Genomic DNA, 132,735 nt, shown 5'->3' with positions numbered 1-132,735 from the left:
ACTCAGTGATCAAAGCTAATTGTAGGTTGCTCTGTTTAACTACATTAACACACTTTACCTAAAATAACAAATACAACCTGACGCTTTTTTAATATTATAAAATGCCCTCGGCTGTCCTATCTATGTCAAGCACAGCGGATGCCTGGGCACTCACCCCCATCCCCAACCGCTCCCACTGCTATGACGAGATAGCACAGAGAGACCAACCAAAGAGGACTACGGCAACTAGAATGAGGTAAGGTAAGTAATACAGTGGAGAGGGGGCAGGATGGCAGTGTGGAAACGTGGGGAAGGGCAGGTCGCGCATAGACACCTCTGATCTATATAATGGATCTTGCACATAAGGGACAGAATAATTAAATGTGTAGTTCTTAGCCCAAATGCCGGATGTATCGCAGTGTGAGTCTGGAAGCCGTACCGGATTCAGGCCGAAGTAAAAGTTTTTTTTTTTTAATGGAGCAATCTGGAATGCAGAACGGAGAACTTCAACAAAAATCCATTTTAGCATTGAATACACTTTTGGCGAACTATGCAAAAAAAAACATAGAAATACAACAGCGAATAGCGGCGACTATGAAACAGTGATCATTGAATACGTCGAATATCATTTTCGAACAAAAAAAATTCTGATTCGACAAAAAACAGCCCTGTTCACCGAAGGGGAAAAAAACGTGAATCAAGAGCATTGAATACTGATGACCAGAAGATCCTAGGGAGGCTTTAAAAATACACATCTAGTGCAACATGGTAGGTAAAGGATGCAATTTACATTTATTGGACAAACTCACATTTTCATAGTAACAAATCGCATGTAACCCTCAATGGGGTAATCAATTCCTCCTGGAGATAGCGATAACCTTCCCAGTATCTGAACCAGCAGCAGATGTCAGGGATCATGATGGTCTCTCTCCAATAAGCACGGAGGGGTCCAGTCGGCGACAATGGTAGGCTTGAGCGCGCTTTCAGGCAATATAGCCCTTCATCAGAAGCGTAGTCATTGACGCTGAGCGGGGATCTTTTAACCCCACACATAATTATAGAACGGTAACAGCTGCTCATGTCGGGACTCCCGGACCGGCAGTCGCGGGGTGGAAGTGATGTTGAATGCTCCCACGAGCTCCAGGAAATGTTGATGGTCTCACCTGCGTTATACTTCATTAGTTCCTGAGGGGCAGATTTATTAAGCTTGGAGAAGAGATAAACTGGAGATAAAGTGGAGAAAAGGTAAAAGGAGATAAAGCACCAGCCAATCAACTCCCAACTGTCTTTTTCAAACACAGCTGATTGGCTGGTGCTTTATCTCCTTTTACCTTTTCTCCACTTTATCTCCAGTTTATCTCTTCTCCAAGCTTAATAAATCTGCCCCTGATTGAGCTGTTATATACGGTATTTGGAGCGCTCTGTGGGACGCACATCCATTTTGGATGCAAGAAGATATCAATAGTCCATTGAAAGTCCATAGATAAAAAGTTAAAAATGTATTAATAAGGAATATCATTAACAAGGGATATCATTAACATATTTATATCACATAAAAAATATGTATAATAATCTGAAAAATCTAGAGAGACAAGAAGAGAGAGGAAGGAACTGGATGGGTAAATACAGCAAACAAAAGTTTTTTAAGAATTTATAAGAATTTATAGGAACCACTTTAATTTGAATTCGCCATTCAAACCATCGGGAACCAAAGTTTTTAGTTGTGTATCCATGACATTTCAGCTTTTGCTAAGCGAATGTCAACATTGTTACATCTCCAGTTAGGATTAATCTGCTTGATCCCCCAGAATGATCTGATAAAGCATGGATTCAAGTGGTGTACTTTAGTAAAGTGTGCCGATACTGTATGTCCCTCCAGGTCCTTCCTTATATTATAGATGTGCTCTGCTGTCCTAATTTTGAGACACCTAGTAGTCTTGTCTACATATACCAGGCAACAGGTGCACTCCAAGGCATAAACCAAGTTTTTCGAATTACAGGATATAAATTATTTTTTGGGGTATTTAACCCCTTTTACTTCAAAATCTTTAATTTAGCTTGCACCCTTGGTTGATCTGCACATGAGGCACAGACCACACAGATGAAACCCCTGACTGCATATACTGTTCCTCTTGGGTACATCAAAGGCACTTTTAACTAGTGTGTCTTTTATAGTGGTGGACCTCCTATAAATAAACCTAGGTTTTGCAGGTAGGTGAGATCCCAAAACTGGCTCCTTTTTCAGAATCTTCCAATTCTTTTTGAAAATATTTTCAATTTCTTTATGCTAATAGTTGAATTTACTTATAAAAGACCATTGTTGGTCATTATCTTTATCTGTAGGTTCTTCTTTTCCTTTTTTATTTAGAAGTTCAGTCCTACTGGTGTATTGACCCTCATTTTGGGTCAAAAAGCGGGTGCTCATTTCTTCCATTTGTTCTTGGTAAATGGTTTGTTCATTACAGTTCCTCTTGACTCGTAAAAACTGGCTGAAGGGAATACTACTCAGCCAGTTGTGATGGTGTTGACTTGGTTTGAATGGTGAATTTGAATTAAAGTGGTTCTTATAAACTCTTAAAAAACTTTTGTTTGCTGTATTTACCCATCCAGTTCCTTCCTCTCTCTTCTTGTCTCTCTAGATTTTTTAGATTGTTATACATATTTTTTATGTGATATACATATGTTAATGATACCTGTTATAAATAAATTTTTTACTTTTTATGTATGGACTTTCAATGGACTATTGATATCTTATTGCACCCCAGATTAAATCCAAAATGGATGAGCATCCTACAGAGCGCTCCAAATACCGGATATAACAGCTCAAACAGGAACTAATGCAGTGGAACGCAGATGAGACTATCAACATTTCCGGGAGCTCGTGGGAGCATTCAATGTCACTCTCGCCCCACGACTTCCAGGCCAGGAGTCCGGGCATGAGCAGCTGTTACCGTTCTATAATTATGTGTGGGGTTAAAAGGGCCCCGCTCAGCGTCAATGGCTACACTGCTGATGAAGGGCTATATTGCCTGAAAGTGCGCTCAAGCCTACCATTGTCACCGACCGGACCCCTCCCTGCTTATTGAAGAGAGACCATCATGATTCCTGAAATCTGCTGCTGGTTCAGATACTGGGAAGGTTATCAGCTATCTCCAGGAGGAATTGATTACCCCATTGAGGGTTACATGCGATTTGTTACTTCTGAAAATGTGAGTTTGTCCAAAAAAAATGTAAATTGCATCCTTTACCTACAATGTTGCACTAGATGTGTATTTTTTAATCTTCTGGAAAACTCGCTACAGAGATTCAGAGAATAAAATACCAATTTTGAAATGCTATTGAAATTTACTCCCATGTGAGTGTGTCTGATAACAATCAAATATGGACTTCGGTTCGGTTCGCCAGCCCACATAACAATTTTCAAGGCTTTTTAGCCTCCAAGTCGCCCGCTCCCACACCCCACAGCTCCTGAGCGCTGGAGGCGCTGTATGGAGAAGTTCCTTACCGCAATGCTGGGTTACAAGCAGCAGGAGAAAATACGCTGTTCACAGACTCCCAAGATGGCGCTGAGCTCCAGCAGGGAGAAAACCACGCTATCTCCAACTCTGCTCCCACAGCAGCGCCAGCAGCAGGTCACGATGTCTGAGACTTCTGAAGTGGAGGGATCACCCCAGCCTGCCTCTCCCACCCTGGCAGATCAGGTACCACCAGATCCAGATTCCCCCATTACACATGGGGAGCTGATACAAGCCATCAGAATAGATATGGGCCCCCTCTTAAAGGAGCAAACATCTGACATCACTAGACAAATAGCACAACTACAGAAAAGGGTCTTGACCACAGAACACAGAATAGGAGAATGCTTTGCTGATATAGCAGACATCAAACCCACTGTAAAAGAGCAGGCAAAAGTTATCTCACAACTACAAAATAAAATACAGGACATGGAGAACAGGTCTAGATGGAATAATTTATGTCTGATAGGTCTGCCTGAATCTGTCAGGGGATCAGAACTAGCTCATTTTATTCGTAACACACTGCCAGAGCTCTTACAAATACAAAATGGATGCTTGGATTTAGTTATAGAACGGGCGCATAGACTGGGCCCACAATGCAGCCAAGACGGGGCTCAGCCGAGAGTCGTTATATTCAAAATGTTAAATTACCTTCATAAGGAACTTTTCTGGTCAGCCTCCAGACAAAAGAAGAATATAACCTGGGAAGGTCACCGTTTGCTTTTATTCCAAGATTATTCCGCGGAACTATCTAAGCAACGTAAAGACTTAGTAGCATTGGAAAGAAAGTTTGCACTTCTTTATCCAGCTAGATTGAGAATCTTTGGTGGATCATCCTTCAAGGATTTCCTAAATGCAAAGGATGCCGATGAATATCTGAATGAGGAAACGGTGCCGAACAGTTGCCGGGAACAAATGTCTGACTGCGACTAACACACCAGAATTGATCAAGTTCTTTACTTCATCTTCAAGTCACTGTTCATGCACTTTTCTCTATCATTGATCAAGGTCAAATACTCTCTCCTGCCCACCAATGTTGATCATATTGAGGCCATAATGAGTGACCGTATTTTCATCTTGTTTATATCTATATGTTTATTTTTAAATCCTCTCTACTTGACCTTAAGGTGATTTCACAATTTAATTCAGTCAGGAAATATCGGCTGGGCAGTTAATTTGTTCTATGTTCAATAGTTACAGAATTTAACATACTGTGGGGCGGTAACGCCTATTATTGTATATTTCTTTCAGGTGGGTTGACGGCGTTAGGAGCGTAATAGGTTTCGCATAGTAAATGCGACGCTCAGTTGCTGTCAATCTATATATGGAAGTATTTTATTTTGACAATTATGTTATTGTTTGTTTTTGTTTACTCAATGGTTTCCCCACCTCTTCTCTTGAGATATGTTTTATAATGTCTCACACCTTCCCCTTGACATTTCCTCTCCAAGATTCGATGCAAGGCCTTGCAATGGGGCTCTGGAAGCCACGAATGTGAAAAAGAAATGCCTTTGGTTGCTAGACTTGTAAATCCCACACACCAGTAATTTAATGTCCCTGCTAATAGGTAGCTGGAATGTGGGCGGGATTAATACTCCCGCAAAACGGAAAAGAAATTTAATCTACCTCAATAAGTTAAAACTTGATGTGATTTTCTTGCAAGAATCACACGTTGTTCTGTCTGAAGTTTTGAAACTAAATGCTTTAAAATGGAGAGTGGTAGCATCAGCCTCTTTTAACTCAAATTTTGGTTAAAAATAATTTAAATATTGATGTCACGAATGTTATAGCCGATGCTGAAGGTAGATATGTGTTATGTCATATGGTTTTTGAAAAGCAAAGTATTGTCTGCCTAAATGTTTATGCCCCTAACCAATATTCCAAACCTTTCCTATTAGGATTAGTCAAAATGGTTTCATAATATCCCAATATTGCTTGTACTAATCTGTGGAGACTTTAATTTAATTTCCTCACCCAGTTTAGATCGCCAAACTAGATCTACAAGCATTGCAGGGTGGCTTGATCGCTAATTATCGAATGACTGTACATGCATCTGAGCTGCAGTGCGCAAGAAAAATAACATACATTTTATTTATTCGCAAACCGGACACAGTTTGATTGATAGGAATTTGCCATTTCTGGATGGTAACCTTCTGTTTTTGGGGAGCGTCAGTAAAAAGAAAAACCAGGCATGGCCAGGCGTTTTCAGGAAGAGTGTGTGACTTCAGCTCCGGCCTTGATCAGCCTGTCTCTGATACAGAGTTGTGGAAGGGTCAGAGTTACACGCACTTACACAAACTGAGCAAATCATTTGTAGGTGAGCGAGTTGAATATTGATATGCATACCCTCCAACAGTACCGAATTTGCCGGTACAGTACCGTTTTTTTACGGTCTGTACCGGCAAATTAAACATGTACCGAATGTACCGAATTCAAAACCGGGCAGCACACAGACAGCAGTGAGCTGTCTGTGCGCTGCCCGGCTGGATTTAGTCTCTGCCCTCTGTCTGCTTACCTAAAGCGGCAGCAGCAGCAGCATAGTCTCTAACGCGTAATTCAAGGCCCAGGACAGGCTCTTTCTCCCTAGGCTCAGGCTGGAGTCAGTGGACGGCCGCGAGCCAATAGGAGCTTGCGGTCTTGCAGCCGCTCATGATTGGCTGTCTGACCGCGACCTCCTATTGGCTCACGGTCGCGGCGCCCAGCGGGAGAATTGAAAATAGTGAGGGTCAGGGACGAGGATGCTGCTTACACTATACAGCCGGGCAGCGCGCACAGACTGCTCTCTCTGCCCGGCTATCATTTTATTCAATTGTGTGTGTCCGGCGGCTCCCCCTTGACAACGAGCAATTCCCCCCCCTTGACAAGAGCATTTTATCCCCCCCTTGACAACGAGCAATTCCTCCCCTTGACAAAAGCATTTTCTCCCCCCCTTGGCAACGAGCAAGTCCCCCACCCTTTGCAATCGGCATTATATTCCCCCTTGGCAACATGCCATGCACTCCCTCTTGGCAACAAGCATGAAGCCAAATCCTCCTTGACATCAAACATGAAGCCCTGGCATCAAGAAAGAACCCTCTAGCAATGAGCATGTAGGTAAGCAGCATTTATGCATCAAATATGTAATGGGCATTATGGTTTGTTATTTAGTATGTTATGGGCATCACGATGTGTTGTACAATGTGTAATAGGCATTACGGTGTGTGGCCTTATGTGTAATTGGCATTACGGCATTTACTAAAATGTGTAACGGGCATTATGATGTGTCGTGAAATGCCACGCCCCTTTTGTGTTGTGCCACGCCCCTTCCATGTGGCTACGCCCCCTTTATGAATGTGTACCGATTTCTGCCCTTCAAATGTTGGAGGGTATGGATATGTTGACTAGCAATCGATTCACAAGCCATTCCTAAACTTGCACAGGACCGGATTGTACTCTGGCGGGTCAGAGGCTCACTGGCCACAGGCAGCTGCAATTTTGCCCAGCAGCGATTAGGTCTGAATAATCCCCATTATAATGTTGGCATGTCTATGTATATAGACATGTGCATGAACTGATATTGATATATTAGTGTGTGTGTATTTATGTTGGTATCTTAGAAATGAGCAAAACCCTTAATAAGCTAGTGAATTGATAGTTTTACATCACATATGTATATGTTACTTAAGGTCAGGATTACTAGCATACAGCCTAGGTAACCGTCCTAACCGTAATTAATATGTGTCCCGGATTAAAGGGATGAGTTGGTCACCCTACTTAGAAGTTATATCACATCTGCGCCGCTACTATCTCTGCTTCTTGCACAGCTGTGTACAGAACAGGAGCACCTCATTTTCACACCTGATGGTAAGTAGCAGTGTGGATGCAAAATATGAATTGGTGCAACTGTATGGCATAATGTGAACTGGGTCCCTATAGCGTGGCAGGAAGTCAACTGGGGGCACCATGATGGGGCATAATGTAAACTGGGAGCATTGCAGTATGGCATAATGTGAACTGGTAGATATGACAGTGTTGCATAATGTGTACTGGAAGTGGCAAGTGCCTAATGGTGTGGCATAATGTACTTTTATTAGTATTCCTCTTTATTTTACTATCAAAAAAACTATTGCATTAATATATGTATGTTTATCTGTTGACTGTACTGGACCATAAAGAGAAAGAACTTGCATATTCCTCTGTACGCTGGGTGAAAAGCATTGAACTTGGTGGGAATTTCTCATGCTACTCTCAACTCTATAGAGATCGTGGTCACTAACTCCAGCACAAGCATGGTTTGTCTTTCATTCATTAAGAATAATCAATTGGGAGAAATCTTACCCAAACCTGTGTGTGTGCACAAAACTCAATGACAAGAAAGGAATACTGTTTTAGGGCGTCTGAAGCTACAGATATATTGCCTTGTGTAGTATCTCTTGGGCTTGAGGTGTAGGGACTACACTAGGGACCACTGGAGTGTTGTACCCACATTGTGAAGCCTGTGTATTGACTGCTGGAAAACTTGTTATGTTGTAAATTGCCAAGCTGTCAAGCCTGCATTTCACAATATCCTCGCTCCTCTTTCCTTGCTGCTACTTATGGAATTTGTTCTGTTAAGGTATTAATACCTTATGAAAATCCATTTATTTATATATGCAAAGTATACTTAATTTATTCATGTCGCACGCGATCAATAAGCGAATGTCCAGAAATATAATCAATGAATATTATTTATGAAAGCAAGCAGATGAAACTGTATCACGGATTGTACAATATAATAATACAGATATTACAATTAATACGATTATTACACCAGCATCCTTAAATACAGTTAACCTCAGTGTTATATGTGTGTATGTGGATACAGTGCTGGAGGCGTGGCTATACAGCAGCATGAAAGAACCTGATTGTCGGCCATCTTGTGGCCAGATCACATGTTGGTAGGCCGCATGGGGTCGGCCATTTTATACTCAGCCTCATGTACCACAAAGGTACCACAAAACACTGGGCCTCAAGATGCCGCATGGCATCCGCCATTTTTAGGGTAGACAATGATGAACACAAACCTGCATCAAGCAACACTCACAATCCGGAATATATCTTTCACATTCAGCAAACACACTAAACCTACAGCATACACAATTTGAATATTATTAAGCAACAATATACTCGCTAAATAGTGCACCCAAATGGCACTATACAATCCAAGGCCTTGCTATACCAATATCACATCACATGGCATTACACTCGCCATCCGAACACATGCAAACGACACTATTACATTCATATAGGTTTTATCCGCCAGTTTATCTAGATATTCTCACTGGATATTACACAAAGCTTTCACACACTTAGGTGGAAACAGTTCAGAGCTAATCCATTCTAGGCCCTAAACACACAATCGATTAAATACAAATGCTGGGGTCCATTCATACTCACGCTTAGCCTAACACAGGTCTACAGTTACCTGCGTCCCTTGTAGCCACACACACACTTGAATACAAAGAATCCATCCAGACAATAGTGGACTACTCTCATAGCACATGTTTCTTACAGACCTTTTACATCCGATTATCTAGATCAGGGGTGGCCAACCCGCAGCTCGCGAGCCGCATGAGGCTCTTCTCCCCTTTATCTGTGGCTCGGCGGGTTGGGCGTGCACGCCGCCACATAAGCAGAGACCCAAACACAATGTCAGAGTATTGTGTTGAACTGACGCTGGAGACGCTGCTGCTGCCGCCGGTGTCCTCCTAGTGCGAAAGCGCATGCGCAGGGTCACTCCTTGTGCGGACCGTCAGTGCTGTGAATGCCGAAGCCGCGGCTGTATGGGGAGTGATCCGGGGCATGTGCTGTCGTGCTCGGAGGTTGCTGGCGGCGGCAGCGTCTCCAGCACAGTTCAGTACTATTCAGATCCTCCCCCAGACAGCAGCAATTCTGCAGAGGGATGGAAGAGCCAGTGACAGTTGGATTATTCCTCCCTCCTCCCCTCTAACTTTTTCTGTGCTGCAAAGCACTACTGGGAAGAGTGCAGGAGGCAGGGAGCTGCTGGGAGAGGCTGGCCAGGAAGTAACTGCGGAGCGCCAGCTTAAGTTGCACATACAGCAATTTCTTCCAGGACCACTGGCTCTGTGCAGTGTGCACCCCGGGAACATGGAGATAACAAGATGCTGAATGCTGACCTTTGGTCTGCGAGTGTCCAGGAGCAATGGTGGTTGCAGAGTGGACACTGCACCCTGTTACCAGCATGGCCTTCCACATAAACCAAGCTCACCGGCATGGGAAGGTGAGATCCACCATTATGTGTCTTTTGTCTGCAGAATAACATGGAGGTTCAGTTGTATGGTGACAAGTACATATAGTAAGCTGAGGTCTGGTGACATGGGTAGGGAAGAAGACATATGGGGCCAGATAGACACAGAGGAAATGGAGCTATCAACAAATATTTATTTTATTTTTTTTCCTGTGGTTGCAACTTGCAATCATTGAGCATTGTGTTGTTTTTGTTTTTTTAACTGTTGTGGCCAATGTGTGTATGTTTATTTTCCTGTAGTGGCCACTGTCACTTTTTACATGTGGGAGCAAAAGTGTATTCTTTTTTCTGTAGGACCCAGGATGTGTGCTATTTGCCCTGTGTGAGTTTTTTTTTTTACTGTATTTTGGGGCCCTTGCAAGATTTTACTATGGTGTCAACAAAGTCCTAGTTAGGCCCCTGACTCACAGCGTGTTCAGCTCCTGCTCCACCTGCCATCTGGATCCCTCCTGGCTGCCCCCCCCCCCCAAAGCCCCTAGTAAGCAAGGCCCTTTCTAAGAAATTTAAGGGCAGATAGATGAAACTGGCTCAATTTTTATATAGGCCACGCCCATTTTTGCATGGTGTCGGCTCTTTCTCTTACCAGAACATATTTTTTTGGCTCTTCGCCTCTGATTGGTTGGCCACCCCTGATCTAGATACTCTAGCCAGACAATATACTATAAAGCTTCTCCACAACCACACTTGGACACACATTGGCTAGTTTAAATATCAATGTTCAAACACACAGGGCCGTAACTACGGATGTTAACTTATTGCAATGCACACTGTTCCTGTACTATCAGGAACAGTTGCTGGAACCGTCTATCTACACAAAGGCCATACTGTAGGCCGAAGTTTGAGCACATGTTAACAAAAGAAATTCCAGGCCTCATTCTGCCTAACCCTCTGGTATGATACAGGATAGTATCTCAATCTAACAAGCCAAACATATCCTCTCTTAACAGATCAAAACACCACACTTCCAACACAGTAAAACTCCATATGTCCAGGGTCAACACATCATACCAAGATCTTGCTGATCAACATATACTCCACTCACGATTCATAATAACAGGCTATAACACAGCACGTGTTAACCATCAAATCTATGTATGATATATTATTACAATGCCTTATCTCAATGATCCTAGCTAAACACTATTCACACAGGTCAATCTCAAACACATACACAAGCTTTCTTTGTGTAACTGTATGTAAACATAATCTGGGCCTAAGCACATGTATTGGAAGTTAACAAAGATTGGAAGTTAACTGCTCCTAAACTTTCTAACATAGTCCATGTTCCATAACCGTGGGTCCTAGTACACAATTCAATCAGTTCTACATGTATACATTACTTCCATGTATCCATCTTGTCTCCAGGAGTGCTGCATTCCATCTTATCTGGTCAACGTCCCAATAGCAACTAACTGTAACTATTTCTTTTACTTTCCAAGAAGACTCTCTAGGGGGAGGGGTTGATCCTTTTGTCTTTCCAGGGACCATTCAGTCACCTTCTATCAATAGCCTGCAGACACGCCCCTTGTTACTGTATCTTGAATGGTTCAGGTATTCCTTTTGAAAATGTTAATGGCCACACCTCTTCTGCTGGTCATCTATGATTACTCTAATGTAAACTTATAACTTGTATAAAATGTGAGTGCAACATGATATGGAATTCTAATAACTGTCATCTGATAGCTAATATGATTCCAATCATTTAGAGACTAAACATGGCATATGAGATAGAATATGTAAATTGATATGCAATATTTTCCTGGCTTATGAGATAAAATAATATTTATCTCAGACTATATTAATGTTATGGGCATGGTTAAAATCTTAATTATGGAAATTATATGCTGGGGAAAATTAGGCTTTGACAACCTATGTTTACATTTCCGATTATGTGGACATCTTTGATCACATGCCCTTAGGCCTTCGCATTCATGAGCCCTGAGGACAATACAGTGTTTATTATAGGCATGATTAGAGTTCATTATTACACTTGGTATATAGAAAATCCCCTATTATGATGGAAACAATTAGTCTCATGGATTTTTTTATACTGCCAAGAACTCACCCCTGAGGAAGACTTAAGACAAAATGCCTTGGGTATAAAGGGGGTGATTCTAATTCATCCGCCCCATTGCAAATTCACAATGGGGACCAATGTTGAAAATCTGCACATGTGTATACGTGCTTATGCTTATTCTCTTAGATGCCCAGGGGGGCGGGTGGTTAGTGGGCGTTCGCATACCCATGGGTGCGCTCAGGAAACCGCTAGGCGTCCCCATGCAAAAGGGGCAGCCACCTGCCTTCCAGGGGGAGGGCAGCTGACATCACCAGATAGCTACACATGTTTGAGTCAATGAGGCAATTCCGAATTTTATCTATGATTGTTAAATGCACTGAATTGGATATATTAAGAAGAAGCTGATTGTGCATATGGATCTGTTTTATATCTATATAGTAAGTAAGTAAGTAAGTTTCAGATCAGATTTTTTTCATGGCACCCCAGGCCAAAAAAAAAGCAAAATAAATATAACCTTACGCAGATTGGGTTTATATGCAATTCTAAAGAGACCTACACACGGAGAGATTTGTGCCCGAGATTCTAAATGGGAGATTAAGCATGAGAGATTTCAAATCTCTCACAGAAAATGTTTAGGACAAAAAAGTCTTCAAATTTAAATAATGGGTTGGAATAAAGCCAGGGGAGTGTCATCTTCTATAAAAAAAATTATGTAAAAAAAATGGCATGGGGTCCCCCCCACAAGCATGACCAGCCCCAGGCTCTATGAGCTAGTCCTGATTTCTTGAATACCAGGGGGAAAAAAATAAATAAGGTCCCCCTATATGCAAGAAACCAGCACCAGCTTTAGGGCCAGTCCTGGTTCCCAAAACAAAGGGGACAAGGTGAGTGGGGGTCTCCTTTATTTTTGTGGACCAGTACCAGGCTCCACTAGCAGGGGGTGTAATGCCATAGCCACACACTTGATGGCCAAAGCATTACCCTCTCTAACTAGTCAGACCAGGCCAGGAGTTTTTGGGGAGGTGGGGACCCCCCAAATAAAGGGGTCCCTCCTCTCCAGAGCACCACAGGCCTGGGTTGAAGCCCAAGCCTATCCCCTGCACCCCTGGGTGGTGGGTGCAGGGTTGATAGCTGCTTTCAACAGTAATATTGTCCTTTACAGTAGGACTGCAGGTCCCAGCAAGCCTGCCACACATGTTGGTACTTGGCAGAACCACAGGTACCAGAATGTGGGGCAGTCTAGACCTGACTGTACTTATAGCCCCCTGTAAAGGAAATATTAAAATAAAAACACAAACACAGGTTTTAAAATATTTTATTACACCTCTTAATCTCTCTTCACCCAGGAGTGCCCCCCCCCCCCCCAAGGCTTCTGTGGCGTCTTCACCTGGGGGCAGCAGCCCCCTAAGCTCTTTTGCATTGCCGCCACCTCCCAGGGCTTCAGCATCTTCATCTGTGTTCTTCACCTGGGGACAGCTGCCTTTTCAGCTATTTTGCATGGCTGCCACCTCCCAGAGCTTGTTGTTCAGGATCTCTTCTCTGCTCCTCCTCTGCCTACGGACTCCCCTGTCTAGAGCTGGCTAATATAGCCACCTCCAGGGGGCTGGGTGAAGATGTGGCAGGCAGTGGGTGGCTGGCCGTGGCCTTTTTGTGTTCTATTTTCTCCCTTTCCCGCTGTCACTGAATGAGTACGAGGGGGACCCGGACAGCTGTCGTCGCCACTTGGGACCCGGACTGTTGCCGCTGGGGGTGGGTAAAGTCACAAACGAGAGGGGGCGCGATTGGGGTTTCTGCCGGCAGGGGGGAGGGATGTGCAAAGGGGGGGATCAGGGGTTCCATGGCTGGGGGTCGTGGGGTACTGCAGGTGGAAGAGGGGGGATTAACGGGTTCCGCATTGCCTGCTCAGAAGGCCCTGCTCATCTGCCCACACCACCAGGGCTGCTAAACATAGAAACATAGAATTTGACGGCAGATAAGAACCACTTGGCCCATCTAGTCTGCCCTTTTTTTTAAACATGTTACCTCAAACCATATTTGATCCTTATTTTTTTGTAAGGATATCAATATGCTTATCCCAAGCATGTTTAAATTGTACTACTGTATTTGCGTCTACCACCTCTGATGGTAGGCTATTCCATTTATCTACTACTCTTTCTGTGAAGTAATTCTTCCTTACATTTCAACTGAATCTTCCTCCCTCTAGTTTCAGTGCATGTCCTCGTGTTCTGTTGCTCCTCTTCCTGTGAAGAATGTCTCCCACCTGTACCTTGTTAAAACCCTTGATATATTTGAAAGTTTCTATCATGTCCCCCCTTTCCTTTCTCTGCTCTAAAGTATACATATTAAGATCTTTTAGTCTTTCCTGGTACGTTTTGTGATGTAGGCCATGCACCATTTTAGTTGCTCTTCTTTGTACAGTCTCTAATGTATTTATATCCTTCTGGAGATATGGCCTCCAGAACTGAACACAATACTCTAGGTGAGGTCTTACCAATGACCTATACAGTGGCATTATTACTTCTTTCTTTCTACTGCTGATACCTCTCCCTATGCAACCAAGCATCTGACTTCTTCATTGCTTTGTTACATTGCCTACCTGCTTTTAAGTCCCCTGAAATAGTGACACCTAGATCCCTCTCTTCCTCAGTAGTTTCCATTATAGTGCCATTTATACTATATTTAGTCTTTGGATTTTTGAGACCCAAGTGCATGATTTTGCATTTTTTTGGCATTAAACTGTAGTTGCCATTCTCTTGACCATTTCTCTAATCTACCTAGATCCTCAATCATTTGTTTTACCCCTCCTGGTGTGTCTACCCTGTTGCATACCTTTGTGTCATCTGCAAAAAGGCACATTTTACCCTCAATTCCATTTGCAATATCACCAATAAAGATATTAAAAAGCACTGGTCCAAGTACAGATCCCTGTGGTACACCACTTGTAACCTTTCCCTCCTTTGACTGTACTCCGTTTACTACAACTCTCTGTTTTCTGTCCTGCAACCACGCTCTTATCCATTCAACTATCTTAGAATCCAATCCCAAGCTTTCAAGTTTATTTAACAGTCTGCGATGTGGGACAGTGTCAAAAGCTTTACTAAAGTCTAGATAAGCTACATCTACAGCCCCACCTTGATCTATTACTTTAGTCACCCAGTCAAAAAAGTCAATAAGATTTGTTTGACATGATCTTCCCCCAGTAAACCCATGCTGTTTTGGATCCTGTAAATTGCTGGTTTTGAGATATTTTACAACTCTTTGTTTTAAGAGTGTTTCCATCAATTTCCCTACTACTGATGTAAGGCTCACTGGTCGATAGTTGCTTACCTCTTCCTTGCTTCCACTTTTGTGCAGTGGGACTACATTTGCTGGTTTTCAGTCCTCTGGGATTACTCCAGTAGCAAGAGACTGGTTGAATAATTCTGTTATTGGTTTTACCAGCTCCCCTTTAAGCTCTTTTAGTATCCTTGGATGTATCCCATCTGGCCCCATTGATTTAACTACTTACAGTTTTGAGAGTTCTGTGAGGACTTTCTCCTCTGTAAATATACTTGTCTCTCCCTCAGTTTTCTGACTATACTTGCAACTTGACTGTGGCCCCTTCCCCTCTCTTTCAGCAGTGAATACTGAGCAGAAATAATTATTAATATTATCTGCTATTACATTGTCCCACTCAAGAAAACTTCCACTCTCTGTCTTCAGTCTAATTATTCCACTTTTTGTTTTTCTCCTTTCACTTACCTAAAAAAAAGTTTTCCCCCCTTTATCCACTGACTGGGCTACCTTCTTAGCCTCCTTCTGTCTAACACGATATACCTCTTTGTCCTCATTCTTCTGCGTCTGCTTAAATTTCTTAAAGGCCAACTTTTTTGCTTCCACAATACTTGCTACTTCTTTTGCAAACCACAATGGCTTTCTTTTTCTTGTGTTTTTCCTAACTCTTTTGACACAAAGTTCTGTTGCTTTTAGAATTGCACTTTTTAATTTTTCCCACTATTACCCCTTTTACACCAACGAAAAACCCAGGTCGGACCCAGGTCGGACCCAGGTCAGTGTTGGTGTAAATGGGACCAACCCAGGTCCATTGACACTGGTCTCCTACCCAGGTCCTGACCAGGGTTGAACACTGGTTGGACCTGGGTCGTGAGCGGTGTAAATGGTCCCAACCCAGGTCAGGACATCTGGGTAGTGCTGATAGGATACCAGAAGCATGGGACGCCTTTCCGTAAGTCAGTACCATGCGTTCCACAGTGCATTGCAGCAGCAGAAGACAGCAACCCGTGCGGACAGTGCACACAGGCTGCTACCTGGCACTCCACAGGTGGACCTGCCACAACCCTATCTGGCACTAGGATGCAGCGCTGTCAGGCAGTAGTGGGACCAAGAGCTTAAAGGAGGAGGGTGCGTGATGTGCCTCCCACTCCAGTGACTCAATTTTTTAGGGGATATATACTCTACCTACAGAAATCATTTATGTTTGTTTTGGGGGGCTGGGGGGACATACTGCAAGGTCGACATGGTCTAGGTCGACAGTCAAAAGGTCAACATGGGTTTTTTCACTGTTTTTTTTTTTTTTTTACCCGAATGTCGACATAGTCGACATGGACACAGTTTTAAGTGTCCATGCACTCGGCACACTATTTTATTCTCCCACAATGCCCCAGTGCAGTGATGGCTAACCTTGACACTCCAGCTGTGTGTGAACTACACATCCCAGCATGCCCTGCATCAGTTTTAGCATGGCCAAATAGTAAAACTGTAGCAGGGCATGCTGGGATGTGTAGTTCAATAACAGCTGGAGTGTCAAGGTTAGCCATCACTGCCCTAGTGGATATTAGGGCATGAAATACTGCCTGTCGGTATATGTCGGCTCATTAAACAGTGAAAAATCCTATGCCGACCTAATGCTTGTGTCGACCTAATGACCGGTTGACCTTGTCCCATGTGGACCTTGCAGTATGTCGACCTAGTGGTGTCAACCTAATGACTGTCGACCATCTTTAGGTCGACCAACTGACTGCTGCTGCAGGGGCAGAGGACTGGGGGGAGCACATGGGTGATGCTGCACTTTTATACCGCTATGTGTGCTTCATCACTGAATATAACTTTTTGAAAAAATATTTTGCTAAATAAACCAACCAACATTTTTCAATGCTAACTTTTCATGTCTTTTAATTTTTATTTAAATCATTGAGGGAAGATTGCCTGGCAGTTTATCAGTCCTAAAATTTACATTTTTAATGTCATCCATAGGGAAAAGCAGGGCTGACCCAGGTTCAGTGTAAATGGTGCAGACCCAGGTCCGACCCAGGTTGAAGTGCTGTGTAAATGGGGTATGAAGCAGGGTCCAACCCTGGAAACTTCCGTGTTCAAAGACCAGGGTCCGACCAGGGATTTTGGTGTAAAAGGGGTATTATCTTGCACTCCTTCCAAGTTCTTCCACTCTGCCAAAGAATCCCTTACAGAGTTTCCCATCTCTACAAAATCAGCCTTCCTAAAATCTAACACCTTTGTTATTGTGTGCGATGAGTCAGTCGCTGTCTTTATTTTGAACCATACTGCTATTCGCCGGAGTCAGAGAAACAGGGGGCATGGACAGCAGCTCACACTGGAGGTTATTCTGGTTGGTGCGGAGATTTTTTCTACTGCGCATGCGTATCATTCGCTATGTCCATGTGCGGCGTCAGCACACCACTGACGAATGGACTGTCCCGAGCAAAAAATCCTATCCGCAATCGCACGGTGACAGTGGGCATGATGTGGGCGTTTTTAGGGGAGAGGCTAGAAAACTGGGCGTATACCTGGGCGTACACGGGGGTGTGCACTCAAACTGCATGGAGAGACAACCGCCTTGCTCGGCGAGCGCAACGTGCATTTTGGGCCAAAGACAGTCGGGCGACGGGCTGATCTGTGGCGTCGGGCAGGGATTGTATGTCGGGCGGGGGCGGGCGGGCGGCCAGCCAGGGGGGGTTAACTTACATTGTTATAAGGATTGTGCAGCGGGTCGGGTGGCAGGGAATCAGCGGCGGCTGATAGCGTACATAGCAAAGATGCCGGACTGTCATGGCGGCCAGGACTGCGGGGAGCCGAGTGCCGGAGATGGCGGGATGGTAGGTATATCATGCACACTACACACACACACATACATCACACACACACACTATACACACACAGCACGCACTTACACAATCATATGGCTACTATCCACGCAAATTACATAACTGGAGCCCTGCTAACACATAATCCCAGTGTCCATGTGGGTGTGGAGTTAATTTTATAAAGTATGGCAGGCGCAGCGAGCCATCGAGCCCGAAGCGTGGTGAGCACAGCGAGCCCCGCGAGGGGATGCAGATACTCATCCCCTCGCGGGGCACGCTGCGCTCGCCACACTTCAGGCACAGTTGCTCGCTGCACTTGCCACACTTTATAAAATTGACTCCACGCCCACATGAACACTGGGATTATGTGTTAGCAGGGCTCCAGTTATGTAATTTGCGTAACTTATGTCATTTGCGTAAGTTACGTAGTTTACTTAGCCAGCATAGTGGTGTATTGGTATTCTCAATACACCACTACGGAAACTACGTAACGGGCACCCAACTAACATATAAGTACCTATTAATCCAAATACACATGTTTCAATATGTCCATTTAGTTATTTTGTAACCATCTACACCCTTAGTGCAAGTGTGTTTTACATCTTTATAAAGCAGGCTACACAATTCAAAGGAGTCGACATGTGTCAAATTTTTCACTGCAACACAAACATACAAGTCTATTTTTTTTAACACATCTATCACGTCTAACACCAACAATGTGTTTTTGGGTCACCATTTCTACTTGCAATGTTTGTTAAATGTCGTATGCTCATGGACACTATTTTGCCCACAATCTCACTGATATTTACCTTGGACATAAATGTATAACTTTGCTACCTCCTAATAACTTTTATTATCACACTCTGTATGTAAGATGCCAGGAAGCACATTATTGCAATCACATATCTCTAGCAAAGGTTCCCAACATCTGCTTATCAGTCTGTAATGTCTTATTTGTTACAATATTAGATGATGTTTGCACACAAACCATTTTTTCATGCTTGGTCGACTGAGACATCTAACAATAACTATGAAAAACCATCACTGTTGTTTGTGAAGGGAGGACACATATGCATTCCTCGACAAATGTCTCATTACCCCCATGTTTGCCTACCTGACCCACTCCATGGTCCTGGAGTTAACTGGTAATGTAGGAGTAACATCACCTGCAGGGAAACAGCTTTCTCACCTATTAAGTAGCTCAGCACAGGTGCTGGTAAATGGTGGAGCTGAACATTTTATTCCTCATGGAGAGGGTCAGCAAGGCAAACATGATCAATACATCACTTCATCCACCTCAACACCATACTCAATGATGTGTATGTACACACAAATAATGTATTTAGGTTACACAATGAACACAATAAATTACACATCAAACACATGCTTTTACTGGTGTAAAATAATTTTTATTGCTGTTAAGCATCACAGCGAAATGTATATTTTTGTAAAAGAAAAAAAAATATAAGAAGTGTCATATAGCATATATTACGCCACTCCTATAAATTAAATTCACATAAAAGCCTATTCCTCCCATTCTTGGGCAACCCGGATTTCCAGCACGGGGAGGCTAGCTTCCCTTTTTCAACTTTAAGTAGAGAAGGCCTAACAAACGTTGGCGATCTTACAGATCCATCCAGCGGTAAACCCCTGACGTTCTCCCAGGCACAAACCTCCTTTCCAACTCTCAAAAACTTCCCAATAGCGTTTTTCCAAATGCAACATTACGTAAGCTCAGTGTTGAAGTCTCTTTCAAAACAGGACCTATCAAACACACTCGACGGGGTTTTGCGCGCCCAACAAATAACTAGAAAAGCTATCTCAATACACTATAGGATATTCAATCCTCTCCTTGATCACTCTAACTCAGAATCAGGTATGAAACAATGGTTAACGCATTTCCCCACGCTATCCTGCGAACAATTAATTAAACAACTATCCATATCTCGCAAACTATTCCCAGCCGCCCAGTACCAGGAACTATTCCTGAACATCACTCACAGATCCTATTATTCCCCCAAGAGACAATTTTTGGCCGGCATGCCAAACACAGGACACTGTGGTAAGTGTCAAGCTCCACAAGCTGACCTTTTTCACTGCCTATGGGCGTGCCCATTTATCCGCAAATTCTGGCTACAGGTAAAATCTTTCGCCCTAGACCACTTATTAAACTACATACCATTTACTGCGGAGTGGGCGATTTTTGGCATACTTCCTGAACAACAAAGGATAACAAGAGGCTGCAAAAAGCTATCAGTTGCAATCAGTGCAGCAGCTTGCAAGGCTATTCTACAAAATTGGATTGACCCCTCCCCCCCTCCCCTAGAGTTATTCAAGGTAAAACTCCACCACCTGTTCATGATGGACTGGTTAGAGACCACACTACATAAAGAAAAACTCACAAAAACTTTTTTTAACATATGGGAGAGTTATATTAATACATTACCGAGAGATTTTCAGAGCAGGATCAAGCAAACCCTCCAAAACACAGAATATTACGAAACAAGAGTGGTACAGGGAGATCCACCAATTCCCTAGGAAATAGACAAGGAAGAGGGTCTGGAATGGGGGACGGGGGTTTCTAGGGACATGGCCTCCCCGCTGATGATATATAATAATTGAAACTAACTAGGTAACACAGAAAACAAGTGTCGAACAATGACTGATGTGGACACAGATTAATTGCCAATGCTGTTTGTATTTTGAACTGCTTTTATTTTTCTCATTACTCTTTATTGCGATTCAAGTCAATATGTATACGAGTAACTCTATGTTAATGACAGCATCACAATTATTTTGTACATATAGCGCATTTGACAAATGTATCGTAAGGTGAAAGCATAATAAAAAATAAAACTTAAAAAAAAAAAGAAGTGTCATATAAAAAACAACCAGGCAGAACAAGAAGTGCCATTACATGAAACATGTGAGACACAGCAGGTGCATGGTGAAATGAAAGTCCACACCAGCATCCGACCTGCATCATCCAGGAATAATGCTAACCAGGATCCATCAAACCAATACCCTGCATTTCCAGATTGCAAATTAAAGATTGAAGTACCCTTTGCACGGGAATGAATAGAGTTAGCACACAGGAAGTGGCCCACCACAGCAAAGGACAAGATTTGGGGCCAAATCACAGACGAAGTCAATAAAGTGACATGGTAACATTACTTCCACAGTCTAGCTAACATTACAACGCAAACACTGTTAATACAGAATGGATGAATAAAGTTTATATCAAATAAAAGTGTTTTCAGCCAATCAGGCAACAGCATAAGTTGCATGCACAAATTTTCGCTTACTGTATATACAGTACCTGTAATTCCCTCCCTACATGTAATGCATATGTACGCATGTGCATATTGGAAATGTCAGAGAATATTTTTATACGCATACATACTGTTCATATTGAATGGATTAATAAAGTTTATACCAAATAATAATGTTTTGAACCAATCAGTGAGCAGCAAAACTTATATATGAACCTGCAATTATGTGCTGCGCCATTGCCAATATGACTACCACAAGAGCTGCACCCTTTAGCTCCAGCGAGCTGCTGGCCGGGCGTACGTCAGACCATTGGACAATTGGAACGTTGATGGTCCGATCTGCGTAGGAGACAGCCGGAGTTCCTCTGCAGCATTCGCTGGTACATCAGCTGCTGTATTTAAAAAAAATATGTATGCGATTGTTTGCAAAGTTAAAAGATATGTTTGTATATATGTGCATGAGTATATGGGTGTATATGTGTATTGTGTATATTTGGGCCTATATGGGTAGTGTCTATATGGGCCTATATGTGTATTGTGTATACTGTATATGGGCCTGTGTATATGGGTATATATGGGTAGTGTGTATATATGGACCTGTGTATATGGGCCTATATGTGTATTGTGTATATATGGTCCTGTGTATATGGGTATATATGGGTAGTGTGTATATATGGGCCTGTATATATGGGTATTGTGTATATATGGGCCTGTGTATATTTGTATATATGGGTAGTGTATACATTTGTGTGTTGCATTTCTATTCGTTTTTTAAAATATATATATTTTTTTTATAAATGACCATGACTAATGAGATTGTATTTTTTATCTCCCTTTTCCTGATCCGCCATCTTCACAATTAACACCATCAACATGAATATTGAAGCCAGGGCCCTCCCACTCCCCTGCCCCCACCCACTCCCCTGGCCGCTCCCACTCCCCTGCCCCCACCACCTCTTCTACCCCATCCCCCCTCCACAACCTCCTCTACCCCATCCCACTCCTCTACCCCCACCACCTCCTCTACCCCATCTCACTCCTCTACCCCCACCCACTCCCCTGCCCCCACCCACCCACTCACCACCCCAACCCCATTTCCAAAACCCATACAACTCCCCACCACCCACCGCCAACCCCTACCAATCCCCACTCCACCCCAGCATGATGTGCAACATACATTTATATATTGGCTTATTAATACTGTGTCAGGACATGCTGAGCCATGCTTTTCTAAAACAGATGTAGGCCCATGATTTGTAGAGCAATGTCATACCATTTGATAATTAAGGAGTAGTAAAGCTTCAACAAGGTAATTACCGTTAAACTGCACAGGTTAATTCTGAGGTTTGAGGTTATTCGCCCAGCAGAAACCTCCCAATTGTGATTCAGCATACATTCATCCAAGAAGGAGGAACTTACTTATTTGATGTTATGTCATATGTATGTGTGTGTGTAAACATCATAGTAGCTTGTACCATGTTCACAGCAGGCCCATCTTCAATGTTGATTAAAATTTTGTTTAGCCATCACAGTTAACTCACAACTTCTTCTTTTAAAATTCAAAAATCATTTGTGTATATTATAACATAATTGTAATCCATTTTTTCCCTTCACCACAGACAATCAACAGCACCAGGAAGATGTGGCCCACACGTTGGGTGAGATCCACCTCACCCTGATTTACCTGGCTATCCTATTTGCCCAACTTGAGGACCTCATTACATTTTTTTATTTTTTTATTATTGTGTTAAAAATAAAAGTTAATATACATTTAGAAGTTGTATGTGTTTTTTTTTAAATATGTTAGAGTGTTTGTAAGGGCAGTTACATACAGATGTGTAATGTCACTTAAATATGTAATGTAACGTGAAGGGTAACGAATGAATGTTGTCTGAATGTGTGGGTTGTATGGTTAAATAACACATAGTGTAAAAGCATGATTGTTTGTTGTTGTTCCATTCAAACATCACACATAACATTAGGGTAGGTAGACATGTAACAAATTAGACACAAAATAATTCTGGGAATAATTTAGTACATACACACAAACTCCTACATAACTACATTTAAAAGTGAAACCAATGTGGGGACACATAGATAGTGAGTAAAGTGTCACCTTAGAACATAGTATATATAGATGTAATGAGGGTCACAATGTTGTTTTATTACGGAGTTTCTTAAAGTAGACAATTGTGTTAATATAACACAATGATTAAATAACACTTAATGTAATTGAGTAATTGCCATAATGAAACTTCAAAGGGATTACTTGCATGCCAATATATGTGAAGCGTACGCCACCGTGCTCGGACGCACATCCTCTCACGATCGGGGAGACATGCTGAGTGTCCGAGCAAAAAAGGCTGAGACCCGTCCGTGCACGGTGGCGTATGCTCATATGTGCGCCAGGTGTCGGTGGGTAAAAGGCTGAGATCCGTCCGTGCACGGTGGCGTACACTCAAATGTACGCCACTCCCCTTTGTCGGTGTCTGTGTCCGTCCGTGTGCGGCTGTTCTGTGGGCTGACTCACGCTCACCGTGAGAGTGCGGAAAACGCTCGGTGTGAACGTCCATACGCACGTTTCACTGATCCGATCAGAATAAGGCCCACTGTGCTGGTCATGTTTCCACAGCGGCAAAAATGGGGTGTGGCTTTGCGATAGCAGAATCCTGCGAAGGCACACATCTTTTGTCTGAAGCCAAGCCCTTTTTCGGGACTGCGCATAGAGGGGCCACGCAGGAGTCCTGACCAATTATAAAAAATCATAAGATGCATCTCCTGCAGTCTTGCACCATCTTATCACATGTTAACTGTAAAGGCCCCCATACACTAGGGCGACTTGTCCTTAGGACAAGTCGCCCCCGACTTCCCCCTGAGCTTCCCCGGCTGCTCCCCGGGGGAGCTTGATTAGACTGGCACTTGATGTGCCATTTTTTACATGTGATAAATCGTCTCGATTTATCACATGTAAAAAACCCGGGGAGCAGGGGGGGGGGGGCTACAGAGGTGGGAGCAGGGGACTCTGTGTCCCCCGCTGCTGGGGACGCTGCGGGGGACAGCGTCTGTGTCCCCCGCTGCTGGGGACGCTGTTCCCCAGCGTCTGTGCGGTAGAGGGAGCAGGGGGGCTGGGGACTCTGTGTCCCCCGCTGCTGGGGACGCTGCGGGGGACAGCGTCTGTGTCCCCCGCTGCTGGGGACGCTGTTCCCCAGCGTCTGTGCGGTAGAGGGAGCAGGGGGGCTGGGGACTCTGTGTCCCCCGCTGCTGGGGACGCTGCGGGGGACAGCGTCTGTGTCCCCCGCTGCTGGGGACGCTGTTCCCCAGCGTCTGTGCGGTAGAGGGAGCAGGGGGGCTGGGGACTCTGTGTCCCCCGCTGCTGGGGACGCTGCGGGGGACAGCGTCTGTGTCCCCCGCTGCTGGGGACGCTGTCCCCCAGCGTCTGTGCGGCAAGGCGGTGCAGGGGGGCTGGGGACGCTGCGGGGGACACAGGCGGCATAGAGCCGGGCAGGGGAAGCCGGCCGGGAGCTGTCAGTAATGAATAAAAAAAAAAAAGCCCATACAATGAATGGGCAGCCTGTGATTGGCTGCTGAGCGCTCTCTCAGCCAATTGCTGACTGGCTGAGAGAGCGCTCAGCCAATCACAGGCCGCCCATTCATTGTATGGGCTTTTTTTTTTTATTCATTACTGACAGCTCCCGGCCGGCTTCCCCTATCCGGCTCTATGCCGCCTGTGTCCCCCGCAGCCGCGTCGCGTCCCCAGCCCCCCCTGCTCCCTCCACCGCCGCGCCGCCCCACTAGGTCCCAAGTCGGGTGGTCGGACGTGCAGCAGGTCCGACCACCCGACGCAGATCCGATGCGCACGGGACCGCGCATCGGATCTGAGGGGACATCCAAACTAGCCGATTTTGGTCCGATTTCTGCCAGATCCGTCTGATCTGGCTGAAATCTGACCAAAATCGGCTAGTGTATGGGGGCCTTAAGTAACTCTTTACTTTAGATTTCTGCCTCCTGCAGAATTTGACTAAGTTCTATGGGGATGGTGCTAACCCCAGTAAGTGGGCAACACCTTCTTAAAGCTGTGTAGGCTTCTGGGCAAAGCAATTCACTGGGGCCCCTACCAGCAGGGCCGGATTTGTGCCTAGGCCCGTGAGGCACCGGCCTCAGGGCGGCACCAATTAAGGGCGGCAGGCAGGCTGACATTCTGTTAAGGGGGAGGGGCCCTAAACTGCACACCCTGGACATATGAGGTGCTACCTGCTGAGGAGGAGGAGTTTGCAGGTGCACACTAAATATATATGCTAGACCTTTTAATATCTTGCTATATTGCATTTGAGGTCATTTGACATTCTGTTAAATAGGAGCATGGCAGAGCGGGTGGGCAGCGGCGAGTGACCCACCGCTGCCCACCCACTCTGCCATGCACATTACATCACCGCTTAGTGGCTGGGTCCGACGGTCCCCCTCCACGTCCAGAAATGGCTCAAGCTCACTGCTGCCGGCTCCCGCCCATTGGCTACTCTACAGACACACAGTCTATTGGCTCCTGTGTATCCAGCAGCTGAGCTGAGCGGCACGCAGATCCTCCCTGCGTTCAGTCAGTCACAGTGTGTGAGCCAGAGAGAGACTGACGGAGACACTGTGCTAATCACTGTACTAATAAGTGCCTCCCTCCGGGTCCTCCGTACAGTGAGCAGTCCAGAGTGCTTAAAAAAATATTAAGGTGGGCTACAGTTACATTTTTATGAAATATATAAATAACAATGTATATACATATATGATTACATTAAAATAGGGGGGGGGGCACAAAAATGTTGTGCCTAGGGGCGGCCTGACCCCTAAATTCGCACATGCCTACCAGTGGTGTAGCTAGGTGCCAAGGTGCACAGATCAAGGCATGTTTCGTGCCCCCCCCCCCCCACCCCGATTTGTAGTACCTAATTCACCTTTATTTGAAATAAACCCACTTCTACTATTTTACAATAGACTAGGAGGCCCGTGTGAAATTTACCTACAGTTTTACCGGGGAGATTATAGATATAACTGCAGATTGTCTGTGCAGGCTGGGGAGTGCTTCGTTACTGCTGCTGTGATAGTGGTTGTAGCGTGGGAGCAGCTGGGCTGGACAGTGATCTGTCTCCGGCTTCTTTTGGCCTTAGTAGTCAATGTAGTAGTCATGCGGCTGTATCTCAGCCGCATGTGGTAACTTGCGGCTGAGATTTCTCCCCGCAGTGATGTCATTCAGCTTCTCCATCTCAGTCGGAGATGGGCAGTCAGCTGTAGTGTGGGTCACCGTCTAAGGAGTATTGGATGACTGCCCATCTCCGGAGATGGAGAAGCCGAATGAAGTCACCGCCGGGAGAAATCTCAGCCACAGACAGATCACCATCCAGCCCGGCTGCTCCCACGCTGCAAACCACTATCACAGCAGAAGTGAATACCCAGTCTGCACGGACAATATGCAGTTATATCTATAATCTCCCTGGCAAAACTGTAGGGAGGGACAGCTCTGCGGTACCCAACCTCTCCATAAAGGAGCTGGGCAGGCGGGGGAGTGGCTAACAGGCACAGCTCCGGCACCCTGTAATCTTTCGGGTCCCGGAGCTCGTGCTCCGCCGGCTCTGCCCTCTCTATGCCCCTGGCCCCTACACACTCATTCATGACAATAAAAATGTCAACTCCAATTGCAGAAAAGGTTTAGAGGTTTGAGGGCACTTACGAGTCATCTGCACAACAGCTTTCTTCCATCCGCAGTACGCATGTTGAATGTGTGAGTGTAGATTATTGGATGTTTGAGGATGTACTTTTTTTGAATATACAGTATGTATGTTTTATTATGGATTAGTGTTTTACTGCAATAGTATGTTCTGTACAATGCAATTTAATCTGTAAAAACCTTTTTTTTTCTTTTTTTTTTTTATACAAATTAGTATTCGTATTAAATCGCATTCCTTGAACCCATTCACATGCGTCACATGGAGGGTGCTGGCTGCACCTGGTCGTCACATGCTGACTGGTGCCACCAAACTCAGTGACAGGAGCTGCGTGCTGCACTTTAAGATTACATACAGCATCTGGCTCCTATCACTATGTGGCAGCTGACACTGTGACAAAAATGGGGGTTAGTCTGGGAGGCGGAGTCCCTTTCATGGAGGCCATGGCCCTTCCTGTATGGTTACACTCCTTTTTCCATCAAGGCCACTTCCCTTTGCTGTGCATGCCTTCAGTACACTACTTATTCCCTGCTAACACACTTGCTGTCATAAAGCCTTGTTACTGTATGTTGAATATCTGGTACCTGAAAATAAAAATGTTGCCTTGAGCTTTATTTAGCTCATTTGTGTCTGTGCTACAAAATGACAGTATTGTCCCATGTCTGACCAGCATGAGGTGTGTACTAAGGATTGGGGGGCTCTGGTACAGATTAAGTGGGTTCGGACTTTTCCAAGTACCTAATACATACATAATTTTCACAGAAATGGTACCTCATGCTTGACTAAACTTCCTCTCTAGCACCAACTTTTTGCCTTAGCGGTCCTGACCAGTAGGTCAGTATATAACCCACTAGTGCTGGAATATGAAACCCATAAGAATTGACTCTGATTTACTGCTGCAACTGTTTCTGACCCATGCAAATCCTTCTGTTGCTGAAGGGTATACACTGACAAGGTCTTGCTCACATGCTAATATAACTAACTTATTAAATGCAGATGCCCTTCAAACTGGAAGCATGTTACAAGGCAAACTGCTGTCAAAAGTTTCTACCACACTATTAACAGTGCAGCTCTCAATTCATCAAAAATATCTTTCTGTGTGGTAAAATCTTGAAATAGACACAATTGAAGTAACAACATACTGTTTAGGGACAGCTGTTACTTTTGCGCCAGCTAGTAGCACTAGTGATTGTGCAGTTAGCTAGGTAAACACTTTGGTTGTACTGACAAACTGGACGATTTTTACTCTCTCTCTCCCTGACCCCCCTCTCTCTCGTGCTCTTCTCTGTCTCTTTCTCTCCCCCTCAGTCTCCCCTCACTCTCCCAATCCCCTATCTTTCTCTGACACCCTACCTCACATTTTCTCTCCCTCTGCTTCATTTTATCTTCTCTCACTCTCTTCTCTCTCTCTCTGACATGGTTTCTCTCTTGCTTCTCTCACTTTCTCCATTATACCCCCTCTCTCTCTCTCGTTCTCCTTTCTCTCTCTCCCTCGCTCACCCTTTCTCTTGTGTTCTTCTCTCTCTTTTTCTCCCCCTCAGTCTTTCCTCAATCTCCCAATCCCCTATCTTTCTCTGATGCCGCCCCTCTCCTTGACACATTTTCTCTCTCTCCTTAATTTTCTCTTCTCTCACTCTCTTCTCTCTCTCCCTCGCTACTCCTTTCTCTCTCCCATATCCGTACACCTTCTTTGTCTCTCTCACTCATATCACTCCCCTCGCTCTCTCTCCTGCTCCCCTATGGGGACATAGTAGTGACAGCAGAAGGGAAGAAGTAAATGTCATTGGTTGGTACCCTCTCACCTTTCTGGCCCCCAGGACCCCCACTAACCTAAATCCGGCCCTGAAAATAAAACAGGCCAATCACCCAAATATTGACGGGATACGGTCATTGGTCTACAGCAAGTTGGCGACAAGCATTGGGTCGACACTGACCGACATGTGCCAAAAGGCAGTATTTCATGCCTTCCATCCACTAGGGCATGGTGGGAGAATAAAATAGTGTGCCGAGTGTAGCGAGGCACGGTGCCCGAAGCATAGCAAATGATGCGAGGGTATGTGGTGCATCGGAAACAGTGTCCATGTTGACACATGTTGACATTCGGGTAAAAAAACAGTGAAAACCCCATGTCGACCTTTTGAATGTCGACCTAGACCCTGTTGACCGAATGCTTGTGTTGACCGATTGATCTGTCGACCTAAGCCCATGTCGACCTTGATCCATGTCGACCTAGAACCATGTCGGCCTTTCCCCATGTCTACCTAATGTTGTCATCCTAACACTTGACCAAATGATCCCAACCCTTATTGACTACTAAGGCCAAAATAAGTATATTGTGTACTAGCTGGAAAACAGTGAATGTGGTCCCACTGCACAAAAGTGGAAGAAAGGAAGAGGTAAGCAACTATTGACCAGTGAGCCTTACATCAGTAGTAGGGAAATTGATGGTAACACTCAAAGAGTTGTAGAATATCTCAAAACCAGCAATTTACAGGATCCAAAACAGCATGGGTTTACTGGGGGAAGATCATGTCAAACAAATCTTATTGACTTTTTTTACTTTTTTGACTGGGTGACTAAAGTAATAGATCAAGTAATAGATCAAGGGGGGGCTGTAGATGTAGCTTATCTAGACTTTAGTAAGGCTTTTGACACTGCCCAACATCGCAGACTGTTAAATAAACTTGAAAGCTTGGGATTGGATTTTAAGATACTTGAATGGATAAGAGCGTGGTTGCTGGAGAGAAAACAGAGAGTTGTAGTAAACTGAGTACAGTCAAAGGAGGGAAAGGTTACAAGTGGAGTACCCCAGGGATCTGTACTTGGACCGGTGCTTTTTAATATCTTTATTGGTGATATTGCAAATGGAATTGAGGGTAAAATGTGCCTTTTTGCAGATGACACAAAGGTATGCAACAGGGTAGACACACCAGGAGGGGTAAAACAAATGTTTGATGATCTAGGTAGATTAGAGGAATGGTCAAGAGCATGGCAACTACAGTTTAATGCCAAAAAATGATAAATCCTGCACTTGGGTCTCAGAAATCCAAAGACTAAATATAGTATAAATGGCACTACAATGGAAACTACTGAGGAAGAGAGGGATCTAGGTGTCACTATTTCAGGGGACTTAAATGCAGGTAGGCAATGTAATACCCCTTTTACACCGCCGAAAAATCCTGGTCAGCGGCGGGTCAGTCCCGGATCTTCGGCGGTGTAAATCCCTAACGCCGTGTCCCTTTACACGGGACTTCTACCCAGGTCCTGACCTGGGTAGAACACGGCTAGGACCTGGGTAGAGGGCGGTGTAAATGGGAATGCCGGGTCGGATGACCCGGCTCACATTTACATGAATGGGGAACCTCCAACCTGCGGACCGCAGCGTCCGCAGGTTGGACGGGTTGTCAGCTTGACACTGACAGCCAGCGCTGCTGTCTGCTATACTCTGCAGACAGCAGTGGCGGCGGGGGAGGGAGGTGAACGGATGCCTGTGTGCGGCATCCATTCACCTCCTGTGCGACGGCGGGGGGGTGCGCGCGGTGACTGGGGGCAGCCCAGCAGCTTACCTTAGTGCTGTGCTGCCCCCAGCAGTGTTCCGGTCCGGCGGCGGCGATTGGCACTTGGAGATGACATCATCCTGTCATATCCAAGCGAGGGGAGGGGGGTGCGGGCTGGGCTGTCCGCCCGGTGTAAATTGCACTAAACGCTGGGTCGCACCCGGCTTGAACCTGGGTCTAAAAAAGCCGGGTGCGACCCGGCGTTTTGGTGTAAAAGGGGTATAACAAAGCAATGAAGAAGGCAAGTCAGATGCTTGGTTGCAAAGAGAGCGGTATCAGCAGTAGAAAGAAAGAAGTAATAATGGGGCAGATGTATTAAGCTTTAACAAGAGATAAATCCAAGGGTGATAAGGAGAGATAAACGTCCAGCCAATCACCTGCTAACTGCCGTGTTACAGCCTGTGTTTAAAAAAAGTCAGTAAGGAGCTAATTGGCTGGACGTTTATCTCTCTTTATCACCCTTGCATTTATCTCTTGTTAAGGCTTAATACATCTGCCCCAGTGCCACTGTATAGGTCATTGGTACAGTTCTGGAGACCATGGGTGAGATTTAATAGGATGAGAGATTCAGAAAGTGAGAGATTTGGTGAGAAATCTCCAGTTTTTTTAAAGCGGCAATCATGTTACACTGCAAAATCAAACTGGTTTTGCAGTGTAAATGATTGCCGCTTTAAAAAAACTGTTCATATTTGCTTAGTATCCCTGCCATACTAATGAAAGTGCAGCTTCTATATTTTGCTTAGTATCCCTGCCATACTAATGAAAGTGCAGCTGGTATGAAGCATTACTTATCTCTCTGCAGGGCTAGATCATGGGCTTAATGGGCCTGTTCTGAAAAGTTGAGGAGGTAAGGCCATTGCCATGCAGGTATGTAGAACCCATACACTAAATGCCCCAGTATCTCCCCAAATATATAAAAGTACAACATTTTCGTGAATTTGTGAAACAGGAATGCAATTTGAATACTTAGGATTTATTCCCAACCATGTGGCCAGCTGGTATCTGTCGGTGATCATCATCCGTTATGATGGTTGACCTATTTTTATCTGGAGGTCTGGCGCTGCATTCCCATCCGCACCATTGTTAATTTGGCGCCGCCTCTCTGGCCAGGTTCAGTGAGGGTGGCATCATTGGCTTTCCTGCTGGCAGCAAAACACTGCAAGAGTCGGGCTGCTGAGTCTACGCAGGTGTATGACTCATTCACATGTGCAGAATTTTAACCATTTGTGATAAAAAAATCAGTCTTTTTTGATATAAGAATGATTGAATCAATGAAAATTGTCATAAAAAAATGACCTATCCAATTCAAGCAATCATCTGTTCTTCCTTTTTTCTGTAGATAGGAATGATAGATTTAGAAATCAATTTGGTGAAAATATTACAAGGCCCCAGAGAAAAGAGGGGGGGGGGGGGTATTGAAAAGGTGGCGCTGAATGATTGGTGTGTATACTTATATTTTCATGGAATATTGAATGCTCCTGATGATCAATGCTTGTTTTTTTCCGATCATGGATGGGAATTGCATGCAAAGATAAGATACAACAACAGGTTGATATGTTGTTGTTTAACTTCAAACATAGGGGATTAGATGACCTTCAAGTGTCAGCAAGGGTGCATACCTTACTTACATAAAAGGGGGATATTAGACACATATAAAGGTATCTTTGAGGAATGGGTGCGTACCCGTACTCACAATGGGATAGGTGTTGTCCTCCCAAAAATGGTTTCTTTGAGGCAATTGCCTGGGATGAATGCTGCATATGAATATATATCCAAGTCTTTTATGATAAAAAGTATTTTTTATTAAAAAGCAAACAATAAAAAAATGTCCTATTCCTAAAATGTGTGTATTCTTAGCCGTCGGGCAATGAGGGAGGTGTAGAGATAGCGTCTGAATCCACGGTGCTAGATCGGTAAACACCAAAATGATAAAAGTTTGGATCCTACCTTTTTCTCAAGCCTCTACCTCATGGACGCCTCTACCTCATGGACACCTCTACCTCATGGACACCAATAATACATTTATTATTATTTATGCTTATTTACTCAGTATTTCTCAGTATATTGGTCTTTCTTGTTATTAAACAATTGTTTATATAAATTTGTGTAACTTCGGTCTAGGAGTTTTTTTTCTACCGTACCTGAATTTGTTAATGAATTGTTTTTAATTGTATTTCTCCATTGCGCTCATACACATATTGATTTTGAGCAGTGGATCATGCTTTAATTTACTTCCAGCTGTAGATGAACATTTGCTAGTTAGCCTGGTATATAAACCCTGCTATACTTACCAACGGACACGCCTCCTGACGAAGTCCTTGATGACGAAACGCGTTGGGGTGTGGCTTCCTGAAGTACTGTGTCCAGGTCCAGTCTTGTGTGAACATCGTGGAGACGCTGCTGCTATACCATCTGGCTGGTGCATTTGAATTCTGACGGTGTGTGTGCTGTGCGGTTATGTCCCATGCTGATGAATCTTTTCTAATATGTATGTGAGCTTTTCTATTTTTTTAGTAAAGGATTGATACATGCTTGCTCATTGGTGCGCTCCTTCTTCTTTTGGGCAAACCCCATCTGAAGTTGAGCTGCACCTGATTACCACCTATTAAAAATCGGGGTGGACTTTTTAATGAAATAGGACTTTGCGCAAAGTGGACTATTATATGTATTATATATATATAGATATATACAGATAGATCAGCTTCATCTGACAAGGACGCACGAGCATCTCACTCGCTTGCGTGTCCCCGTCAGCAAGGTGGCGGGGAGTGGCTTCCCTGCCCGTCTCCACTTCAGGAAGAGGGCAAGGGCAGGCTTGGGCAGAGCTGGGTGGAGGGCTGCTACAGCCTCTAACAGAATGGAGCGTGCGCACCCCCTTCTGTCAGAGGACCGCGATTTGCGAAAGAATTGCCAGTAGCAGCTCAAATAAGAGCTGCTCCATTTGTATACTATTTACAGGAAAAGAAAAAAGAAACGTGAAATGGTTCGATAAAAGAAATGGTTCCATTGCCGATCTGCTGAATGTGACACAATGTTGCAGTATGCATGAGTACTACAATCTGAATGGCGACATTGTTGCACATGCTTTCTTTTGTATGTTATGCATTGCCACCATTATACATACTAATAGCATAGCACATTAGATTACGGGGACACGGTCAGCATTTGCCGCAGGAACTTCGCGGCTGCGGGGGGAGGTACATCGGGGGTCCCTCCGGCGCATGGGAACTAGTACTAGTTCCCATGCACCGGAGGGACCCCCGCCACTGACTGTCCATTTGCCACAGTAACTTCGCGGCTGCGGGGGAAGGTACAGCAGCGGCGGCGGCGCACATCATCCCCTCAGGCTGACAGGTAACCCCCTCCCCTTAGCAGCCGCAGGGACCCCTCTCCTCCCAGCACCCTTTCACCCCCCCTTGGCAACGAGCAAGCATTTTTAACGACATCCACAAGGAAAGGCAGGGCTGACCCAGGTTCAGTGTAAATGGTGCAGACCCAGGTCGAAGTGCTGTGTGGGGTATAAAGCAGGGTCAGACCCTGGAAATTACATCGTTCAAAGACCAGGGTCCGACCAGGATTTTTGGTGTAAAAGGGGTATTATTAGGTTTGAATATTTCATACCGAACATATTTGGGCAGCTCTGCTACAATAAAGGATAACATTGATACAAAGAAGGGATAACTGTTCAAATAATACAATGGTGTCTTCTTGGGGAGTAGGGGATAGGTCGTAGTGATGTCAGTGGCTATAGTTATGGTCGCCGACAGACCATTGAACCTATGCGCGTGCTTTGTGTGCCTGTCCTCTAATAGCAGAGAGCAGAGCTCTCAAAATTTCTGCTGTGTCTCACTCACACACTCACTGTGTCAGGAGTGAGGAGTCGGACCTGCCACACTCAAGATGGCGCCGCGGAGGGGACGGCGTCGCGTTGTGACGTCACGCGGCCCTTGGCACGGCAGGCCGGGCAGGGGAAAGGCAAAGTTTGGCAATGTGAGTGCTGGAGAAGAAGTGAGAGTGAGACGTTGGGGAGGGGGATAAGACAGATCGGCCTCCTCCGGGAATTGCCTTCGCCGGTTTTTCTCCACATCTGGTTGTGGAGCCTCTGCCTACACGTGGATTATACCCCCCCACCAGCCACAGGCACCCATAGCACCTGAACCCGACAGCCATCACATTCCCCCTCTGCGGAGGCATCAAGAGTCATGGCAGAGCCTGACCTCAGCTCCCTGCCTTGGTCCATCAACAGGGATGACTATGAGCTGAAGGAGGTGATCGGTGAGTAGCAGATGTGGCTGCCTGGGATGTGGGGAGTGGTGTAAGTCCTGCATGGCCTGCTCATCACCGGCTTCCACTCACTACTGCTGCTGCATTTCTATGGGTCTTGCATAGGGCTTGGGATTCCAGTGCCAGCAAGGCCCTGTCAGTCTGGAGTTTGTATGTTCTCTCCATTTTTATGTGGGTATCCTCAGGGTGCATTGTTTACCTCCAATCCAAAATACACTGGCAGGCTAATATATATAGATCTGTGTCTGTGTGTGTCTCCATGTGTTGAGAATATAGTAGATTGTAACTAATGAGGTGCTAATGTGAATGACTGTACAGCGCTGCGGCATATGTGTGCACGCTTAACAAATAAGTTTTAATAAATTGAAGATCCTGCACAGGCAGGTTGTCAGAAAGGGCAGTTGTGGCAATGTGTTGGCCTACAGTATGTGTGGCTGTATTATGGTGAGGTGTGACCGTTGGTGTGTGCTGTGCTGTCACAGCTACAGGCACATGTGTTATAATGTACAATACAGTGTGAGCTGACACCCTGGACCTGCTCAGGGTTGTCTCAGTAGGGAGAAAGTGTGGAGCAGGTGTGAGGTTGGTACATAATGCCTATAGTTACTTGTGTCATATGATGTATCTGCTGTGACAATTTGGGTCTTTCTTTTTTGTTGACAAGGTAAGAAAATCAGGTTTCAGATTACACAATGACACTGTAATACAAGTTATGTGTATGAGATGATATCTATATTTATGAGTTCATATATTTAAGTTAATGCAGTAAGGTGTGGGATCATGGTAGGAGTGTTGGGGTTGCTAACTCATTCAATTAGGATGGCACACCTTGTGTGTAAGATGGAATTGCCATAGTACAAACAGGATGTGGAGTGACAAGTGCTACAGAACATATAGACTGGTACCCTAAAACCTTACATGAATTTTCCTATATTTGTACGGGAGTTGAGGCCATTTCAAATAAGAAAGAAAATCGATACGGATGATGCGCAAATGATTGGGAGCGTTTTTGTGGTGGCACAGTCTACGTTTCTATATTGCTGAATTGATTGTGTGTAAATGGGAATGCTAGTGAATAGAGTTTGCCTGCTGTACAGTATGTTAGTGGTGGACTAGATGGTCCATGTGACTTAGAGGTGGCCAATGTGTGTGATGATGTTATATTTGGCAGTAGGTGTGTGTGAGGTCTGAGATGTTTCAGTTCTTTGTAAATGATAAAACCCTGCTTCATTTTGTGTGTGGGAGTAAAATATAATGTATGGGAAATGTCTGTAGGTAGGTTGTCTGACAGAGAGTTACTATGCAATGTGGCTGTTCCGATCAACAGTATAAACTCTCTGGAAACGCACATTCAATACAGTCACTTCAGTATTTTGCTGAATGCATAAAGTCAGTTTTTCCTAACGGTCCTTTATTGCCTCTTATTCCCATTCCCCATGGATTGTACTTTTACAAAGCTCACACCTTATTCCCATTTCCTCTTGTTTCCAGTCTTTCCACTCCATTTATTTCAGGCCCCTGGACTGTTCCAGCCCGTCTCACCTTTTAACTTGGCTTCTCTCCCATCCACACCCCTCACCCTCCCTTTCAGTGTGTGATCGCTCCGTGGACTGACATTCATTCATTTACAAACATTCCCTATTGCCTTATTAAAGATCTTATATTTGTTTAAAGAAGGGCCTCACCCTGTCGATCATTGTACAATTAATATTGTCGCCCTTAGGAGCAGGTATTATTTGGCACAGTTATTTATTAAAATACTGTATGCAACAGATTAAGCAGCTACCTCTGAAGTGATAACTATTTTATGTGTTGTTTGCAATTAGGCTGCTTGCTCAGCTAGAGGAAGTTATTGATATCTCTATATCCTTTATACCTTTCGCTCCCTACCCTTGTGGGAAGTCTCTGGACTCCACAACTGTTCTTTAACCTACCTGTTAAGCCTTTTTACTTTAGTCCTGGAAGAATACCCATGGCATTATTAGTGGCTTGGTGCAACTGTCATTTGGAACCTGGTAAACGTTCTTGTCTGGCGCCGTCAGCGGGGAGAGGAATGGCTTTGCATAGCCGTCCTCAAAGCCGGTCATCTGCTGGAATTACCAGCAGAGGAACGGCTCTCCTGGCGATAATGCTGTTTTGAGTGGCTTTCAGCTCAAGTCGCCAAGTGTGTATGGGCCTTTACTGTTTCTTATGGCCCGCCATCATATAAGTAAGGCATCCTGAGTTGTTTTGTAGTTTGTTGTTTTGGGGTATTACAAGAAGAATGGGATCAGTGTTTATAAAAAGTGTAGATGTTTGAACAGAATAAAGAAAATCATGTAGATATTACAAGTCTGATGTGACAGCTGTGCTTTTGTGTATGTAAATTGGTATTTAACAGAGTCATAATGCTTTTGGCATTTGCAGTCCTCATATATAATGTAATTTAGGCAGACTACTTCATCACAAGAAAGATACTCACTCACATTTACACTGACCAGATACGTTTTACAGTAACTGCATGGCCAGACATTGCCATTGCTCATGCACAGTAGGAGTCTTTGAGCAGAGAGGCACAGTGCGTTTCTCCAGCTCTCAGAACCTAATGAACTGCATGTTTGTCCAGTGACTGAGCTAAGGACAAAATATTGTATTCTAGTGTTTTACACATAAGTAATGGTTAAATGTTCAATCAGTAGAACAGGGATGGGGAACCTTTGGCCCTCCAGCTGTTGTTGAACTACACATTCCAGCATGCCGTGCAACATGCTGGGATGTGTAGTTCAACAACAGCTGGAGGGCCAAAGGTTCCCTATCCCTGTAGTAGAATAATAGAAAATGCATAAATCATCCAATTTCTGAGAATGTACTAACACATGACTGAGATTACATTGTTAGCTTAAATAAGTACAATTTATTGTGCGACATGCATTATATAATAACAAGTAAATAGAACATCAAAGCATAGGAAGACATGTGCAGTCTTGTTTTTGATTTGGAACCAGAGACACAGCATCGTTCTGTCATACTTTTTTTTTTTTTTTTTTTTTTACGTTTCGTGGAATGTACTGGTAGAAACTTGTGCAGATACAGTAGCCTTCAGAGAGGGACTGCTTTTAAGTACTTGGATATTTGATATGTGCAAAAAGGGTAGCACAAGAGATTTAGTTTTCCCAGGTTCCAATCAATGAAATGCAGATTGTATAGAAGTTTTGTATTAATCAATTTGGCCCAGGCTTACAGCTCCGACTGAACCAACCCTACCACCCGGCCATACAGTCTCCCCGATCAGGTACTTACCGTAGGACACCCTCACATCTGCAGTCTCAGTGCTGTGTCCTGCAATATCTCCAGCTATCAGGACATAGCAACTGAGAACACACAGACAGTAGAAGTTCTCTCCACTTTAGAGGTCCCCTCTGCTCTCTCATCCACCGTCCACGGTACATTTGTGACAGCAGATGCGGGGGAAATGGGTGCGTTGGACTATTTTTTTTCTGTTGACTTGTAGAGTACTGGGTACTTCCTCATCTTTGCGGCCACAGTTTACACCAGTTCCGGTAGCCGCTTTTAGAATTGGATTATCGTCCCCTCGCGGGCTCGCCACGCTTCGGGTTTGGTTGCACGCTTCACACGTCACAACTATACTAAAGGTAATAGATGGTGGCGTGGTCACAGAAAGGTGGTGCGGTTTACGCTACGTACTGTAAGTTCCGTAGCGTAAGCTGTGGCAGCAAAGATGAGGAAGTACCGACTACTTTTTATTACACCTGAAAATAACTTACGGGCCTCGTGGCATATAATTGAATACCACACAATGATGCAGAAGTAAGAAGCTCTGCTGCTTATAAATGGTAATTTATGTAATTGGTCTTTAGCTGTATGGTACTGGTTCTGGTCAGACTTAGCATTGCAAATCACTGGGATAGAGTGTGATGACCAGTGTTAGTATAATGTTCACTTGAGTTAGGGATTGTTGTAAAGCGCAACAGAATTTGCTGCGCTATATAAGAAACTATAAATAAATAATGGCCATCGACCATCAATAGATCTAAATAATTGATGGTTTATGGCCGATGTAGAATAGTTTTGCCATCGATGGCAGGAGAACCAGATGGTTTCCCTCCATCTCTTTTTTTTTTTCTCAAGGGGCCTGGACATACAGCATAGCTCTGCCTCCAACACCCATGAAGCCCCACCCCCATGTTTTTATTGGCGCAAAGGCCAATCAGTCAAAGTAAATGGCAATTGCAACTATGGCCATCCCTAACTTGAGGTACCGATACAGCTTAAAATGTGAGAAGATACATTTTTTCCACTTTTTTGATTTTGCTCTGACTGAGCTCCACCTATAGAGGGAATAATTACCCACTCAATCTAAAATTGAGTGGGTATTGTGTCCACAAATAAGGTAAAACACCAACTGAGCATTATCAATATACAGATGGAGCCGGCCTTATCCTTGCAGTGGATGGCGTTTCTGCCGCCATCCACGCCAGCGGGCGGCTCCCACCAGGGGGCCCGCGCGCCCTGTGGCAACGGAGCTTGGCGGGGGTCCCCAATGCCTCCCCCGCTGTTTCCACCGGTCCCCCTTGCAGCCCCGACCCCCCCCCCCCCCCCCGAACTGGGCAGCATCTCCCCGAAGCGGAGACGGGCAGGGAGACGCTTCCCAGCTGCAGCGATACTGGGATGCTCCATCTGTACTCACCTATAATATAACACAGACCACACAGAAGAGGGCCTAATTATCCGACAAAGGTAAGGAAAGACTGATTTTTGTATTTTACCGCCTCTTTATTAAATGTGGACTACACATATGTAAATGCATTGATATTTAATATCATTTTAAGCAATTCATATCTTTCATCCAGGACCTGGGTAGAAGTCCAGTGTAAATGGACACGGTCTGACCCGCCGATGACCCGGGTTTTTGCGGCGGTGTAAAAGGGGTATAAATGACAAGTAGATTCTGCTTGGTTTCCCATAGCAACATCCCATGTGAAATAGACCTCCCATCTTCGTAAATTTCCCCCTATGCATGATGGAACTCTTGATGACATGAGACACTTGTGTAGTAGAGATGGTGCAATGGGTGGTATTACTCACAGCACTGAGGTCATGGGTTCAGTCACCATTATGGCACGAACTGCGTGGCGTTTTTTTATTACCCATTCGCTTGCATGGTTTCCTCCCACAAATATGCAGGAAGGTCAGTTGTCTCTTGGGGGTGGGGGGATAACCCTTGTGTGTGCAAATGTTAGGTCAGACTAGCTTGACCATGTAGTTCTTCCTTCCTTTCTTTCAAATGTTTGTTTCCATCAGTCGATGATGGTGGACAATGCTGTATCAGTGCTGCCATGTTTTCTGCAGTAAGAAAACAGACTTATAAATGACTGCGTCTTGGGCCTCTCCACACCAGAAGCAGGTTCTAATCCCCTGTCCAATGCAGTGGTATAATTCAGTAACAGAGGCCCCTGTCTATGGTGAAGGGACTACAAGCTGGTTTACTATAAAGCTGGTGCACAATATAAAGTTGCTTGAATGTAATGCTGTCATTGTGAAGCATGATCTGCTATGTGAGTGCCAGGGAAATCCCAGGTGGCCAGTGTTGCTGGCGCCTACCATTTCTATTGTTGTCAATGGATGCATTTCTTCCCTAAATTAGTAACTGCTCCACATGGCATCCTTCTAGCTCCGAGATGTACTTTTATCTTTAATATTAAATTCTTTTCTGTACCTCTGTGTTCTATAATTTGCTGCACAATGTGTTGATAACCAGTTGTTTATACAAAATTACTAAAGAAGAAATATAAACTTCATACATTTTATATTATAAACCAAAGTATTGATACTTTATATTGTGTCAGTATTTTGACTGTATCAATAATACTTTGGTTTATATACTGTAATACATTGAAAGTGTTTTATTTTTTTTGTATAGCGCACACATATTCCTCAGTGCATTATGAATATATTTTACCATATCAATCAGTCCCTGCTGAATGTGCATGGCCTCACCCAAAATACTTGCACGCTGCTTGTACATTTTATATCGCAATATAACGGACTCCTGACTTTAAGCCCTAATGCACATTGAAGGCGATCCCTCCCAGGTAGGGTGGCCAATCTCGGGATCCCAGGATTTGGCCCCAAAGATTTCAATCCCGGGATTGGAGTTTCCAATCCCGGGATTAGACTGCGCATGCGCAGTCTAATGCAGAACAGTGTCTGGGCTATCGCTCAGACGCTGCCCGGCTGTTCCCGATGCCGAACAGTCGCTTCGCCCACCCATAGCTGCACAGCATCGCTCCCCGACTCGGCTCCCAGATGTGCCTCCAACTCCCCGGCCTGGCTCCCAGACGTGCCTCCAACTCCCCGGCCTGGCTCCCAGACGTGCCTCCAACTCCCCGGCCTGGCTCCCAGACGCACCTCAATTAGCAACAGCATCACTCCCTGGCCCGGCTTTCAGCCACCCGCCCGCACAGCTCCTGGCTGCTCCCGCCCACACCCTGCTATAAAGGTAAATATGTGGGACAGCTGGTGCATTTTTTTTATTAGGGTCTTTTTCGATCCCGGGTATTAGGGTATTTTTCGATCCCGATGGCTAAAAAAGATTGTCATCCCTACTCACAGGGATCTCTGTAAATGTATCTTGCTCTTTGCGCTACAGCCTGAATAATTATCCCTATGGGCCTGATTATGGTTCACTTGCAAAAGCAAAGTCTCTATCTAATGGACAAAACCATGTGCACCACAGAGGGGGGGCAGGGCAGATGTAACCTGTGCAGAGAGAGTTTTGGGTGAGTTATTTTGTTTCTGTGCAAAGTAAATACTGGCTGATTTATTTTTGCACTGCAATATATATATATATATATATATATATATAGATAGATAGATAGATATATCAGTTTGAAGTACAAACCCCACCCAAATCTAACTCTTATCTGCACATGGTACATCTGCCCCCCTGCAGTGCACATGGTTTTGTCCATTTGAGAGAGAATTTGCTTTTGCATGTGAACCAGAATCAGGCCGTATTTGTAAAGTTCTTGTCACCTTCATTTGTTCCATCACCTGACCATGCAACTTCCTGATGATGATTTTTGCAGTCATTTTAATTCAGTTATTGGTCTAGTTTCCTTTTAGTAAAGGACGCCTAAACCTAAAATTCTAATTGAATTGCAAGAAATGTAATGGGCGATTTGTTTTTTTTTTGTGTCGCGGTGCAGTTCAATTATTTCTCCTATCAGACACTTCTGATGCACTCAACCATCGGCTTTAAGACCCATACACACTAGAGGATATTGTGATAGATACCGATTAGAAAGTGACTTCTGAGCGATATCTATCACAATATCGTCTAGTGTATACACTCGGTATCCTTTACATGTGTGCTCCTGTCATCCTTAACGGTTATTGATGTCGTCTGAACATGTATAACCAAACGACCTGCATGTTAAGTGGGTCCTGGTGACGTCGCTGAATGATACCAACTGACATTGTTTAATGTCCATGCACAATATCCGGCAGCTGTGGACGATACAGTTATCTCTATGGAGAGCCACCCACCCAGTCGCTCATCTGCTGGCAATAACAGGAGATGAGCGGCCAGGCCAGTGATGTTGCGGGAGCACGCATCGGTGCTCACTGATCATTGGGCGGCTTTTGAGCCCCACACACTATAAGACTGTTATCGCTGTTTCTCCCACACACAAGAAAAACAATGTAGCTGCATTAAAAATATGACTAATTAGAATTGTAATACATTTTGCAACATTTATAATGTTTTTTTTTTGCATAATCTTGCCCAGGGTTATGGGCTTACCTACCACATTCAGGTAACCTCATTGGATAAATTCCTTGCAAGTGAAGTGTTAGATAAGCGCAGCTACTGCATGTGTTAGGAGTGTTATTGAGGTGAAAGGTAAATGTTTGAAAAATGTTACATATACAGATGTAGCTGCGCTTGACGCGGCTGCGATGTGACCGTTAGTGCCTGTTTGGCATGCCAGGCTGCAGGCTAATGCATTTTTAATGAGTCGTGGGTGTGACTTCGACACATTTGCGTGACCGTAGGTGTGCGTGTTACGGCACACGTCATACCTGCGACATGGCGAAGGCTAGATGATGCTGGCTACATCTGTATAGAAACACACAGGAGTGCAATACAGTACTCGAATAAGTGGTATATTGTGATACTTTAAACCAGCCGAGCCACAGCATTTGACCCCGGCCGGTGAATGGTAGTACGCCCGCCCCCATTTGTACGCCGGGTTTGTTCGTCCGGCACGTGAATGGATTTTTTACATAAACATCCATTGGCATGCCTGCAGGAACCTCCCCCATCTTTCGATGGTAGCCGACCATCGAACGATGGGCAAGGCACACGCATATCTACCACCAATGTTCTTGGGGCGAATTCGCAACCGAGCGAGTCATCCAGAATAAGGACCCCTATGTAATGGGAGGAGATACCTTGCTGATGATTATAGTGCCATCCACATAGTGAAATGATGCAGGTGCACTATTCACACATTACTAATTACAATTGTAAGATTTGACATTTATATTTAGGGCTGTTGTTAATAGCTTTATGTAAATCATCTTGTAATTACAGTTTTAATAAACTGAATATGTATGTGGAGACACCTTTATGCACTGTGGCACTCTACTGTTTCGCTTATATGTTCTTTCTTACATGTGACTTAAAGCGCTTTAAAGTTTAAGCCCTTTAGGTGCGTACACACGTACAGATTTTCTGTCTGATCTATCTGGTGGGAACAAAAACCTGGAAATGTATGGGAGCATATGAAAATCAAAAATTTCCACCCAAATGCAGGAAAACAGAAAAAAAGATATGCTTTGATAAATTTGTTATATCAGAACGATTAAACGATTTGTCTGACTGATCACTGTCTGTTTTCAAGCGTTTGGGAACAATTTTTTGATTGTCAGTTGCTCCCATACATTTCCAGGTTTTTGTTCCCACCAGATAGATCAGACAGAAAATCTGTACGTGTGTACGCACCTTTTCATTGATTTAATTCAATACAGTTTAAGAATGAGTGTACTATATTTAATTATCCTTTCCAGCAGAATAGTTAATGCTTACGATTGTACCCCTTTTCTTTATTTTAAACTATTTTGATTGTTAAAAATATAATGATAATACTAGTTAATCAGCCTCTGGATCTCACCATTCAGTACAGTTGCCATTAATGATCTATTCTCTGTTATCACTCCCAAAACAAACGGAACAATTTGATGTTAATCTTCATGTGAAATCACCAGGCCTTGGTCATGGACAGTAGTAAATATGGCGGTACTTATTTCCTAGCACGGCACCCATCGCATAAGATTGTATGCCTTAATTAAGGCATACAATCTATACAATATCGCATCTTATGGATCTCATCTTATGGCTCTCATGGATCTTATGCATCCATTAGATGCATAAGATCCATGAGATCCATAAGAAGCCATAAGATAAAAGATCCATCAACACCAACCCGAAGCGTGACGAGCGCAGCGAGGCCGCTGGCACGCGTCCTCCAACCTTTTCATACCCCACTATCCACGTCGGCGTGGACTTGATTTTATATAGTGTGATGAGCGCTTCGGGTTGGCATCAATAGTGGGGTGGTGTTAACAATGGGGGGGGGGGGGCATTTCACCCATGGGGGGGTATCAATTAAAAATTATTTTTTTTTTTTTTTTTTTTTTACATTGGAATCAATGTAAAATTGGGTCTCAGGGACCATTTCACATTGATTCCAATGTAAAAATCTCGTCCATCGCATGCATCTTATGCCGCACAAACACATAAGATGCATGCAATGCTTGCAATATCGGCCCGACACATACAATCTAGATCGTGGGTGCCGTGCTAGGAAATAAGTGCCAATATGGCAGTCAGATATGAGGAGCAGCAGATATTTACAGCCTGTACATGTTTATATAAATGACTGTATACATTACCAGCTGTTAGGCACAATAAAATATGCTTTTTAATCCCTTTTATAAACATTTGTATGTTTTTGCTAGTGCTTTTCTGATATTTGCACATGGCAGTGTTGGCTATATTTCTGGTGTCACTAAATATATCTAAGTTGCGATATGACTGTTATGAAATTAGAAAACTGTAATAAGGAAGTTAGCAATTATTTACAGCAAATATGGTAAGTTTTGTTGGTAATTAGATGATTACATAGAAACTATAGCATATTATCCCTATGTTGTGGAACCAAGCATCTGCCATTTCCTGAGGAGATCAGAGCAAGGATGGAACTAACTAGAATCTCCCAAGTACAGTCCCCAAGTATCTCTTACAGCTACAGTACCTTTAGCCAATGCCTGAACCCATGCCTCTTTATCAACACCGCATACTGATTTTACGCTATCCGCCACAAAGTATCGACGCATCTGTTGCGCACCCATTTCATGCAAATTGAGATCTGACAGAGATCCGACTGATGCGGTGTTGATTGTAGCTAGGCAACTTTGAGCATATTCGCTTGTGTGTACGTGTGTGCTCTATAGTAAAACTTTCTTTTTGCGTATATAACAGTTGGATACATCCGACTCAGACTATAAAATCAAATGTAAAGCTTGTGAGGTATGTTAAGTTGCTGCTGCTCAAAATAATGATTTACAGAATCCCCACAACCAAATGCTGAAGTACAAAATACTGTCAGGTACTAAACACTGCCTATCGAAATACCGACAGGTAGAAAACACTGATGCAACCGCAATGCCGACACCCGAAATAATGACACAAATACTTTTTGTGTTTTTTTTTTTTTGTTTTTCATGATTTTCACAAAAACTGACCTGTTCATAATTTCCCATCTCAGTTGGCTTTGACAGAGAATATAGTAGTGCCTAAAGCAGGCATGTCCAGCCTGCGGCCCTCCAGCTGTTGTGAAACTACACATCCCAGCATAGCAATAGTTTTAGCATTCCCTAATAGCAATACTATGGCAAGGCATGCTGGGATGTGTAGTTTCACAACATCTGGAGGGCCGCTGGTTGGACATGCCTGGCCTAAAGCATGGCGAACGGACGTGGTACACGTGTCCGTGATGATAGTACAACTGTGTCAGCATTTTAACATGGTTGGTTAATATGATCATGTCGGTATTGCAACTGTCGGTAATATGTATCTGTCTTGATATTGTCCATCAGTATTTACACCCTGCCGGTATAACATTGTTGGCCAAGTGATTTGATTGTATTTTTATTGTTGGTAAATCCTACTGCACCCACTTCTGAGTCTTTTCACAATACAAAATGTTTTACAATGACTACACCTGTCAGGGTTTCCTGATTTCTGGAGTTGGGAAGCACAGATCTTGACATTACTTGTACTCTCGTGGGATTTCTGGTAGCCTCCTGGAAGTCTGCCCACAGCAGCTGGGGAGCTACAGAGGACCTGCCAGTGATTTAGGTGAAGATTACTTTGTGTAAAGTTTGCATACAACAAAGCAAATGCAGATAAATGTGGTAAGATGCTATATAATGAGTACAGACTACAAATAGAATCCAAGCGTTAATCTATTTCATACCAATGTAGTGTTCATTCTAGCACCCGCTATCTTTGAATACCCATGCATTTCCTCTTCCCTGCCTGGGGTGTCGCTGTCTGCTGTGGTGTTTCTAGCACAGCTCTGGTTTGCATATCAATGCTGATATACAGACCACACTGTGCTTGAAGCACAACAGCAGACAGTGACACCCCAGGCAGGGAAGAGGAACTGCATGGGTTTTCAAAGATGGCGGGTTCTAGAATAAACACTACCTATGTCTTACGGTGTGTACACACGGTGAGATTCCCTCATTTAGATTCTACTGCTATACAATCTTTTTCTAACTCTGTCCTATTTATATACAATTCATGCAATCTACATTTGATTTGCACTATAGTCATTGCTGCCCTGTCTATCTGGGTTTTGATCTGAGCTGTACCGGGAGCGCAAGGTAAAAAATTTGTGCGATCTGCATGCGATCTTGACTATATAGTCAAAATCTCATGCTGTATTGTACCGTGTGTACACAGCATAAAATATCTCACATCCTGCTTCTCTGTGTGTTTCAGTCTTTGTTCTTATTTATGCAGCTTGAACAGTTTGTTTTGTTGTAGATACAGAGTTTGTATTGTGTTTACAGCTAGAAGTGTGTTACTGTTTATAAATGCGTTTCCCACATACTTCTTCATTGCGCAGTCTGCACAGACCTGGCTTTCAGATAGTTGTGGAAATGTTTAAAATATATATATTTGCCCTCAGAAGTTTTCTTGAGTATTAAATTGGTGGCAAAGGCTGCAAAGTGCTGGTTTACAGACAGATTGCTACCACACGTTGTCGCTAATGTAATCAACTCCTCCTAGTGTTTAGTGCAGGCATTCTCGACCTCTTTCATAAAGGCAAACAGTCTAGTGGTATCCAGGCTTCAGCACAGATGATTTAATCAAAATAAAGGTCCATACACACTGGGCGTTTTTGCCCAGTGTGTATGGTGGGAGATGATGAGGAAAATCGCTGGGCTAAAAATTGCTCAGTGCATACACACTGAGCGATTTTCACCCCTTTTTGAGCAATTTTTACTGGGTTGGACGACTTTCCATAGCAGGACGCTATGGAAAGCAGTCCACCCCATTGCTCATCTGCTGATCCGACGGTAATGATGGGGGAGTGCGCATCAGCACTCACCGCTAATCGGTGCCCCCTACACACTGAGCTGTGTTTGAGCTTGAACAACAAAACTGCTCCTGAGGAAGCTGGTACTAATACAATACCAGGGAAACATGTTGAGCTTTTTTAATACCACTGAGAGATTTGAGCACTTGTTCCTAGATGTGCAGTAACTCCTGGTCTATTTGAGTTATAGACTCTCTCTAACAATCTTATACTGCTCAGCTAATTTGTAACGTCACAGATCTAGTACAGTTACTCTTTTTTTTCCCGGTGATTAGCCCTTTATCTATAATAATAATAATAGATTATTTGTATGTGTTTTATTGTTTATTAATACATTGTTATAATTAAGAAAACCGTCCTTTATATTTGGTATCTTTTTTTTTTTTTTTTAAATAATAATAAAAAAAAAAGCTTGGATATCCTTTAAACCAGGCATGTCCAACGTTGGCCCCCCAGATGTTTTGAAACTACACATCCCAGCATGCTTTGCCACAGTTTTGCTATTAGAGAATGCTAAAACTATTGCAAAGCATGCTGGGATGTGTAGTTTCACAACATCTGGAGGGCCAACGTTGGACATGCCTGCTTTAAACTCTGAATGTTAGACTGGGTACATTATGCGATTTTTGCATTATGCGATTTATGCATGATATCGATATAGTTAACAATACTATCGCGGATATCGTCTAGTGTATACCCACTATGTCGTTAATGATGCGTGCTCCCGCAGGTGGTCAATGAACCCGTCGTCATCTGAACGTGCAGTCAAATCTGACTACATCGTCAACAACTGCTTGTTCTGTGGGGTGCCGGGTGACATCACTGAATGATATTATTAATTATATCTTTCAGTGTAATGCTAGAACGTTTGTCCGGGATTTTAAGAAGTATAGTTATCGTTCACTACCGGCATCGCATAGTGCGTACCCAGCTTAAGGGAGCCTTAAAGGCCGAGGTTGGGATTGCCTGGATTAGTGTGGGGTTCTACTGCTGGAACAGTGTTGCTCTTGTGTTTTGTGCATCAGTAGTTTTCTCACTACAAGTGACACGTAACCTTTGTTCCCTGGACAGTAAAAGTCCCTTGTGATGTGAGTGTATGAGAACGATTAGGGCTGTAAATCAGCAATATACGTGTTAGCATTGCACTTTTCTGGTTTAGAGATCCTTAGGGCTGTTTCACACAGTACGGTTCCTGCCGCACGGTGAAATCCCGTACGGTCAGGGAGCCGCGCCGCACTCAGAATTTTATAATGGCAGGGATGGCCACAGCCCGGCAGCCGTCCCTTCCAGTGGGGGGATCCGGCTGCAGCCGTGCGGCCGGGCCGTGGCCGTCCCGTGTGAATGGACACAATAGTGTCCATTCACAACTGCTGAGTGCGGCACGGCTCCCTGGCCGTACGGGATTTCACCGTGCGGCAGGAACCGTACTGTGTGAAACAGCCCTTAGTGTCTCATCAAATGCATAAGATGAGAAAATATTGACATAATAGATAACACCTTTCAAAACAGCCATACAGTATGAAGCTGATGAAATGTAAATTTCCCTTAACTGGAATAGCTTGCCATTCTGGTTGTCAAATAGTGGCAATACAGCATATGTCATTGGCTGTTAACAATCAGAACATAATCAAATCTGTTTGATTTTTACATTTCACGGTACTCTTTACCTAGAAGGGCGCCAGCGATTGAAATTGCGGTCGTCGGGGGTAAAAATCGCGGGCATCGCGGGTAAATCGGGATGGCCGCGATGCCCGCGATGACCGCGATTTTCCCATAGGGAACAATGTTAAAAAGGCTGATTGACCGCGATTTGACTGTTAAATGCCTCAATGGACCCGATTTGGCCCTAGGAATCAATGTTAAATGGGCCACAGAGCCCAAATAAGCACAATTAACCCTTAAATGTCCCCCCCAATTTTTAACGCCACCCCACGATCCACGCGAACCCGAAGCGTGGCGAGCGCAGCGAGCCCGTGAGGGGCGGCGGTACGCGTCCTCCGACCTTTTCATGCCCTACTATCCACTAGGGCGTGGAGTGAGAATATAATAGTGTGGCGAGCGCAGCGAGCCACCGAGCCCGAAGCGTGGCGAGGGGACGCGGATACCTTCACAGTTATACGCGTCCCCTCGCGGGCTTCACAGGTGTCCGTGGCGACGCCGACACCTGTGAAGCCCGCGAGGGGACGCTTCTACCTGTGAAGGTATCCGCGTCCCCTCGCGGGGCTCGCCACGCTTCGGGCTTGGTGGCTCGCCACACTATTATATTCTCACTCCACGCCCTAGTGGATAGTAGGGCATGAAAAGGTCGGAGGACGCGTACCGCCGTCCCTCGCGGGCTCGCTGCGCTCGCCACGCTTCGGGTTCGCGTGGATCGTGGGGTGGCGTTAAAAATTGGGGGTGACATTTAAGGGTTAATGGGCTCTGTGGCCCATTTAACATTGATTTCTATGGCCAAATCGGGTCCATTGAGCCATTTAACAGTAAAATCGGGTCCATCGCGCCTTTTAACATTGATTCCTATGGGAAATCGGGAGCATCGCGTCGCGGGCATCGCGGGTACATTTATGGCCGGCCGCGACGCGACCGACACGATTTCCATGTTTAACATGGGTTTCAATGGGAAATCGCGGGCATCGCGTCGGTCGCGTCGCGGCCATAAATAAATGTACCCGCGATGCCCGCGACGGGCGCCCTTCTAGGTAAAGAGTACCCATTTCACACTGTTTATAGTCCTGGGAAATTATTGGGGAGGTTTAAAAAAAAAAATTAAAAAAAAATAATAGCTGGTGTTACCCAGCGTCAGATAGGCCCGGAGAGGCAGGTAATCGGTGCTCTATAAAATATATGTTTTTAGAATTAGACTTTTTGGAGTAGTTGCAGACAGGAGTTGCCTGAAAGACATCTAGGGTGTGCTTTTTGTACTACGAGCAATGTGATCTACTACAAAAGTACATACTTTTTGTGCATTGCATCGCACAGGCAAAACGCACCTGCCCCAGTCATCGCACAGGCAAAACACACCTATCTATGTTCCCTACCACACATACACGCACACACATTCATTCTTGGGTTAATTTTGTTCGGAACCAATTACACTACCAGTGTATTTTTGGATTATGTGAGGAAACCCACGTAAGCGCATGGAGATTATATTAACTCAACACAGTTGAAGCCATGGTGGGAATCAAACCCATGACCTCAGTGCCGCAGAGTCAGTAATGCTAACCATTACACCATCCATGTAGGCTCACTAAAACCTACACTGTTGGTGTACCTTGAGGACCGTGGTTGGGAATGCCTGCTCCTGTCATATACGACAGTGGTTCTCAAACTCGGTCCTCAGGACACCACACAGTTCACGTTTTCCAGGCCACCCGACAGGTGTACAGGTGCACTCATTACTCACTGACACATTTTAAAAGATCCACAGGTGGAGCTAATTATTTCACTTGATTCTGTGAGGAGACCTGCAAAACATGCACTGTGTGGGGTCCTGAGGACTGACTTTGCGATCCTGTGATATAGGAGATTGATTTCCTCCATCATCCCTGTATAATCTGGGTTTTCTCTTGTTTCTTGGAAACAGGTTGGTTAAATTTATCTCTGGGGCCGTTTCTTAGGCCTAGTGGCCATTTAGTGTTCATTCTAGCACCCTGCATCCTTCAAAACTCGTGCAGATCCTCTTCCCTGCCTGGGGTGTCGCTCTCTGCTGCAGTCTGATCTGCATATCGGTGCTACAATACAGACCACACTGATCTAGAAGCACCGCAGCAGAAAGTGATACCCCAGGCAGGGAAGAGGAACTTCATGGGGTTTGGATGATACAGGGTGCTAGATAGAAAACTATATCAGTAATATATCCATAAGGGCTTAGCACAAACTGTATTTATTGCTCCAGATTGTATGCTGGTTTAGGAAAGGCCTCATCCATTAGTTTTTCATAAAGGGAGCACATATATTAGTATTGTTTTAGTGGAGTATAAATACATTTATGGTCGCACAACATGTGTAGAACTGCTGCCCTGTTGGTTTTCAGTCATCCATTAGCCCATTACCATTGGCAGACACATTTTTGTTGAATGCTTGAATGAATGTCTATTTATATACCCTGTATAAATAGTGGTTAAAATATAAAAACCGTAGTAAAAATAAAGTGTACCAATTGGCAGCTATTGTATGGGGGGATGCGGGCATTATGTCTACTGCGTGAAGTTCGACAGTCAAAATGTCAACAAATGAAAAAGGTTGACCTACATTAGGTTGACATGGTCAAAAGGTCGACACAAACAAAAGGTTGATGTGGAAAAAGGTCAACACGTCTTTTTTTCTCTTGCACAAATTGTCTTTACTTTGCCATCCCAGGGGGAAAATAAAATAGTGTGGCGGGCGCAGCATGGTGAGCGCCGCGGCACACTTATGCTGTGTCCATGTCAGCCTGTGTCGGCATAGACACAATAAAAAAAAAACATGTTGAACTTTTTTATGTCTACCTTTGGCCCGTGTCGATTAACGTGTTGATCTTTTTGATAGGTCAGACTGTTGACCAATAGTGGTCGACCTTTAGATTGTCCACCTAACAGCTCATACCCTGAATGGGCTTGTATAATACTGTATTTTAGTTATAGAGCGCACACATAATCCGCAGCGCTTTGCAGAGAATATTTAGCGGTCTACCCAGCGGAAAACCACGAAAACAGTCAGGGCCGTGGAATACATTATGAATACCAATAACTAAGGGATTTAAGTCATATAGGCCAAATTCAGTAAGAAGTGCAAAGAAAAATGCAGTACCCCCTTATATAAAGATTTCCATGAAGGTATAGCAAATATGTATGCAATGTATGTGTGATATTAAGGGATATCCCCTTAAAAAAAAAAAAAAGGTTTATTATAGTAAATATTGTGATGTGTCATATCTGTGCTACAGTATGGGCAAATGTATTCTGGGTAATAACAGGCTAAGAAGCATCAAGGTAACAGAAAGAAAAAGACTGAAATCCCCAGGTTGTCCTACGGATAGTGGATACGCATCCAGTAATTGTCATGTCTATGGCAAAATATGAATTGCACACGTAAAAGGGAAACCGGCTGCGGAAACCAGTCTTATCTTCAGTTTTAGCAACTAAACAATATGACATTCTTCACATTATACAGAAAATGTGTCCAACAATATTCTGATGTGAAACTACATACAGAGCGAACAGAAATAACTTCACAATGCAAATCCAGTCGCTCAAAATTAGGATTACAGGAGGCTTAACCATTATTCAGAAATAATATTAATTATTAAAACATTGGTAACAGGAGGGAAAAGTGATCCTCATTATTTTAATATATAGATCACATCTTGTTTTAAAAGCTAAAGCGTAGAGCTTACATTGCCCTGCTCAGCAGCATAATATTAACAGTTTGGAAATGTTGGCATTATGCTCACCAGTTACATTTGTCTGTCTTGATGTACTCAATAAAGCTGTCCCCTGATGGATGCACCATTTTGTGTTTGAAAGGGTCCCACACCAGGATGACTAAACATTTAAATGTTAGTTTACAATTCAAATAGACAACTTGACTTTTTTTTTCCTGTAATGTAATTGTATGGAGAAACTAGTGTGATGCCTCGTGTCGCCGATCATTAGAGTTTTTTTCTGGTTCAGGGGGTGGATGGAACACACCTTTCAATGGTCCTTGTTCTCTGCTTTCTGATTCCCTTGGCACGTTTCCAGCATGTCTCCCATGACACAGGGATCACAGCAGAATATCAAATAAGCCTCAGAATTCGGGCCCCTTTGGAAGCTGAGAATCTCAGGAATTTCCTCCCTGTGAGGCGGGTCTTCCTCTCTATAGATTCATTTATTTCACTGGAGCAGAGTGGTTTAGTTTGTCTTCATCGTAAGAATTTGGTCTTGACAAGCCCCTGCCCTTACTATTACTACTATTTAGTCTTAAAATATTGTACATGTGTAAAAAGGGTCCTCTTACCTTTTTGTCTGTTTGTTATTACCCAGTCTTATTTTGCAGTTTTCCTCGTGATTGTAAAAGGCAGTGGAATATTGTCAATGGCAATGGAGTATGTATTAATAATAAAGACTGTTAAAGGACCCTAATCCAACATTTTTTCTTTGTGTTGTGTTCACCCAACGTTAATGTGAAAATAATTTTTGACCCTGCTATTGTCCCCAAAAAAATGTGACCCTGCTATTGTCCCCTGCAGACAGTCCAGAACCCCCCGCTCCAGAGATTTCCCAAGCTTCTCTCCCTCTTTCCGTATCTCCCATCTTTTGCCCCGAAGCGCAGAGCTCATGAGAAAGCATAGTAACTGGATCTGTGGTGGAAAAAGGCCGGTTTCACACACTCCGGCTCCTGCTGGACGGTGAAATCCCGCACGGCCAGGGAGCCGTGCCGCACACATTAGTTGTGAATGGACACTATTGTGTCCGTTCACGTGGGACGGCCACGGCCCGGCCGCACGGTTGCAGCCGGATCCCGCCACTGGAAGGGGCGGCTGCCGGGCTGTGGCCATCCCTTCCATGATAATCTACTGTGTGCGGCACGGCTCCCTGGCCGTGCGGGATTTCACCGTCTGGCAGGAGCCAGAGTGTGTGAAACCAGCCAAAGGGTTGTTGCGTACGGAGCAAGAGAGCAGGGTTTATTAGCAATTTATTTATTCCTGTAAAACATTTTAGAAGACAAAAAGAATAGAGGTCTTAAATTGGTGTAGTTCATTGCTATTTCTAGTATTTACGGTTAGACATCTTTTCTTTACACATGGGGTGACTTCAGCCCCATTCATGTCCTGATGGCGAGCAGTGCTGATAACGTGCCGTCAGGGTATTCAATGCCCCTCTGCAGCAAGGTTCACTCGTCGTCTTCCACCTGTTCCCTAAGGAGAGGTAGAAACGGTGAGTGAGGCTGTTAAAATGGCGAGGCTTGCTACAAAATTATATTGACTCGCCGTTTAAGGGAATCCACGCCGACCTCTAGTCAGATCGCTTAGAAATAGGGCTGAAACCTCCTGTGTATATGGGCCTTTAGACAGACCATGGGCCAGATTATCTAAGCTTCAAAAGTAATAAAATGGAGAGTGATAAGCAGCCAGGAAATCAGCTCCTACCTGCCATGTCACAGACTGTGTTTGAAAAATGGCAGGCAGGAGCAGATTGGCTGGCTGTTTATCACTCTCTATTTTATCACTTTTGAAGCTTAGAGAATCTGGCCCCATATCCTGAAAGTACTGTATTTGGGCTGGGCATGCATTAACTGCAGCACGCCTGCCAATTGAGTGTTGGTTGCGTGAATGTTGCTGTTACTACTAGCGCTGGGCTGGGTGCTCAAACCACTGAATAGCTCAATGCAAGACAGGAACTAAAATGCACCCCAAAAAATGAAATCACCCCAAAGATCTAAAACTCTGTAGCTATATAGTATAGTGCCTCAGTTTCTGTACTGCATCCCTGAGAGCTAGCAATCAGGACTAAGGCGTTGCACAACTGTGATGAATTTCAAAGCTTAAAACATTGTCCCAGCTGCGCTCTGCATTGACGCTGTGTCGGACTCCGAATAAGGCCCTTCTGGTGCATGGTTTGGGTCATCCGTTCCCTACAGTATGGGTCATGTTTCCCATGGATTGGCAAATGTCATTAAAAGATAGAAGGAAGTTTGGGAGCCATGCACCTGTATAGATAGGATATGTATATCTCCAGGTATCCTCTTCATCTATGTATCCTCTAAGGTCAGGGCTGGGCAACACCAGCCCTCCAGATTTTGATGAACTACACATCCCAGCATGCCTTGCATCAGTTTCAGCATGGCCACATAGCAAAACTAATGCAAAGCATCCTGGGATGTGTAGTTCATTAACATCTGGAGGGCCAGTGTTGCCCAGCCCTGTCTAAGGTAGTGGTTCCCAAACTGAGTGACACAGACTCACCCGGTGAAGGGGTGCCAAGGGTTGGGGGGCAAATACATAATCAAATTAATTATGGTCCATGTTATAGGCAAAACCAGTGCTGGTGACTGCCAGTCATAGAATATATGGACAAGTAGATGTGCAACGTTGTCCACCATATTAACTGAGCCCTAAGGATGACCGGTGAGCCCTGTAAAGGGAATGGATTGCGGGTGTGAGCTACTCCACGATACGGATGTACATTGCAGAAGGACACATCTGAACACCTCTGTATATATCCCAATTTGCCCTGTGGGTCATAGGGTCGAAAAATGAAAAAGGTCAACACAAGCAATAGGTCGACATAGAAAAAGTGGACATTGGTGTCTCCATTTTTGGGGTGTCTATCGCATCTCCTGGTTTTTTGGCACGGTGCCGAGTGTACTGTTATAATCTAACTGTCCACTTGCATAATAAAGTATGAAAAAACACGTTTTTATAAAAAGGAAAAAAATGTGAAAAACTCACGTCGACCTTTTTCATGTCAACTGATTGACCATGTTGACTTAAGGTATGTCAACCCTTTTATTGTGTCGACCTATGGTCTGTTGGCCAAGAGTGGTCAACCTATTGACTGTTGTCCTGGCGACAGCATCCGTACAGCAGCTCCTGCAGAAGTACATGTCCCGTTATATTTTGCAGCCAGAAAAGATGAGATGGGCACTGACATGTTAAATGACGGCAATCTTCTCACATGTTTACCACGGTATTAGAGTACTTAAATCTATCTTCCTCTTCCTCTTGGGTTCAATAGTGTTTACTGTTGCAAGACGCTGTTATCACAAAAGAATAACTCCCATTTTAGCAGTGTATTTACTAGATCTACTGTACGATAAGATTCCGCTGGCAGAAAGTGAGATTTCACTTATGAAAAAATATATATTTAATAGGCACTAACTTTGTAATTACTGCTTTGGTTTCTGAGGTACTTTGATAACGTTCTAGTGTACTGTGCCTTTTAAATATGCTGTCATTTTCACATTCTGGTAATACCTTACACAGCTTCAGGGGCTTTGCAGTGGAACTCCAGCTTTAATACATGGCTTGTAGCTGCAGGGAATCTTAATGCAGTTTTCTGTGAGTTCAGCAATCATTATTTTTATTCCACATTACATGCCTGACCCTCCTTCTCCTCTTTCCTCTGTGTTCCACACAAACATGTTCTTGTGGAAGGCCGCAGCACATATAAGAATTTCTATCTGACGTAGTAAAAGCTGCTCAGCAAACCCATCCGGCCTCCTCCTTGCGGGCCGTTGATGTCAGCACCGTCATGTGGGCTGTGTTAGGACCCTCCCTTGCAGTGAATACAGTGGCTGTGTGCATTTGGCTATAAGATAGAACTCAGCGAGAGGCAACTTGTTAATGAAAAATGATGATTGGTGAAAGAAGGAGTTAGGGAAACTGTGAGCTTGGGGCTTTGATGCTTCCATACCAACATTATTCACTTTATTTGGTAAGGAAATCTGTTGTGAAAAGCCCCATACACACTTTATTTAAGGGTGTTGCTCCAAAATAGGTTTTAAAGAAACCTCTTTAAACCCCCCGAGAATGCAGGCCGATTTTACAATATTGACAGGTTGTATGACAGATTGTGAGCACACAATCGCGCAATGCGCGGTCCCGCTGCATCAGTTGATCAGTTGGGATTGGGAGCAGAGTGCTTTTAAGCACATGCAATCGGTTGTTTGATGGTTCTTACAACCGGCATCGTTTGAGTGGCAGTTTTCAGGCAGGTTAGGTGCATACAATCGATTTGTGAGACGACCAGTCGTATGCAGCAACTGGATTGTACGACTGATTGTCTGAAGGAATTGTGTGTCCAAAAACCACCAGAGACTGCCGGGGAGTTGAAGGGAAAGTTGGACACAATCATGATCACACTCATTTTATTGGTAACCGTTGGTGGCATATTCTATAGTGATAAGCGAGATTGGGGGAGATGCAACAAGGTGATACTATGCGCTGCTGGTTTAGATAGATTGTATCTGCTGAGTGAATAAGATTGGACACACTGCTTGGATTGTATAAATTTTTATATAAGTAAAAAGAGATGAATTATACAGTCTCTTTCATAATAATAATCAATACAGTACAGTAATATGAAAAATAATAAAAAAATAGTAAATAGTAATGATAAAAAATAAATAATAAAGAAATAATTACTGTACTGTATTGATTATTATTATGTATGAGACTGTATAATTCATCTCTTTTTACTTATATAAAAATGTATACAATCCAAGAAGTGTGTCCCATCTTATTCACTCAGCAGATACAATCTATCTAAACCAGCAGCGCATAGTATCACCTTGTTGCAATTTTTGTCCATTTTTCTGATGAGCTCAGGTGACCTCATCTGATGCTTGCTGCAGCTGATTAGAAACTACTAAACTACCATTAAATCCTTGTAAATTCAACACAACACTATTGACTGAGCGCCAGGACTTTGTTTCTCTGGGTGGAGCCTCAAACTCTATCCAGGTAACAAAAACTTCCATTGGGGGAGATGTGTCAAATCTTGGAGATAAATAAAGTACCAACAAATCAGCCCATGTCATTTTTTCAAGCACAAACTGTAAACTGACAGTTGTGAGCTAATTGTCTGATGGGCTTTCTCTACATGTTTTGATACATCTTCCCCTGACAGTGTAAGATAAGAGTGCCCTGCTCACAAGCATGACATCCGCACCCTAGCCCCATATGCCTGGGTTTTTGAAGGGGGACCAAATGGGGAGATGGTGGTGGTGGTATAACATATTTATGTTGAGGCCACGCTTGTAGCCCCTCTAAGGATGTTGCCACACCCACATTTCATACCAGGACCAATCATTTCTAATGGCGGCCTGGAGATATGACCCATTGAATGTGTGCTGGAGCTGCTTTCTATACTATATATTGTGCTTTGTTTGGGTCAAGAAATGATTTATAGAAAATGTCCTGTGTGCTAAAAAAAAGTCTTTATGTAACCCCTTCGTAGAGCCACTGATTCCCTGTGCTACATCCAGAGGCTGATTGATTTCTACTCAGGGACAGGATACAGCGAAGATGTAATGAGCACCAGAAACTGGATAAGCAATGACTCAGAAAGACAACATCTTGTGAATTGCAGGAATTCTGCTAGTAAATGTTACATTTCTGGCTTCCCTCATCTGTATAAGCCAGGTATTGCAGGAAGATTGCTTCTGCAGATACACATTATCCTTGCACAATTAGGCACCTGATCTCTCCTGAGGTATTTGCCTGGTGCTACTTGTGCTTCGGCCAGGTAACATGACATATGGAGTATTGTTTCTCCTGGTGCGAGTTATGCAGATGTCAGAAATCACTGTGGAATTCTATTCAATATAAAGCTGCAGCCTCATTTTAGTCGCTTTGCCAATAAATATCAGGGAGAACATAGAGAGCTGTAATCTTAATGTAAAAAACATTTGCAGCCATTCAAAGGCAAACGATTTCCTGATATACGCGTTGGGTATGGGTAATTAGATTGAAATGCATTGGGTTGACCACTGTAGGTCGACATGGCTTGTCAAAAGGTCAACATGAGTTTGCGGGTATTTTGTCCCATGTCGACTTAAGCAGTGTTGACCTTCAGCGTTCAACCCAGTGCATGTTGATCTAATGTGTGTCGCCCTAATGTCCGTATACCATATGAGTGTACGTGTTGCTCGCACAACATGCAGGCAGCCAAGTTTTGGCTCAACCAGAATTCCTTATCTGGGCCTGGTCAACCTTTTGTCTATCTAGCTGTTGTGACATTACAAGTCGTCCCACAGATCAGCTGGTGAAGCATGCTGGGACTTGTAGTTTCACAACAGCCGGAGACTCACAGTATGGTCATTATTGCTATGCTTCGTGTCTTCTATTATATTCTATGTTTCAGTTCTAGTTTCCTGTGTGTTGTGTCTATGAGAAGGCTACCTCCACTGCGGGAGATGGGTTCTTGTACAGAATATTATGTCCATTATATGTTACCCTTAATAGTGCTGTATTTTTATTTCCAGTATTCAGTCCAGGCTTCCTTCACTTGTGTGACGACTAATTGGCACTTCCTGTGGTCAATACTATTTGTACTTTATTCAAAGTCTGACATTCGTGACAAAAAACGTAAAAAACTCATGTTGACCCTTTATCTGTTGACCTTGCCATTGTCGACCTAATGCGTGTGCGACCTTTCCACCTTAGTCATGTCGGTACACACGGACCCCTAACAGTGCATGTTTTCCAGGTCACCTGGCAGGTGCACAGGGGCGCTCATTATTCACGGACCATTTTAAAAGGTGGAGCTAATTATGTCACCAGTGATTCTGTGTGGAGACCTGGAAAACGTGCACTGTTGGAGGTGCTGAGGACCGAGGATGAGAACCAATGATCTAAGCCCTGTTGACTTTCAGTGGTCGATTTAGTGGCCGGTTTCACCAATGAAAATTTTGGCTTCTAAAGAAGTTGAATCTGCATTGGCAAAATGGCTGCTAAATTGTCAAATTTTCATCCGCTTTCGCGATCTGCTGCTGCAATGAATAAGTGTGTGCCAATTTTGCCACCTGTTGGAAATATCGGCGCACATTGGACCCCAAATTAGATTTGCATGTCCCTATTCAGCATTGCTTACTACCAGTGTGCTCTGTACACTTAACCGTTCCATAATGGGAGACAGTGGGTAGGCCGACACCTTTTAAATGGTCAATGTTGACAGGAAGATCAACACAAGCAGAAGGTCCACATAGACATGGTCGACACTCTTAATCATCCAACTGTGCATAGAATAGGAAAAGAATAGTGTGCCGGGTGCAGTGAGGCACCGTGCCCGAAGCTTGGCTAGCGCAGCTGTACACTTATGTATGTCGAGAGACACAAAAACATGCAAAACTTGTGTCAACCTTTTCATGTCGACCTTTTGCTTGTGTCAACCTGTCATTGTCAACATTGAGCATGTTGACCTCTCCACTGTGGACCATTGGTGGTGGACCTAATCCTGCATGTCCAAACTATGGCCCTCCAGCTGTTGGGAAACTACAAGTCCTATCATGCCTTGCCACATTTTTGCTATTAGGGAATGCTAAAACTATTGCAAAGCATGCTGGGATGTGTAGTTTCACAACAGCTGGAGGGCCGTAGTTTTGACATGCCTGCCCTAATGACTACCGACCTAGAGCCAATCTGTCATTTATACCATAACTGATGTGTGGCCGGTGAGAACCAGCCGCGTGTGATACAGTAGCATGCTGCAACGTATCTCCATCTGTGCATATGGGAGAAACTGCTTGCTTTATTTCACAACGTTACACGTCTCTTGCGGCCAGTTCTGTGTAAGTACCAACATGTAGAGGAGTCCAAAATCCAATTTTGTTGGAGTTGTATATAATTAAGCAAAGCATCCATCAGTTTGGAGGTAATTTCCCTGCTTCCACTTTAATTCAATGTAGGAGACATTATTGTGTTCTGAGTGCTTTGTTTTATGTGTGACCATGTGGTTCTCAACCTCAGTCCTCAGGACCCCCACACAGTGCACGTTTTCCACGTCTCCACACAGAGGGTCTTATTCTGCTCGGTACGGTGGAACCGCAAACGGGCGGATCTGTTTTTTTTTTTCTCATCTGCGCATGCGTAGCTTTCACAATGCGCATGTGCGGCGACCTCACACCGCTCACGGACGGGTCTCTCCACGCAAGAGTACGGACATTGTGGGCGGCATGGGGGCATTTTTAGGGGTGCGGACGGAATAATGAGGAAAACTGGGCGTACACGGGGGTGTGCACCAAAAATGCACGGTGCTACAACCGCTCGATCAGCGAACGCACCGTGCATTTTGGCCCAAAAACAGGCGGACGCCAAAGATAGCTCCAGACCACCCCTAGAGATACCGCATGAGAGCGGACGCCTGGGTCTGCTAATTAACGCTGATTACTACACCTGAATGTAATAAGCAATGCTGCAGCCTATTAAGTGAAAACCATGATTTCACTACCTGCAAGCCACACACAGCCCCAAACACATTGGAAGCATATCTTTCTACACTTTTCTACATGTAAAGGTTGATTTAATTTTAGGTAACATATATATAAGACCTGCTTATATATGTCACGGTAGTTATTTTATAACCATCTGCACCCATGCAGAAAGTGTTTTGGTATACTTTAAAAAGCAGGACACTCAATTCACAGAAGTCGACATGAGTCAACTTTTTCACTGTAGCACAAACATACCAGTTTTTTATATGGGAAAATACAAATAAACCACTTCTTCTAAGAGCAACAATGATGTTTTTGGACTCGATTTTTACTTGCACTGTGGCGTACGCTCAGATATATACGCAAGATGTCAGTGGGAAACCGGACGATACCCGTCCGTATACGGTGGCGTACGCTCTGTTGTACGCCAGTTATCGGTGGCTAAGAGGAGATCCGTCCGTGCACGGTGGCGTACGCTCAAGTGTACGCCACTCCCCATTGCCAGTGTTTGTGACCGTCCGTGTGCGGCTGTTTTGTGGGCGGACTTACGCTCACCGTCCGCGTACGGTAAAAGTGCGGTGAAACGGACCGTACGTACTGTGCACCGACCGAATCAGAATAAGGCCCAGAATCCCAAGTGAAATAATTAGCTCTACTTGTAGATCTTTTAAAATGTGTCAGTGAGTAATGAGTGCTGCTGTGCACCTGCTGGGTGACCTAGAAAATGTGAGCTGTGTGGGGGTCTTGAGGACTAAGGTTGAGAACCACTGATGTAGTTAGATGTGAATATGTACCTGGGAATCCGTCTTGGGTCAGTGCAGTCATACCTGAATGGAAACCATAATAAGCATGTCTGTCTGTGAGTGGGAGCGTCCCTTCTGGAGAGCAGTGTAAGATACCTGAAGGTTCTAACTCTGAAGAGAACAGGGACCGTTATGTGGTGCAGATAATACCCAATTCCAGGCTACCCCGATGATGATGATGATGCAGAGAAATACATGACCATTGTCGTGGTGCAGGGAAGCTCAGACTTAACCAGGGGGAGACCTTCTGAGACTAGGGGCCTGGTTCAGAGTTGATGGCTTATCAAAGACCATGCCAATAAAGCGGTTTTTGAAGCCCTGCCCATAGGTTCCATATGCATCGCACATACGCTAGGGGACAGATTAGTGGCAGTCTCAGACCTACTCACATTTGCACAGATGGAAAAACCTGTTCTATGGTTCGGGAATTGTATATGGGTTTGCAAGTGGAAGCTGATTAGCGATCCATTCACAATTCTCTCGCAAAGTCCACTGCGAATTCTCACATTTGCAGTCAAGCCCGAATCAGGCCCTAGATCCGCTTTGTTATCGCTCACTGGTACTAAGAATAAGATCACAGCTGGGGCCCGGTGCTTCAGTGTCAGGGCATAGAACCAAACATTTTGCTTGTGATTATAGTTTTAGTAGCATGTAATATAAACTTCAATGACATAATTGTTGCCAGATGGCTTTCTCCAACCACAATCCAAACCAGATTACCTTTCAATGGGACCCAGCTGTCAATAGTGGAAAGGACAGATTTTTTTCGGGGGGGGATCATTGTTTTCTCTGCCTGAAAAAGATATTCAATTGTTGCACACGATTGGGGGTGGCAACAATTGGGGGATTGGAAATGTGCATACGGTCTGGCTTTTGGGAGCATTCCGGAAGCTTACTCAATACTTTTAGACTGGTTAAGCCTCTTTAAATGCTTTAACCCAGTAGTGAAAAGCAATGACTTGCGCCCGTTGGAGAAAATTAAAATGATCCTATCTAAAGAGATGGAAGATGAGGTGCAAGTGTGGTCACAAAAACAATTGAATCTCCCCATCATCTATATATAGGTCGTGTCACTTTGGCTTCGAAACACTGCAATCTGTTGGCAGCATGTGTTTGCTAATTATCTTCAGCAAGTTGTTGCCCATTGAAAGCTCTTGGGTCACAGATTACTTTCTATAAATGATCTTTGTTAAGTGTTGTCTAGTCATGCCCATATGTGATTCTAAGGAATGAAGACGAAAATTTGTCACAAAATGTTTTATTTATTTTTCAACATAATCTCCTTTCACGGCAATACACTTTTCCCAAAGTCCCTGCCATTTCTTTAACCCTCTAAAAAAATACAATTTGTCAAACTCACGTAGGCTTCTATCTCGACGATAACCTCCTCGTTTGAGCTGAATTTTTTCCCCGCGAGCCACGTTTTCAGGTTAGGGAACAGAAAAAAGTCGCAGGGAGCCAAGTTGGGCGAGTACGGTGGATGCGGCAACAATTTATAGCACAATTCATGCAATTTGGCTGCATCAATTGCGGGTGAGGGAGCTGGTGCATTGTCAAGGTTGAAAAAAATCAAACTAACCTATGAATCAATGTGAAATTTTTGGTATGTTGAAAAGATGGTAGTACATGATAGTAATACCAACTTTCCTCAGCAATGCCAGCTGTCTTCAAACACAGGTACTGTACTTGTTGATCCACCCTCGTATGTATATGTGTATATCTATTTATCAAATGTAGGAGAAAAAGCACACACCAATTCCAATGGTACTTGCGGTTGCTAAATTGCATAAGGTAAATCTACTATTTTCCAAAAAGATCTGCACACCACCACAGCAAATCCTTGTGCTCTTGAAAAACTTTAATTTCACTATAATTAACTTTTAGCTTTAACTGATTTATGAAAATAATCTTCTAGATGTATTATTCATGTAATGGGACTTATTAAGATGTCCTACCACTCCATAATGATGTCACCTATATTCTTGTTACTAGGCAAGCCTAGCATCCTCTTTCTTCTACTAGGCAAGCCTCCCAATCTAATTATATTATGAGGGGATTATGACATTTTTAGTAAAACTGATTAGAAAATCTATTAAGAGAGAGCAAGGGTTTATGGAAAAGAGGCTAATTAATGGCCATTGTACTGGACATTTTATTCAGCAACTGAAATATTTTACTTACATTTTTCTTGTAGTGAATGAAGGTCAAGTCACAGCATTAATGAATGAAACACAGTTGTGATTTCCTGCTGTTGGGGAAAAATACACTACGTTTTTGCATAGGTTTTCTTTTTATGACCGTGACCTGCACTTGATATGCAAAGCATTTAAGTTTTGCACCTAGAAGTATTTGCCCAGCTAACCTCTGCACCTCTGACCAAGCTGGTGCAGCCACTGTACCTTTATATGAAATGTCCTGACTTCTTCCAGATTCTCTAATAGTCGATGCACGGTTCTCATCCGTTCTCTGATGTTTTGCTTCTGTAATCCTACAAACTTTGGTGGAACACTTTGGTGGGATCGGTTGCATAAAGTAGACTGTAAGCTAGCTACATTGGGGCATGGACTGGTGTGAATGAATACACATTCTGTGATTGAGGAATAAAAGAATAACTTTTGGCTTAATTGACATGTTAATGATGCTTATTACTATTAATATGCACACTGGAAAAGCTGCATACCCAGATAATATCCTGTGCTAAGGAAATGATAGCACATCTTTAGATTTGGAGCAAGTATATGTTCTGTATAGTCATGTGTATTAGATATGCAAGGTTTTCCATTAATATCTCACAGTTAGTAAATAGCCTTTAACACAGGGATGGTGAAACTGCACATCCCAGCGTGCCTTGATATAGTTTTCCCCTTATAGCAAAATTGTGGCAATGCTTGATGGGACTTGTAGTTTCTCAACAGCTGAGGGCCATAGTTCGGACATGCCTGCTTTAACCATTTTAAACCAAATGACAATAACGGACTTTGGGCAAGTCCTAAAATCTGGTAGACCATTTGTTCGCTTCTTCTGTAGGCGCTATACAAATAACGTTAATAAAACCTCTATTAAAACATTAGACAACAATTTGGTGGGGCAGATGTAACATGAGCAGAGAGAGTTAGATCTGTGTGAGTTATTTTGTTTCTGTCAAGAGTAAACACTAGCTGCATTATTTTTACACTGCAATTTAGATTTCTGTTTCAACACATCCCACTCAAATGTAACTCTCTCTGCACATGTTACATCTGCCCCACCTGCAGTGCACATGGTTTTTTCCCATTTTGAGAACAAATTTGTACTGTGATCAGATCTGAGTAAGGGCCTTAGTTTGCAGACTCCTAGTTGTATATGATGGGGAGAGTAATTAATATATATATATATTTATTTTTGTCAGTTTAACGGTCAGAATATTTCTCATGGCTAAAGGAGCCCATACACGCTCCGTTTTAAAGCTCCGTTCTGTACTTTAAAAAAGTACACATCGTTTCGGATCGCATCCCTAGTGCATGCACTGCGATCCGATACGATGTGTACCTAGTACAAAAAGTATGTGCAGCACATACTTTTTGTACCGTACTATGTGATGCGCGGGAGCGCGCATCGCATAGTACAAAATGGAGCCGGCAAAAACGGAGCGTGTATGGGCTCCTTAAGAGTGATCTATTTATGTGCAGTTTTTGCAGTAACATTATTATTTTTTTTTTTACGATTGACTGATAGCGGTCAGTGTACATGGGAGAATGCGCACATGATTTATGCGGTCAGATTCTTAACTAATTTACTTAGGCTGGAAGGAACGCCTTTGAAATCCTCAGCAGATGGGTATATTGACTTGTGGTGTAAAAATCCTCCTTAAGTGCTCCTGCTATGCTTAGGTAATCAATATTGTGTGCGTGAGCCATGGTTATGACTTCCGCTAATGAGCTTCATTCTCTTCATGTTTTTAACATGGCCAAAGCTTTTTTTTAATTTTTTTTTATTTATGACTATTGGCTGTGCTCATGAAGCAGGGCGTTCTCTGTGCTTTACAGAGCAATAAGGGCTTCCAACCAAGTGCTGCCTTGACAGTCTGTACTTCCCATGGGATCTGCTTTGTGCCATGCTAAAGGAATTTCAGAACTGTTGACGCTTCTGGCCTGAAAAGCAGATACCAGACCAGAAAGCTAAAAAGCATGCAGTGTAAGTAGTTCCGTTGTGAAGTAGTGCCAATTGCATTTTTAAAATGAAAAATAAAACCCGTCTCATCCCTCCCCTCCCTTTTACTCCATTTTCTCTCTTTCCTCTCTTTCTTTTCTTTCCCCCTCCCTTTGCCCTTTTGCAATATACAAATATTCATCACACCGCTATGTTGCTGCTTCTTTCCATTTCTTTATTTGGTTTTCAACTCTGATATTGAGCGTATACACTATATAATATCGTTAACAAACGATATAATTAACAGTATCATCAGAGCTCCCGGATGAATGATTGGGCATACATTCTGAATGGTATCATTTAACAATATTGTTCAGTAACTTCACCCAGCCCTGAACAAGCGGTCGTTGACGATATAGGTTGATTTGACAGCATGTTCACACAATGGGGGGTTGCTTACGACCTGTGGGAATGTACATCGTAAACAATATAGTGTGTACACACTAGAGCAGGCATGTCCAAACTATGGCCCTCCAGCTGTTTTGAAACTACAGGTCCCACCATACCTTGCCACATGTTTTACTATTAGGGAATGCTTAAACTATGGCAAGGCATGCTGGGATGTGTAGTTTTACAACAGCTGGAGGGCCACAGTTTGGACATGCCTGCACTAGATGATATGCACAATATAAGTTATATTGTTAATGTGTATACTGTTTAAAAATATATTTTATAGTGTGTACAACCTTTACGTTTTTTTCTTACACCTTACGCTGTTATTGTTACTGTCTGAATGAGAAATGTCTGCACAAAGATGTTTTCAGTGACACTTTTTAATGCAGATCACGTGCCCATTACATGTGCTGTACAAGATTGTCTCATATCTACTGATAATTGTCATGCAGCAGTCAAAATCATATGAGCAGATCAAGACTTGCTCTGGGTGCTGAATACAAACTGGCAAATCAGCAGATCAAAAGACCGTCCTGAATGATTGTTACTCATTAATTAGTCGTGTGTAAAAAAAAACTCCAAAAAACTATTGAATCTCCCCCTAATGTAATTTTGGAAGTTCAATGTTCCTTCATTTTGGGAGGGTGGGTATTAATAAGCATCCAAGTCACTTATAAACCAGTGATGTTTTCCATTATTTCTCGTGCTTGTAGCCCCCATCTAAGCTAATAGGGTCTTTGGGTGCCTGGCATGTGCTGGCCATTTGTGATGCACAGTTGCGCCCAGCAGCAAAAAGCGTCTTTTCCTGTATAAATTTCTTCCAATGTTGGGGTGCAGTCGATGCCTGTACATCAATGCTAATTGAATAACACTGTAACAGTATTAACATCAGCCACGTATATCGTAGCACTGCTACCGCGCTACACTGATAATGTAGCTTAGGCGTGCTGCCAAGATTCAAACCTAGCGTAGCGTACAGTTGCCGCCGTGAAACTAAACAAGTACCAGTGTGCCTTGAGGTCTGTACTTGGGAACTCCTGCTATATTACAAGTATTAAGATTATGGGTGGAATTCAATATTTTGCCACCCCCTTATCTCCCATCTAAAGTGATGGCAGTTTGCTGGGTAATATTCAATTGTTGCTTTTTATCGTGCTTAGAACGCTCATTAGGGTCAGGTTTAGCCACGTAAAGCAGCTAAACCTGACCAATCTTATGGGAATGAAGAGAAAAGTCCTTTTTGAACATTAAAGTTATACTTCACTTCCTCATGTTTGGCTCCAGTTCTACATACTGATAAGCTAGAGGAGAATACTGAAGCTGGGTACACTTTTTTTAATGATGTACCTGATTCCGATGTATCAGACTTTAAATTGTAAAATGGGGGTCATTCTGGTTAACACGGAAAGCTGCGAAATTTGCAGCTTTGCATGTCATCTATGCTATACTATACTGCTGTTTTATCTATGAACGCTCCCGCCCACGGTCTACACGCATGCGTATGGATGTTTAGCATCCATTCGCAGCCTTTAGTTCGGGGACAAAATAATTAGATGGTCACCAACCATCGAATGATTTTGCAAGTGCTTGCAGAATCTATGACCCCTCTCTGGTGTCGTAGATCTGCGGGCTCCCTGTATGGTAAGAGGGCAGGCAGCTGACATCAGCCCCCCCCGCACCCTTGTTACCGGTGCATTTACATGGGAACGCCCAGTGTGTGTGCACGCGTGATCATGTTGTGACGCATTCATCGCACCTTCAGGTTGGTGGTAAACAATCTCCTGGGTGTGTCCACTGATGATATATATCATTAGGTCATCGTTTGTCCAGGATTTCAAGGGAAATCATTGACAACATTGACATCGTTTGCACATTGTCTGGTGTGTGTGTGTGTGTGTGTGTTATGTGTTGTAAGTGCCAGTAGAAAGGTGTGGTGTTTCTGGAAAACCAAATCTATCATGGGTATCCAATGCTTTCAGCAGTCTGTGCCGCCAGTGGCATTTGGTAGGTGTAGTTGTTATATATGCAGGTCATTATCACTGTGTTTGACTATAGAGGGACAGGTATGCAGAATACATTTTTTTTTTTTTTTATTAAAAAAAAAAAGGTACTTGTTTCCTAGCACGGCCACAATCGGGAGTAATCGTGTACCTTAACTTAAGGTACACGATTACCCCCGATGGACCCGATTTCCTTTGAAATCAGGTCCATTTGGCCGGCTAGGATAAAATATCGGGGGCATCGCGTCGGTCGGGACCGTTAACAATGGTCCCGACGCGACCGACGCGATGCCCGCGATTTCCCCATAGGCTTCAATGTTAAAAAATATTTTAACATTGAAATCGTGTCGGGAAAGGTAAAATATCGGGGGCATCGCGTCGGTCGGGACCATTAACAATGGTCACGACGCGATGCCCCCGATTTTTCCATCGGGTTCAATGTTAAAATATTTTTTGACATTGAAATAGTGAAAAAATGTGAAAAATGTGAAATGGGCTAATATGACCAATTTCACATTATAGATGTCCCCGTCGTCACCCCACGATAGACGCCAACCCGAAGCGTGGCGAGCGCAGCGAGCCCGCGAGGGGCGGCGGTGCGCGTCCTCCGACCTTTTCATTCCCCTACTATCCACGTCGTCGTGGAGTTGAGAATAGAATAGTGTGGCGAGCGCAGCGAGCCACCGAGCCCGAAGCGTGGCGAGCGGACGCGGATACCTTCACAGTTATACGCGTCCCCTCGCGGGCTTCACAGGTGTCCGTGGCGACGCGGACACCTGTGAAGTCCGCGAAGGGACGCGTTTACCTGTAAAGGTATCCGCGTCCCCTCGCGGGGCTCGCTGCGCTCGCCACGCTTCGGGCTCGGTGGCTCGCTGCGCTCGCCACACTATTCTATTCTCAACTCCACGCCCTAGTGGATAGTAGGGGAATGAAAAGGTCGGAGGACGCGCACCGCCGCCCCTCGCGGGCTCGCCACGCTTCGGGTTGGCGTCTATCGTGGGGTGCGGTGTACGCCGTTAAATTTGGGGGGGTTGGGAATATTTTTACATTGAATTCAATGTAAAATCGGGTCCCAGGGACCCGATTTACATTTCATAAAAAAAAAAAAATCGGGTCCAAAATCGGTCGGTCGCGTCGATCGCATCGCATGCGATGCGATCGACCCGATTTTTCCGACACGACCACCCCGATGTAAATCGGTGTGGCCGTGCTAGGAAACAAGTACCAAAAAAAACATTTAATTTATTTTTTATTTTTTGCAGGAAGTGGTGCAACAGCTGTGGTCCAGGCTGCCTACTGCATGCCCAAGAAAGAGAAGGTGGCCATCAAGCGGATCAACCTAGAAAAATGTCAGACCAGCATGGATGAACTACTGGTAATATTAATAATCAGGCTGTTACCGCTGTCAGTCTTTGCTTAAAGTGGAGCTTTGATCTACACACTTTAAAGTCATCTACTTTGGGGTCTGAACCACTTTATCCTATAAAAATAAATGTATCTCATGGAGATAAAACCCCCATACATCTGCAATTGAATGTCATCATTTTGAGATCCCCTGTCACTGTGCCGGAGAATTGGGGACATGTTGAAACATCTCGGTAAGAATTTCCGTTTCCCCTAAGGATCGCTGATCAGCAATGACTGGCGACTGGTGTTTCCTGTTGGTGGTTCACTGGTTCTGTCAGGTCAGGGTGACATCTGCCCAGTTTATGGTTATGGTATCAGTCAAAAGGTGGACCACTATTGGTTAACAGGCAGATGACTGAAACATGAAAAAAGTTGACATGCATTAGGTCCACATGGGCAGAAGGTTGACTCAACCAAATGGTCCTCATGAGGTTTTCAAGTTTTTTTGGTGTCTAGGTCGATGAGTGTAGCGTGCCGCCTCACATTGCCCGCTACGCCATGTCGACTCTTTCCCATGGTGACCTTTTGATTGTGTCAAACTTTTCGAAAAAGTAGAGCTAATGTGCGTCAACATTCTGTCTGTCAACCAATAGTGGTTGACATTTTGACTTTCATCCTAGACACTGTCGACCTAATGACCAGATACCCTGATTTATAGGGGCCTTTAGTGCCTCAGAGATGTCACTAAGTCCTAGTGAAATAATAAACTGCAAACTGGTTAAGCCCACAAAATGGGGGTCTCCATTGAGTAGATGACCGATCTACAGTAACGAAGCAATATAACACTTGTATTTCATGTGGTAGTCATCTTCTGATTAAAATGTGTTCATGACTATTGTACTACTTAGGTTATTACTAAAGCTGTAATCATTGTTTACTGCTGAACTGTTGTAGTCAGCGGGTGGGGTGGTGGGTTGGGGCGCTGAGACTTTCATTTTAAACATTGGTATATTTGAGATGTTTTCTAGCTGTTCCGCTTGCAGAGTTTTTACCGGAACCGGCTCCAGACACATTTCCTTATTTATAGTGATAGTTGGAATTCTGTTCAGCTCAAGTGTCACTTATTTGCAGGAATGTTTTTGGCTAAGCTGTATTTCTTATGGCTTATGAATCTGAAACTGGCTCCCAACCACCAGATTAATTGGTTCCTTTGACAATGGCGGATAAAGCTTCCTGTGCTAGGGATCGTTGGGGAGACATACCTCTGCTATTGTTTCATAGACCCCCAGCTCGTGCTGTCCTGCATGCCATCTAAATCAAATGGATTAAAGCGAATGGAATGTGATGCTATTTATTATTCATGGGCCTTGTGATTCACGCCTGGCAGTCACTGTTTACAACTACCCATCAAACAGCTGATGATTCGTTTCCATTGTGTGCGTTCGCCCATCTATGATTAACCTCCTCGCTGCCTTCAGAACCACCACCGTTTTAGGTTATGGTCCTTGCAAGTATGAAAAAAAGTAGGGATAAATAGTTTTCATTAATTTGCATGTTAGAACCTCTGTTCCATTGCCTTTGTAGCTTTATGAGATCATTGGGAAATAATAAAACCTGTGTTTGTAGATTGCTGGCACACAGGTGAAACTGAAATGTGAAACTTTAATACCTTTCAAAAATATGTGAAGCAGAAATTCCAGTCTTAAATGCGTGTTGAAGAAAAAGCATTTACGCTTATTTTTTTTGGTGCTTTTCAACAAATGTAGAGGCAAGATGAAGTCTGGATCTATTTGGCTAATATCATATTCGCAATGATGGAAACATATCTCGCATTTGTGTATTGTCCGTCCTTTGCTGCCTGTACAACGGTTTTAATACCACTACCTGCATGCAGTGTGTGTGTGTGTGTGTGTGTGTGTGCGTGCATGCGTGTATGCGCTCTCTCTGGTTGTTAAGTTCTCTGTGGTAGCTTTATTAAGCCTGGTGAAGTGATAAAGCGGCTGGTGATAAGGCAGCTCCTAACTGTACTATTTCAAACTCTGGGGCAGATGTATTAAGCCTTAACAACAGATAAATGCAAGGGTGATAGAGATATAAACGTCCAGCCAATCACCTGCTAACTGCCATGTTACAGGCTGTGTTTGAAAAAAGTCAGTAAGGAGCTGATTGGCTGGACGTTTATCTCTCTTTATTACCCTTGCATTTATCTCTTGTTAAGGCTTAATACATCTGCCCCCATGGCTTAAACGTGAAAATTAGTAGCTGATTGGTTGTACCTTATCACCTGACACTTTATCACTTCACCAGGCTTGATAACTCTGCCTCCTGTGTGTTCTACAGTCCCACCCACCTGCAGTGTGCTTGGATAATACCTACCATTTAAGCTCTATACTGGTTTGTGCCTTCAAATTGTGGTAAGTGTACATATAGTCATTTTGTTTTGGGCCGAAAAGCTTTTGCATTACTCCCTCTTTAGTTACTTTTTCCAGTTCTTGGCGAACAAGGGGAGTACGTAGAAAAAATCTGTACACGTGAGGCTGGCTCTGCTGTTGTGCCAAGGGATTCAGTATTGAATCCCGGCGGTCGGGATCCCGGCGTTCAGAATCCCGACGCCGGAATCCCGACAGCCGAAATGCCGACAAGGGGGGGACGTGGATCGCCCCCCCTTGCGGGCTCGCTGCGCTCGCCACGCAGCGGGCTCGGTGCCTTGCTACGCTCGGCACGCTATTTTATTCTCCCTCCAGGGGTGTCGTGGACACCCCAGGAGGGAGAAAGTGTCGGCATTTCGGCGGTCGGGATTCCGGCGTCGGGATTCTGAACGCCGGGATCCCGACCGCCGGGATCTTAACTGCATCCCGTGGCAAGTTAGTAATGAGTAATACATTGACACCAAAGACCGTTTTGTAAACCGTTTACTCCAATGTAAAATGTCAGTTACAGGGATGAGGAGTTCTAGTTAAATGGATTCTGTTTAGACTTTGTTCTTCTTGGGGATGAAATTGTCAAGACTGGTCCACCAAATATTCACATGATTCTGCATTAGTCTACAAGATTTCACACATGTTCCATGTAGCCTTAAGTATTCGCAATTCTAACAACAGAATGAATTGCCCATTTTATCAGCCAATTCGATGCAAAGTATCATTGGAACTTGGCACCTCTGCAATACTGTTTTCTGCAACCATTCGCCACAACCTTGATCCACTATGTCAAAGGTTGCCACAGATTTCTTAAATTATTCCTGTCTAGTACATGGGAGTCCGCTTATCTTTGCGTTGTGTCCTGGGGCAGCAGTCTGCATGGTGGGACTAGTTAAAGCACTGTCGGTCCACAGTGCTAATATAGCTTCTTTGTATTCGTTGTTCACACCTTGTATCTGTAATTACAGGGGTTACTGATGTATGATGAGTTTTCCTTTGCTTGTGTCCTTGGCCAGGTGAAAACCCAGTTTCCTATTTTTGGAAAATTCCTCACTTGAGTAGTTTGATCTGTGCGAACGCCACACATGCCAGGCAGATTTCCGGCTTTATTCTGCAGTGTTCCTCAATGCTACATAGAGATTATGGAGTAATTCCTGCGGTAATGATGAAAGGCCAATGGTATTCCCAGTGCAGCGATGTTATGCCTCTAAAATAACCCCTACATTACTATAAGCAGCACACAACACTATTGTGTGCATGTGTACTTAGTACGGTTGGCACAAGCTCCTAATTAAGGGATAATCACCGTTTTAAATAAATGAGAGAGAACCTCGTGGTTTGGTGATGCCTCCAGCTTCTAGTACATTGACTGCCAGTCTGGCTGAAATCTCCATCATAATGGTTTAGCACAGAAACTTCTGCCATTAATACATGTCGTTTTTGGTCTCTAACCTCCAGAAAACTTTTTTCAAATGTCTCTTTTTTGAGGTGGGAGATTTATGTTGGAGGATATTCTTCTGAGAACAGCATTATTTATGACATGACCAATGAGCTTTTAATTCTCCATTCAAAGTTTTTGCTTATTAATCTATTACAGCTGCCAAACATTTTTTTTTTTTTACAGATTGGCGTGTAGGCATGACATTTTGGCATGAAGGAATGGCATGTTTTTTGTTCTCCATTTATCTTTTTCTCGAATTGGCTTCATAAACCACATGGCCATTCCAACTCCTGTCAGCATCGCTCACATTTGTTATATCAATTCAAATAAAAATGATTGTGTAAAAAAAGATTTATATTTCATATATGAAGTAAACTTTACATGTTATTATGATGAATAAAAATGTTTGGAAATTTTCACACACATTTTGTCATCGGCTAGTGTTTATGGGGAATAAAAGTGTAAATTATCTATACTATAATAAAGGTGTCAGAAGTCCCACCTGGGCCTGCATGTTTACATGTAAGGGTAAAAGGGCTAATAAAAACAACCACCTGGTTTGTCTAAAAATGGCAGACATGACCCATCACTTTCCACGATTATGGCCAAACATTCCAGTCTGCCATCAGTAAGATTTAGTTCAAAACTTTATGGAAGTCTCACTCCCTGTCTGATCACAAACAGGAATCTCGGTCTTATTTATTTAATTACTGTGACAAAAACAAATGACCCTTTACCCCCTCCCTAAACCACTGCAGCTTGTATCCTGCTTGCAAGGGACCCAAGCTTCAGCAGCGCGACTCTCCCCTCACGCAGCCCGACGCCCTCCTGCTGCTTCCACTGCCATCCTAAGCCCTCCCTCAGACCCGTTTACATCTAAAGAACCACTGAATCCTAGCTTCCCCATGGAACCCGATGTGTCCAGATTAAAAGAGGTTCCAGACCATCGATTATGTGCTAATCCTCATGAAGTTGCTACTATTGCAAGCAAAGCTATAGGAATAGCAGTACAGGTTGAGTATCCCTTATTCAAAATGCTCGGGACCAGAAGAATTTTGGGTAACGGATTATTTCGTATTTCAGAATATTTTTATAATTCAATGAGGTATCTTGCATTTATGTTGTACAAGCACATCAAACACATAAAATTCATCATTTTCTTGCACATATTAAGTGCCAGTTACATATCGTGTCCTCAGTAGTGCTGTCACAGATGTCCTCAGTAGTGCTTAAAGCAAATTAAAATTATTATTTTTTTCACTTTCTGGAATGGATGGTTTTCGGAATTATTTGGATAACTGATACTCAACCTGAGGAAATTGAAAAAGGGTTGTTATGACTTGATTTTAAATGTTTTGTACACACACTTTAGTGCATTTGTTACTAATCTATACAAAATAATTAATTGTGTGACTTCCGTCACACTGGATGTCTTGCCCCATTACCTAAACCAGGGGTGTCAAACTCAAATTCATCGGGGGCCGCATCAGCACATTGGTCACCCGCAAAGGGCCGGTACACATTCAGAAAGGGGGCGTGGCCATGAACAAATGGGAGTGGCCATGGGCAAAAAGGGCGTTACCACGTCCCCTTTCCGAATGTGTACTACTACAAGTATCATGGTGAGTAGTAGGCTGCCTACCTGTGTCCAACCAGGATGGGGAGAGGGAGAGCTGCTCTTCAAACTGTCTCCTGCACGATTTTTCTTTTTGGCTGCCAGGGGTTAATGTCTGTTGCCAGGGATTCCAGCTCGTTGCCAAGGGGTTAATGTACATTTTCAGGGGTTCTTGCTCGTTGCCAAGGGGGGGTTAATGTCTGTTGCCAGGGGTTCTTGCTAATTGCCATGGGGTTAATGTCCATTACCAGGGGTTCCAGCTCGTTGCCAAGGGGTTAATGTCCGTTGCCAGGGGTTTCAGCTCGTTGCCCAGGGGTTAATGTCCGTTTTCATGGGTTCTTGCTCGTTGCCAGGGGGTGTTAATGTCCGTTGCCAGGGGTTAATATGTGCTTGCCCACCCACCCCACAGTTACTGCTGCCTTTACCTGCGCACAGAATGTTCAGCGTCTGACAGGAAGAGCAGCTCTGCACGTCACCAGGAAGTCGCAGAGCTGTGCTTCCTGTCAGACACTGAACATTCTGTGTGCAAGGACGGAGAGGCGCGGGGGGGCGGGCAGCGGGGGCGGATGGGCAGCGGCGAGGGGGGGGGGGGCTGGGCGGAGGCAGGGGGCCACTTGAAGAGGTCCGGCGGGCCGGATTTGGCCCGCGGGCCTTGAGTTTGACACCCGTGACCTAAACAATTGTTTTTATTTTGTACAAAGAACAAATAATTTTTTTTTAGATTAATTTTGTCTTAAATGAGATACATACGGATGACCGGCAGTGGGGATGCCTGTATTTAGAATACCGATGCCGGCTTCCCAATGAAGGGAATCTCGACAGGGTTCAAGTAAGTATACTACCCTTACCTATAACCCTGGCCCACACCCTAACCTGGTCCCTCCCAGCTCGTGCCTAACACTACCCCCTAAATAAATAAGCAGTAGATCCTGATTGGTTGACCATATCAACATTCCATGGTGAAATAGAACGCCCATTTTAGTAAATTTGCACCATAGTATTTTTATGCGATTAGTATCTATGGGTGTTACATGTAATGTGAAGTTCCTCTGGTTTTTAAATTTAGAAGGATGTCTTTTCAGGCATGGCCTATGGAAGGTGGTGGTTTAATGTAGATTGTTTCAAAATCAATATAAAATTCATATTGTGGGGCAACTACTATTGTCCTTTGCACCCAAAAAACATTCCCAGCCTCATCAAATTCGGTTGGACTATAAACAGTAAGTCTGCGATACCGGACATCTCGGCATAAATGGCCAAAATTGGGCAGGCCACTGAAAAATGGTGTACATACATCCAGAGATTTGCTAAAGCTACTTTTATCAAAACCCATTCTCCATGTTATAGGATAGATTACAATTGCATTAATATATTACTTACCTAGTTATCCGGATTAGGCCACAGTCATTACAAAGGTATTTTTGTGCTGTTTCAAATGGCTTAAATTATTTAATCAAGGATTTAAAATAGAGGTAGCCAAATATAATGACATGTGGTGTTCCCTGATGTCAACATTGTTAAAGATCCCTGTAACGAATTAATCCATATACCTTTTATATCGTAGACTTTTATATGAATCATTGTTTATATGAATAATTTGTGTTAGGTGGTTAAAAGTTCAAACCAAAACTATGAAAAGCCAAAAAATAAATAAAAAAAAACACAATCCCATTTTATAATACAGCATAGATACAGTAAGAATTAGTTCTGAAAATAACTAGTGGAAGGTGAAAATTAAACTAGTAATGGTTGAGCCTCTTGAGGTGAAATATTGACACTTCTTGTAGCTATATTTATGTGTCAGTTCTTTGGAACTAGAAGGCCCTTTTATGGATCACCTCCCAAAGTATAACCTTCGTAGTGCGCCCAACATGGCTGCCTCATCTGGTACACTGTCTTACTGGGACCCTACTCTACACTGCAGTCACTTAATTTGTTTAAATTCTTCTAAAGGTAAGCTATTCCACCCAAGGTAATCCTACGCAGTGCGCCTAAGATGGCTGCCTCACCTGGTACCTTGTTAGGTTGGAATACACAACTTGAGTTATCCAAAATGCCTGCACCAACACTACATTGTGTCTACTGTGCTTTCTTATATGTCTGTGTGACTTATCTATTGCTGTACTACCCAAATCCTGTGTATTATGTGCATTGTTTTAATGTTTGTAAAGCATTTGGAGTCCTGTTGGAGAAATGTGCGCTATATAAATAAAACTTACTTACTAGAGACATCACTGAGGTATTGCAAAATGGCTGCCTTTGTGAAGTAAGTTTTCCCTAGTGAATTGATAGGCTGCATTTTTATCAGTAGTTACTTCAGGGTTGCCGACTTTCAAATGCCCCTCTCAGTGAGAAGCCCGGAGAGGAGACTTTCATTACCCGTTCGGAGGGGGGGGGGCTTGACTGTGACATCATTAAGCCCCACCCCCATTACGGGAAATAGTCGAAATCACTGATCTCCATGGAGGGGCCGGGGCTAAAATGACGCGAGTGTGTCATTTTAGCTCCGCACCCTCCTCGGAGACCCGCAGATTGCGTCATTTAAATGCCGCGATCGGGGGGCTCAGTGGGGGTCCCCCTGATTCCGGGAGGGTTGCCTACCCTTCCGGGGGACCGGGAGGGGGACCCGATTTCTTGGGAGACTCCCGGTAATTCCGGAAGGGTCGGCAACCCTGAGTTACTGTTAACATATGGATAGACGTTATTAGTTATTCCACTGAATTATGTTTATCTGATATCAGAGTATGTTTGACATATCGGGGTAAATTTACTAAAGGAAATTTGTAAAAAATAGGTGTATTTGTATCCAGAAATACACTTATTTTTGGCATTTTCTATCCCGAAAATACGGCAATTCGTATTGATAGCACATCAATAGGAATACGAATTGCCGTATTTTCGGGATAGTAAATGTCAAAAATAAGTGTATTTCTGGATACATATACACCTATTTTTTTTTACAAATTTCCTTTAGTAAATTTCCCCCATCATGTGTGTCATGTCATGGACAGATTCCTTATTTTGCCAGTATCTTTGTCTGCTCAGTGTACAAGTGGAACTTGTCTGGATCTGTAGCAGAATGATTCTGTTCTGCATATGGACTGTGCTGGATTCAGTATTGTAGCAAGTACTGTACTTTATATTATTTTGCCAAACTAGGGAAGGGAACGCTGTAGCAAAATGATTTTGATTTCATTTGTCCTCGCTCGTCGTTCTCCAAATTGGCTGTTATTCCTACTGATCAGTTCCCATTGTCAACCTATTATGCGCACAGCATTGACTGTCTAAAACAGACAATTATCAATTGACTTTATAACTTGTAGTAGCTGCAATATGTTCTCCTTGGTTTTATGATGCTGCACTGTCATTTTGACAACACTTCTATATTAGCAGTATTGGAAAAATGATCACTGTTCTCCATCTGCAGCTCTGCCAATCAATACTAGCAATCTCATTAATTTTCTGCTGTCAGAGTCTCTTTAAAACGGGCAAGTTATTTTTCTTGTTTTGTGAGGTACGACGATCTTTTAATCTAGAATTTTGTGTGCTTTAAAGTGGCTGCCCAATGTGACGTTCAATAAATGTCCTCTTATTTCCTGGCCTTTAGGTTTGTTGTGCTTATTTTCTTTACTTTGCTTTTTCTCTTCTCAGAAAGAAATCCAAGCGATGAGTCAGTGTCATCACCCCAACATTGTGTCTTACTATACCTCCTTTGTGGTTAAGGACGAGCTCTGGCTAGTGATGAAGTTGCTGAGCGGAGGTGAGAAATGGTGTGCTCTAAATAGCTTGGAAATCCCATGCACCCATGTAGCAATGTGTCATAATACATCTTGCCTCAATACGCCATGCAACACAAGATGCCTACTGGAAGAGAACCGCATGGTGTAGTGTTTTTTGCTTATATGTGCATCTAAGTTGCAATGTGATGCAACAAAAATCATGAGACTGCTCTGATTGATATGCGACGCTTGTGTATATCTATGTAACTGAGGGGTAGATTTATGATGCAGTGATAAGGGAGGAGAAGTGATAAAGTGCCTGGTACTTTATCACCGGCCAATCAGCTCCTGACTGTTACATTACAGGCTGGGTTTAAAAAGGGACAGTTAGGAGATGATTGGACGGTGATATAGTACCAGGCACTTGATCACTTCACTGAGCTTATCACTGCTTCATACATCTACCCCCGAGTCTCAGGAGCAGATGTATCAAGCTTCAAAGGTGGTAAAATGGAGAGTGATAAACAACCAGCCAGTTATCTCCTAACTGTCATGTTACAGGCTGGGTTTGAAAAAAGGCAGGTAGGAGCTGATTGGATGGCTGTTTTATCACGCTCCACTTTATCACTTTTTGAAGCTTGATACATTTGGCCCTTAATCTGTATTTGTACATTGAGTGCTTCATCTACAGATTTAGACTGTCGGACACATATATACAAGTGTTACATATCACATAATATGCGAATAAGGTGCTAGGCTTTCTTGAAGTCACATGGGATTTGGCCTTCCCGAGAAGGTAGGTTTGTTGTGGCTACAATAGTGTAGTGTATGTGTACACATCTCTTGCTGCCATCCATGTTGCTCTGGTGCTATCCTGATCCCTTCCGCTGTCAGTAGGGAGCCCATTCAGTTACTGGCATTACAAGCAATTAAAAGCCACAGAATGCTGTGCGAGCCAGCTCAATCCTTAAATTCTGGTCTGAGGAGAAGGGAAGGTACTTGTTTCCTAGCATGGTGCCCCCCGATGTCCATCGTAGGGCATCTGATCGCATTGCATGCCATATAGCCGCATGCGATGCGATGCGATGGGATGCGTTTTTTTTATTGTACAAGCACCCTGATGGGTGCTTACAATGTTAAATGCACCCCCACACCACCCCCACTATCAACGCAAAGCCGAAGCGTAAACCCGAAGCGTGGCGAGCGCAGCGGTACGCGTCCTCTGACCTTTTCATACCCCAACTATCCACGTCGGCGTGGAGTTGATTTTAGATAGTGGGGCGAGCCCCGCGTATTACTTTACATGTATTTCATGTCCCCTCGCGTGGTTCGCTGCGCTCGACACACTTCGGGCTCGGTGGGGGTATGAAAAGGTCGGAGGACGCGTACCGCCGCCCCTCGTGGGCTTGCTGCGCTCACCACGCTTCGGGTTGGCGTTGATCCTGGGGTTGTCGTTGACTATGGGGGGGGCCATTTAACATTGTAAGGACCCATCAGGGTGCTTGTACAATCAAAAATCGTATACCATCGCATTGCATGCCATTGTATGGCATACGATGCGATGCAATATTTTATTGTACAATATCGCGTTGCATCCCATACCTTATTTAGTGTTATGGTATATGATGCGATGGGCGCCGTGCTAGGAAAGTACCGAAGGGAATTCTAGTATGTCCTTTCCCTTTGACATAGAAGTGTAGAGTCTTGCATAGGAGGCCTCCACCCCCCTGTATGGTATGCAAATGTATGTGACCCCAGAAACACTCTGGGCCCTTTTAAAACTTTGCTATGGAGCCCAGATGTTTCTAATTATGCCTCCAGTTCTCCTTCAAGGGACAATATCCAGCAGTGGAAGCTAAAAGGTTTCACTGAAATATTTAAATGCAATTCCCTGCACAATATCGTGAACAGGAGGAGTCTGACTAATGAATTGTGTTCCTAATCAGATTGGTCACACTTATTGGACATAGGGAAGCATGTCTGTGAGTAGCTGGCCTTGTACACCATGACTATAGTAAACTGGTCCTGACCAATCGCTGCCATTAGTGATATCCTGTAAATGAACAACAGGTTCTGTGCACATTTGCTGTATATGTGCAATGGGTCAGTATCTGTTTCAGGTTGTACAATCTATATTCAGCTTTCTGTGCAATGTTTAGGAAGGTTATTTAAATTACATGTGTGTGCAGGTCTTTCTAATAATACGGGGTGACTAAGTACCCCAATTATTCTGATAAAATGACATTTTGAAACTATTTGTGGAGGTGGTTCTACTCCAAAGAGCTTACATTTTAAAATACGTGCAAAAGAGTAGCTAGAAGATAACATTTTAAACAGTGGGGGAAAAACGCAGCAGTTGTGGGCATCTGTGGCATCAGAGAAGGGAGTACCTGGGGTGCTTAATTTCTACTAATATGCATTTATTGATTGGCGTTATTTAATTAAATAATACATTTTTTTTATTTTGAGAACCACAAATTCCTTGCTATTTCTAGGTCCATTGGAAACGTGTTGACCAACTAGCCATTATTGCAATGATGAAGCATGAAACAGTTATATAAAGGTGGATGAGCTTGTGTCCCATACACACTGTATAAAGTCTTCAATCATTTATTTATTAAAATGTGAAGTATTTTGGGGTAGGTCTAAGATCCCTGTGCACCAACAGACCTTTCCTGACTTTGTAGGCTCCGTCTTGGATATCATCAAACATATAATAGCAAAAGGAGAACATAAGAATGGGGTATTGGATGAGCCAAGCATTGCCACCATGCTGAAAGAAGTTCTGGAAGGACTTGAATACCTGCATAAAAACGGGCAGATCCATAGGTAGGTACCATTGTTTTGTGTGTATACAGCAGCCAGGAATGTTGGCTGAATTACACTTGTCTTGTTTGACTGCCAGACTTGACTCCCCCCTGCACTTTTATGCATAATGTCTTGGACATCGTATCACTTTCTTCATAACATTACCGGAACGCGGCCAGATGCACTAGGTTTCAAAAAGTGATAAAACGGAGAGTGATAAACAACCAGCCAATCGGCTCCTACCTGTCCTTTATCAAACTCCACCAGTATCTTCAGATCTGGCTGGTTGGAACAAAAACATGGTTATGGATGAGAGAAAATGACAGTTGACCATTAGCTTCGAAATGCTAGAAAACTAACAAACTGTCATTCAGAAATTACCAGATTTTTTGTTCCAACCAGCCAGATCTGAAGATAAATCTGCGGGTGTATGGCCAGTACATCTGGTCCTTGGTGTCTTTATGTACCCGCAATACATAATTGCTGTGCAAATGCTACAGAACACCTTTATAGCCTGCATCTGGGAGACTTCTGCTGGTGGAAATATTTTGTGCGCGCCGTTAGGTAGAATCACTGTGACCTTGTTGTAGTGATAGGAATGAATTAGATCACTAAATGCACAGAACGCTTCTCCGCCTTGGGTGTGAAACTGTATCTCACTTCCAGGCTGGCAGGTCTAATAGGATGCATCCCTGGTAATTGTGGAACACACAGGAAATAGCTGCGATCTTGTCATAACAATTACAGGATCAACAATAAATGAGGCCGTTGTTCATAGAGGTATTACTCCTTGGTGTCCATACTGGTACTTGTTTAGTTTCATGGCGGCAGCGCGAGGATGCTGAAGCTATAAATATTTGCAGCTTGCCAAACTGCCTTAAGCTACGCTATCAGCGTAGCGACTGTTTGAATTCTGGCAGCTTGCCAGCTGCTTAGATGTTTAGTTTCAGGGCAGCAGCGCATGCCGCCTTACTTCTGTCGTGTATGTTATCAGCGTGCTACGCTGACACCTCCAAGGCAGCCCAGCACTGCTTCTCCTAACCTCCTGTGAAGTAAGCGCCTCTCACACAGCGCTTGTGCCCGTATGATATCCTCTCTCCTGTGGAGAGGGCATTATGAGGGAGCCGGTGGAGAGGCGCTACATCTTTGAGATACGCAGGAGCGTTTCAGACGCTCCAGCAATGAGACTCCTGCGTCTGAGCAGTGCGTGCCTCTCCTGTCCAAAGAGCGGGTGCGGACGCAATTGTGTATCATGCACAATGAAGCAGTGCTCCATGTTACATACTGGCAAATGCCTCCATTTCATACCCCCACTATCCACGCCATCCCGAAGCGTGGCGAGCGCACTCGTTATGCGTCCTCTGACCTTTTCATACCCCCACCATCCACGTCGGCTTGGAGTTGATTTTATACAGTGTGGCGAGCGCAGCGAGCCTGAAGCGCGGCGAGTGGAATACATGTGAAGTTATCCGCGTCCCCTCGCGGGGCTCGGTGGCTCGCTGCGCTCACCACACTATATAAAATAAACTCCACGCCAACGTAGATGGTGGGGGTATGAAAAGGTCGGTAGGACGCGTAACGCCGCCCCTCGCGGGGCTCGCTGCGCTCGCCGTGCTTCGGGATGGCGTGGATGGTGGAGGTGTTTCAGGAACACATTCAAACCTGCCACATCATACATCTGAGCAATAGCTACTCAGAGGTCAGAGGCAGGAGGATATCATTGCATTGCTGCTGGAGCGTCTGAAACGCTCCTACGTATCACACAGATAGAGCGTATCATTGCCTTGCTGCTGGAGCGTCTGAGACGCTCCTACGTATCACAAAGATAGGAGAGAGGATCTCATGCGGGCACAAGCGCTGTGTGAGAGGCGCTCACTAGGCATCACAGGAGCTTTAGGAGTAGTAGCAGCGCTGGGCTGCCTTGGAGGAGTCAGTGTAGGACGCTGATAACGTACATTACAGAAGTAAGGCAGCTGGCGAGCTGCCAAGATTCATAGCTAGAGCGTACTCGCACTGCTGCCCTGAAACTAAACAAGTGAGCAGCTGGCAAGCTGCCAGAATTCAAACAGGCGCTACGCTGATAGCGTAGCTTAACGCAGTCTAGCAAGCTGCCAATATTCCTAGCTAGAGCATCCTCGCACTGCCGCCGTGAAACTAAACAAGTACCGCCATACCTCTTTATACATGTACAGAGTTAACTGCAATTGTATTCCCTTTATTATATATAATCTATAAAGTTTTATGCAGTTGTGTATTTTTCCTGCACATTTTCTAGCCCAATTAAGAACTAATTTGCTCTGTTTCCTGGGAAACAGGGAGAGGGGTCCATGAGCTAAAATTGTGATTTCCATTTGGTTCGCATTAATGTTTTGTGTCCATTTGATATGATTAACACCTTTAAACTGTCTATATTGCTACACAGCGAAGGCAACCATTTTCCTAGGTGAAATAGTTATTATGATTTACTAAGTCTTGGAGAGATAGAGTCCCAGATAATCAACTCCTAACTTTCATCGTACAGGCTGTGTTTAAATGATGACAGTTAGGAGCTGATTGGTACTTTATCTCACTACATTTTATCTTTCCCCAAGGCTTAGTAAATAGACTATGTCCTCTATCAATTCACTGGAAACTTGTGACCTCTTCAGTTCAGCTCACAAATAAGACACCTTTGATAAAGCTGCTGTAGCAGGAAAACGTGCCAGGTGCTGTTGCCCCCCATCCACCACCACCACCACTTTAAATCGCAGTCCGGACCAGCCCAGTAGAGGATCCTATTGTCCCCTTCAACATCTTGGGACACCTAATCCAGGAACATTACCGCACACCATATCAAAGCATACTACCCAGGTACCTGAGGCTATCTATCCAATTGTCCGAGATCAATTTCAGTGGATTTTGGTTATTTGTGCCATCTTGGGCCGACCACGTGGATATCAGGACATTACATTACCCATATATATGGAGCGGTTACTAGACCTTCCTCTCGTTAAATCTGGGCGGTTACTATACCTTCCTCTCGTTAAATCTGGGCCTACTATGAACGGACTCTACTATTGCTGCTATAGTGTAGAAGTGGGCGGTTTTTATCAACTGTATATTGATTGTGTCATTTTTATTTATGTGTTTACATGTCTTTTATCTAAGTAAAATTTATTTGTATTGATCCAATTTCTCTCTCCAATTAATTTTTTAGCGCTGCTACTACCTCCTTCTTTTTTCTGTTTTCAGCTCACAAAATGGCTGCATCCATTGTCTGCAAATTGTTTGTGGGGATCAACATAAACAGATTCTCTGAACATAGAAAGTGATATACACGCTGCCTATTTGATATGCCATTATTGTCACAGGATCCATACTGTAGGCCTGGTTCTAAGTTAGAAGTAAAGCAAAAAACACCAAGTAACCTCGCACGTGGACCACCCATGCTGTACTGCAGATGGGGCAGATGTAAAATGTGCACAGTTAGATGTGTCCAAGCTCACCTAAACTACAGTGTAATAATAACGCTTCCCAGTATTTGTGGGCTACATGCAAAATCAGCCAGTATTCATCCTGCATGCAAAATAATAAATAACTATTTTCACCCCTAGTATTGCAGCACGTTCTGTCCACGTGCACAGCAACTTATTTTTTTCTGCCTTACTGCCATCTCTGAATCTGCCAAATGGACAGGTCACTTAGGTTTCCCTGTACATGCATGGTCCTGTCTGGCAGTGGAGCCATGTGGCCGAGTCTCCCTGTCGGTGTACACCTTTAGTCGCTCTGTACTACTATGTGACTAATATTAAGTCTCCAGAAACTGGAGGTATGAATCATTGCCAACCTGTGTATGTTCCTCTGTCCTCCCCACTTCCATTCATATAGGTGTATTGTGCCTGACACACCTGATCCGTGGGTTAATACAGAGCTGTGGGTGTGTGAACGTTGCTTCATATACACCCCACAATGAGGGCTGGAGCAATTACATTGTTCTATTATGTGAGGAGCTGAGAATCTTTTTCCATTAACTCTTTTTCACCTTTGATGGGAGCTATAAGCCTTGCACGTCCATTAACTTATTACCGAGTATTAAGATATTGTATATGGTGATTAGATTGTCCCCAGAGATTCAATAATTTTCCAAAAAGATCTATTTAAAATGGAAGATGCTCCTGTGGGATATATCATTTTATAAGTTAGTTTGTCAGTTTTAAGCCCTATACACACTAGAGGATATATAGTGATGCATGCTCCTGTGTGTCAATGATGATTGATGTCTACAGAACTTGCCAACAACCAAACAACCTGCGTGTTTTGCGGATGTCTGTGACCTCACTGAACGATATCGGCAGCAGATATCTTTCAGGGTGTACACACAATATTGGCCGCAGCTAATATTGTTAACTTTATCATCAGGGTTGGCTAGTGTTTATGGGGGTAAAAGTAACACATTTCATGATGTGTCATTATAGTATGGAGGCTGGATGCCTACACGCAGTACATAGAGGCATATTCTAGGCTGCACAACTATAGATGCCATTACACCCTATGTACTCCTGTCTGTGTATGACATTACAGCCTATGTACTCGCATCTATGGGTGACATTACAGCCTATGTACTCGCATCTATGGGTGACATTGCAGCCTATGTACTCCCGTCTATGGGTGACATTACAGCCTATGTACTCCCATCTATGGGTGACATTGCAGCCTATGTATTCCCAGCTATGGGTGACATTGCAGCCTATGTACTCCCGTCTATGGGTGACATTGCAGCCTATGTATTCCCAGCTATGGGTGACCTTGCAGCCTATGTACTCCCAGCTATGGGTGACATTACAGCCTATGTACTCCCGTCTATGGGTGACATTGCAGCCTATGTATTCCCAGCTATGGGTTACATTACAGCCTATGTACTCCCGTCTATGGGTGACATTGCAGCCTATGTACTCCCGTCTATGGGTGACATTACAGCCTATGTACTCCCGTCTATGGGTGACATTACAGCCTATGTACTCCCGTCTATGGGTGACATTACAGCCTATGTACTCCCGTCTATGGGTGCCATTCCAGCCTATGTACTCCCATCTATGGGTGACATTGCAGCCTATGTACTCCCGTCTATGGGTGACATTGCAGCCTATGTACTCCCGCCTATGGGTGACATTGCAGCCTATGTACTCCCGTCTATGGGTGACATTGCAGCCTATGTACTCCCGCCTATGGGTGACATTGCAGCCTATGTACTCCCGTCTATGGGTGACATTGCAGCCTATGTACTCCCGCCTATGGGTGACATTGCAGCCTATGTACTCCCGCCTATGGGTGACATTGCAGCCTATGTACTCCCGCCTATGGGTGACATTGCAGCCTATGTACTCCTGTCTATGGGTGACATTGCAGCCTATGTACTCCCGTCTATGGGTGACATTGCAGCCTATGTACTCCCGCCTATGGGTGACATTGCAGCCTATGTACTCCCGCCTATGGGTGACATTGCAGCCTATGTACTCCCGCCTATGGGTGACATTGCAGCCTATGTACTCCTGTCTATGGGTGACATTGCAGCCTATGTACTCCCATCTATGGGTGACATTGCAGCCTATGTTCTCCCGTCTATGGTTGACATTACAACCTATGTACTCTCGTCTATGAGTGACATTACAGCCTATGTATTCCCGTCTATGGGTGACATTACAGCCTATGTACTCCCATCTATGGGTGACATTACAGCCTATGTACTCGCATTTATGGGTGACATTACAGCCTATGTACTCCCGTCTATGGGTGACATTACAGCTTATGTACTCCCGTCTATGGGTGACATTGCAGCCTATGTACTCCCGTCTATGGGTGACATTGCAGCCTATGTACTCCCGCCTATGGGTGACATTGCAGCCTATGTACTCCCGCCTATGGGTGACATTGCAGCCTATGTACTCCCGCCTATGGGTGACATTACAGCCTATGTACTCCCGTCTATGGGTGACATTGCAGCTTATGTACTCCCGTCTATGGGTGACATTGCAGCCTATGTACTCCCGTCTATGGGTGACATTGCAGCCTATGTACTCCCGTCTATGGGTGACATTGCAGCCTATGTACTCCCGTCTATGGGTGACATTACAGCCTATGTACTCCCATCTATGGGTGACATTACAGCCTATGTACTCGCATTTATGGGTGACATTACAGCCTATGTACTCCCGTCTATGGGTGACATTACAGCTTATGTACTCCCGTCTATGGGTGACATTGCAGCCTATGTACTCCCGTCTATGGGTGACATTGCAGCCTATGTACTCCCGCCTATGGGTGACATTGCAGCCTATGTACTCCCGCCTATGGGTGACATTGCAGCCTATGTACTCCCGCCTATGGGTGACATTACAGCCTATGTACTCCCGTCTATGGGTGACATTGCAGCTTATGTACTCCCGTCTATGGGTGACATTGCAGCCTATGTACTCCCGTCTATGGGTGACATTGCAGCCTATGTACTCCCGTCTATGGGTGACATTGCAGCCTATGTACTCCCGTCTATGGGTGACATTGCAGCCTATGTACTCCCGCCTATGGGTGACATTGCAGCCTATGTACTCCCGTCTATGGGTGACATTGCTGCCTATGTACTCCCGTCTATGTATGACATTACAGCCTATGTACTCCCGTCTATGGGTGACATTACAGCTTATGTACTCCCGTCTATGGGTGACATTGCAGCCTATGTACTCCCGTCTATGGGTGACATTGCAGCCTATGTACTCCCGTCTATGGGTGACATTACAGCTTATGTACTTCCGTCTATGGGTGACATTGCAGCCTATGTACTCCCGTCTATGGGTGACATTGCAGCCTATGTACTCCCGTCTATGGGTGACATTGCAGCCTATGTACTCCTGTCTATGTATGACATTACAGCCTATGTACTCCCGTCTATGGGTGACATTGCAGCCTATGTACTCCTGTCTATGTATGACATTACAGCCTATGTATTCCCGTCTAGTGAGATCAACCCACATGTGGAATTGTAATTTCTAATATATTTTTTTTAAATAATGTTGTTTCTTTATTGTCTGTCTTTATCTGTAGAGATGTAAAAGCTGGAAATATACTATTGGGTGAAGATGGCTCTGTACAAATAGCAGGTAAAGTTGTTTTCTGTATTTATGAAAATTCAATCTTTAGGAAATTCAGTAAGAAGATGCTTTCCATTGACGTTAAGTCAATTTAATTTTAAATGTGTATTTACGAGTTTATTTGGAATTTTTACATACTTTAGAAACTATGGGAGGAACTCTGTTCATAGCATTGAAGGATTTGAATCCCGGGATTGGAACTTCCAACTCTGGGATTGGCCTGTGCATGCGCAAATCTAATGCCGGCAGCGCTGAGAGACCAGCTCAGATGCTGCACGACTGCTCCTGACCCTGACACGCTGCTCTGTGGCTATGCACAGTCCGTTAGCCACGCTGCTCTGTGGCTAACGCTGCGCAGCCCCCTTGCTGCTCCGAGCCCACCTGCCATAACACCACCTGGTTCCCTTACTACCGCCGGGCTACCAACCCCCACGGGCTCCCTATTACCGCCCGGGTAAGGGACACTGGCTTGGAGGGGGAGAGAAGGGGATTAAAGTTCATCATAATATTGACAAACTCAATCCCAGGATTAGGCATTTTAAAATCACGAATTGCGGGATTAAGAAAATGCCCCGGGATTGGCATCCCTAGGTCAGACCATGCACATTACCATTACGCCATCTTTGCCAATTTTATTTGCACACCTTTTATGGTACTCAAAGAAAATTAGTGAAGCCTAACTGATGCGGTGCATTTGCCCGCTACCGCAAGGAACTGTATTATACCCCTGCAAACACTGTTTGTATTGGAAGCATCAATTTAACGTTACGAAGTGACAAGTTTGTTAGTGGATAGTAAACCTTTTTAAGACGAGCACAGCAAAACCATGTTGAGGCTTTACAAACCTAGTATACTTAGTCAGTGAACATTTTCTAGTGCTGTATCTACAGTATGTCCATTTTGCAGAATTAGAGGAAGAATGAATGAAATCTTTGATAGTTCAGCAAGTAATTCATTACACCCCGTCTCATATGAATAAACAATGACAAAGAGCAATTGAAGTTCAGTCCCTTAGTATGAATGTGGCTCGCCCTGAGCGGGGCCTCCCTGGCGTGCTCTCCCTGAGCGGGGCCTCCCTGGCGTGCTCTCTCCCTGAGCGGGGCCTCCCTGGCGTGCTCTCTCCCTGAGCGGGGCCTCCCTGGCGTGCTCTCTCCCTGAGCGGGGCCTCCCTGGCGTGCTCTCTCCCTGAGCGGGGCCTCCCTGGCGTGCTCTCTCCCTGAGCGGGGCCTCCCTGGCGTGCTCTCTCCCTGAGCGGGGCCTCCCTGGCGTGCTCTCTCCCTGAGCGGGCCCTCCCTGGCGTGCTCTCTCCCTGAGCGGGCCCTCCCTGGCGTGCTCTCTCCCTGAGCGGGCCCTCCCTGGCGTGCTCTCTCCCTGAGCGGGGCCTCCCTGGCGTGCTCTCTCCCTGAGCGGGGCCTCCCTGGCGTGCTCTCTCCCTGAGCGGGGCCTCCCTGGCGTGCTCTCTCCCTGAGCGGGGCCTCCCTGGCGTGCTCTCTCCCTGAGCGGGGCCTCCCTGGCGTGCTCTCTCCCTGAGCGGGGCCTCCCTGGCGTGCTCTCTCCCTGAGCGGGGCCTCCCTGGCGTGCTCTCGCCCTGAGAGCGGCCTCCCTGGCGTGCTCGCCCTGAGAGCGGCCTCCCTGGCGTGCTCGCCGGCATCCATACTACTTAAATCCTGGTTGTGTTCAAACTCTTGTTTCAACAAGATGGTCTAGGTTGTAGGTTTTATTGCTCTTGGACAATAAGCCTATGTACTATGTCTAGCCAGACAAATGAACAAACTTAATTCTGGTGCCTCACCATGTTATGTAATACTTTTCCACAAAATATACGTTGCATCTGTGGTACTGAGGGGTACTTGTGAGCTTCCTGGTCTACGTTGGTGTGGCTGGTAAAAAAGCACTCCATTTATTTTAACATAGGATTGCTGTATTGTTCCATCTAATAAATATTTTATACTTTTACAGACTTTGGTGTCAGCGCCTTTCTAGCCACAGGCGGTGATATCACAAGGAACAAAGTGAGAAAGACATTTGTGGGCACGCCTTGCTGGATGGCACCAGAGGTCATGGAACAGGTAATGTAGATTCCTGCAATGACAGGAACAATGGACATCTTGTTCTTTGAGAAAAGGATATTGGGGACTAAGGGCCTTAGAGGCAAATTCCTTCTGAAATGGACAAAACCATGTGCACTGCAGGTGGGGCAGGTATAACATGTGCAGAGAGTTAGATTTGGGTGGGGTTTACTTCAAAGTGTGATCTATATTGCAGTGTAAAAATAAAGCAGTCAGTATTTTCCCTGCACAGAAATAAAATAACTCACCCAAATCTAATTCTATCTGCACCTGTTACATCTGCCCCCTGCAGTGCACATGGTTTTGTCCATCTGAGAACGAATTTGCCTCTAAGAGTGAACTAGAATAAGGCCCTAAATCATTGCTGTGGGGAATGAGTCATGCTAAGTGTAAAGGTTCTTTCTCATGGTGTCTGATCTGCTCCTCACTAGAAGTAGGCTAGAATAGCAACATGTGAGAACTATAGACAAACCAAAGTTGTTTCCCCAGATGGCCGCAGTTGCACCCAATCTCTGTGCACGGAACTATTCTTGTGTTCACCTGTATGTTTAGCTGTGAGCATACTCTAGTGACAATTACCACCAACATTGTCCGCTAATCAGCATGCACAATACCGCATTACTACATCTTTGTTGTAGAACAGGAGTATTGAACATATACCATCCTCTAGCTGCTGTGCAACTACACAACCCAGTATACCCTGCCACAATTTGACCATGCCCTGGTATCAAAACTGTGGCAGGGCACCCTGACTTGTGTAGTTCCACAACTGAAGGGCCACATGTTGAATACCCCTGGTGTCTGTTGCCCAACTACAGTCATACACACACCTGGTTATAGAACGTGGATCTGTAACTTTAGTAGATGTATTTGGTAATCCCCCCTCCTATCATTTGGCATAGATGTATTGCATTGGCACAAATGCTACAGGAAGCTCAAATGGTCTCGATGAAAGTGGGGGAATGTGTGATTCTGAAGTATACTGGCCAGGGTGTAAATCTATTATTCTAAGATTTGTTCTTTCTGCTTTAGGTTAGAGGGTATGACTTCAAAGCAGACATCTGGAGTTTTGGTATCACTGCTATTGAACTAGCGACCGGAGCTGCTCCATATCACAAATACCCTCCAATGAAGGTACAGCATTTATATACTTATGTTCTCATGCTGCTCCCAGCCTCAGGATTCACAACATTCCTAGGCCCAGGCTCCAAGACTCTTTAAACATGTCCTTAAGACTCCGCTAGTCCTAACTAACCTTCTAGGTGTGTTCCCATAGAGAAGTGGGTTGTTGTGCCGCGCTCTGTCACTGAAATTCTACAAGTGGTTTGGCAAAGTAAAGTGTTTTTTATTTGTAGATTAATGTACATGTACCTGTACACACACATAATGTACATGTACCTGTGTGTGTACAGGTACATGTACATTAATCTACAAATAAAAAACACTTTATTTTGCCAAACCACTTGTAGAATTTCAGTGACAGAGCGCGGCACAACAACCCACTTCTCTATCTTGCATTACTAAACGGACCCAGTCTTCCGTTGAGGTGCAGCTGCTAGTCACAGGAAACACACAAAAAATAGATTCAGTGCGCAGGTATAAAAATATTCCCTTTTTATATGTGTGTTCCCATATCTACACATGGGATGCAGTCACAATCCCGGCGGTCAAAATCCCAGCACTTCGTTCATCTGTGGGTGTCCACAACACCCATAGAGGGAGAATAAATTAGTGTGCCGAGCATAGCAAGGCACTGGGCCAGCAAGAGGGGGGGGAGGATTCTGGCGTCTGCATTTTGACCGCCGGGACTACATACCAATCCCCTACACATGTACCTTAGAATATAAGGCTATGTACATAAGATATTGTATACAATTTCCCATGCTCTCCCGGACCTGTGATATCTTATGTACACACTATGGGCGGTATTCAATGAGAATACCTGCGAGGTGCAGCGAATCCTTTTTAGGATTCGCTGCACATTCGCCGCACATTCGCCACGTTCCGGAGCCGGCGGGCTCCGGTATTCAACGTGTCAGGGGCTCGCTGCCCCTGACTGGCGAATATGAGCTCCTGCGGCGATTGCCGCAGGGAGCCTGAGGACGGTGCCAGGCAGAGAGATGGAAGTCTCTCTGCCTAGCCCAGAACGTTTGTGGGGGTTAGGTGGGCTCCCCGGGTGCCAGGCAGCACAGGCTGCCCCCTGGGGGTGCCAGCAGGGGAGCGTATATTCACTACACCCGATCGTGTGCAGTGAATATATGAATATGTAATGAGCGGCTCGGCTCCGGCGCCCCCTGCTGGCTGCTGTGTTAAAAAAAAAAAAATATATATATATATTTTTTTTAAAATTAAATATATATTCATGTGCTTACAGCACATGAATAAAAATAGCATGCCCCTCCTCAGAAGAAAATTCCTGATTTTTTGACACCAAATGTAAAAAACAAAACACTTTATTTTAAAAGTTCACATTCCACTTCACCATAAAAAGATAGCGATTGCTACTCGGTGAATCATGGTGAAAAAAACCTTCAAATGTATTCGCCATCTGCTCATTGAATAGGGTGATTCACCTCTTTAGTCAGAAATTCGCCAAACAGCACAAATTCACCATAAAAACATGGCGAATCAGGCTCATTGAATACCGCCCTATATGTTGTGACATATGATACATGTGCATAGCATCACCCAATATCTTACCATCGAGCCTGCATGCAGTACTATCCTCCGTTGTCTCATAAGATGCATGGGATTGTGCATCTTGCAACACATGGTGTGTACACATTATACAATATCGTACTGAACTGAATCGTGAAAATCGTGTATGGACACTAAGCTTCTATGAGCTAGACACCCTCTCCTAGTTTTTTTCCTCTATGTAAATCTGTAATTTGAAGGTGCCCATAAGTATGTAAATGTTATAATGATTTGTTAGCCGAGACACAGGTGGCCACTCCATCCCACCCAACCTGAGCCCAGGATTGGGCAAACGGGGAATTATGGATGCAGAGTTGTGTACATGAACTTTGAGCCCCCTTCTCCTTAACAGTGACCCTGCTTATTCTAATGGTGGTTCACCCGGTGGTATTACATCTATGGTAATTATCCATGTACAGTGCTGTAGGAGTGCTGTCAGTTAGCGACAATGTACCGCTGAGTATCGTGTGATGTTTTGCTGCATTCATCTGTCTATTATGGATGGACTTCTGTTAGGAGTGTAGCATGTGGATAATCTTAATCCAAGATTATCAACGTTCTGCGGGGACCCCGCAGTAAGGATGCATAAAGTATATTTTGTGGTCATACCTCTAAAACTGTCTTTTTCAGCGTTTTACCCGCTTTCCCACCATATGTACCAAGCTGTGGAATACGATATAGGGCCTTATTTGATAGCTAATCAGAGGATTACATTATGCAGATTGGACCCGGTAGGCAATGTCCTTCATGTGTCACCTGCGGGTTGTGCATTATACAACACTTGTGGTAGGGCTGCTGGGTCACAAACCTTGTAGTCCCCACACAGCAAAGGGCAGCTCTTATCTGGAGGGTTGTCCTCTGCTTAAATCTTCAAGCATAAGGTATTAAGAAATTATACTTTTTATGCGTTCAGGGGCGGAATGCTTGCAAATTCCCCCACAGAAAAGTAAGTGAATACATAAAGTAGACCCAGTGAGCAGTGCTTAGTGTTTCCCTCATCCTTCCTGTTATGGAAAGTTTTTCACATTTGGTATATACTTTTCGGTACTTGAGTATTATCACGGCGCCCACGAAATCGGCCGAAAATCGCATGCAAAAATCGGATGCGATTTTGCGGCCGATTTTTCACTTTTTCCGGCCGATTTGCATGCTGTTCCATCATTGCACACCTTGCAGACCCCCGATTTCCATCGTAGTGCATCCCATGCAATATAGTGGCATGTGATGCATGTGCAGCGTTTCGATTTCTGATTTTAATGTTAAATGCACCCCCATTGTCAACACCACCCCCACTATCAACGCCAACCCGAAGCGTGGCGAGCGCAGCGAGGCAGAGAGGGGCGGCGGTACGCGTCATTTAGACCTTTTCATACCCCCACTATCCACGTCGGCGTGGAGTTGATTTTAGATAGTGTGGCGAGCCCGAAGCGTGGCGAGCGCAGCGAGCCCCGTGAGGCAACGCAGAATACATGTAAAGTACTATCTAAAATCAACTCCACGCCGATGTGGATAGTGGGGGTATGAAAAGGTCGGAGGACGCGTTCCGCCGCCCCTCGCCACGCTTCAGGTTGGCGTTGATAGTGGGGGTGGCGTTAACAAAGGGGGTGCATTTAACATTGCGAATCACATCGCTTCGCATGCCACTTGCTGGCATGCTATGCGATATTTAATTGTACAATCAGGGGCATTTTCCCAAAAATCGCATACCATCGCATAGTACCTGGGGGTGTGTAAGGATGGAATAACATGCAAATCGGCAGGAAATGGCCGAAAATCTGAAAAAAATCGGACGCAAAATCGCATCGCAGATCAAATCGGCCGATAAATCGGATGTGATATCGGATGCGATTTAGATGAAATCGGGCGCCGTGATAATACACAAGTACCTACTTTTCTTCTGCTATAAACACAAAGCTCTGCTCACTGGATCTACTTTGTGTCTAAGCACTCACTAGTCTTGTTCCAGCAGTTGTTCTCTCCGGTCATTCTCTGATCGGTTTTCCTGTATGTCACTAGATTCCCAATTCTATTTAGGCCCACCACTTCATGGAATGTTCCAAAGCTGTAAGAGGTTAGTTCTGTGTGCCAATATGTTTTTACAGCAATTGTAGTTATTTTCTTTGCAATTTTTATTTATTTAAGCAAACCTGTTAGTGGCCTGTAACTGCTTCAGCACCTTATAAAAAAGTCCATAAAGTTCAATGAGTTCAAATACAAAATAATGCACAGGTATTTACCTGGGATGCTCAGTTTATTGGATTGGCCTACTCAATGTCTTTATAAGCCAGTGCTGCACTCTTCTCCCCTTTTAAGCATCAGAGACAGCACAAACCAAATGGCCCATCCACCGTAAGTACAGGTTTGTTATTGATCTTCTCTCCTAGGTCCCCACTCAAAGAACAATTTTTATTTGCTTTGAATACGACATTGCCTCGTAGTTAGGCCAAGTTAGGTGGTTGTTACTAATGAAAGCAGAGCAGGTATAACAACCAAGGAAAGGTTCTTGTTTCCTGTAATCTGTCTGACTTTAATGTCCTATTATAGGTTTTAATGTTGACGCTTCAGAATGACCCCCCGACTCTAGAGACAGGTGTACAGGATAAGGAAATACTGAAGAAATACGGCAAGTCTTTTAGGAAGATGATCTCCTCGTGCCTTCAAAAAGACCCAGAGAAAAGGTAACACGGGTGACTGTGTAACAATAGTCCAAAAGGGGCTCTAGAATGGCACAATTGCCAGTAGAAAGTGAGGGCAGCCTTTCTGACAATGCAGACCTTCCAACCGTTTGGCTTTAAAAGTGGTTTACATGATGCCTAGTACATTAGGTATACAAAGGATATCTGAGTGGCCATTCCCTCATGTAGCTGTGATACAGAAGACTGATGCCTAGGAGTAAGTATGATGCACACCCACCAATGCTTATAGCTCCATTGCATTTCTGTCATCTCTCCCAAATGGGGGGATGTGTTTGGACAAATGAGGCCTAATTTAGAAATAGGAGCATATCCTGCTAAAGGGTGTAAACAAGCATCTGATTTATTCTTAAGCGTCGTACACACAGGGCGACAGCGCCTCTGAGCTGAGCGAGGTGCTGAAGCACAGATTGCTCAGCACACATCCGGCATACAAGCAATGCACCTGCGGTGTGCACTGAGCGATCTGTGCAATCCTAGGCTTATAGGTAAACGACTGCAATCTAAGCAGGCTTGACTGTGCAATGTCTATCTCTGCAGGTGATTGCATCACCATAGGGTGTACAGATTGCTTAGAAATGGGGCTTAAATCGCCTTGTGTGTATACCCCATTACACGGCAATTTAGAGTTGAATTAGAATGTGCTCACTGCCAACTCTAAACCCTTAATTAGATATATGTTTTCCTGGTTGGGTTTAGTGCTTGCTCAACTATGAAAGCCAAGTGTAATCGGTTCTTTTTACAGGCATTGGTGCAGATCTACATGTGACTTATTGACATGCACACATTTACAATGGGAAAAGTACTGTGTTTATTTGTGACAGGCAGGTGATCTGTCACTTTCCATTAAGTTATTTTCTGCTTTTTTATTTAAATTAAGTTTTAGAACTTTCTAAATTGTTTACAAATTGTTACAGATGCAGTGTCTGCAGACGTTATCACAATGTCTCTATAAATGCAGCATTAGTATTCAATTGTTTCCACCAATCCCCTTACTGTGCTTTTATGTATGTAAAACTTCCGTCACATGTCTCACACATGCTCTGTACAAAGGACCTTATTCTGGTATGTTTGTAAGGCTGCTCGTTCGCACGGGGACCAATGTTATGGACATGCAGCCGCATTTCTGCGCATGTGCATATATGCGGCGACTGTTCGCCCGAGTGCACGCACCCAAGATTGCAGGCGTGGGATGGTGCCGGCACATAGTCGCACCCATGGGAACACCCAGCGTTTCATGGGCGTTCCCTTGGAAATCGCCCAGTGATGTGGGCGCCTGGGGCAGGCAGCTGACATCACCGGACATGCCCGCCCACTTCCTTCTGAATGTCCACACAGATCTAACGTTACCTCAGAGTAACCTTAGATGTGCATGACCAACGAATGATGCGGGTGTTCCCCCACAGCCTGCATCCATTCACAGCCCGTGCATATAAATGTGGCGTGCGAGGGGGGGGGGGCGTGCGTGCTTATCGGAATTCGAAGGGCGGCCTCTGGAGGAATCAACCAGAATAACCCCAGTCAGTGATGGGTAGTTCATTAGAATAGGATATTCCTTTTAGCAGACACTATAGGCTGCCATACTGTACAACACTGCCCCCTGTTGGATATCATTAGGATTGTTCTAATATTAGGAAAAGGCCTAGGTCAGGGGTTCCCAATCTTTTTTGATTCACGGCACCCTAGAGAATCAGAATTTTTTTCACGGCACCCCTATGTCCAAAAAAAAAATTTAGATTGGGTTTATATGCGATTCTTAGAGGCAGTTATGTGGTAAAGGATAAGATTTGCTTCTGTTTGTACACATTTTATGATTGGCAGCCACCAGCACTGGTTTTGCTCATAAATAATTAACCATTAATAATTTGAGTTGGTCCTGCACCCCAGGGAGCCACGGCACACAGTTTGGGAACCACTGGCCTAGAGGATATGCTGGTTTGTTCAGTCATTGTTGAACATTCTAAAATCCATTTTCCAGAAACTGTTGTGCTAGAAGGAGATAAATATTTTCATAAACACTTTGTTTAATGTTTTTACATTGCGTTTGACAAGATAGTTTTATATTTGTTGTACTGTACAGTATATGCTCATTCAGTTCCATTTAGGCAGGAAATAGCCAGCAGAGCACAGATGTTCAGAGCTGCCCCAATAATGCTTCATCCCCCTAAAGCTTCTCTCATGGCAGATCTGGTCATTCTAGACCTAACTGCAAACTGTTACGTGGTTGGGCACAATCCATTTATATAATGAACAAATGTTGATGGGATAAAGCAAAAAATGAATTTGAATGGTCCCACACTAATAATTCCCCTTAAGGTGCCCATACATGGTGCGATGCGCACCGTGCATTGTGAACTAGATGTGATGCGATCTAGATCAAAAAGTACAGGCAGCACATACTTTATGTTCAGTGTGATGGGATGTGCATGGGTGTGTGCAATGCACTGCACCCGTACATCGAACCGTGTTTGGGCACCTTAAGCATACACCTTCCTTCCTGGTTTTTCTGATTCATGGAGCAGATGTGCTGGTTTCAAACCTCCCCCACACACACACACACACACACTATTCATTATGTAGTTGGGCATTCCAGAATGACTAAAATGCTCTTAATAAGATAAAATATAGTCCCTATAATGGGTAATCTCCACAACTGTGCATTAAATGAGTGCAGGGATGTGTATCAGTAGCAAATTCTACTTTCATAAATAATTCATTTCTTTTTCTAGGCCAACAGCAGCAGAACTTCTGAAGCACAAATTCTTCCAGAAAGCGAAGGTACGTTCTCTTGGTGTGTTGCCTACGTCCACTTCATGATTGCTTTGTTGATGTTTCAGCCGTAACCTCTGGCTCTAATTTCTATGACCTGCCGGCAGGTTGCGTTTGGCTTTTAATGCATCCAGCCTCGCAGCTTCCTCCCTGACAGCGGCGACTTACGACCGCTGTTTGTACAGTAAGAACATTGAGTCATTGCTGGTGTGCGTACCTTGTTCTGACATCATCAGGCCCTGGCAGCTTGTTTATTTCTCCATGAAGCTATGGCAATAAAACTAAAGATAAAATGTATTATTCAAATATGTTCACAAGCTTAGTATGCTTATATTATGTACCCAGGTACTCATGAAGGCTGTCCAGTTCTATGAGCACAGGGGAATGCATTATAAATCTTAATAGATATATATTTTTTTCTATTTAACTTAAGCCTTTGTTGCCATCATCAGTGTAAAGCAGGCATGTCCAAACTATGGCCCTCCAGCTGTTGTGAAACTACACATCTCAGCAAAACTGTGGCAAGGCATGATGGGACTTTTACAACAGCTGGAGGGCCATAGTTTGTACATGCCTGATGTAAAGGTTTAGCATTAAAGCAGACTGCTTCAGTAACGGGTCACTTGCTGAATTAAGGAGCCTTGTATTCCTCCATATAGTTGTAAGAATTCATAAAAAAAGAAACCTTAAATAAAATATAAATGTGTTGCGTCTACACCGTTACACAGTGCCTGGCTGCGTCCTCAGGCTTTGGAAAGCCTCCTTTGGTTACAGGGATGGGTATTCCTTTGGTGCATCCATAAATTCGGTAGTAGTGCAGTCCCAGAGCAGATAGGCTCATTCTTGCTTTATTTTCCTCACCATCAATACCCAATTGACAGCCATTCTTGGGCTATCCTCCCAGGTGCTCCCCACTCTCCCCTCCACCTGCCTTGTGTAGAGATGAGACTTGGGAGCGATGTTCAGCGCATGCGCATATATTCCGGAGTGCGAGCGGGCGCAGCAAACTGCTAGTTCGCACCTAGCAGTGTGGGGCGACGCGCTGCGCCCATGGGAACGCCCTGCGTTTCTCGGGTGTTCCCATGAAACCACTGGGTATTCCGATGGGATTTAGGCTGTGATGTGTCTGCTGGGGACGGGCAGCTGACATCACCAAATGTCATCTGCCCACCCTCTTCCCTTAAAGCAGGCATTCCCAACCACAGTCCTCAAGGCACACCAACAGTGCAGGTTTTAGAGATATCCAGGCTTGAGCACAGGTGACCTAATTAGTACCTCAGTTATTTTGATTTAACCATCTGTGCTGAAGCCTGGATATCACTAAAACCTGCACTGTTGGTGTGCCTTGAGGACCGTGGTTGGGAATGCCTGCCTTACAGGGAGCACACAAAGCTAAGACACCAGACTCTTAGATTTACGCGCACATTCCAAATCATTCGATGATCGGCAACCATCGAATGATTTGGCCCCTGCACCCAAGGCTGCAAATGGATGTTTATGCAAAGCATCCATTCGCAAGCCGTGCGGGGGAATTTTCCAGGGGGGGGGGCAATACGAGCGGCGTCTTATCCACATGCGACGCTGTGTTGCATGTGGACTACAATAAGGTCCTTAATTTCAGAGTTACAGGGAACGCACATAAACATTGCATGTGGACAGTAGACCATCACTTTAAACAAGAATGCTTCCTCTTATTGTTGTCAACATTTTTGCTTGTAATGTCTGATGGAAACTGAACCCTTGTTCCTGTTTCTAGAACAAAGAATTCTTGCAGGAGAGGATGTTGCAACGAGCCCCAACCATTACGGAGCGAGCCAAAAAGGTGAGCGGTACTCCATAGGAATGTGTGAGCCACAGTGTATGTACACTCTGTTCATTTATCTCAGTCTCGCAACATATCACATACTTGGGCAGATGTATTAAACCTGATGAAGTGATAAAGTGGAAGGTGATCAGCTCCTGACTCATATTTCAAACCCAGACTAACTTGACAATCAGAAACTGATTGGCTGGTGCATTATCACCTTCTACTTTATCACTTCACCAGGCTTAATACATCCGCCCCACTGCTTATTGTGTTATTTTAGGGGAAAGATGCAGAGTGCGCAAAATACAGACATGGTTGTGAAATAAAATATCAATGACCTTCTGTTGGACCATACATCGCTTATAAATGATCTCTCACCAATGGTGTTGTATAATACATTTCTGGGTTTACACATGTTTGCAAACTGTGCGGCATTCAAGTTTGTACCTTGTTATCTTGATCAGTAATTACATTCTACTAAAGTGCATGATGTTTTATACTGTATGTTACTGCCCATATAAAGGCGTAATCTGCAAAACTCTGAGAAATGCAGCAAATTGAGAGTAACGTGGGGATGTGTCTCAAATTTTTTTGTACTTCTTGAGAATTAGATTGGGGTAGTCAGTGTTATTACATCTCTAAAACAAAAGCAGGGCCATGTTGGATTCAGGGCTTTAATAACTAAATCACTGAAATGACATACAGCTTTAGCAGTGTGATTTAATTGCCTGTTACTTGGATCTTGCTAATGAGGCATTTGTGCTGTACTTTTGTTCTCTCATAGGCACTAAGGGGCAGATTTATTAAGCTTGGAGAAGAGATAAACTGGAGATAAAGCGGAGAAAAGGTAAAAGGAGATAAAGCAGCAGCCAATCAGCTGTGTTTGAAAAAGACAGTTGGGAGTTGATTGGCTGGTGCTTTATCTCCTTTTACCTTTTCTCCGCTTTATCTCCAGTTTATCTCTTCTCCAAGCTTAATAATACCCCTTTCAGACATACGCGAAAATCCCGGGTTTTTTCACATGAACGCGCCCAAACCCGGGACTAGTGTATGTCTGAAAGGGTATACCCGGGATTTCACTCCCGGATACTGAGCACCTGCAATTGACCAGGGTTTTTCCCGGTATTTAACTACCGGGTATAATACCCGGCTTATGTCTGAATGGGTTTACCCGGGTTTTTCAGTTTTAAACATGTGATGTTGCTTTTTTTTTGCTGCTGGGGCGTGTCCCATTTGAATGATGAAACACTGAAATGCTTGAAAAGCCTGGCTTATGTGTGAAAGGGGTATACCCGGGTTTTTCCCGAATTTGAGGTGTAGTGTGAAAGGGGGTCAGTTACTAAAATCCTGGGAGTGACCTGGGTTGAAAATCCCGGGTAAACCTGGCCAAAATCCCGGGTAGTATGTCTAAAAGGGGTATAAATCTGCCCCTAAGCCCTCAAAAAGTGATACAAAAGTGATGTCAATTTTTAAACCTAGCCTGTAACATGGCAGTTAGGAGATGATTGGCTGGTACGTATCACTATCCACTTTTTCACTTTTTGAAACTCGGTGCTTCTTTCCCTTAGTTAGAGTATAGATCAGTGGTTCCAAAACTTTTTTGAATCACGGCACCCTAGAGTATCAGAATATTTTTCAGGGCACCCCTAGGCCAAAAGTTTGTTACCAAAAAATAAATAAATAAATAAAATAAAAACTATTAAAGTTGTACTTAAATGTCATCCTTAGGTCCAGTTATATGTTGAAGAAAACGATTCACTTTTGTTTATCCAATATTTTATAATTGAAAGCCACAAGCACTGATTTTGCCTATTACATTGACCATAAATAATTTGAATTGGTTCTGGATCAACAACCTGAGGCACCCCAAGGAGCCTAGGCGCACAGTTTGGGAACCACTGGTATAGATTATTCATCTCTACAGGCGTTCAAATGCAGTTACCTGACTCTTTTTTTACATGTTCCTATATATATCTACAGCAGGGGTGGCCGGACTTTTGTAACCCGGGATCTACTTTTTGCACACGTACTTACCGATGATCTACCAGCATCTCCCCATGTGCAAAAAATATTCCCCTCCCACGCCTCTTACACATTATACCAAACATGTTATTGCCCAAAATTGACATCAGGACACACTGTATTAGGCAATATTGACATTCGGACACTGTATTGATCAAAATTGACACCAGGACACGATAGGAGGCAAAATTCACATCAGGAAACAGGGTACGAGCCAAAATTCACATCAGGAGACAGGGTACGAGGCAAAATTCACATCAGGAGACAGGGTACGAGGCAAAATTCACATCAGGAGACAGGGTACGAGGCAAAATTCACATCAGGAGACAGGGTACGAGGCAAAATTCACATCAGAAGACAGGGCACTAGGCAAAATTCACAACTGGATTTTTTTGAAGGCGGGGGGCGGGGGGGGGGGGGGGGGGGGAGTAGCACAAAACTTCATCAGAGTTAGCAACTGGTACAAACTTAAACATGTGAAGAGACCCCCTTCCCCCTCCCCCCCGCATAACAGCATATACAGATGGAGCCGGCCTTGTCTATCCTTGCGCTGGTGGCGCCGGCGATAGAGACTGGGACTCGCGTGCGTCTCACGCGCGTCCCAGAATCACGGCGGCTGGGCAGCGTCTCCCCCATTGCTACGGAGCGTGCGGGCGTCTCGTGCGCGCGCGCCCCCTGGCGGGAGACTGCCGCCGTCTTGGATGGCGGTAGAAATGCCATCCACAGCAAGGACAAGGCTGGCTCCATCTGTATAACAAAACCCTCCTCCTAATGCAGTGCATGTCCCTACTTTGAAATCTTACTGTACAAGGTCAGCAAGTCAGGATCTCCGCAGCAGCCGGATCCATCCTGCAGCTGACACTTGAGCCGGGCGCAATGGCTACTCACGTGCGGTGCGCGGGTTACATCATGACATGCATTCGCACACTGCATCCTTGGGAACGCTGAAGCTTTAGAGGCTTCAGCTCCTATTTCCACTGTATACAAAGGCAGTTGATCGCAATCTACCGTCTGAAGCTCCGCGATCGACCTTTTGGCCACCCCCGATCTAGAGGGTTTAAGAAAAAGGAAGACAGCCTTCCTAAGCTCAAGGAAGGTTCATATTAGTCATTTGCAGGGCAAGCAGCCATTTTGTGGCCTGAACAAATATTCATAAAGAAAATGAAGCCTAGGAAACAGTGAGCACTGAGAATATAAAATGGCTGCTGCTGCTGCCACTGTGTGTAGGCCACATTCACTCTGAAATATCAATTAAAAATCATTATTAAAATGACACCATCCTAAAAATCTATAAACAAGTTGTGGTTTGGGTTTCATCGGGGAATGACGTGGTGTTTTCTACGGACAGGTTCGGAGAGTGCCAGGATCGAGCGGTCGTCTTCATAAAACTGAAGATGGAGGCTGGGAATGGAGTGACGATGAGCTGGATGAGGAAAGCGAGGAAGGCAAAGCAGCTGTATTACAACTTAGGGTGAGCTGACAGATACAATTGTTACATCCTTTGGTCAGCAGTGTGCATTTAGTATAATGGTCTTTCCAGCCGTGATCACTCCTATATAGTTGGAGAGTAACGAGTGGTCAAATAGCTTTTTGTTTAGGTAGTAGTGATAATGCTGCCATTGTACAAGACAGTGATGGGTGAACCTTTGGCCCTCCAGTTGGTGTTGAACCACACACATCCCTGCGTGCCCTGCTACAGTTTTGCTATTTGGCCATGCTAAAACTGTTGCAGGGATGCAAAGTTCAACAACAGCTGGAGGGCCAAAGGTTCCCCATCCCTAGTGTAAGCTCATGATTGCATGAATATCCAAATGACTCCTGTTAATATCTGTCAGATGTAAGATATTACAGCCAACAATTCTCTTTAACGGTTCTAGCGTTTGCCATTCAAAATGAAACCTGAATTGTGTGGATTGATCAGCTGGTTCTTGGTGTACACAGAACACTGCACGTGTGGGTTCCAGCGGTGTTCTACATTGACACAGAACACGGCAGTTGTCGGTTCCTGGAGTGTTCTGTACTCTTAAGGTGTGCCGTGAGATGCAAGTCCCGACACGATCAGATCGCATCGGGACTCGCATCTCACGGCACGCCAGAGGGGTACAATTTACACTATATAGTGCAGATCTGCACTATATAGTGTTGCCTGCCCTCTCTATCTGGCTGCCGATATGCGCTCACACGAGAGCGCGCATCGGCAGCGCACTGGGCTTGGAAGCCCTAAAAAAGCATACGATTTGCATGCGATTTTGGCTTCCGATGTTCCCTATATCGGGAACATCGGAAGCCAAATCTTACCGTGTGTACACACTATTATTTATTTTTTAAGAAAACCCAAAATGTATAGATTGGCACAACAGTTGTAAACAATGTACAGAGAATGAATATAAAACTATATTTGGTACTTGTGTATTATCTGGGCGCCTGATTTTTTTCATCGCACGTTGAAAAATCGCATCGCATACAATCATATCGCACACGATGCGAAGCGATTAGACCCGATTTTTAATCGTACAGGCACCCAGATGCCTGATTCCTATGTGAAATCCCCCCCCCCCCCCCCCGACCCGACCCGATTTTTAATTGTATACCCACCCTTATGGGTAATGACTGTTAAAAGCCCCCCCCCCCCCCCCCATTGTTAACGCCACCCCACTATCAACGCAAACCCGAAGCGTGGCGAGCGCAGAGAGCCCGCAAGGGGCGGCGGTGCGCGTCCTCCGACCTTTTCATACGTGGATAGTGGGGGTATGAAAGGTTCGGAGGACGTGTTCCGCCGCCCCTCGCGGGCTCGATGCGCTCGCCACGCTTCGGGTTCTTGTTGATAGTGGCCTGGTTGTGGGTCTTGTGGACACATTCACAACATCCAATATCATTCATATCTGACACATTAATGACAACAGGAGTTAAGGAATAACTGTATTAATGTAAAGAACAAAATGAAGAAATATCAGCAATAAATAGATTACAAACAAACATAATGATTAAATATAACAATAATTAAAGAACAAGAAGAAGAAATATAATAATCATGAATACCCATAATTACTTCATCAACAAACTTAGTGCGTGTAAAATGCGTGTACAGATGGAGCCGGGCTCCCTCTTGCTGGCGAATCGCCAGACTGTCACCGCTGGCGATCCGCCAGCAGCCCGGCGTCCATCTGACTGAGACGCGCGTGCGTCTCACGCGCGTCTCAGTTTCTGTGCGGCGGGGCGACGGGACCCTGTTCGTCTCCGCTTCAGGGAGACGGACAGGGTTAGGGGGGGGGGGGGGGTTTGCGGGGAGGTGGCGGGGACCCGGGGGAACCGTGCGAAAGGGGACGCGCGCGCATCTTGTGCGCGTCCTCTTTCGCAGATACAGATGGTGGGTGGCAGGGGATGGCGGCTGGCATCGCCATCCCCTGCAAAGACGAGCCCGGCTCCATCTGTAAATGGGCTGTCACCCCCCAGGCACTTTCGCCACACAAACTCCTGCATATAAGAGTCAAGGTGATGGCGGGCTTTGCCCCGCTGGCTTTAGTTCCGCCATTTTGCACATCCCCATAGTCTTTCGATATTTTGGGTATGTGCTCCAGTCTCGGGGTCAACAAAATTGTATTTGTGATTGACCCCCTCAAATGATTATATCCAGCACGCTCAAGTTCAGTAGTATTGTAGGCACGCCAGCAATCACTCACAATTGTCGTGCCAGGCTCGATGTGCTGTGTAATTGCGGCCATCAGGGTTGTGGCATCTCGTTGTTCAACAGGCAGCATGAAGCATTCCCCGGCACACTCCTCCACTGCTGTGGGAGAACTCTGCCGACATTTGCTTGACTCTCAAACAGCGACTCATCGATCTCTACGATTCTGCCTGTTCCCCCAATGCGGCGTTGTGGCTGGGACAAGAGGTCCCATTGACGCAATTTTGTCTTCAGTAGCACCTCCAGCTAATTTCAAGGAAAAAATGGGGTGAAATCGGGTCGCATCGTATCGCATGCCTTGGGTAGTGGCATACGATTTCAAAATCGGGCGCCCAGATAATACACAAGTACCCTATATTTTCATAGTTTTTAAACAAACAGTATTTATTTCACATAAAAATGATCACAAGTGCATATATATACAATAGGACAACACCAATACCCCGGTAGGTAGGACAAAAAATTCCTCACCCTAAATGGATGCTGCAGTGGCTATGCTAACAAAAACAAGTCTGGGGTCCGAAGTTATATGCTCGGCACCACCACAGGTGTTTTTGGGGGGGTTGGGTGAAGTCCCGGTTGCTTGTCCGAGTGCTTATGCGTCCAAAGTGCATCTGTCCAATAAGTAATGTTTTTCTCCAATCAATGTATTTCAGAGACATAGTCTCCTTCCTCAGGTCTTCCTCAAGAGGAATGAAATGTGTTGTCTGATGTGTACATCTTATGTCATGCTCATGGGATGATGAATTTTTTTATGTACCATCGCCTGTTCTCTAATATAGAAATACTGCATAACTGAACTTCTCTATGCATTTTACAGTCTCCACGTGTGAAAGAGTCGTTGCAGAACTCTGAGGTGAGTAGCACTATTAGTAGTAGTAGTAACTATGCTGTGCTCAGTACTTCCTGTATGAGGAGGGTGACTGTCTCATACAGTTGCTGTGTAATTCTGTAAGGTGTACAGTGTGTCTTATTCAGTTGGTATGAAATGCTGTAAGCCTGGTGTACGGTGTGTTATATACAGTTAGTATGGAATGCTGTAAGGTGTACAATGTGTCTTATACAGCTATATATAATGTAGCGCTTACTAGAAATCCATCATAAGAAGGTCTTTGAGTAATTTTAGTATATATTTTTAAGAAATCACTATAAAGATCGCTAGTGTGCTGTATAGGGATGCCAATCCCGGGGCATTTTTTCAATCCCGGGATTCGGGATTGAAAAATGCTCAATCCCGGGATTCCCGGGATCCCGGGATTGGCGTTCCTAATAATAAAAAACACCCTGGCCGCCCGAGCGCTGGGTGGGTGGGTGGGTGGTTGTCAGGGACCGGTGGGTGGTTGTCAGGAACCGCTGGGTGGGTGGTTGTTACGGAGCGCTGGGTGCCCTTTAGCGCTGGGTGGGCGGGCGGGTGGCCGGCCGTGAGTGCTGGGTGGGAGGGCGGGTGGCCGGCCGTCAGTGCTGGGTGGGCGGGCGGGTGGCCGTCAGCGCTGGGTGGCCGGGAGCGCTGGGCGGGCGGGCAGCCGTGGATGTGCGGCTGTGCCGTGTGCCCTGCGCAGCGTGACCTCGCAGCGTGACCTCGTCACGCTGCGCACTGCGGGGTATGGGGAAGCCGGGCAGCGTCTGAGTGCTCAGACGCTGCCCGGCATTAAACTGCGCATGCGCAGTTTAATCCCGAAATCCCGGGATTGGAAATTCCAATCCCGGGATTGAAATCCCGGCGTTTTGGGGGCCAAATCCCGGGATCCCGCCGATCCCGATCCCGGGATTGGCCACCCTAGTGCTGTATGCTCTTCTGTGGTTTGAGTCTTGAAGTCATTGCATCTTTATTTATTTGTTTAGGTAGATATATTATTTTATTTAAACAATGTGAAGAATAAAACATTAATTTAAACTCCTTAATGCAGTAAGATGCTGGGAGCGGTATGTGAGGCCTGCTGCTAATATTCCTGTCTTTGTGCATTGTTTTCATGTCTGTATACGGCCTTGTGTTGGAGAAAGTACGCTATATAAATAAAACGTACTTACTTTGTCCTTCAGCTCTTTCCTGCAACAGAGCCAAGTGCCACTTTTCTCCAGACTCCAGCACAGCCCACAGCAAATCTACCTCAACCATCTGGCCAAGTTCCACCTTCCCAAGTGTCTGTCCCGGTCCCAACACAGGGACAGGTAAGTAACAATGGGATTCCCACCTCTGTAGGAGGAAGGACAGACCTTTATGGAAAGTCAGTTATATGCCTATTTGCTACTATTACGTTTTGGTGACTGGAGTTGCCCACTGACATAAAAGTAGACCTGCTTTATATAGAGGTAGAAGCTCTTCCTGGTGATCATATAAATAAAGTGCCCTCTATCAACAGTACTGCTATGAGCTTTATAAGGGGACAGAAAGGGTATAATTAATAATTCAAGGTACTTGTGTAGTTTCACGGCGCCTGATATATCGGATGCAATATCGGCCGATATATCAAATGCGATCTTGGCTGATATATTGATGTAATCCGAAGCGATTTTTGACTTGTTCATAACCCCACTATCCACTCCGCATGGAGCTGATTTTATATAGTGTGGCGAGCGCAGCGAGGCGAGTGGACGTGGATTACTGCGCTCGCCACACTATATAAAATCAACTTCATGCGTAGTGGATAGTGGGGTTATGAACAGGTCAAAAATCGATTCGGATCGCATCCGATATATCGAGCGCCGTAAAACTACACAAGTACCTAATTCAATGTAAAATAAGCCTTGCATGGAAAGAGTTAAGGTGTGTACACACGGCAGATCCTGCCGTGAGACACGAGTCCCGATGCGATCAGATCGCTAGAGGGGCACAATTCACACTACATAGTGCAGATCTGCACTATATAGTCTTGCCTGCCCTCTTTATCTAGCTGCCGATTTGCGCTCACACGGGAGCGCGCATCGGCAGCGCATCGGGCTCGCAAGCCCTAAAAAAGCTTGCGATTTGCATGCGATATGGCTTCCGATGTTCACTATATCGGGAACATCGGAAGCCATATCTTACACTTGTGTTTTTAAGGGGCATACACACGTAGAGATGTGTGCTAAGCTATATTTAGGGTAGGCGATTTCCTGGTGTCCAGGTCTCATATTAAATTTTATGAATTGGTGAGCGATAGATTATTAATATTATATACTAACAATGTACTTATTACATCTGATTTTTTTATGTTGAATCTACAGTAAATAAATGCATGTCTGTTATTTACCCAGGCCACTCCTGCAGCTCCTGTGCCTCCTACTTCAGAAGAAGTGAAAGCTGTTATTAGTTTAGTATTACGATTAAGGTAGGTTTCATTTCCATCTCAGTCAGGTTCATGAGTCCTGCTAGAGACGGATCCCTGTACAATCTGTCACAGGCACATTGTATGCTGGATGTATAGGCGAGAACTGTGTAATATCTTATGGGCCTCATTAAAAATATTTGCACAGTTCATGTTTCATTCAATCCACCAATATTTGGGTGGCATTTTATGGTTGATATACAGTAGTTGACTATTTTTAATAGCTGTGAGCCAATGCATAGTTGTGCTGCAACACCACTCCCTGCCACATCCTGTAGTAATAGAGACAGCTGCGGGTTATACCACAAATTACCAGAATACTGAAATAAAATGAAATGCTATTCACAATAGTAAATCACAGTTGATGTCTGCCTTCCTTGTTAAACCAGAAGTTCTAGCCAGAATTGAAGCTGAAATGTAATCGTTTGTCACATTGAAAAAGACTGGTGCTGGTTGGAGTTGTTACCCTGAAGGCGAGCTATACAGCGGGCAGTGCCGATAGCTCGCCGTCAGAGTATTCAATGGTGTCCCAGCTCACTCGCCGTTTCCACCTCACCTGTTCCCCGAGAGTGTAGAATTCGCCACACAATAAAGCGGCTTGCTGCATTTGCGGCGAACCTCTCTTTTTAAGGGAACCCTCGCCGTCCTTTGATGGCAAGGATTTTGCTGGAACATGGAATACGGCGAGCGGGTTTGATGGCAAGGATGGCTTGTTTTTGGCGATCCTTGGCGAAAACAAGCCATCCTCACCATACAAACAGTCAGTGAATATACCTCAATGCGTGACCTGAGACTTCAGCCATGTTGGCCATGCAGAACATGTGATTTAGTTGTTAGGCGGCTGCGTTTTACAGCTGAGTAATCTGGTCACACGAGGCCCCTATAATGTAATCATGGATGGATGGTAATGATCATATCAAACAAATGTTTCACAATCTGATTTGATTGGTCAAAAAGATTGCTTACTCTATAGGTCACACAAGCTATGATGTCTGGGAAGCCTTGGTAGAAACTGACTGCACTGTAGGAGTGTATTGTATTAGTTGTGGCTAGCTTTGCACCATAAAATAAACCAATTATATATTATGCTTCGGTTCACAGAACAGAGACCCATTCACATATTCATCAATGGTGTATATTTACCCTTCTTTCTGGTGGTATAAATACATGCGAGTTTGTGAATGGGTCAGAGCAGTAATCGGTTTAAAATCCAAAATGGGCGGTTCCTAAATTTTACAGAGACTAAACCATCTGCTTTTTTACTGAACATTACATACATTAGTCATAACATGGGCGTGTCCAATGTTTATGGTAACTAATATACTTAGTTTCAGTACAAATATTGTGCGGCAATCCGGTTATCTTCATTTTTTAAGCCTTTCAGTAATATAATGCATTCCGTGAGCTTGTCACTTATAAGGGACAGCTTATAATTTACAAACCCAACAATCTTGTTTTTCCTTATTATGTCTCTGCACAGAAAATTAAGGTTATCCTAGTTATGTTATACAGTCTGATATTTACCTGCAATAGTTATGGTGTGTACACACTTGTACAATGTGCATGAGATTTTGACTATATAGTCAAAATCTCATCTGGATCTCATGCAGATTGTATGGGTTTTAACCTTTGCGATCCCGTTGCGCCCTTCCGAATCGCAGCCAGAAAGTCTTGGCTGCATAGACTATATAGTGCAGATCTGCACTATATAGTCTAAATTGTATGCAGATAGTCTAAATTGTATACATAGTCTAAATTGTATACATCGTCTAAATTGTACAAGTGTGTACACACCTTTAGTGTGACATTTGTTTTGTGATTGAGGCATTTCATGGTGTGGTATGTGTAATCACCAACACTTGAGCATAAGTGACAGTCAGCAGAAGCTAATGAGAAAACTGCACAATATTGCCACAGTTTTAATCCAAATCTCTTTTTATTTTATTTCACACATTTTATATTGTTGTTCTTTATATATTCTTTTGAATTGTCCCCTCAGAAACACAAAACGAGAACTCAATGATATTCGGTTTGAGTTTACTCCTGGAAGAGGTGAGAGATTAATTCTGAATCTTCCTACAAACAGGAAAAATGTAATTGATGCATGTACAAAGATTGCTCACTGGATCATGCCATACCTTTTCCAATAATTTGGTCGTTGACTGAGTCCTCCTTATGTTTGTTGTTTGAGGATTTGAATATGAATCGTGACCTATTGTGGTGTCACCTGAAAGTTAACAGGAGATGGTGTACGGCTGTTTCCGAAACCATCAGTTTTCTAATAGAAAACAATAATGCTGCATTGCGTTAGGTGGCTCTGTGGCTATAAAACACCTTTGTGCTGCTCTGTATAATTTAGAATTTATAAGTAGAGCTTTTTGGGGGGGGGGGGGGGCGGGCTGATTTGAGATTGTAAAAGCATCACACAAACATTGAAGGACACAAGGACTTCACTATGGATCTTTGTGTGATTGCAGATTAGCACTGATTGCAAATAAGCCTCTTTGTATCAAACCATTGTGCTAAAGCAGTGGTGTCAAACTCATTGCCCTCAAGCTGTTGTGGAACTACACATCCCAGCATGCCCTGCCACAGTTTTAGCAATCCATTATATAAAATGTGTCAGGGCATGCTGGGATGTGTAGTTCCCTAACAGCTGGAGGGCAATGAGTTTGACACCACTGTGCTAAAGGAAAGGGTGAACGTTATGTTACTATTGCCCTGAATGAAGAGCATGTATTCCCAATTTCCCTTTATCACATTTTTAAATATAGGGAACATTCAATAACTGACGGATTATCAATGTCTCTCTTTACAGATACAGCCGATGGTGTGTCACAAGAACTCGTATCAGCTGGCCTTGTAGATGGAAGAGACTTAGTAATAGGTACTGTGCTCGTAATAAAAAAGTGTGTTGCTTATAAATAGGTGTCTGTGAAATAGTCTGTGTGCAAGAGGTGTGGCTATTGGACATTTTTAGTGACTTAAGTGAGTAACAAAATTCCTTTTTTTCCCCGCCCACATCAGTTTTGTTTCTTGTGCAGAACAAGCAGTAAGGGTCTGTTTTGCAAGCATAGGCCTACTCTATCTATAACAGGCTGGTCACTGACAATCAGCTAGGGGCTTTTGAAAACCAATTCTTGTGTCATTTTCAAAATTTTAGGCCACTGCTGCTGTATTTGTATCCATTGAATCTGATTGGTTATCTCTGATGTGTGTCCTGTAGCCAATGGGGGTTCTCCAGGGGAGTGATTACAGAGGCAGTGCACAGAAGGGGTTGGAGTGCAGTATATCTACCTGTTCTCTTTTAGTTCTTTTGTACAGTGTATATAGCACTTACCACCACCACCTCCTCCGTGAGAAGGTTGTACGGAGCCCTGTGCACACTGCGTCAACATTTAGTGTTGGAAATGAGAAGCTCAAATAGATTTTTACACTATTGTTTTATTCAGGAGGATGATGTGGAGAGTAGGTTGTCTGCAAGTACTATTGTTACTCTCTGAGAGTTTCTACTACTGCAATGTTTTACAGCTGCTCTTGTGGATCGTTCTGTTGTGTATTCAGCAAAATAGTTATTGGTTAAAGACTGTGCACCCTGACTATTTTGATCTCCTCTTTTGGAAATATGAGCACCTGTATTGTTACATTTATGTGTAATTCTCCTTACATAGAGATCAAATAACATGCACTAAAACAGGGGTCCTCAAACTATTTTTGCTCTGGGACCCCATCAGACAATAAAAATAATGACAGGACCCCAGCAAGTTACTGCAGCAGGTCATCACATCACATGTGTAGTCAGCAGACAGCACATACATGGCAGCATTGTGGAGGCACAAAATGATGTGACGAGTCTAAAATAACACAGTTCAACAGATTGTTCAGACTCCTTGAAACACTGACTGAGATTAGAAAAGTCATCAGCCTGACGGTCAGCAACATGGGGTCATGACCCCATGCTGAGAAGGTTGGGACTCACTTTGGGGTCAGGACCCACAGTTTGAGAACCACTGCACTAAAATAATGAGCACGGACTTGTCAGACAGCTTTATACATGAATTGGCTGTATAGTGCCTATTATAAAGAATACAGGGGGAATGTGATAGGGTGAGAGAATTAAAACGTGACAGGTTTTGTGCTTATAGCACATGAATATATATTTAATTTTAAAAAATATATATATATATTTTTTTACACAGAGCAGCCAGCAGATATTCATATATTCACTGCACCCGATCATTACATATGCATGATCGGGAGCAGTGAATATACCCGGTCCCCTGCTGGCTCTGGGAGGGGGGCAGCTTGTGCTGCCTGGGTCCCGGGGAGCCCACCTCCCCCCCACATACGTTCTGGGGCAGGCAGGGAGACTTTAATCTCCCTGCCTGCCACCGACACACGGCTCCCTGCCGCGGACGCTCGTCCGCTGCAGGGGTTAAGATTCGCCGCGAGGGGCTACTCGCCCCTCCGACATTGAATACGGAGAGAGCGAGTTGCAGCCAGCCCTCCGGAACACAGCGAGTGTGCAGCGAATCCTAAACAGGATTCGCTGCACACGGCGATATTTCTCATTGAATACTGCCCAAAGTATCTGTACATAAATAGTATAAAATCACTTGTCTGAGATTTTACTGTTTTGTTTGTGCTGTATTGCAGAATTGAAGGTGTATTTTACTATCTGTGTGTAACAGAAATAATAACGCCTCTGTCGTGTGCTCCCTGTACGGTATAGAGTTTTATATTGCTTGGGCAGGACATTGTTCGCCACAGGATTGTATGTGTTTGGTTCCATAACCACCTGAAATATACAGCAGTGCAAAGTGTGCTTCTGTAATTACATATACAAGATGTGTTGTAATAGCATTGCCTTGTACTAAAGGTTGAGTATCCCTTATCCGAATTATTCCGAAAACCATAAATTCCAGAAAGTGAAAAAAAATAATTTGTTTGCTAAAAACTTACTACTGTTACAGCACTACTGAGGATATGATATGTAACAGCACTACTGGGGACATGATCTGTAACTGCCACTACTGAGGATATGATATGTAACTGGCACTACTGAGGATATGATATGTAACAGCACTACTGGGGACATGATATGTAACTGGCACTACTGAGGATATGATATGTAACAGCACTACTGGGGACATGATATGTAACTGGCACTACTGAGGATATGATATGTAACTGGCACTATATAAGTACAAGAAAATGAATGCTTAGTGTTCAAATTCAGTGCCTGAGATAGTACACACAATTTGTTTCATGTTTTGAAACCTTGTTTTTTGAACAAATAAAATATATTCCTGTGTATTTCATGTGTTTATACAACATAAAAGCAAGATACCTCAGGATACATCCTTGAAATATTAAAATATTCTGAAATACGGAATAATCCGTTAACCAAAATTCTCCTGGTCCTGAGCATTTTGGATAAGGGATACTCAACCTGTATATGTACAGTATGATGGTCCTATTTAATTCTTTGAGTGCCAGTGTTGCTGTGAGTTTTGCAAAATATCCGCTAAAAATGCCAGTGTCGTAGTTGAGGAATAAGAATCACTTTAGGTATTGCCGGCAATGATCTGAAGTCAATTAAGTGAAGTTTAAAACCAGTCGCTGTGGGTGACACGCGTATCTTTAGCAGACGTTTTGCACATCTCTCAACATATTGGCACTCAAAGGGTTAAGGAAGACCCATTTGCTTATGTATTCTCTGAGTCACGAAGTCCAACATGTCCTCTGCTCTCAGTTGCAGCAAATTTACAGAAGATTGTGGAAGAGCCGCAGACTAACAGATCAGTCACCTTCAAGTTGGTACGTGAGATGTGAATGTCCTACTCTCTCTGTAGTATCAGTGTCTTGGCATACAGGAAGTCAGACATAATGCCTGTAATGCTGCCTATACACTTGTGAGATATTATATACAATCATTCGATTTCGACCAATTCTGGCTGATAAATTGAATGATTGCATGCATTTTTAAGGGACTTTTCGACGCGATGCGGGGGCGCGCCGTCGAATGTCGTGTCGACAGATATGTGCTGCACATAAGATCTATCGACTCTATCGCTCAAATACAATCCGGGGGTGGGGGGCAGAGGGGACGCATTCAGCGGAGTGGGGTTTGGGAAGAGGGGGCAATAGGCACCGCTGGTGGCGTACCTGCGTCTCGTAGCAGGGGGCAGCGGAGTAGTGTAGTGCTAGCAGTAGCGCTTGCGGGAGCCAGTGGTGGCGGGAGAATTGTTTAAAATACTGGGCTTCCCTGTGATTAGTTGAGAGAGCTCAGCCAATCACAGGACAGCCCAATGTTTTAAACAAACCTTCTACCACCGTTGACTCCCGCCGCCCGCAAGCGCTACTGCTTGCATACACTACTCCGCTGCCCCCTGTCCGTCCTCTTCCAGCACCCGATGTGCCATCGAAAGATGGCATTCGACATCGGGTGCTGACTTTTGCACCCAAAAATGTGATCGGATTCGATGGACATCGTACTTATGCTGCCCATACACTTATGCGCTGGGATTACGCATAAGATGAATTTATTTAAAAAATATATATATGTTATCATGAACTAGTATGCATCCTACAGGTTTTCCTTATTTAGTACTAATATCTATCTATCTATCTCCCCAAAACAATAGTGTAACTAGCGCCCAGTATTGTAGAATTTATTCCATAATTACAAAACAACCAAGAATTCAAATAATTATAAAAACATTTATAAAAATTACATATTTTTGACAGCTCCAGTTGTTTGTAATCAAAGAAGTGGCATACTCAACGCGTTTTGTCTCAATATAAGACTTCATCAGGGGTAAAAGGATAATCTCTGAAACACTGTTTAGGTTATCAGTATATTGGTACTCCTCTATGGTGGTGGATATGACTGAGCTTCAAAGAATAATTATTTTTAATAGCTCCCCCACAACAGAAAAGAAGGCAACTTCCATCTGGGTGGAAAGTGTGCCTACACCTTGTTTATGGTATATAGACGGGAGTAGACTAGGAACCACACCTATGCACTCCTATAGATATGTGATATGCAAAGATATAACCGGCACTCCACGGCACAATAACCAACGACCCTTGGTGCCTTCCAATGGGAGTATGTAGACAGGTATACGGTGTAGGCAGCACTCAATAAGGGAAACGTTTTTCAAAGAGCATAAGAAAAATTGGAGGAATACACTTGCTCCGGTGCCCTCCAACACGAGGGGATGAGGCCTCAGCAATATAGACACAGGCAAATAAGCGGCACTCGGAGACTTGGTAAAGGTTGAAGGTGAGGATATTTAATCCATGTGCTGGGTCGACAACGTTTCGGGTCTCGGGGGCCCTGTCGTCAGGTCAGAAATAGTACAATAGCTGTGCTATTTCTGACCTGACGATGGGGCCCCTGATCCCTGAAACGTTGTCTACCCTGCACATTGATATTGTTGTTATGATTATTATATTCTTTAAATTAACTTACGCACCCTGGCTAAGATATGTATAGATAGAAAATGGATGGTGAAGGAAGGATCCGAGGTGCCCATGTGGTTAGCCCTGTTAAAATTGACCATGGAACACGAGAAATATATACATCTAACTAGACGGACGGAACTAAAGTTCTATAAGATCTGGAAGAGATGGGTGAACCCGTTGGAGGCCAATCAAGGTTGAGATTGTACAGAAATACATGGGAGGAATAGACAGTTAACTGTAATGGACAGGCGATATTTCCAAATAAGGCAGGGGAGACTCTGTATAATAGACAGTAGGCGGGATACTTGTTAACCTAACAGGGAGGGGCTTGGAGGGTTTAAGACTAAGCGAGTTCTATAACATGTATAGTATAAGTTGAAATTGAAGGTGCAATTGTTTTGTTAAAAAGAAGGTGCTGAGCCCTGGCTCCCGTGTTTCTGTAATAGAGTGGACAGTAGGGGATGAACACGTAGAACACAATATGGTACTCTTTACCTAGAACGGCGCCCGCGATTGGAATCGCGGGCGTCGGGGGTAAAAAATCGCGGCCATCGCGGGTACATAAAAAACGGGTGCGACGCGATGCCCGCGATTTTCCCATAGGGATCAATGTTAAAACGTTGATTGACCGCGATTTTACTGTTAAATGCCTCAATGCCCGCGATTTGGCCATAGGAAACAATGTTAAATGGGCCACAGAGCCCTAATAGTGCCCTTGAACTCTGAAATGGCCCCCACAATTGTTAACGCCACCCCACGATCAACGTCAACCCGAAGCGTGGCAAGCGCAGTGAGCCCGCGAGGGGCGGCGGTACGCGTCCTCCGACCTTTTCATGCCCCACTATCCACGTCGGCGTGGAGTTGAGAATAGAATAGTGTGGCGAGCCCGAAGCGTGGCGAGGGGACGCGGATACCTTCACAGGTAAACGCGTCCCTTCGCGGGCTTCACAGGTGTCCGCGTCGCCACGGACACCTGTGAAGCCCGCGAGGGGACGCGTATAACTGTGAAGGTATCCGCGTCTCCTCGCGGGGCTCGCTGCGCTCGCCACGCTTCGGGCTCGGTGGCTCGCTGCGCTCGCCACACTATTCTATTCTCAACTCCACGCCGACGTGGATAGTGGGGCATGAAAAGGTTGGAGGACGCGTACCGCCGCCCCTCGCGGGCTCACTGCGCTCGCCACGCTTCGGGTTGACGTTGATCGTGGGGTGGCGTTATCAATTGTGGGTGCCATTTCAGACTTCACGGTGACTATTTGGGCTCTGTGGCCCATTTAACATTGTTTCCTATGTAAAAATCGCGGGCATTGAGGCATTGAACACTAAAATCGGGTCCAATCTCATTTTTAACATTGGTCCCTATGGGAAATCGCGGCCATCGCATCGCACCCGATTTTTAGTGCATTCGATGGTCGCGATGGGCGCCGTTCTAGAAAAAGAGTACCCACAATATAAGTAAATAAATATTACTTAAAAAAAATAATAATCCACATAAGGAAGATAGTTAGAATATTCAAAAGTATAATCACAAATAAAGATGATTACAAGATGATTACACAATATTAAAAAAGAAGATAAACAGCTCTCAATGCAGAAAATAAGTTCGAATATTCAAAAGTATAATCACAAATAAAGATGATTACAAGATGATTACACAATATTAAAAAAGAAGATAAACAGCTCTCAATGCAGAAAATAAGGTATTACCCTTAGGGTCCTCACAATTAAGATGCTGTCATTGTCTAACCTATACTTTCAAACAAACAAAATAAAAATAGTTTTGTTTGAAAATTGCGTTTTCTGTGTCACAGTACCTGTGAAACAAAAATCCATTTAAATTCCTGCGTCTGGGTGACGTTGTTCTATGCACCAGCAAGAATCAGTAGCAGATGAACCGAAAGGCATGCTACATTAAGGGTAGCGCTGTTTTAGGGCAGAGTTCACATTTAAATGTCTTGATTTTGAAATCTTTAAAGGAGCCCACACACTAGAAAGATCTGCGATCTTAAGATGTGCGCATAAATTAGCCTTGAAATCTTTTTTCCGTTTTGGACAAAAGATTTCAGGTAAGCGCACATCTTTCCCAAGATTTTTCTTAAGATCCCATGTGCGATCCTTTGGATCTTTTTGTTAAATCTTCTGATCTTTCGTGCAGCATGTAAGATCAAAAGATTTAGCAAAAGATCCACGGGAGTGCGCATCTGACCGATATTGGCCGATTTCCGACCGATTATCGGTGAACATCAGATGATATATCGTCTGATTTATGGGAAATCGGGTAATCGGCAAAAAAAATCGTTCTAGTGTTTGGTCACCTTAAGACTAGTGAAATCTAATTATTTTTTTTGTTCTGAATTCTCTCTCCAGGCCTCTGGGGTGGATCCGTCAGACATTCCAGATGATGGAAAGCTCATAGGATTTGCACAGCTCAGTATCAGCTAAGACGTCATTGTATGAGCTGCTTCTTAATGAAACCTACATCTTCATCTTTCTAATGCTTCTCTCTTGGCCTAAAGAACCACTACTGCCAAAGAATCAAACTCTGGCTTGTTTCAGGGCTGTAACAACATGTATTACTTATCTCTTGTCTAACAAATGTCTCTTACTGTAATCAGATCTACACTGAGGCAGTGAGAGCTTTGTAACAGAGACCAAAAGTGTTTTCTGCACATGATTCATTTGGATTTCTCTTTATTTTCATGTAAGATGTGCTAGTTGCCTTCTTTAGTGCTAATGGGGGTCACCAGCTAAACGCGTTGGTGGTCCCTTTGTCACTGTAGAGGTTCAGCTGGCGCTTCTCATACCTGTTTGTTACTGTTGCCTTATTTGAGAATACTACTGAGTATGGATCTATGGGGTTCTACCACTCCTTAACACTCAAGGCAAAGAGAAGTGAATTTTGGGATCTGATTTTTATTGGCTTTAATTTAAAGTGAACAGAAAAGAGTCTAAATAAAAACATAATAATTTGAGTCTGTTCTGTTGTCTTCATTTGGGGAGGTGAGGTCTGTTACAGGAGTCCAGCGTTGCTGGACGCGTCCAAGTGGTCCCATAAAGAAGGGGAGGCACTGGAAGTAAAGAGAAACACCAGTGGGAGCGGCTAAAGGGGGTAATGCGCCAAGAGGCTGTTCTTCCCTGCTTAAGCAGAGACTTGGGGGGATATTTAATCGCCGTCGAGCATCTCCCGTGGGGGAGATGCTCGACGGGCCCTATTCAATGCTGTCTTCCCCGACAGCATTGAACAGGGTTTCCCGGCAGAACAAGCCCGACATCTCTAGCTGTTGGGCTCGTTCTGCCGAGAACAGCCGGGAAGTGACGAGCTGCCGGCTGCAGCTTGTCACTTCCCGGCCGCAACTCGCGGCCACGCCCCCTTCTCGTCCCGCTGCAGGCTCGACATTGAATCCCGCCTGCATGTTCTCGGTCGAGCTGACCGAGAACAGGACTGGGTCACGGCGGGCGAGCAAGCTCGTCTGCCGTGACCCGAAGATTGAATACCCCCCTTGGTCTCTGCTTACTCTGTGTGTTGGTACCCTTATCTGTCGTTTTGTACACTGTTACACAATTCTGTACATTTGCCTGATATTGCGCACTGTGGCTATAGTTATGACTGAAGGGTCTACTGCTACTGCTTTAGGGGAGGTAGCGCCGGCCATGTTTGTTAACTGCAGATTCAGTGAGGTTAAAATAACATGTGAATAGGCCGATAGCACTATTGAATACAGACATCAAAATCTATGCGGAAATTATGGCAAATCGCCTAAGTCAGTACTTGCCACAACTGATTAAAGATGAACAGACTGGATTTGTAAGAAATAGGCACGGAACTGAAAATATTAGGAAAGCAATAAATATAATGGAGCATTTTTCGAAAAAAACAATTGCCACTAATGGTGTTGTCGCTTTACACACAAAAAGCCTTTGACCGGCTCAACTGGGAATATATGGAGGATGTCTTGCGGAAATTTGGAATAGAAGGAAGATTCCTTAAAGCAATTTTAGCTTTATATTCAACTCCAACAGCACATGTATATATCAATGATAAAACTTATTATAGATTTCCCATTACAAACGGGACACGGCAAGGATGCCCACTTTGGCCAATTATCTTTGTACTCTCCATAGAACCCTTTGCAGACAGTATAAGAAGAGCGCAATCAATAAACGGACCCCTAGTGAATAAAATGCAATATAAAGTACTGTTATTTGCGGACGATGTCTTATTATTCTTTACTGAGCCAGAGAAATCGATAGGGATGTTAATGAAAATTATTGAAGAGTATTCCAGAGCCCCATACTATAAATGAAAAAAATAAATAAAAACAAGCTTTGCCATTGAATATAGCAGTGGAAAAATTATTGAACCTGAAAGAAAAATATAGATTTAATTGGAAAACAAAAACATTCAAATATTTGGGAATAAACAGTAGGGAAGGATGAAAATTTAATACAATATAATTATACCCAAATGTTGGAGCAATTAAAAAAGAAAACCAAAGACTGGATAAATTACGAGGTAAATTGGATAGGAAGAGTAGCAGCTCTCAAAATGTTTTTTGTTTACCAAAGATAATGTACTGTATTTATTTAGGGCAATTCCACGACTACTAGCAAAAACTGGATAGATAGGTTTAACGCAATCTTAAACAGATACATATGGAAAAGCAAAAATATCTAAAAAATATCTAATTAGACCTAAAAAAGAGGGGGTGTAGCACTACCTGACAGAACTATATCAACATGCGTGTATAATTAACCAAATATCAGGCTGGGTAAACAAAGAGGGGAAAAAATCATGGGTAAAATTGAAGGACGGATTGATAGATAAGTTGAACACAGAGGAATTAATCTGGATACCACCGAAAAATTTAAACCTACCCAGCCTAACTCCCAAAGCAGTAAAAGCAACTTTGAAAGTATGGGATACCATACTAAACACAAAAGCCAAATTCACAGCCTCCTTAAGACAAATATAAATAAGAACAATAGCAAAATATATTCCACACCTAAACCTAAAAGAATTTACAAGTAAAGGTATAAAAACGTTAAAAGATATGTATTCTGGAAATATATTATTGTCATTTACACAGTTACAGATAAAATCTGATATTTCAACGGCAGACTTTTATAAATATCTTCAGATAAGAAGCTGGCTGGCTGAATTCCTAACAACTGAGGACACATTAGAAAATCCTCCTAATAACTTATTAAATAAAATAAATAATAAAAATCACAAAGGAGGAATTACATACTGGTATGCACTCCTGTTAAACAGCAAAGAACTGAATGTGTCCCTAGATGAGGGGGAATGGGCCAGCCTGTTTAATTCAATACATAGAATGACTAAGTCTACTTCACATATTGAAAAATGTATGAGATTGTTTAGTATATTTAACTCCAGATAAGATCAATACATTTTGGCCCGTTCAACCAAACATATGTCTGAAACATATGGAGGAAAAAGGTGATCTGCTGCATGTCTGTTGTTTATGCAGTAAATTAAAAGATCTTTGGCATGAAATTGAGTACTTAATTTGGCAAGTAATAGGAGTTAAGGTGCCCATACACGACCAATTACCCGGTACTTTTTGTGCTAAAATATCATCGTTGTGCATGCGATGCAATGCTATTTTAGCACAAAAAGTACAGGGTAATTGGTACGTGTATGGGCACCTTTAGGATAAACTTGACCCCCCCAGATGGTATTACTACGCACCTATAACAAGGAATTGAAACTAAAATGCACATATATACTAAACCATATCTATATTGCAGTCAAAACAGCAATACTGTAGCTCAAAATTGGAAACAGAACCAAGCACCAAAGTTAAACTTAATAATAAGTAAAATAAACTATGCATATAGAATGGAAACACTAGATATATATACGAAGGTAAGTTAACTAAAAAATGGCATCTGTGGAAGCAATATGTCGAAAAGGAAGAAATACCATCTGAGGGGATACAAGAATAGATTCAAGCTTATGTAATTGCACAAAAAACCTGAGATAAATATCATCTATGGCAGGTATTCAATGCTGTTTGCGAGTGGTGACAGCGAGCAGGGCTTCCTGCTCACTGTCACCACTCACCCTGACAGCATTCAACACAGCCCCCTCATACGCCAATTTCTCCTCGCTCCGTTTTTTGAGCAAGGGGGAATTGGCGGATGCGGCTCCAGAAGCAGCGAGACCCGCGGCTAAAAACTGCGAGTTTTCTGCAGCAGCCGCGGGTCTCGCTGTTTTGGGGAATTCTCGCCGTCCTGTGACGGCGAGGATTTCCCCAGAACGTTGAATAGAGCGAGCGGCCGGCGCGGGGGTTAAACAGCGAGGATCGCTGGTTTTCAGCAATCCTCGCTGTTTAACCCCCTCGCCGGCCGCTCGCTGCGGCATTGAATACCCCCCTATGTATGGAAAGAACCGAGACTGGTTAATACAGACCTGTAAATGTTAAATGTTTGTATGTAATTTGAATGCTATTGCATATATGTGAGATATAAGACATATATGTAAATGTCAACTATATCCAAACGTATGTAAGCTTTTTAAAATGTAATAATAAAAAAATAATGTGAACAGATGGCTCAGGGGGATCTGTGCCCCTCATGTGAGTCTGAGCAATCTGAGCCTGCATGGGCAGAAGTGTTGGGGAGGTCTATGGATGTCTTGGTGAAGGCGTTAAACAGGCAGAGAGATGACTTGAGGAAGTCTCCTGGACGTTTTTTTAATCCTCCCAAACTTCACTGGGTTCTATTACCCCATATCAAGGGGACACAGCTTTGTTGCAGGTCATGCAGGATACTGCACAGGGTGTCCATAATCTAAATGCATTTATGGAACTGTTTGCCAAGCCCTGAGTATTTCTCCTTGACATCCTTTATCCCCCCCTGTTGAATTTGGATTCTGAGGAGGAGGGTGTATGTGAAGAGGAGGTGCCCTGGGGCCTAAATGAGGAGGTAGATGCTTCTGTCTTGGGCATTGAGGATTTAATATTTACTGTTAGATAGACATTGAACCTGTCTGAGGAGGACAAGGTGCCTGCACCTTGTGTGTTTAAGAAAGTTCGCAGAGACTCTGATATTTCCATCAGATGAGGGCATGGAATCTTTGCTTGAGACAGCATTGAAAACTCCTGACAAAAAATTGATTATGTCCAAGAGGTATGCAAATTTGTACCCTATGCCGGAGAGCCATGTAAAATTATGGGAAAAGGTTCCCTTAGTAGACGCTCCTGTGGCTAGTTTATCAAAGGCCACGGCATTGCCAGTGCAGGGTGGTGCTGCCTTTAAGGATCCAGTTGATAAAAAAATGGAAGGATGTCTGAAGGCGGTGTTTGAAGGTGTGGTTTCACCCTTCGTCCCATTATTGCTTCGGCTTGGGTCTCTAAGGCAATGATTAAGTGGGCTGAGGCCTTGGGAAGTCAGCTTCAGCCGGATTCCAAGGCTTTTACATTGGCAGAAAAGATTAGATGTGTAGCTTAATATATTTGTGAGGCTGGGGAGGAAGGCGCTAAGATGGTGTCAAAAGTGTCCGCCACCTCAGTGTCAGCAAGACGAGCCCTCTGGCTTAAATCTTGGGATGCGGACAGCGTATCAAAAAAGTCTCTTGAAGCCTTGGCTTTTAAAGGAGAACTTCTTTTTGGGTCAGAGCTTGAAAATATTATAAAGCAGGCCACGGGGGAAAAAGGTACCTTTTTTCCCACTACATCAAAACCTTCAGCCTCCAGTTTGGAGTTTTTAAGCCATCCTTTCGGGGAGGAGCTTCTAACAGAGGGCAGGCAGGAAGAGGAAGGTTCCCAGCCAGTAAGGGAAGGGCCCCCAGGTCCCGTTTCGGGGCTTTCACAAAGAAACGTGTCCAAAGGAGAGGATAAGGCCTCTGCATGACAGGGCGGAGACTCCCCGTTCTGGCCTCAGAGTGGGTGGTGGCCTCCTGCAGTTTCGGGACAGGTGGAAAAATTCCACCATGGATCCCTGGGTTTTTTCCATTGTCTCCCAGGGTTACAAGCTAAATCTTAGGGGTGCCTCCCTAAGGCGTTTTCTCCCTACCCCTTTGCCGCGGGAAGCTCAAATGCGTTCTGCACTTTTGAGGACAGCAACATCTCTTATAGACAAAGGGGTAGTGGTCCCGGTACCTCAGGAGGAAGGGAATAGAGGGTTTTATTCAATCCTTTTCCTAGTCCCCAAGCCAGATGAGTCTTTCAGACCCATTCTCAATTTGCAATCTTTAAATCTGCATTTATGATTGGATCATTTTCGCATTGAATCCCTACGGCCAGTGCTTTTAAGCATAGAGCCGGGAGAATTTGTAGCATCGGTGGATATCCAAGATGCTTATCTGCATGTGCCTATATGCAAGGAACATCAGTCCTTACTTCGCTTTGCAATATGAGGGTTGCATCTACAGTTCCAGGCCCTGCCTTTAGGGCTGGCCATGGCGGCGAGGGTCTTCACCAAAGTGATGGCTGTCATGGCAGTGACCTTCATGCTGAAAGGAATAGTAATTATTCCTTACCTGGACGACCTCCTGTTCAAGGCGGAGTCAGCGGACACACTCCTGGAACATTTGAGTATTGCGACTCAGTTTTTACAAGATCAGGGTTGGATTTTAAACTTGCCCAAGTCTCATTTGACACCCACACAGAGACTTCAGTTTCTGGGGGTGATCCTGAATACTTAACAACACAGGGTATTCCTTCCAGAATCCAAGGCGGTGGACATCCGGCAGCTGGTGCTACAGATCCTGCGGTCTCCTAGCCCGACAGTTTGGCAAGGAGTGCAGCTGCTAGGCAAGATGGTGGCGACTTTCGAAACGCTGCAGTTTGCACTGTTTCACTCGAGGATTTTTCAGTGGAACATCCTAGAATGTTGGTCAGGGAATGCAAAGACCATGAAACGGGAACAGTTGTTGCTGTCTCAAGAGACAAGGGAGTCTCTGATTTGGTGGACGGACCTGGAGACTCTGCAGATGGACCACTTGTGGGATTGGCTGGTTATCACTACTGATGCCAGTCTCAGGGGCTGGGGGGCAGTAGCCCTTCACCTAAGGCTGCAGGGTCGATGGTCCAAGGAAGAATCCAGGCTACTGATCAACATATTGGCACTCCGAGTGGTTTGGAACACTCTCCTGCAAGCAGAGGATCTTCTAAGGGGATTCCCTGTGTGGGTACAGTCGGTCAATGCCACGGCTGTGGCCTACTTGAGCCATCAAGGCGGGACTCACAGCAAGATGGCAATGCAGGAAGTCTCGCGGATTTTCAAGTGGGCAGAAGTAAACTGTCGGCTGTGTTCATTCCGGGGATCCGGAATGTAGAAGCAGATTTCCTCAGCAGGGCCGACCTGCTGGAGGGAGAGTTGGCACTTCATCTGGAAGTGTTTCGGGAGATTGTGGACCATTGGGGCCTCCCAGATGTTCAATGGTGGTTCCAACTGGTCTATGTTTTTCCCCTGTACCCAATGATTCCGCGGGTGCTGTTGAGAATAACATCTCAGAAGGTACAAGCAATTCTGATTGCACCAGATTGGCTCAGGAGGTCCTGGTATTCAGACATACTGAGTTTTGGCGTCTGCCTCTTTGACCGGTTCTGTTAAGACCAGGACCATTTCTACACCTGTACCTAGCTTGTCTCAATTTGACAGCTTCAATTATGAAACCTCCCTATTGAAAAAGTAAGTGTTTTCGGATGCGGTTATCCAGACTAAGCTTGCAAGCCTGTGTCAGCTGCAAATTACCATCGGGTCTGGAAGATTTATATCAGGTGATGTGAACGTCAGAGGGTTCACACCTCTAGGTTCAGGGTGTCTAGACTGTTGGAGTTTCTTCAGGATGGATTTTCGGCCGAGCTGAGCCTGCAATCCTTAAAGGTGTCACTTTAGGGTGGCTATTTGGGGTCTGTAACCGACGCGATTACCGTGATTTTACATAGGGAACAATGTTAAATTGTTCCTTATGTAAAATCACGGTAATCGCGTCGGTCGCATCGCATGCGATTTTTTGGCCGCATGCGATGCGACCGACGCGATTTTTTTCCTTGCGATGCCTAAGATCAATATCGTGGGCGCCGTTCTAGGAAACAAGTACCAATATTAATAATTATTTCTGCTCAGTATTCACTGCTGAAAGAGAGGGGAAGGGGCGACAGTTAAGTTGCAAGTATAGTCAGAAAACGGAGGGAGAAACAAGTAAATTTACAGAGGAGAAAGTCCTCACAGAGCTCTCAAAACTGGAAGTGGATAAATCAATGGGGCCAGATGGGATACATCCAAGGATACTAAAAGCTTAAAGGGGAGCTGGTAAAACCAATAACAGAATTATTCAACCAGTCACTAGCTACTGAAGTAATCCCAGAGGACTGGAAAATAGCGAATGTGGTCCCACTGCACAAAAGTGGAAGCAAGGAAGAGGTAAGCAACTATCGACCAGTGAGCCTTACATGAGTAGTAGGGAAATTGATGGAAACACTCTTAAAACAAAGAGTTGTAGAATATCTCAAAACCAGCAATTTACAGGATCCAAAACCGCATGGGTTTACTGGGGGAAGATCATGTCAAACAAATCTTATTTACTTTTTTGACTGGGTGACTAAAGTAATAGATCAAGGTGGGGCTGTAGATGTAGCTTATCTAGACTTTAGTAAAGCTTTTGACACTGTCCCACATGGCAGACTGTTAAATAAACTTGAAAGCTTGGGATTGGATTCTAAAATAGTTGAATGGATAAGAGCGTGGTTGCAGGACAGAAAACAGAGAGTTGTAGTAAACGGAGTACAGTCAAAGGAGGGAAAGGTTACAAGTGGAGTACCCCAGGGATCTGTACTTGGACCGGTGCTTTTTAATATCTTTATTGGTGATATTGCATATGGAATTGAGGGTAAAATGTGCCTTTTTGGAGATGACACAAAGGTATGCAACAGGGTAGACACACCATGATGGGTAAAACAAATGATTGAGGATCTAGGTAGATTAGAGGAATGGTCAAGAGCATGGCAACTACAGTTTAATGCCAAAAAATGCAAAATCATGCACTTGGGTCTCAGAAATCCAAAGACTAAATATAGTCTAAATGGCACTATAATAGAAACTACTGAGGAAGAGAGGGATCTAGGTGGCACTATTTCAGAGGACTTTGCGGATGTATTTTCTAAGGGGAAAGCAGACAGTTTTCCGCCCCATCGCCCATACGATTGCGCCATCAAGATAATTCCCAACGCTCCCTTGCCCAAGGGTAGATTATATGCTTTATCCATCCCGGAGACGAAGGCTATGGATGAATATGTACAGGAGAGTCTCAAAAAAGGGTTTATCCGCCCGCCCCTCAGTCCAGGTTTTTTTTTTTGGGGCCAAGAGGGATGGTTCCTTAAGGCTTTGTATTGATTTCCGTGCCTTAAATAAAATCACGGTGAAAAACACCTATCCCTTTCCATTGATTACTGTACCTTTTGATCAATTGCGGTCCGCAACTATATTCTCCAAGATAGATCTCAGAGGCGCTTACAATCTCATTAGGATCAAGGAAGGTGACGAATGGAAGACGGCTTTTAGTACTCAGACGGGGCATTATGAGTACCTGGTTATGCCCTTTGGCCTCTCTAATGCCCCCACTGTTTTTCAGGACTTTATCAACTATGTCCTTCGTTATTTTTTAGGCCAATTTGTAGTCGTTTATTTAGACGACATCTTGATTTTTTTCACAAGACTTGAAATCACATAGAACTCAGGTTCGCCAGGTCCTGCAAAAATTGAGAGAAAATCAATTATTTGCCAAATTAGAAAAGTATGAGTTCGAAGTCACACAGGTTTCTTTTTTGGGCTACATTATTTCTTCTCAGGGTTTTCAAATGGACCCCAAGAAGCTTCAAGCTGTGGTAGACTGGGCCCGTCCTACCAGTTTGAAGGCTATCCAATGTTTTCTTGGCTTTGCCAATTATTATAGACGTTTTATCCATTCTTTTTCCTCTATTGTTGCGCCATTGGTGGCATTAACCAAGAAAGGTGCCGATCCATCTCAGTGGTCTCCTCAGGTAGAACAGGCCTTTGAATCCTTGAAACAAGCCTTTGTCTCAGCTCCTGTTCTTAAACATCCTAATCCTAACCTTCCTTTCATTGTGGAGGTAGACGCCTCCGAAGTAGGGGCAGGAGCAGTGTTATCCCAAAGGGATCCGGAATCACTGGATTTACATCCCTGTGCGTATATGTCCCGGAAGTTTTCGCAGGCAGAGGCCAACTATGATGTTGGAAACAGAGAGTTGCTTGCCATCAAGTGGGCCTTTAATGAGTGGCATCATTGGTTGGAAGGAGCGGTTCATCAGATTCTTGTTCTCACGGATCACAGGAATCTGCAATATATTGAGACAGCTAAGAGGCTTAACGCTCGACAGGCTCAGTGGGCGTTGTTTTTTATGCGCTTCAACTTCATTATCTCTTATAGACCGGGCTCAAAAAACATCAGAGCTGACGCACTGTCTCTGTGTTTTCTTCCTCAACACGATGACAAGGCCAGCAAGAGTTCCATCGTGCCTACGTCTTGTATTCATGCAGGAGCCCAGTAGACTCTGGAAGGCCTCATCCGCCAAGCTCAGAGTCAGGCGCCGGCCCAAACACCCATCAACAAGTTATATGTTCCTCCGTCCCTTAGACGCAGGGTCCTTTCTGAGTCTCATGATTCCAAACTGGCCAGTCATCCAGGAGTCTTCAAAACCTTGAAACTACTTTCCCATGTCGTCTGGTGGCCTGGCATGTCACGAGATACCAGGGAATTTGTATGATCATGTCAAGGTTGTGCTCGGCATAAGGTCCCTAGGTCTCAGCCCATGGGGGAACTTATTCCTTTGTCTGTTCCTGTCAGACCCTGGTCACACTAGGCTATGGATTTTATTGTAGGATTACCTGTATCTGCTCACTGTCAAGTGGTTTGGGTCGTTATAGACCGGTTTCTAAGATGGCGCACTTTGTGGCCTTGAGACAATTACCATCGGCCAAGGAGTTGGTAACTCTGTTTCTGCAGCATATTTTTAGATTGCACGGTTTACCCTCAGATATTGTGTCTGATCGCGGTCCGCAATTTGTGGCGCAGTTTTGGAGACTCTTCTGCGCTGCATTAAAAGTCAAGACCAGTCTAACCTCAGCCTTTCACCCACAGTCCAATGGACAAACAGAGCGATTGAACCAGTCACTCAAACAATACTTGAGGTGTTTTGTGTCCAAATTGCAGAATGATTGGGCAAGCTTCTTACCACTTCACTTAACACTGAATTTGCATATAACAATGCACATCATTCAGCCTCCAGGACTTCTCCGTTCTTTGCAGTGTATGGATTCCATCCCCGAGCCAACTCTTTGGGTCCTGAAGCTTCCAGCTCAGTTTCTTCTTCGGCCTCTCGACTCAGAGTCATTTGGAGGAGTGTTCACGTTGCTCTTAAGGAGGCTGCATTGAGGGAGAAGGTATCTGCAGACAAGTCCAGATGTCCTTGTCACTTTAAGGTCGGTGACTGGGTCTGGCTTTCGACCCGCAACATCAAACTTCATCAACCTTCAGCGAGGTTGGGGCCTCGATTTATTGGTCCTTTTCAGATCATCAAGAGGGTGAATCCAGTAGCATTTCGCCTGTCTCTACCCAAATCCCTCAGGATCGACAATACTTTTTACGCCTCCCTTCTCAAGCCGGTGTTCTTTTCTCGAAAGTTTCCTCGCAGGAGTAACGCTGGATCCTCCCCAGTGATGGTACGGGGACAACAGGAGTTCCCGGTAGAGAAAATTCTTGACTCCAAGTTTGTGAGAGGCTCTTTGCAGTTTCTGGTGCATTGGAGAGGCTTCGGTCCAGAGGAGAGGTCATGGGTTCCTGACAAGGTTCTTCATGCACCCAATAGGATTTTCTATCGAGAGTTCCCTGATAAACCCGGTGGTAAGGGGTTGTCAACCCTTCCTCAAGGGGGGGGGGGTACTGTTGCACGCTGCTGTCCGGTATCCCCAGTACCCGAACAGTCGGCGGATGGGGAGCGGTGCGGCAGGGCTGGTGACGCTGCGCGGAAGCGTTCCAAGCCTCTTTCTGAGGCCGGGCGTCGGGGCGTTGCTAGGCAACGTTCCCGAACTTCCGCCCAGCGGCAGCGCACACGTGCGCCTGACGTCTCGCAGGCAGCGCCAGTTTTGAATAAGAAGCTGGCGTCTGCTGAGCACAGACGCCGGTTATAGTTTTCACAGCACATTCCCGGTCCCTGGCGCTTTTCAGTGTTCCTAGCTACCCGGATTCGCTCCTGGTTATCTCTGGTCTCCCTGTCAGTTTCTCCTGGTGGATCCTGTGTCACCATCCTGCTCCAGTGTCCCAGCCCAGCTCCTCTGGTGTTTCCCCCAGGGTCACGTAAGTACTACTGTGGAGCCTGGTGTATACTTTTTGGAGCTGCCTAGTTACTTTTAGTAATTAGGCTGTCCAGCCATTTGTTCAGTTCCCCTTGTGGGGTATTGGACTTGCCCCGCCGTAGGCTTAACTCATACTGCTATTCTGTTATTCACTTGTTTCTCCTTGGTCCTTTCCTCCATTATTTCTTCTCTGATAGGCAGGGCCCTCCCGTTTTTCCTGTACCTGTTTTTATTTTGAGGATTCGCTACCTAGCCTTGTGATTTCTGTCAGTGGAGATTCCCCGTCAAGTTATCCCTGGTGCCTGCGACTGGGTTGCATTCCCGTCTTTAGGCCTGGTGTCGGCAGACGGGTTCTTTTACAGTCAGGCCCTGTAGTCAGACTATCCTCTTGAGTTACCCCTGATGATCACTTACACTTTGTCCACACATAGACCTAGCTGCATCGGGGTTGGAGCGGGCCTAACTCGCTCCTTCGAACGTGGCGGCCACAGGTGAAGCCTAGTTCCCGCAGGGGTTTGTCATCTGCCCGGGGTACTCAACAGAGTCAGTATAGGGTTCGCTGTGGCCGTCCTAACCGGCGGTCCCGGCTACGGGCTCACGCCTGACCTCCCATTCCCTGCCTCCTGTTACCTGTACTCTGTGCCTAGCGGCAAACATAACAGTTCAACCCAGATCACAAAGTAAAGAGAGACCCTAATTTAAATTTTCCTTTATTTGCAAATATAATCAGGCAGATT

General features: G+C 44.3%; 1 protein-coding gene across 1 annotated transcript; it reads left to right on the top strand.

Moving 5' to 3' along the window:
- The first annotated feature begins 34,368 nt into the window (after positions 1–34,368).
- Positions 34,369–120,627, top strand: OXSR1 (oxidative stress responsive kinase 1). The gene is made up of 18 exons (XM_083189090.1): positions 34,369–34,707; positions 69,933–70,045; positions 79,145–79,253; positions 81,900–82,041; positions 89,095–89,150; positions 91,101–91,210; positions 92,243–92,344; positions 96,452–96,585; positions 99,330–99,378; positions 101,126–101,191; positions 104,547–104,669; positions 107,704–107,739; positions 108,924–109,052; positions 110,118–110,191; positions 112,188–112,240; positions 113,007–113,075; positions 115,944–116,008; positions 120,023–120,627. The coding sequence occupies exons 1-18, from the start codon at positions 34,635–34,637 to the stop codon at positions 120,095–120,097; spliced, it is 1,578 nt and encodes a 525-aa protein (XP_083045216.1). The 5' UTR covers positions 34,369–34,634; the 3' UTR covers positions 120,098–120,627.
- The last annotated feature ends 12,108 nt before the right edge of the window (positions 120,628–132,735 follow it).

The sequence above is a fragment of the Crinia signifera genome, chromosome 5, assembly GCF_055691185.1.
Source record: "Crinia signifera chromosome 5, ASM5569118v1, whole genome shotgun sequence".
Lineage (NCBI taxonomy): Eukaryota > Metazoa > Chordata > Amphibia > Anura > Myobatrachidae > Crinia > Crinia signifera.
Note: the sequence above shows the minus strand (reverse complement) of the source record. Positions and strands in the feature narration are given on the sequence as shown.

Excerpts from the sequence above, each read along its gene's own strand:
- OXSR1 (XM_083189090.1), top strand. The coding sequence starts at position 34,635 with ATGGCAGAGCCTGACCTCAGCTCCCTGCCTTGGTCCATCAACAGGGAT. Across the intron at positions 101,192-104,546 it reads TTACGGAGCGAGCCAAAAAG|GTTCGGAGAGTGCCAGGATC; the intron begins GTGAGCGGTACT and ends TTCTACGGACAG. Across the intron at positions 116,009-120,022 it reads GATCAGTCACCTTCAAGTTG|GCCTCTGGGGTGGATCCGTC; the intron begins GTACGTGAGATG and ends TTCTCTCTCCAG.